Source organism: Equus caballus, chromosome 8 (assembly GCF_041296265.1).
Source record: "Equus caballus isolate H_3958 breed thoroughbred chromosome 8, TB-T2T, whole genome shotgun sequence".
Classification (NCBI taxonomy): Eukaryota; Metazoa; Chordata; class Mammalia; order Perissodactyla; family Equidae; genus Equus; species Equus caballus.
This window is the reverse complement of record NC_091691.1, coordinates 88,519,659-88,663,837: the sequence shown is the minus strand read 5'-3', so window position 1 is coordinate 88,663,837 and position 144,179 is coordinate 88,519,659. Positions and strand designations below refer to the sequence as shown.

Here is a 144,179-nt window from a genome sequence, read left to right as displayed (position 1 = left end):
CCCCTAGACCCTTCCTGGTTTTCCCTGGAGCCACTTCCTTAAGTAAATCACTTCTACATGAATCCTAAGCTTAAGATCTGCTTTTGAGAGAATCCAAGCTAAAACAGGTGGCCTCTTCCATAGTGGTTCTTATATTCTAATGGAATCTAAAAAGAGAGGGATTATAGCAGAAAAATTCCATATTAAGAGATCATGTGCTCTGTTTTCCAGCACCCAGCACAGCGCCTGGCACATAGTCAGTGCTTCATCAGGTTCAGCGTGATAAAGTTAATTTGTATATCTGTATGCATAAAATGGAGGCCACCTGCCCAGTGGCCCAGCCCACATCACAAATCTAAACCTAAGTCAAGAAATACCTGTCAAGGAACCTAACACATAACCAGTCGCAGTCCTCCAACTCAGTTTTAGCTTCTTGGTCTCGCAAACAGGACCTGCTAGATTTACAGGAATCCTCGACTTCTTAGCCCATCATGCCCTGTTTCTGCGTTGCCCCTTCTAACACTCTGTGAAAGCAGCTCTTCGGGAACAGTGCTCCACTGCTTGTGAGGCACTGTCCTCCCCCCAACCATGGGTTGTGTTCCCTTGAATATAGTACATCAAACTTGTTACTAATTGTTTTAGTTTTGTAATTTGACAAACTGAGTGACTTATTGGATGATGAAACCAAATTTCTTGAAAGAGTTGATTTAAAACCTTTCCTGATTTTTTGATCATGTGGTCATGGCAGAACCTGAGCCCTCATGATACCCAAGTACCAGCCGAGGCAGGGCTGGCCCATTTGCTCTCTCACCTCTAAACCACCCGAATACTATTCGGGGATCTCTAGGAGATACAGAAGTTTCAGCATCATATGTCGCCAGACCCCACTTAGATCTGTGCTGAAGGCTTTAGTGGTTGGCGTGACTGCCCCTGGCCCAACCTCCACCCCTGCCCCAGGAAAGAATACCAGAGCGTCTAGCAAATTGCCACGTCAACACAGAGCTGCTGACCCAGCGCTCCTCCCTAATAACATATCTTTCTAATCATGAGGAAAGACAGGAAGATCACTCCACACGCAAACCCCATTTCCTCTGTATTTGTAATGGCAGCACAAATCACACAGCTGCTGTGTCATGTGGCAACCCTGCAGTGTACGTATTCTTGCAAGACTTTTGGAATGCAGGCCCAGCAAATACACGTATGGTATGAAGCATCATCGTCATTCTAAGGACAATGAATTTGCATGGCACATTTTGAGGAAAATGTTCACAAAATCTTTTTATTACGCTTCCTCAAAATATTGCATAGCATAAAGAGAAATGGAAGAGAAAGTGAATGAGTATCATGGCCCATGTAGAGGCGAAACAAAATAATAGAATTAGAGATGTAGTTGACAATAGAAACACACAAACATAAAAAGTTAACCAAATGTTTGCCTCAAGTAACAATTTCCATCCCTGAGGAGAGGTTTGAAGCATCTGATGTTGGCTTTCAAAGGAGTGAAATCAATGACAAAGGATGTTTGCCTAAAACACTCTCCCATACACTTGGGTGACAGGTAAGTCTCTCTGTTTTACATTTTGCATTGCTGGTCTGCATCCGCTGATTCTTCACACAGTTTTCTCTTGTTTAATGGGTTATTGTAGTATTGGTCCATTCTAATTCATTTCTGATTATTCCCTCTGCTTTTATAGTAGACTAGGAAACCCAGTTCGTGTGGAAACAAAAACAGACACTTTTCCTTGCTTTCATTATGATAAAGCACTTTGCATATGGGGAGGAAAAAATTGCATCCTGAGATAATTAATAACACACTCAGATCTGGTGATGGTCTCTCAAATAATAAAACCTCGAATAAACCTGGACTCCCTAAAAGAAACAATTGTATTTCTGATGTTTGCCTCATGTTTCTTTTCTTTAAGATTGGCACCTGAGCTACCTTCTGTTGCCAATCTTCTGGGGGTTTTTTCTGCTCCTCCTCAAAACCCTCCTGTATACAGTTGTATATTCTAGTTGCAGGTCCTTCTGGTTCTGCTATTGGGACTAGCCCCAATTTTTGCCGTATTGATATGACAAGGGTGCATGAAAGTTGTTTTTCCACCAGGAATGACCATCATGGATGGACTAATGTAAATTTGGAAACCTTAGTAATTTTGCACATTTTTTTCCTTCTGAAACCTAAAGTTAACTTTTTCTTTTCCTATCTACGTGTTTCTGAGTCTGGGTCCTTTTTTGATACCCATTGCCCAAGTGTCCACCAAGATAATGCCCATTCAAGTTCTATATTTAACATCAACAGAAATGTGTAGACCATACCACAGTTTGTCCTGTCAGTACAGCGATGAGAAATAATCAAAAAGCTGTCCCACCCTTTACTTCCATCTCTTGGAAGAACATTAGAGGGTTTCCAGTTGGCAACCGATAGCACCATCTTGTAAATCCCTTTGCAATTCTTTTCCAGTTCTCTCAACACTGGCCCAGCCTGGGCAGGACCCTTTACTCTACAAATCATCGTGTCTCTCTCCTTCCTTCCTTTTTATCAGCTCTTGATTGCATCAGTTAATTTACCCTCTGGGTTCTTTTCATTTCCTCCTTTGGTTTTTTTTTTTTAAAAGATTGGCACCTGGGCTAACAACCGTTGCCAATCTTTCTTTTTTTTTTTTTTTTTGTCTTTTCTGCTTTATCTCCCTAAACCCCCCCTGTGCATAGTTGCATATCTTAGTTGCAGGTCCTTCTAGTTGTGGGATGTGGGAGGCGGCCTCACCAAGGCCTGACGAGCGGTGCCACGTCCGCACCCAGGATCCGAACCCTGGGCCGAGGCAGCGGAGCGGGCCCCTCCTTCCTTTTTATCAGCCCTTGATTGTATCAGTTAATTTACCCTCTGGGTTCTTTTCATTTCCTCTTTGTTCTGTGCATTACTCAGCTTCTCCTGCCTGGAAGCTAATCTATGAAGCAAGAAACATCCCCACATAATAGAAGCAAAGAGAAAGGAGGGAGGCAGGGGTGGGGGAGATTGTGAACACTCATTCATTAACAATTCATCAGTTTATTTTAATTTATTCATTTCATTCAATAAAAATCATTAATATTTTTAAATTCACAGTGAAGATTTAGATTATATTAATTAAAAAATATTATGTTACTATCATAAAACTTATCCATGAGCATAAACAGCTATGCAAAATATTTGCCTCTCTCTACTCCCACCCCACCCCACCCAGTTATTCTCAACTTGTTTAAACATATGTATTCCTTCCTGATTCTGTATCCCAGTCTTTGTAATTGCTTTTGGACTGCTTTGGCTTTGGTGATTCTTAAATGCCTCTTTTTGCTTTTTTTTTTTTGGATGAAGACTTTCCCACCTAATTTCTAGTCTTCTTGCTCCTTATTTTTGCTGTGGCTATTTCCTGGGATGAGAACGTCTCCTCCCCCCTCACCGCACGTACCTGGATCCTTCACCCCAAACTCTAACAGAAGGATGTTTACATATCTATCTTGTTCTCTAGGCTATAATTTTGCAGTCAATCACATTTGTTTTTGCTTTGAGTAGAGCAAGCATTCAGTGAATGTTGAGTGAATTTAATCCAGTTGAATTATTTTTTACGCTACTGAATCAAGCTCCCAGCTACGCAGTGCCGTCCTCCACATCATTTGCAGGTCCGTTCCAAGACCTTCTCTGTGAAACTTCCAAGAACCACTTCATCCATGCCCCACAACCCTCTCCCATCAATGCTGGGCTGAAGTAACCTCCTCATTTGTGCTCCTCTATTTTTGTACTTACATGCAGACAGTATTTTTTTTCCTAGTGAAAAGAGCACAAGGCTTTGTTCAATTAATAACAATAATAAAAATGTAATGATGAATAACAGTCATTGAATATCTACCATGTACCTTCACTGTACTAAGCAGCTTACATGTGTTGTCTAGTTCAATTTACATAGTGACCATATGCGTTAATACTAGTAGTACACCACAGCATAGAGGAGAAAACTGAAGCTTCAAGACCTGAAGGCCCCTGCTCATGAAGGCCAGCTACGCAGTAGTAAGAGTCAGAGCTGGATTCTAATTCTCTCTGGGGACAGAGTTAAGGATGTTTAGATGCCTGTATTTGTGCTTTGGAGGAGTATGTACTCAGAGACACCTCCACTGGAGAGGGGAGCCGAGATCAGCATGAGATGTACTTGCAAGCCCCAGAGAGCAAGCGTTCTGTGTAACGCATCATCTAGTTTCATGGTCCTCTGTTTGGTTAACTCCACCACCTTTAACAAAATTTCATTAAACAATTTCAACCCTCTTCTAGCTGAGCTCAGAGTGCTAAAAAGTAGATGATGTTTGGCAACTAAGAATTGTCTTCTATCCAACCTGGGAGAAGCCAAGTTTTAGTTTTATTAAGGAGGGAGGGTATTTCTATCCTTGATCTTCACAGAGCATTTACTGATTTTCTCAACTGGATTATCTGGTTATATTCTCCTTGTTTGAAACATTAACATATTCTATTATTTTCTATTGTGACATTTATTATATTGTTCTAAGCGTTAGATTTGCTGGTGTTATTTTCCCTCATTGGATTCATTTCTTTGTGATAACAGGGATCACATCTTCCTCCTCCTTAATCTCCTGCAACTTCTCACTATTCTCCACTGATATCAATAAAGAATAGTCCTGCATGTTTGCATAGAGCAGAATTTCCCAACCTCCGCACTACTGACATTTTGGGCTAGAGAATTCTTTGTGGTAGGGGCTATCTTGTATACTGTAGGATGTTTGGCAGCATTTCTGACTTCGACTCACCAGTGGCCCTCCCCCAAAATCTCACAATCAAAAGTGTCTCCAGACATTGCCAAATGTTGCAACATCACTCCTAGTTGAGAAACACGGATAACGAATATTGCACCATTCAAATTGCTTTCACATGAAAGATGGCCATGAAAGTTGAATAAAAGGAGTGATACATAAAATCTGGCTTAAATTCGTTGAATTGTGTAAATGGAATATTTATCTTGGCAATTTCAAGATGTCTCAAAATATGTGGCAGAAAGGGAGCTAGCATATATGTAGTAAACCTGCTAGGTGTTAGGCACTTAACTCATATTGGCTCATTTAACAACCCACAATATGTAATGAAGTAAATTAATATCAGGACTCAGGGAAGGTCCTGTTGTCTCAGATGTTATCCACTGACAATTTAAGACCAGTGTGATGATAAAAGAACAGCATAATAGTTAAGCCCACGAGCTAAAGAGGAAGATAGTGGGTTCCAAGCCTGGTTTTGCCACCTACTAGCTGTGTGATGGGGGCAAGTTACCTAAACTCTCTGAGCTTCAATTTCCTCACCTGTGAAGATAGGGTTTTGTGAAGATTAAATGAAACAGTGCATGCAAAGTACTTAGAATGCTGTTAAACCTTAGTGATGCGGATCAAGGCTGCCCCAGGGAGAGAAGCCCAAGGCATCCGGCCCTACATACCCATATATATCATCCTCCGGGAAGTACAGGATGTTCTGTATCATCCTCCTGGAAGTATAGGATGTCCTGACTGGATTCGACCTGATATGTATCCAAAGTTATAGGACCACCCGATAACCAGACCTCACCGGCACTGACACCATTTTAGCGTCTTTTTTACATGATTTTTCATTTGTCTTGTAAAGAAATAACTCACATACCTATGCCTTATAAATTTAGCCCTGCCCTCCACCCATTGCAGCTCTTCACTGCCCATGGGTCCTGTCCCCGTGGTACTCCACGCTATTCTCTGAGTAAAGGAGCACTACTACCAGAGCTTGAGAGTCCAAGAAATATTTCTTTCAATTCCTTGGCCATGCATCTTGGTACTCGGTAAATATTAGCTTCTAAAACTAAAAATATTAACTTTTATTACATAAAAAGGAGCACATCAATCGCAAACTCATCAATTGTAAGATGTAACCCAATTTCAGAGGCATTAAAATATACATTATCATTTTCCCGAGAGCTATTGATGTTCTGTATCTTTTCGTGTGCTTATTGGCTATTTGTACATTTTCTTTTGTGAAGTGGCTGGTCAAATGTTTTGCCTGTTTTTTAAAAAATTGAATATTTGTCTTTGAGGTCATTATTATTTTGAATACAAGTCCTTCATCTGATACATATGTACAAATATTTGCTCCCAATCTGTGACTTGCTTTTTTGTTTTCTTAACAGCTTCTTTCAAAGAGCAAATGTTTTTAACTTTGATAATGTCCAATTATGTTTTTTTTTTTCATTTACCATCTATTCACTTGGTATTCTAAGAAAACTTTGCCAACTCAGGTCATAAAAATTTTCTCCCATATTTTCTCCTAGAAGTTTTAACTTTTACATTAAAGTTTATGCTCTACCTCAAGTTAAACAAAGTGTGGTATATCTGTACAATGGAATACAACTTAGCAATAAAAAGGAACAAATCACTGACACACACAACTTTAGATGACTCTCACAATTGTTAGGCTGAGTAAAAGAGGCCAGGCACAAGAGAGTAGATGCTTTGTCATTCCATTTATAAAAATTTCTAGAAAATGCAAACTCTTCTACAGTGACAGAAAGCAGATTAGAGAGTGTCTGAGAAAGAGGATGGAGGCAGGGTGAATTGCAAAAGGAAATGAGGAAACTTCAGACAGAAATATTTGGTATCTTGATTGTCCTGGTGTGTCACAAATGTCGAGCTGATCAAATGGTTCATTTTAAATAGGTGTGGTTTATTATACATAACATCTGTCAATAAAGTTGAAAAAAATATACATTTGAGATCAAAAACATATGGACTTTTGCTCAAGCTAGTTGGTGCAGAATTAAGATCCTATGCTCACACCATGCCAACCCCAGCATCTGTTTGACTCCTTGTACCACCGTAAGACTCTATAACTTACTGGTAGCTGACACAGGCTCTTGACGTTTTACATGCAACCTCTGTCCTCTAGGGGTCAGGCTTGTTCCAGAAAAATAAGTCAGGAAGCTTGTAAACACACTGGCTCCCCTTCACTCTGGAAAGTAGCCTTAAGAAGTGTTGGAGGAAATCTGTGTGTGTGTGTATTTAATTTGCATCAAATCAAAAACTAGTATGGTTTAGTAGAAGAGCCCCTCTGCTCCCTAAGAAAGCATTCCCCTACAGTGAGGCTGCGACAGTTAACATTTGAGGGGAAGAGAACATTTTAGACAAGTCTAAAAGGGATCCTAAATCAGGAACTACTGGTTCCATGAAGATTTTTAAGCCAGAAGCACTTTGGAAAAAACAGGCATACCTAGCTATTCAGGTTACTTCCTGCCATAAGTGAATGTGGGAACAATTTAATAAAGAACAATCATTTATTGAGGGTCTATATGTGCCTGGGACTTTACTAGGTACCTTATATATACTATCATATTAAGTGCTTTCACTAGAGAGGAAGCAGAGGGGCAGATTAAGTCTCCAAATTCCCATGGCAATGGGGCTTGGCTTCAAGTCTTGGTCTTGTTGCTGCAAAATGTCATCAATTACCACTGCAAGATATTACATTTTTATTTCAACAACGCTTCTCAGACCTTAATCCAAAGGTATAATTTATTAATATATGCAATTTTCAGCCATGTGTGAAGTTTTTGGCCAGAGAGTTTTTAACAGCTGCTCATATCACACTCAAGGACAGATAGTGTCATTGGACATGCTGTTTAATCACTTCACAGAGGGTACTGATGACAAGTTGTTTGAATTTGTGGATGACAAGAATCTAAGGGGAAGAATTTGGATAATACATTCAGGATGTACTCAATCCAAAAATATAAACTTTAACAGGGATGGATTTTTTTAAAGCTTTGCAGAGCTTTGCAAGAGTGGTGTAGAGGGAGGATTCAAGCTTCTGGAAATGGGGCAATATTCTTGAGTCTGTGACTCTCACACCGTATAGGAGACTGCTGGCCTAGACCAGAAAGGAGGTTACCCCTGGCTCCCATTCAAGCTATTTGGAGGAAGCAGAGAAAGGGGTAATTTAAAGAATAAATTCTCTATGATTCCTTGTTAAAGAGATTAGCACACCCAGGACAAGTGATAAAATTTGGAACCAACTGAGGCCGCTGATATCATCCAGATCAACATCGAGGGCTTGTCTATCAAGAAGCACATCTTGGGATCCTGGAATGCTGGCTTCTTAGTTCCACATGGAGTCAGGCAGATGCTAAATTGCTGATTCATTTTGGAAATTGGCTAGGACTACAAGAATATAAAAACAACATGCATATTCCATATAACTTAGGATTGTAATGCTCGGGGAATCTGGTCATATTGTCTGATTCTTCCCAGGTCACGCTACAGGTAGTTTTTTCTAGTCCAGAAGATCACCTTCCTGGGTCAGCCAAGTCTCCAAAACCCTGATTCCTGAGTTGAAGGCCTTGCTCTCAATGATCTTGATCTCTTTATTCTTTTTTTTAAAATCCCAAAACTTGGTAGTACTTCCATTCTTTCTTCTCTGAGGCAAAGATAATATTGTAGTTGACTAAAAATTTAGGAACAAAGGCCAAAAATATAATTCCACTGATTTGCCATAAAGCTGGCCTGATACATGGTTTGGGGGACAACACTTATATCCCAAGCTACCTAGGAAATGTCCACTTAAAAGACTGAAATTCAAATTTAGGAGTTTATATAGCAAAGACTAATTAATTAAACCTATAATAGTCCATCACCTCTGGAACTCATTACACACTCTCATTAAGACTGGACTAACTGAACGTGTTTTATTATATTGATGCTCAGAGCTGATATTCAGCTGGTCTGTACAGTACAGTAGACTCATAGTAATAGTCTTGCAATACTTCCATACCAAGAAATTTCTAACACACCAATTTCCCCAATCCCCCCTTCTCCTGCCCCTATCCCTCCCTTGGGAATTCCGGGTCACTCAGTGATCCTATAACTTTACCATGTGTGACAGCAGGGGCCCTCTGGGATCCTGCTCCAATTCCACATCTGGAGTCAGTCTTATGGGTTGATGCACTGGCAAAAGTAATTAAACAATATAATTAAGTAATTTGAATATCACCTCTCTTCACCTCTTTTTTTTTCATTCAATCATTTATTTTAAACTCTTTATAGATACTATTACTTTGTCTACTATCTTCAAATCAGAATTGAGCATGGCAAGTCACCACAAATCTAAGATAAGCTATTTTAAACATTTTCATGCCACAATACACAAGATAGTTCATATGCTCAACACACACTGAGGGATTGTGGTGTAGATAAAATAGGCTGTGGGTTATGCCCAAGTGCAGTTCGGTAGCTGTTACTCTGCTACCGTTTCCTCTTATACACATTGAGGCCTCCAGGGAGATAGGACCCGTAGTTGAGAAGTGCTGATCAGAATTGTATCAGCTGCCTGCCTGTTTACTCCTAAGTGTGCCATCAAACTACAAAGATTGTCATATTTAAGTAGGTCCCTCTTCTATTCAAATACCTCCTCGTTATCCTGGAACAAAACAACACGTAATACTCCACATTGTATTATGGCATCGAAGGCCCTTCACAAATTATCCAGCCAGCCTTCATCCCACAGCACTCCACACAATTTCAGATGCGGTCAAGTTGGACCAACCTCTCAGATGTGCCCTGAACTTTCACATCTTTGAGTCTTCCTTTAGAGAGTTTCCTTGGCCCGTGGCCTGGCGTGGACTTTCTCATCGGCCATCTGCCTGTGCAAATGCCACTTGACCTTCAAAATTTAGTTCAGTCCCAGTGCTTCTAAGAAACCCACCCTTCTTTCTATCCTTAGGTACTATCCCTCCACCTCCCAACCCTAGATTCACTCTCTCCCTAATCACATCTCTGTGATGGCACTTATTTCATTCTGTAGCACATTGCAACGCCTCTCTCCAATGAACCATTAATCCTTGGAAACAGATTGTCTTTACTCATCTGCATACCCTCCTTGTGCCTCGTGGAGTGCTTTCCACGTGGGTATTTCTTAGTAAACATTGCTTGAACTAAAAAGAGAGTATTTTGTTATTTGCTCTTGTTATTCAAATAAGATATCTGGAGAGTTCAAAACTCCTATTTACTTCTTTTGGTTAAGGTTAGTGGTTTGAGGCTTTCTGAGAAATGATGCCATTCAGTTCTAGAAATAAGAAAATATGCAACTTTGTGAGTTCCTCTTGAATTTGTCCTTTACAACATGACCTACTTACATTTCTCAAAGTTCTGTCTCTTCCCAGAATGTCGGAATGACCATAATAAAGTACAATAAAAATATAATGAAGTGATATGCTTTCAAACCAATGAAATTTTCACATATCCCCTTTGGGGATTAGCCAAACTGATACTCATTGGAAAGGTAATCAGTGATAGACCAAATTTAAGGTGTAGCAGAAAACAGCCCTACCTAGCTTACTTGACTGTCTTGGCTATATGTTCAGGATATATTCATATTCTCTAGTTGCTTTTATTTTAATATTATTCTATCTGAAAACTGCATAGCAAAAGATCAAACTCTACAATAGTAAATTCCACAGTCCTGGGCAACTTGGTAAACACCACTAAATGGAGCAAAGTGAAAAATCCTGGTAATGATTTAGTTTTTAATCAGAAAGTTAGATATTTATATTTACAAAGTATTTGTGATAGGGGTTTTCCTCTACTGCATGTCTAAGTGGAGCAGTGGTTCTCAGCCAGGGTTGATTTTGCCCCCCAGGGGGCGTTAGCAATTTCTGGAGACATTTTTGACGGTCACAACTTAGGAGGTAGTGGTGCTATTAGTATCTAGTGGGTAGAGGCAATGGATGCTGCTGAGTATCATTCAGTGTATAGGAAAGTCCACCACCACAACACAGAATTACCTGGCACAAATATCACCAGAACTGAGGTTGAGAAAACCTGATGTAGAGCAGGCATCCCCTTCATGAATAATCATTTGAAAACTACAGAGGCAACAAAGAAAACACTAGGGGTCAGTAAAAGCTCATGAAATGTCACTGCCTAAGTCATCTTCAACCTGTTCAATGAGTTTCACATTGATTCTAAAACTTTTTTTGGCATGTATTGTAGGGAGCGAGTAACTATATTGATGTTTGGGGGAACTAAATCTTTGCTCTGTGGGAGAAGAGATCTATAAATAAAAAATGGGACGAGGTGAGAAAGAACCCTGCATATTAATATTCTATCTCTGCCCACTGAAAAGGCTTAGAAATAAAGACATCTATTAAGCAAGGAGCACTCCTGACACCCAAATCTTCTTTTCTAAATACCATTCTCTACTAAAAGGAACTAGAGGTTCTCAAAGAACTGGCTGAATCAAGGGGTGGGAAAGAGAAAGGATAGATGAACCTTTGTTGTTTTGTTGGGCCAGAGAGTAAGGAAGTGCTCAAAGCATGATGAGGGCATGTCAAAAGGTCATGCGATCTGGCTTGAGGGGGCTTCCAATGGCCAGATTTGGGGCCATTTGTGAATGATAAAGGATAACAAAAGACTGGATATAATACCTTGAATTAATAAAAAAGGTACAAATTAATCAGAGAGAGGATATTATTTATAGAAGAATGCTAGCTAATAAACATAGAAGGAAGGACAGAATTTTAAAATATGGTTTTATGATTTTTAATCCCAAATGGAGTTGTTGCTTCCAACAAAGATCATCAACAGATGTTAAAACCACTAGATGAAATGTTACTGGGGAAGGTACAGTCACTGTCTAGAAGTGTCACCCCATGGCCTACTTATTAATAACAAAAGGAAAATGTCTGCTTACAGTAGACAGATCTGTCAGTCACCTGCACGGGGTGGTCAAACTTAGCTTGACAAGAGTGGACAACCTAACATCACATGCTGTCAATGTCATCCACGGAGGAAGACACATCATCCATGTAGTAATCTTGCCAAAATGTTTAACCTGAATCTACCACAAAGACACGATTAAAAAAATCCAAGATGTGGGAATTTATACAAGACCACTGCTCTGAACCTTTCAAAAAACACTAAACAAAACAAATCAGTGATAGATCCAGATTAAAGAGATTAATGAGACATACAACAAAATACAACATGAAAACCTTTGTTGCATCCTGGATCTCCTTCCCCACAAAAAATTATTATAGATAACACTTTTAGGGCAATTGAGAAAATTTAATTATCATATATGATACATTTGGTTAAAGCTAATTTTCTCAAGTGTAATAATGGTATTGTGGTGTGAAGAAAAATGTCCTTATTCTTAGGCATAGTAAAGGATTTGAGGAAATGTGTCATGGTGTCTGTAACTTACATTCAAATTGTTCAGGCAATGTATAGATACATAGAGAAATAATACAGAGACAGCGCCATAATAGACAGATGATAAATATAAAGCATGTGTAACAAAATGTTAACATTGGTGAATCTGGATGAAGAGTGTGCAGATGTTCATTGTATAGTTTTGAAACTTTTCAAAATAAAAAAATAGGGGGAAGATTTTGCACTAGTCAATAGCAGTTGAAAAATAATGAAGACACTTTTCACCTTCCATCACTACCATTACTAGTAATGGTAAGTTTTTTTCTGCAGCTCCACATACTTTCGAAGGACTCTGGTGTATATACAAATGCATCTTTAACAAAAAGGATGGTGCCTTGGGCTCCTTTCTGCTAGAAATGAATGGCTTTAAGTTTTCAAATATAAAATGAGATGTTCAAAGCCCTGACCCTTAAACGACAGTCAAATGCTCTGTCGGAGAATCGCAGCTTTCCCTGTCGTGTTCGTCGGTGGTCCTTAGTTTGTCAGTGATGGGTCTGCAGGAACTTACCCAAAGGAAGGAGGGAATCTTCCAGCAAGCTCCAGGAGGCGCCACCTGCAGCAGCTGAGTCAGGGTTTGTGCTCATGTCAAGCTAGCTTTGACTCAGAGGGCATTCAAATGAGCTGACCGACACAATCAATTATTTCCTGTTACAGCTCCTTGGCACACGAAGGAAGCAATTTTGTGGTAATATCCACATCTGCACAAGGCAGAATTCTAATGTTCACCTGAATTAAGGCTCAATTTCTAATTCACTTATTTTCCTCAGAGAGACCTTCTTTGAAAATTCACTGGGGGAAGATTTCCTCTCTGGTTTCTCTCCTAAAACACTACATTTGTCCTTCATAGTGTTCATCAAAATGGATAAGCGTATATACACTCTTGTGTTTGCTTTTTAAAGTGTTTCTAAGTTCCATGAGGACAGGTGCTGGGTCTAATTTGTTCTCACTGTACGTCCGGTACCCAGCCTCTGCCTGACACTCAACACGTACACATAAGCAGCTGTTGACACAATGATGGGTGACGTTGGTTAAATTGCCCCCAGGTGTACCCAAAGGAGAAGGCGCTGTGTTTGAAGAAGGCATGGATTCAGTGCAGAGAGGCCTCCCGAACCCCCAGGTGTGGGAGCCACATTCAGGCACCTTTAGTCACTGGAAGCAGGTGAAACTGCTGGAATTCGGGGATAGACTCCAAAAGATGAAGAACTGAAAATAAAATTTCATATACTTTTATTCAATATTTAAATCTGCATTTCTCCCCCTGCCCCCATCCCACCCCACTCCCAGAAATCACTACAGTCTGTGTTTGTTAACTGCTCCTCAGTCGGGCCTTCACAGAAACTACAACTGCAAACTGGGGCAGAAAAACAGGCAGGCTTTTAAAAATTCTCAGAAAACAAAACAGCAAACAAACCTTTCTAAATGCATGAATAAAGCTCTATTAATGTTAAGCTTTTTTCTGCAGAAACATATATTTTTTTTTTTTTCCTGAGGAAGATTGGTCCTGAGCTAACATCTGTTGCTAATCCTCCTCTTTTTGTTTCAGGAAGATTATTGCTGAACTAACATCTGTGCCAGTCTTCCCCTATTTTGTACCTGGGACCCTGCCACAGCATGGTTTGATGAGCAGTGTGTAGGTCCATGCTCAGAATCTGAACCAGCGAATCCTAGGCCACCAAAGTGGAGTACATGAACTTAACCACTATGCCACCAGGCCAGCCCCAGAAATATATATTTTTTTAACATATAATATACCACTTCATAAACAAGTAGCAAAATATTAATAGAAGAACTTGAAGTAGTCAATTGGATTTAACTTCACTGCTGTTTAGTAATGGACATGATATGAAATTTTTAGTATATATATAAAGTAGTCATATACGTACATATATGTGTATATATAATGCATATAATATATATAGGAATATATAGACATACATATATCCATGTATATTAAATTTTTTCTAGATTGTATGATGGAATAAAAATAGGTGATGTTTCACAAAGATTATCGTAATGTTCAGGTGCTCTGCCACCTAGATGGGCTTGAGAACCTGTAATGCAAATGTATATCCATATACGTATGAGGACTTCTTAGCTTGGGATGCGTGGACAATTTAAAGAGGTCAGGGAAATTGTGTAAAACGTTTTGTGTGAATGTGCATGTCCTCATGTTTTATGGTGAAAGGTTGATAGTTTTCAGCAGATTCTAAAAGGAGTCCATGATTGTAAGAAGTCCACTAAGATAGCAGACATCCCACTAATGTAAGGCTGCACGTAATTATGCTCAGTGTGTGTTCGTCAGTTTGAGCACTCTGCTTCATGAGTGTGTGGCATTCAATATTTAATTCATGGAAACTCTTGGAACAAAACATATTGCCATTCATTAAAATTAAATCATTGTGTTTTTTTGCTACCACTAAACAATAAAAATTTTGAATTTTATCCTGTATTCACTTGATGTATTTCCATCCACCATCCCACAGATGGGTGTTTTCTAATGATTGGTAACTCTGAAGAATCCTCAGGCTCAAGTTCACTGTAGAATTCCTCCAGGAGGGCATTTTGGGGGTCCAAGGGCTCTGCCTGTTCATTCTTTAGCCTAAGACCATAAAACACTGTTCCACCACATGCCCAGCTGCGTGAGCAGTGCGGGATAGGTTGCGGAGAGACCAAAGACCCGGAGTCGGCGAACAAGACATACGGGTTTACTGGGAGTTACTCATAGGGAGGTCCAGTGGCAGCCGGCTGGACAGCAGCATGCACCTGCAAATGCGGGTGGCGAGGGTGTTTCTTACATAGGCAGGGGACACAAAGGCTATATACTTGCCAAGGGCCTGTCCTTGGAATGACCAGCGTTCCCAGGAACAGTAACTCACATGGAGGGGCTCTGTGTCCCTTTAAGACGTGATGTTCTTGAAGTGAGGTAAGGTAGGATTCAGGCTGGCCAGGCCCTGGATTCTTACACATCCCAGCAACCGGATGTCCTGCCCAGAAGGGAGCAAGGAGGACACATGGTTGCAGTGGGCTTGGGGGCTTTTGCTGAGCAAGCAAGGCCCAGGCCCTACAAACACAAACACAATGCACACACACATACAACTTGTTACATTTCTGTATCTTGCATTTTCCAGTATGAAATAGAGAAAACTCATAGTTTTTTTATTCAATGGAATTGCTGTGATGAACAGAGAGACAGTAATTTAACAGTATGAAGAATTTTCGTTTTATTTTTACACATGAAAATGAAAGTATGTGCACGTTCTGGCGCAAGATGCCTTTCAAACCCTCCCAATTCCGTATGCGTGTGGGATGCGGGGCCCGATTCCTGACAAGGTACTTACCCAGAAGCACTTTTCTCTCATTCTTACTGAGAGGCTGTGACAATACTTTACTACAGTGACATCCACTCTTTGTTCAGTGTTGTCATTCATTTTTCTTAATATTCCCTAATCTTGTCTGATTCTAGAGTGTGTGAATGGGTGGCTGTGCCCCCTTCATGACAGATATTTGAAAGGTGTGATTAAAAATAGGACAATATTTAGGGCCTGATTAAATTATGTACTTGAAAATCCTCTCTCCCATCCCACTCCCTATATTTTCCAAGAATAGCATACAAACTGGAACTTAAATGAATTTTTACCTTGAGAAAGGATGTGGCCACAGCTGCAGTGGAACTGCTCATCAGGATTACAAGGGAATAAACTGCCTTAAGCATAGCCTTGATGGAAAAAGGCTTTGAGAAAAATATTTTTACTGGGTTTTCCCCATTGCTTATTCTTGTTTATATACCTGAGTAGTCCCACCTAATTCCTAAATAGCTTGGCAAAATATATGACAATAATAATAAAATACAATCCACATTATATACATATTAAATAATTTTTTAAAAATATTTTATTTTTCCTTTTTTTCCCCCCAAAGCTTCCCAGTACACAGGTGTGTATTTTTAGTTGTGGGTCCTTCTAATTGTAGCATGTGGGACGCTGCCTCAGCATGGCCTGATGAGTGGTGCCATGTCCACGTCCAGGATTCGAACCGGCGAAACCCTGGGCCGGTGAAGCAGAGCAGGTAAACTTAACCACTCAGCCATGGGGCGGCCCCTTGAATAATAATTTTCGTAACAAATTATAACACTATATAGTAATATGACAAGACTGAGTATATGGATTCTTATTTACAGATTCTACTAAAACTTGATGCAAAAAAGAGCTATGCAAAAAATAAACTCTCAAATATCTCTAAAATCAGTATGCTAAAGGAGATATTAATATGGTTTCAAACATCTTTCCTCACTTTACTAACTAGTACTTTAGTAACTCACAGAGTTATAATGGAGAAAAGAACATTATAACTTAAAGTTCTCTGGTCTGTTTGGAAATCAAACTTGTATGCCTGGGTTGCTTCTTTAGAATGGTGAGAGAGGGAGAGAGTACACCACAGGTCATGAAAAGGAAGATGTGAGGTCATGGCAGGAAGCTGATTTCAACTCCTCTGTGGAGCGGCATACATTCAAGGCATTTGCCTCCTTTCAACCTTATGATTTCTTCAATGTTTTTTCATAGATCAAAAGCCCTACTCAAGTTTAGAAACACCGGTGCTGTCTTTGACCTAAGCAAATCATGACCCAGACAAAATTATTAATTAAAAGTGGGAGTAAATTAGTACCCTTCCTCTTATTGTTGTTTTACTCATTATTATTGTCTTTGCTTACTCTTACAGTTTTATTGCCTCTATTAAAATTGCTCCTCAGTACGGTGCTAGAGTGTGTGGCACGGGTTGTTAAAATTCAGTAGAAAAGTCACAGGGGTGGAGAGATGGTTCTTTTCTAGAAAATTCTGTTTCAATTGGGCAATGTGAGATTCCATAAGTTACAGTCCATAGCTTTTATGGTTCTCTGTTTTAGAAACTAATTCCTAAGTAGAATACTTGCTTCCTGAGAGTACTTTAGAAAACATTTAAATTTTATGTCTCAGACAATATTATTCTCCATATAGAAATACATAGAATTACTCTCATAAAATTAATTACAAGTGTTTACTCCGATCCTTTGGCCATCGAGCTGTCTTGGTCTAAGACGTGCCAGGTGAAGCTTATTTTGAGTGTTCGACTTAATGATTTATTCATTATTTTGGCAGATTTCCCCGCCTCATTCCTTGTTCTCAATTTTTTAGTGTAAAGATCAAGGAGATTAAATCATAAGATGTATTTCAACTTTTATCTTTCATCATACGCCAAATTTTTCTTAAAACAGAGACACAACGATTCAGCAGGTATCTGCTCGAACAGAGTTGTACGTAGAACAGCCCTCAGGCCTTCCACCCTGGAATGACAGCTGTGCGAGGCAACTGCAGTTTCCTGTTGCAATGGAGTCTCCGTGTTGCTGTGCTGAAGGTGGAGAAATCTTTGGGTGGTGCCACGTTCCCTGTGGATGCTCCAACAACACGTGCTGGCTGACCGACTGATTGACTAACTTCGTTAATACTCTCATTGATTCATGTATAGATGCAAGTATAGTTATACAATAAGAGAGTGAGTAAACTATATACAAGGTGAGACATGTAAAGATGTGAGTTCTGATGAATAGAAATGAAATATTTTTATCAAGTACAAAATAAGGAATTTCTCTGAACCTATTATTCATGCTATTGTACAACTCCATGGTCACTTTTGCCTGCTTGTGTATAATTCCACACACATTCTAGACTCTTTGAAACACATTTTCTTTATTAGGAGTAAAGGCCTTTTTTCTTTAATCTATACTATCTACCAGAAACCACTCTTAGTTTAAGAAAAAAAGAATTTATCTTGAAAAATCAGGGTTTGTTAGGGGTAATTCTAAATTATATTTAGATTTCCAAGTTTTCTTTCTTTTTTTTTAATGGTTGAGTTTTGGGTGTATTAATTTCCCTTTTACACAGATAGTCTCTTTCTCTCACACTCTCTGGGGAGCTATTTTTCTTCTATTTTATTTTGACTTGTCCTCATTAGGTAGGTGGAATTAAAGAATTCTATTTATAATTTCAGTCTGTGGATGTTAAGAAATGTAGCACACTCATGGGTGGTGGTTAGTCTATGTGATTTTGGCACGTCCTATATGCAGCATTCTTATCTGTCTATACCTGTTTTCAGAAAATGAAATTGCAATCTAATTTTGATTTCATTGTTTCCTTTTATCAAATGAATCCTATGTTATTTAAAACAAAATACGTTAGTCAAAATGTCAAACTACTTATATATTCAGTAATGATTTTATGATTAAAGTTAAGCTCTAATACATTATAGTGGAAAGAAAAAATGTCTTATTCTCACATAAGGTTTTACATCATTTAATATCATTAATAATTCAGTTTTGGCTGAGGGGTAAGTCTATAAGGGATTGGTAATATTCTAGTAGACCCGGAAAAATTTATCTTTCCCCAAAGGAGAAGGAGAAAGAAACATGGCTAAGAGAATGAAAATGGGAGAGTGGAAAATGGCAGAATGGTATGAGGGGGAGGTTATGGAAATGTTTGTAGCTTTGAGGGGTGAAGTGCTGCCATTTGGAAGGAGAAGGCAGAAAAATTTGAGGAATAAAATAATGACTGCAGAGTAAAGATGAAATTTATAAACCCACATTATCTAATCAACATTGAAATTCAAGTCTAGAAAAAGTCAAAATGGTTTGAGTTTTAGAAAAGAAAAAAATAGGGGCCGGCTCCATGGCCCAGTGGTTAAGTTAGCGCACTCCGCTGCGGCGGCCCCAGGGTTTGGATCCTGGGCGTGGACACGGCACTGCTTATCAGGCCACGCTGAGGCGGCATCCCACATCCCACAATTGGAAGGACATGCAACTAAGATATACAACTGTGTACGGGGGTGGGGGGGGGGCGGGTTGGGGAGATAAAGCAAGAAGAAAAAAAAAGATTAAAAAAAAAAGAAAAGAAAAAAATATTAATGGAACAGGGCCCCTGATCAAGTAACTGATGACATAACCCAAAGTAGAATTCAGAAAGTATAATCAATGGGTTCGTTCAGGGACAAATCCATGCATTTAAGTCATTTAATTCTTCTTTTTAACAGCAACATTTTTTTCATGAGTGGAACCACAGGCACCACGTAAAAAATGATGGCCAATTCGGCTTCATGATTCTACTTGTTGGGAAGAGCGGGGCTGGCGTTCCAAGACCAACAGGGCTCTCTTCAGCAGAGCTGGTGCCACACCCTCCAGAAACATGTTCCTGGCAATGACAAACCTTAGGAAGGGGTACTTGCTTGTTTTGTTTACATCGGAGACAAGATGGTTTAGTACTCCACCTCTATGCGTTCTGTTTAACTAACGATTAGACTCTCAGAATTTTATTTTGAGAGAAAATAGTTCACAAAACCATGTAAGTCCAACTTCCCCCAATTACATTTCTCTTTTCTTTCTTTTTTCTCCTGTATAACTGACCAGGGACATGAATGTAAAAGTTTAAAAAGAAGAAAAACCTCCAGCACTAAAATGAAAAAAACCAAAAGCTGAAATGTTTCAACATATTGTATACTTTGTCCTTGCCTTCCACCTTTTTCTTACTTTCGTGGCTTCACCAGCATTGTCTTCTTGTACCTCTTTGGCTGCTTCTGGCTGTACTTCATTTGGAAACTATGGTGACTCAGGTGTCTGCTTAGACAATGGAAGGTGTTTACAACAAATTCTGGAAAGGTGTTATTAGGGTGTACCAAGTCCTTTGTAGAATATAGGGCGTGCAAAATTACTCAATGCAAAATACTTTAGGCAACTAGCAAATGTTTAATAGTATAATATTACCAGTATTCCCTCAGTAGTTATACATTACAGAATTTTTGTTCAGTTCAGTCAAAATATACTTGCTCTATCCAACCTAAAGCTATTAAAATCTAAATTGTGAGGTAGTGGAGATTGAGAAAGAATCTCATTACAATGAACAAGCATCAGTGGACTTATTCACCTGCTAAAAGTTATGAATCAAGTGAGTTAAGGGAAGAGATCCATATTAGGCATTATATCAGTAAACTTAAAGTTGAGTGGTAAAAATTAAGACAAATTTTTGACACGAGTGAAGGGATTGAACTAGTTGTGAGCTGGAATGTGCCCTCAACTCACTTAAAAGTAGAGATATAACTTAAATTTTAAACATCTGGGAAAAATACTCAAAACTATTTCTATGAATAATTCCCACCAGATAAAACTAGAAATCCAGAATGACTGTAAAATTAAACCTCAAGGGTAAGTAAGTAATTGGTATTAGATAATCAGGCCTGCAGACAACGTAAAGGAGTAAAACGCTTCTTATAAAGACACGTAGAAAGCAGAGAAGAAAAAAGAGACACCACAAAAGAAGGGGTGACCCGAAGGGGATTCCTGGGGCCCCTCGTGCAGGGCCCCTAGACAGCTGCACATCTCGGCAGCATGTAATCAGAAAGCTAACTGATCGAGCATTTTCTTTTTTTTTGTTTCCGAGGAAGATTAGCCCTGAGCTAACTACTGCCAATCCTCCTCTTTTTGCTGAGGAAGACTGGCCCTGAGCTAACATCCATGCCCATCTTCCTCTGCTTTATATGCAGGACGCCTACCACAGCCTGGCTTTTGGCAAGCCATGCCATGTCCTCACCCGGGATCCAAACCGGTGAACCGCAGGCCGCCTAAGTGGAACGTGCGCACTTAACCTCCACGTCACTGGGCAGCCCCGCATTTTCCTTTTTGTTAACCTTTGAATCTCCCGGCAGCCTTGAGCAGGAGGCAGGATTGACATGTCCATTTTGCAGAGGAGGAGACTGAACTCTCAGAGGTGAATGCCTCCCTCAAGTTTGTCAGTTAGTAAGTGCACAAAGTCAAGATTCCAACTTAGATCTCCTGACACCAAATCCAGGGCTCTTCCCCTTCTGTTCTCAGTGGAATCCCCTGGAGAGCAACTTGAGACAATGAGCACCTGGAGGCCAGCAGAAAGAAGGACTTGCTGATGAGAAAGTTGGAATTTAAGAAGTAGAGAGAGGGGTCGGCAGGTGGCATAGTGGTTAAGTTCCTGTGTTCTGCTTCAGCGGCCTGGAGTTGGCGGGGTGGGATCCTGGGCATGGACCTACTTACTGCTCATCAAGTGATGCTGTGGCAGCATCCCACATACAAAATAGAGGAAGATGGGCACAGTTAGCTCAGGGCCAATCTTCCTCACCAAAAAAGAAAAAAAAAGAAGAAGTGGAGAGGGACATGGAAAAAAGAATAAGCATAAAATAAAACACATTTGCCTATTAAATAATTTCAAGTATGGAACTTCTTTGAAAACTTGAAAATGTTCTATAAATGTTACTTCTAAACTGAGCCCATTCCCATAGGAGGAAAGCAACTCCCTTCTTTTTCTTTCTGCTTCCTTTTCTACCGTGGCGGCCCTGGCTCTGAGTCTCAGGATGCAGACTTATGACGAGGACAGGGTTGATCGTGGTCAAGAGTAGGGGTCTTGTATCAAACCTTCTGGGTTTGGAAATCTAGTCTGTTACTTGCCACTTGTGTGTTCAGTTATTAAACCTGTCTCAGTTTCCCGTCTTTAAAATGGAGAAAACAATCATTCCTGCCTCTCGGGGTTTTGGTGAGAATTGAAGCAGGTCATCCGGTGAGTGCCAGGCACATGCCACATGCCCAGTGAAGGTTAGCTCCTCTTATTAACATCATTAGTTCAGTTGCAAGTGAGGTAATTAAGTGCTTAAGAACTAACTTGGTAAGCTAATCATACTGAATAATGTTGTTTGTTTGGAAAAAGACATTCTGAGTTTTAGCTATAAATGAGGTTCTGAGCAAGTTGAAATCTACCTAAGAAAAAAATGGTGCTGATCACAATTTTTTAGTAAGTACAGTTAATGGCATGCTGTAACTTGTTTAACCAGCCTAAACTGAAGCAAGAAAGGATGGACGGATATTCTACATGAGATAGTTGGAAAAAAAACATTGCTAAGAAGCATGGTTTATCTCTTTCAGTTGCACCTAAACTGAATGAATTCTACAAGCTCATAAAATCTGGCTACTTTGAAGAATCAGAAAGTTGTTTGAGTACAAATTCATGCCATTCCTTAAGGGATGCAGACCCTACCATAGAAAAGAATCGTCTTAGTCTCTTTGTGTAGGATAAAGAAGAGGAAAGGATGATCCACCTTGAAGGTTTCAGGATTTTCCACCTCTCCTGTTTGGTTGGTAAGTGTGGACTCTGGGCCACCCTCTGTAACCTCTAGCATGGCCTTATGGATTATCTTGGAGACCACAAGCCCACCTCCTGCAGTTACGCCAGACAGGTTAGCCCTTGAGTGGTCCAAGACATCAGTCATTCCCAAAGCCTCCAATATGAAAGTCAGATCTTCATGACGCTCATCAAGTCTGAGCTGGGGCAGGTGCAGAACCACAGCTGTGTCCTTCATGTTGGCCGAGCCTATCCAGCTTTTCAGTTTCTCATAAGTGATTCCCTTGGTAACCTATGGGAAACATAGCAGGAAGCAAAATATGAAAATCTTTATTTAGAAAATTAAAATATAGCAAAATGTGAAACATCCTGAGGACCAGATGTGAGGTTATGAATAGGTAAGGCAAATTCTTACTGTGATTTTGGAAAGCAGATTCTATCAGAGTAAGTGGCAAAAATGCAGCCACATGTAAGAATTGCACTGGAAACATATCTAACACTGGAATCTACAACTTGGCACACAATTCAAGAGTTATTTGGAAAAAAGGGTGAAGGGGAGGGTGAGAAGTCTGTAGCCAGAAAGAAATAGATGGGAGCAACGCAGAACTTGAGAGAAGCAGAACAAGCAGAAGAAAAGGAGGAGAGACAGGGATTCAAAGAAAGCCCTGAGGATAGGTCCACACCGATGCTGAGAGCAGAACACAGAACCACAATGTGGAACAGGAGCGTCCTCATGGGGCTCAGAGGAAAGGACCAGAGAAAGAAGCAAAGGGAGAAGCCTGCACATTGAGTTTGCACGTTTTGGCCTTGGGTGTTGGTGGAAATAGATTTCATCGGTTGGTGGCAGGTCCAAATGCGGTGTCAATGTATAATATATGAAAAATACATGTACAACTACAACAACACACTGTGAAGAGTGAAAGAGGAAATGCATGACGTGCTTTGAAAGCCCAAAACTCTTACAAGTGCAAGAACACCTGCTAGTGCATGGAGTATACTTTATTTGGGGGTTGGCCCTACTTATTTTTTTAAGTGGAGGTAACACTGCATTAAAGAGCAGTGTAAGGGGTTATTTTAAATCCTCCGGCTTTCTGCATGGGTGATCCTCAAGCACAGAGCCTTTTCTCATGGCTGTGGCTGCCCAGGCTCGGAGGTTTACCTGCCCCAGGCCGACGTCTTCGCTGGGTAGGACGATGACCATACTCAGATGATCCTCGGCGTCCGGCATTTCAAGGACCTGGACCCGAGGCTCCTTTACGGAGCCCAGTTTAAAGCGCCCTTGCAGCCGCATCATCTGGACAGGTTTGCTCTGGGACTGTAAAAGTAAAAACAGAGAAACAGCAAAGTCAGTCCCTTTTTATGTTTCCATGTAAGACATGAAATTATGTTTATATTCATCCTCCAAATTTGCCCACATTGAATGACAAAAAAAAAAAAAAACAAAAAAAAACTTCCATCCATCTTTCTACAGAAATATCTATGACTGACAATTGTTGTGATGATGATTTAAAGAGAGGGAGTAGCCTAAACAAAGTAGCTACTGAGCTACAAAGGGCTTAAGTCTCTCAATGTATTATTTTTATTCAACTGTATGCTTTGATGCCCAGAAGCAGTTAATTCACTTCAAAGTGCTAAGAAATATAGAGCATAAGATCTTATCAGGATAACCACTTTTAAAAGTCAAATAGGTCCTTTCAAGACCATAATTTAGAAATCTCTCCACCTCAAGTAAAATCTGACCAATCTGGAAGAATCTGCAGCACTGAGTTGCAGATTACAACTGTTACAAATTAGCTAAGAATGTAACAAAATGCTGGGTTCCACATAATCAGGTCACTTGAAGGAAATCTAGTTGTGACCATAACCACATATTACGTTTTTCTCTTTGAATTGCTAGTTAACAGGTTAAAGATACCTGCATTGTGTATGTAGACCAACTGACCAGATTTTACTGTGGAATTAAAGATTCTGTTTTATTAACTGTGTCTTCTCACACATCTGCTTATTTGTGGGTATGTTTACCCCTTTAAGTATCTTTCTATGAATTCTGCTAAAATCTTCGCTCCATTTTCCTTACACTGTGATCCCCTATCTGGGCTGATCCTTAGAAGGACCTACAGGGGCTGTTTAAAAATACATATATTCAGGCACTTCTTGCAAATCAGAATGTTCGCAAATGTGGCCCTGGAATCTCCGTTTTTAAAAACACAACTGTAAAAAAAATATGTAATTCCATTATTTGCTTTATGACCTCAATATCTGATGGCAAAATTCTTTGGAAAGTTATTTCCAGATGTGACTAATGTGTTTGGCTAAACGATTTTTTTTTTTCCTTAAAGTCACTCACTATTTCTTTTACATGGAAAATATTTATTCAAAAGTATAAACCCTCTTTATTTTTATAGTTGACTATAACAGATTTTAAATTGACCAGTAATGTCCAGCATTTCTTGGTAGATGCATTTGATAGAGTAAATACATTTGAGAGCTTAGGGACTTAGTTATAATATACAGATCCATTCTTCTTTATTGAATAACATATCTTATTTTGGTTGCAGCCTGATGTGTAGCACACTTTTGGGGCACTAAGAAAAGAAGTTGGGAAGACTGAGGGTGGGGGTAGGACAGCATACCTGGAAGCTTTTCTTTGGAAAGTGGATCTCGTCCACCAGTTTTGCTTTACTTCTCAAGATCACACCCGTTTTACAAATGACCTGCCTGTCGGTTCATCACTTGGCTTCATGTCCGGTTTGCAGGAAGTGAATTATCTAAAAATGGGTTAAACTTAGCCCAAATCCCAAAGCCACTTTAAACCTTTTCAAGGTCTATATTTCAGACTGGTTTTTAATTTTACAACATAGCATTTCTAATTTCAATATAAGGTAAAAGTGCTATGGAGAATTTAAGAGAAAAGTTCAGTAACAAAAAACTGTCTCATGAATCTAAATCTGCACTTTGTGGAGTACGTAGTTAGGATAGTCACTTGGAACTTAATTTACCTACTTAAGGCCAGAAATAATTTAATGCACTTTAAGGCAAACTTTGGAGGATTACCTTTAAGAGGAAAACAAATTAAGTCATGAAACTACCTCATCCAATTTGAAAGCCATTGCTGTCGTTTGGTCTTTCTGAAATGCATACTTCCAGGTCCCTCTGAAGGAGATGGCATTAACCAGCACCAACTGGTCAGAGGAGGCGAGGCTGTTGGGTGACAAGAGGTCCTTGATCTCACCTTTGGGAAGAGAAACATCGTCAGATCGCACTGGATCAGCCATGGAACGGGAATGGTTTTCACTGGTCTTGCTTTTGTTTTTAACGCATCTTTGACCTGGCATGACTAATTACCACTCAATATCTTCAGATGAGCCAAAAAGATGTTTGAGTAAATATGTAAAGCATTCATAATTCTTTAGTAAATGAAGCATGTAAGATGGAAAAGAAAACAATGTGAGTGTGTAGCCTATGTCTGCCTACTTTACGGCTACATACAAAATTGTTGATGGACTTTATTTCCCTTACTCTATTATGTCTTTGTTTCTCTACCTTTGGTAAAATTCTTGCACTAATAATAATTTGGATTCCAGAGGGAGCAAAAATGTAGATGAAAAGACAACGAAAATCTTCTGAGAAAATATCACGTTTTCTCCCATGTATATTTACGTCTACAATCTTTGAGTGGGGAGGGGTTTTCTTCAACAATTCTGGACCCTAGAAGCTATCAAAGAAAAAAATAATCAGATTTGACTCTGAAAATTTTAAATATACGTGGCAGAAAAGAACTTAAAATTAATCTAAAAATAACAGACTTGTAAACATATTTGCTAGACATAGGACAAATGTTAATATCTATAATATGCACTGAGCTCTGACAAACTAACAAGAAGAGAATTAATGAATAGGCAGTGCACAGAAGACTAACAAAGTATTTACAACAGTTGTGCAAATTATCTATAAGGATGTTGATTAAAAATCTATACATCTATAAATATGTTTATTTCAGTGTTATTAATACTGCCAAAAACATTTTAATAAATTATGATCCATCTAAACCATAAATTTTTATGCAGCCATTTTAAAAAAATGAACTAGCTCTCTGCCAGTTGATATGATGAAATCTCCATGAGTGAGAAGTTACCTGATTTCATCCGCATCTTCCACATGAGGCAGGATCGCCTACTATTGAGAGTATGGAACCTGGAGCTCGAGTTCAGGATCTACCACTTACTGGTGTGTGACTTTGATTGGGTTATTTAAACTTTCTAGGCCTCAGTCACTTTATCTGTAAAGTGAGGATAGCAGTTGTACCTAACTCATAATCTTTTGGGGGGATTAAATGAGATAATAGATGTAAAATACTCAGAACAGGGGTCAACCCGGTGGTGTAATGGTTAAGTTCATGCGCTCTATTTCAGTGGCCTGGTGTTCGAAGGTTTGGATTCCAGGCATGGACCTAGCACTGCTCGTCAAGCCACACTGTAGTGGCATCCCACATAACAGAGGAAGATTGGCACAGATGTTAGCTCAGCAACAATCTTCCTCAAACAAAAAGAGGAAGATTGGCAATGCATTTTAGCTCAGGGCCAATCTTCCTCGCACAAAAAATATTAAAAAATACTCGAATAGTGTGTGATATAGATTAAGTATCATGTAAGTATTTACTATTACCACTATTTAATAGATAAAGAAAAGACTCTTAAAAGTTAAAAAGCCTGATGAAATTATATAGCAATTAAGTTACCTGATTAAGAGAGAGTTTGTAGATACCAGCACACTAACCATTAAGGTTTGACTTTCCTATGACATTTCTCCTGCCACCACCTTATGCGGAAAACAATGAACATCTGACTCGGTGGTTTTGCACCTCACCACTGTTATCAGGCAATGATTTTCTACTAAAATCAAGCAAGAGAGGTAACTGGGAACATTGCAGAATAAAGATTTTCTGCATTTTATGCCTCCTCACTTCTCAAAAGTAAAACTGACAAGAAGATGTCATGAGTTTTCATTTCATAAAATGAAAAAAGTCTTTAGATCTTCAACTCCTGGTACTAGAACAATTGATTATCCATATGAAGAAAAGACAGAACCTTCAGCCCTATTTCACATCCCACATAAAAGTCAAGTTGAGATAGATTATAAACCTAAATCTAAACCCTAAAACAATAAACCTACTAAAAGAAAACAGAAGAGAATATCTTAGTGACCTTCTCATCAGCAAAACTTTCTTAGAGAGTACACAGAAAGCAGAAACCACAAAATGAAAATATTGATAAATTGGACTTCATTAAAATTAGAAACTTCTGCTCACCGAAACTATAGTTAACAAAATAAATACACAAGACACAGACTAGGACAAAATATTAGTAATATATGTATCTGACAAAATATTCATATCCAGAGTATGCAAAGAATTCTTGCAATGCAATAACAAAAAGAAAACAACCCTATTAAAATGTGGGCAAATAACTTGAACAGACACTTCATAAATAAAAATATATTAAGAGCCAATAGACATACAAAAAAAGATGCTCAATGTCATTAGTCATCAGAAAAATGCAAGGTAAGACCACAATAACATACTACTATACACCTACTAAAACAATTAAATGAAAAATATTTATAACACCAAAAATTGGAGAGGATTTTCGGTAAGGGGAATTTTCATAGTGATGGTGAGAATGTGAAATGGTTCAACCACTTTGGAAAACTATTTGGCAGCTCATTAAAAAGGTAAACCTCCACCTAGCTTAAAACCTAGCAATTCTCTTAAGTATTTATCAAAGAGAAATTAAAAAATATGTACACAAAACCCTTTTACAAGAAAGTTTATAGTAATGTTATTCATAATGGCCCCAAACTAGAATCAACATAGATGTCCATCAAGAGAAGAACGGGTGAACTGTGGTAGAGTCACAACATTTTTATTGTTGAGTGGAAGACTACTCAAGAATGAAAAGGCAGGAACCACGGAGGTATCCAAAAACATGAGTGGATCTCAAAAATAATATGCCGAGTGAGAAAAGCAGGGCACAAAAAAGCACATACTGTATTATTCCATTGACTTTGAATTTCAGAACAGGCAAAACCAAGCTCTGATGGGAGAATCAGAGAGGTGGCTGCTGGGGAACAGACCTGGAGGAAATTTTCAGTGTGATAGTAATGTTCTGTGTCTCCACGTGCGTTTGTCAAAACTGTCCGAGCGTACTTTTGAAGATCTGAGCATCGCACTGAATGTAAATTATCTCTAAAAGAAGAAGAAGATGGAGAAAAAGAAGAAACCTTTTACCTTTTGTCTCTTGTTCAATCCATGAGTTAATCTGCATTCTGGCTCCTTCTAAATTATTTTTGAAATCCAAATTTTCAGGTTTCAGTTTATGTAATTGTTCAATACAGTCTAAATATGTCTGTAAAGTAAGCATAGAAAAAGAAGAGACATAGCAAATAAATTATGATTTTAATACATTTAGGTCATATATGGTAGGAATTATATGAAAATAGAGGTAGGAACACATAAAATGCCATTATCCAGGACTAGGCCCAATTAATAAAAATAAATATCTTTGTCATGTTTGAGGTCGATAGTTGAGCAAAATGAACAAATTGCTACAGGATGTTATTTCAATGCCAAGGACATTTTCAGCCTCTGAGGTTGTACTTCACCCATAACCGCATAGTTAGGATAATCAGTCTTAGAATAGTTAGCATCCTTAGCCTGGGGTTCCAAGATATCAGTTCCTCTTTTATTATCGATATCAAAATTAAGTCAGTGTTGTTGTTTTTAATCATAAACTATGTAAAATTTAGGCTTTTTATGCTTCAACTGGGCTGGTCTGAAACATAATTGAACGTGTTACAAATTAGCATTTGAAAGTTAAAGTCATAAACCTATATTTTTCTATATGAAACAAAATGCGATAGTAAAATGTATATTCTACATGTAGTAATATCTAAGTAAATACATATGTAATATTTTTTCTATTTTTCTGTAGTTTTGATAGCACAAACAATGCCAGAATAGATTAAATAAAGAGAGAGAGGAAAGACTTCTACCTGACTTAGAGAAGAGAGAAGTTTTATTTTAACTCACCGGGAGGAATGGATGGGCTGCTTCTGCAAATATGCCACTTGCCATGTGGACTTGACCGTGGCTAGACAGGCTGATTTCAGAGAGGAGTGCTTGAATATGTGAATGGATCCCTGTATCTTGTTCACACTAAGATGAAGTCAGAAAATACTTGAAATTGGGGGCCTTGGTGTCACACACTTAAGTATCAACTAAGGTTAGACCAAAGGCTCTGGGTTTGCATTAGGACACACTATTTCAGAAAACAAATAGAATCAAAGACTTCTCATTCCATCATTTGGACATATTGAAATTTTTGCCTTTCGCCAAACTGTGTCACCCGACAAGCTGATCATACGTGGGTAGCAGGCAGCATGGCAACGTATCTCAGTCACCTCACAGGAGTGAGGGGTGACATGGCATGTTTCCTGGCCTGCCCAGAGTCCGTCCTGCCTCCTCCGCCAGATGGCCCAGAGTACACAATCAGCACTGGCATATCACTTGTAGTCCAGTTGGCATCAAGAAAAAATGTGTTTGTTATATTTTGTAACAAATAAGAATTCCGGGCAATAAAAGTTGGTCTTAGTAGCCCCTCCACAGATAATGGGGGAAGGTCACACCTAGAAAGCTACAGACCACCTTAGACGAGTGAAAGCATACATTGAATATTTTTTCTAGATATTAGCAATATAGAAGAGCATTCAACAATAAAACTTATCAAGATAGCCATCTTTGGTTATATTTTCAAAAAATGATATATTTATATTTTTGAGCACTCACTGTGCTCCAGGACTGTTTGAAGCAATCTCCTACTATCTGGGTAGCTTTCAGGGTTCCTTTGTGAAATCTCTTTGAGAATAGTCTCCCTTCTGCACTTATTGCTCTAAGGAAGGGATAGCCTTTCTTCTCAGAGACTAATTGTCTCTACCTCAACTTTTTGACAGTGTCCATTTTGTCACCTCTTGTTTCCAAATCTCAACATGATCGATTATCTTAAAACAGCATCTGCAGGAGTTTGACTCTATCTATGTTCTAGACTCAAGGGCCGTCTGGAATAAATACTCTGTTTTATTGCCTTAAACCTTTAGTCCTCATGGCCTAAAGATGGGCTGCCACAGGAGAAGCAAAAGGAAAGCGGAAACTGTACCTACCTTTGCGTTTGAAGCATTTGCAGCTCTTGTTAGTTCCTTCAAGTGAAGCACCTACAATGGGAAATCAAGAACTATATTCAGAGACGATGCCAACGCTACTCCAGACAGTGACATAGCAAACCATTCTCTCTCTATAAATGCTAGATGCTTACATTTTTATGAACTTTCTGTTGTTCCCTTCACCTTTCTCTTACCTGTTTCTTAGTTTTGTTCCTTATAAAAACAGTTTATTGTTTCAAAGAGGAAAGGTGAGTTTGAGAACTGAAACATTTCATGTGCTTTTAGGCAGCAGTGTGAGTATCAGAGTGTGAGGGATGAGGGGTAGGCACCTACTTGTGTATATGCATGTTTACCTTTATAATCCTTGTGGTAGAATACAAGCTGAAGGTTTAAAAAAATCCTAAGGTTTTAAAATCAATTCAGTCTTGCTCATGTGTATTGTCGCTTAATTTTGTTCATCGCTACATTTCCAGTTTTGAAACATAATAGGAACCTCATAAATATTTGTTGAATGAAGAATGAATGACTGTGTGCATAACTGAATGAGTGTTACTATCATTTGCAGGTGGTTAATATCATTGGTTACTCACTGAGCATACATAGATAATGATTGAATTCAAATAATAAATAATTATTTTAAAGTTATTTTCACAAATGTTCCCTGATTTGATGCTCACAGTATCCACTGGAGATTCCAGTAGTGTGTATCATTTTCTCAGCTAAGAGTTAATATGTTTCCCATAGTCCTATTGACTTACCTGAGGTCTGACCACAGTTTCCCAAGGCCTGCATCAGAGAACAGCTGAAATAAAATATTGCAACTCTTTTCAAATATTTATAGGGTGAGTACATTTGACATGTTTTGTGTGAAAAAGCAGTAGACACAGGGCAGATATAACTTCTTAGAATATACGTGGAAGAGGACGTAATTTTTGTGTATGTATCTTTTGAGAATAGGAAAATGATAAAGGAGCAATGGTTATCGAGAGGTCCACTTTAGCTCAAGGCTAGGAAGAACTTGCTAAAAGTTAGAGCTGTCTGAATGTTTGTTAAAAAGCTACTTCATACTATTAAATTCTACCTTTTCAGAGGACTTCGAACAAACTGAACGACCTCTTGCCTGCTGGGTTCCAGCGGAGATTAAAGCACAGAGTAGAGAGTGGGAATTTTATGAATTCTCTCAGTTCTGAGATTGTCTGTTTGTCTCCTGGATCATAGGACATATTGTTCCACAATCCAGGGACTCTGCATGAATGGCGCCCCCTGGTGTTGCTTCAGTGGTCATCATCATCACCATCATCATCATCATCATTACCCTCAAAAGAAAGCACAGTTGTTGAACCTGGAATTCTGAGCATTTGGCTCAGTCTTTGGATGTTGGAAGAGAAAATCATTAAGAAGATGAAAATATGAGGATTTTTCTCCATTGTGTATGGGAAGCGTCAAGGAAAGAATTTGAATTTTTTAGTTCTCTTCTGATTCAGGCTGCTTGGCTGTCAGAAGAGACAAAGAATTATTTCCACTCCAGACTCTCTCTGCATGACTTATGCCCTCAGCACAGGGAGCCATGCTACCTCTCTGGTTGCAAAACCTGAAGCATGCAGAAGTGTGGATGGAGCTCCAGCCAGCAGGCTGTCTCTCGTTTTGAAGGAAGGGATAGATGGAGGAGTGACTCTCTCCACACTCACCCAAGACAACTTGTAAAGATTCCCATGGCTTTCTCCTTCTCATCTCTTTCTCCCTCTCCACAAGCAAGCATTTATTGAGTATCTACTATGGGTTAAACACTTGGGACCTATTCTCCCAATGCATGGGAGTGGAATAAAATTGAACACAAGAGCTCTTACATTTAATTTTTCCTGAGTTTAAATATATTATTAAATTCAGAGCTTGACTCCTGCTTTTCCTATTCATTTCCAGTTTAAATCTTGGCTGGGGAGCAGCTTTGTTCCACTGGTTAACCATTCCCTCTATCGTAAACGGAGAGATGATTAAAGCACGTTGAAAGATGCCTACTAGGAAATACTTTTTCCAGTCAGCCAAAATTATTGGTTGAGTTAAAATGCTGGTGATCTCTTTGGAAAGGTAATTGTACAGATTGTAAAGCCTTGCAAAATATTCTTTATGTGATCTGTAATTGTTAATTTATTCAAGCAGCAATTATTGAGTCAACAGCCAAAAATAGTTTTTGAAAGCTTCCTAAGTGCTGGGTGCTGGCAGCCCTGGGCGTTTGCTATATGCTGGACACAATCTAGCATAATCCTGACTACTTCATTTATTCTTATTATCTGCCTTGTGTTATCCATCTGTATCTTAAAACAGATCACTTTCAGTTCACCTAGCAAAGGGCTGTATTTTGAGAAAACAAAACCCTTAAAGAGTGGGTCTCATCTGGGAGTATGTTAAAAGGTCCTGAATTTGGAGAGGACATTGGGATGTGGACCCACAGCAGGAAGGCCCTGGAAAGCTAAGGATGCATGGGTGGCAATAGAGGTAGGGACTCTCAGTTTGGCCCGGGCCAGGTTGATCTCACTGAATGCCTCTCCCTGTCCAGGCTTCTGCTGTGCCCACTCATCCTCTGCCCCTCAGAACAGAGCTATGGGAAATCTGACCTTCTGCACCCTTTTTGAAAGAGCCAGTTTTATAGGTAACAACATTAAGAGAAGGAGGACATTCTCTTGTTTTACAGAGTTGGGCATCTATGAAATCTCCATAACAAGACAGTGTTGGAAATTGTGACTCGATTGTCTTCTAGACGTGGCTGAAAGTGTGTTTGTGACATACCTGTTCCATCTGAGATGCACTGTCACCTCTGGCCCCAAAGAGCACCACAGCCAGGGCAGACAGGAGACTCAGGGGAGAAAAGAAGAGGTTCTCAGCTGTGTGGTCATAGCTCATCTCTTTAAAGACGTCAAAGCAGAACTGTGCATTTGCTGCACTGAGTGAGCCCATTGCTTTGCCTGGGGTCTGGAATACAAAGGCAAACAACAATGACAAAGGTGTAAGTTGGAACACCACTACTTCAGCTTATTTCAAATTAGGGTAAGAATTACTCCTATTTTGTGAATCCTAAATGTTTAAAGAGGGGCTTTGTGGAAGCAGAAAGAACACAGATTTTGGAATCAAATGCATGTCCAACTCTGCCACATTCTAGCTTTATGACCCAAGGCCCGTTACTTAAGTTTTCTTTGTCTCTATTTTTCTCTTCTGCAAAAGTGGCTAAATGACAGCTTCCTTACAGGATTAGTATAAGGATTAAATTATGTAATATTTGTAAAGTGCCCAAGACTGTGCTTGCACATCGTTAAGTGGTCAAATACGTCAGTGACTATTGTCAGTATTGTTGTCATTATTGGTAGCTTAGGTTAGTTCACTTGGTTAGGGTAATGACAAAGAGGACAAGGCTATAGTTTTGATCCCAATAGACACATGGCCTCTATGAGGCTTTCAAAAGTGCCACACAAAAGGGACTCACTGAGCGAGAGAGTAAGGACACACCGGCCAAAGCCCATGTCCACCACTGGAAAATATTTCAAAGTACACATCCCCGACAGTGGGTTGGCAGTGCCATCAACATATGTCATGGAGAGTATTAGTTCATATATATTTTTAAGAGAGGAAGAAATATAACTAAGCATGTTAGAGTCCTACAGAATTATTATGCCACTTTCTTCTATGAAACTGTCCTCAAACATTTTTTGAGAAAGACAGAGCTCCTGTTCTAGGGTCTGTGGGGCCAGCAGAGCTCACCTTGGGGTGGTGCCTTCACGTGGCTGCTCACAAACACACCAGGGTTTAGGACATCTCAGCCTCTCCAAAGGAGCTAGCCTAAAGTCACTTAAGAAGGGCGTTCCAGGAAGAAGGACAGTGTTTCATTCCTGCCTTCCTTCCTTCAGTCACTAAAGCTAGAGGAGTGAGGTTAGAGGATAATGGGGAACCTCAGCATTTCTCCTTCTACCCAGTGCTTGGGGGAATCAGGCAATGGGACCCCATGTGCTGTAGAACCATGTTCTGCATCCCTCTTCTCTTTAGGGGGCTGTCTTGAAGACTCTCCATGGAGTCTGTGGCCTCTTGGGATTAGTACTGGGACTAGGATGAGGGAAGATCCTAGGGTGCAAAATATAAGGAAGTACTCACTTTAACACGACAACCCATTCTTGTGTGATCCTGACCATGGGAATGAGCCTCTCCTTAAGAATGAGCCACCCACTGCAGAATTTAAGGAGATACTTGTGCTCAGAGTTGTATAAGCACAGGGCCAGCACCTATGAATAAGTGCCTCCTTAAACTTTGCTCCCTTAAGAGCCTTGTTTGCCTCATCCTATTCCTGGCCCTGCTTGGGATACCTGGGTTTTGGAAACAGGAGGCTGCAAGTCTGTATTTTTCATGGCAATACTGTTACTTCTATTGTGCTACAGCTACTTTAAGGGGCTTCCATTAAGATATTGGAACTGGAGTGAAATTCTCCCCTTGTCTGTTGTTGATGCAAATGGAGTGTAATAGTCTTAGGAAAGTGCAAAAGTCTTAGGAAAATGCCCTGTTGATCCTGCATGTTTTAAAAAGAGAAGAGACTCAATATGGTAAATTTCCTAAAAGAGCACCTGAAAAGGAAAGCTTGTAGTTGCTGAGTTTGAGTAGAAATGTAAATAGAAAAGTCATAATTCTTTTTTCTGAAGGATTTATCTTATATAATGTCTTGCCAATATCTTGGCACCTCGCAGCAACTTTCCCCAGCCTAGGGGTGTGGTTCCAAAAAAACAGCCTTAAGAATTCTTACACAGAGAAGAGCAAGTTTAAATAACTTAGCTGGCTAAGTGGTTGACACTTCATAGTGATCAGAAATGTTACCACTTGCTTGAAAAGCTGCCACTCTCTTTATATCAACACAGAAGTAAAATTGGCTAAGAGACCAGTATATTTCTGTTGCCTCCTTGTCATATAACTGGGAATAGAATAGGAGGAGGGAGAAAAATGGGGGTCAGATGGGGTTCAAGTTCCCAGGAAAATAAATATAGATGTCTAGACCAGGACCTATTCTCAAAGTTTGTCAGATAATTGACCCATTGTTTTATTCCCCTCATTCAACTGTTTGGGAAACCTGCTCCCTGGTAACTCATGGCCACCCTGTAATCAAAAAACCATCCTCTGGCTATTCCAGATAGTTCTGGTTGGATCCACAGAATTCAAGAAACATGTTTGTGCTGTGAAGGGACAATTAGTTAAAATGGCTGATCATGGGCCTTTATAATAGAGAGCTTTTAAATCAGACAAACTTGAGCTCTAACATGTACTTTGCCTTTTGCTATACGTCTGAGTAACTTATTTGACTTCTCTGAACCTATTTATAAAATAAGGATAATAGCAGATACCTGACAAAGTTGTTGTGAGTGTTCAATGTTACAATGAATATAAAGCCTCTAAGCAGAACAATTATTCAATAATGTCAAAGAAAAGTCGTGACTTTGAGAAGGAAAATGCCAGGTCCCCAAATTAATTCTACAAATGGGGAAGCTGATGTGAGCCTGGTAGCTTACCTAACTTACTCAAGTCCACATAGCTAGAAAACATCAATTTCAGAATGAACACTCAAGTTTCCTGACTCACTGTCCAGCATCTTTCCCTCTAATTTACCAGACAGAGACATAACCAAGAAAAAAGAGAATCTAAATTTTGTTACCACACACCACAATTTCCTCTTAGGGATACATACACATTAAAAAACCAAATTTCTCACGCGGCCTCAGTTCAGTCATCATTCAAGTCCCCAGCTTAACCTAGGAATAATGATTGGTGATAGGAATGGCTCTCTGCAACACTGGAAACCGTGACGTCACAAAGCTCAATCAGTGAGTACGAATAGCTGAAAAGAGAACCACACTGCCTTGTTTTCAATTTGTGCCTCCCCACCGCCGTCCCCCAACTATGGCACCTCTCACTGTCCTTTTCCTTCAATTACAACTAAATATTTTCCCCTACACTTTCTGAGAAAAGTCATCACCAATTCCAAAAATCATGTCACAGAAGGTAAATGTAGTGTTTGCACTTTTACCTTGTCTTCAAGTCGGTCAAAGTTCTGCTTGGTGAGCTGAGAGCCGTGTCTGAGACACACAGACACACGCAGCGCTCAGCACCACAGCTTGCTCCTCCTGTCTTCCCAGAATTTGGTTGCACAAGTCATTTTTCTTTGCATAGTGAAGTGATTTAAAGCATTTATGCAAAGGAGTAGAAAGGGAGCCAGCTGACGTATGCATTGTAAAGTGCACTGCTTCCCTGGGTCAACATGACCCAAGAGATTTAGAAAAAAAAAAAATAATGAAACATTTAATGCCGTGGATTTTATGTAATAAGTTGAGGATTATTTTATAATAACAAAATATATTAGATGCTTAAAAATTAAGTGTAATGTATATGTATATATTACGCATACCCTCTGGCTACGACAACAAATTATTGGTGTTTAAAAGCCAGAGAGGAGGCATTTTGTTTTGGGAAGTGCTAACAGGCTTCTTTCCCTGACTCCTGAGATGAGACATGATGAACGAAATGCTCTTCTTTCTTGCATAGAGGCATCCAGGGATGGGTAACCCTTTTGAGTAGGGATTTCAAACATCCCTCATGGCAAATGTAGGCAGGATTCCCAGACAAAGCTAGTTACAGGATCAGCTGTAGCTCCAACTCAGACAGAGACAAATGTGGTGTCTCAGATATGTTAGAGATGAAGGGGTCTTAGAAAGCATCTCTTCAGAGATTCGCAACTCCATGTAAGAAATAGTTTTTATGTTGTGATCCAGAATATATATTCAAAACTGAAACATGAGTTTCACAAAAATACTTCCCCCTCTACTAATGATGCATTTGAATATTTCCTTTTCTATTCTCTCCTTTTTCATGTTTTAAACTCTGGTGGCAATTTACTAAATCATTTGTACAACCCATTAATCAGTCCCACCCTGCAGTTGGAAAATACCAATCCAGCCCAATTGCCTCATTTTGTAGAGGAGGAAACTAAGCCCTAGGTAAGTTTCCTATAACTGAGCATGCATTTAACACAGTGCACAGACTAGGAAGGATTTGTGTTCTCAAATTGCGTAGTACACAGAAATAACTTATATAAAGGATAATGCTGGGTGTTTGTGTCCAAGCACAGAAGATTTTATTTGTATATTGCTATTAGGTATCCTGGTTGAGTTAATTCACTTAATCTGAATTCTCTAACAATTTGTGGCTTTGATTTTACCCATACAGGTTAAACTACTATACCTTAAAAATATTTTTCTATAAAAATAAAGACATCTATTTTTGCTTTTTTTATAAAGAATCCACCCAACAAATTATTAGCTAAGACGAATTGGGTGTAATTAAAGTCAAATCCAGGCACCCAAACTTGCTCTTTTTATCAAATTACACACACATATACATACATACATAGAGAGAAAGCTTCTACTTTTAAAAACAGTATTCAAACTACAAACATATCCAGAGGAAGAAGAGCCTAATTAATGGAAGAAAAAGATTGAAGGGAACGAAAAGGAAAAGAAGAAAAAGCAGGATTTAGATATTTTGTTTTTCCATTAAATGACCCCTGATTTGTGTAGGTAACATAAAAACAGACACCAAATATAGTTACAACAGAAAATGAGTTCAATAGTTTCCTTTATTAAATTTTCTAGTGAGTTTTAGAAAATTATTGGACCCACATGAATACATACTTGGATTACGGTCTTCCCAAAACAGAATTGGCAAATTCCCACCCTCTCTGACAATTAGGCAGTGTTTGGCTTTATGCTGAATGTGAAAGGAAATGGCCCACAAGCCAGTGAAAAGTCCCCATGATAGTGCTTGCTCCTCAGATTCTCAGAAGGGCAAAGGAAGAAAGGAAGTACCTAATTACTTGTCATGTTAGCGAGAGGCCTCCTGGACGTACAGACTATATTCTCAAGAAAACCTTGTGTGTTCAGAGAGCTGACTCGCCTCCCTGAAGCACAGCCAGCAGCAATCCACCCTCTGAGTCCAGAACCGAGAAGGGCTGCAGAGACACAGCACTGCTCGTTGAGGAGTGGAGGACTCGTGCAAGGGCTTGAGCAAAGGAGAGGGGGCAGTATTTTTCATGCCTGGAGAAAAATGAACTTCTAAATGACTCAAAGTCTTCTCTAGATTCTCAGAGAAACAACCTTGAATCAGATTGTCCACCAATTGAGAGAACTTCACTTCTCTCATAACGTCCTGAGGAGGATTTGAATTCAAGGAGGAAGAGGGAAAAGGAGGGGTTCACGATGAGAGGAGAATTCTACCAACTTCACAGACTGATTCATGTATGGATGCTGTTCCCCCAGACACCCAAAGAACACATACTTAAAATGTAATTCACTACATGACTATTCACAGAACCAGGGGGTTATTTGCAAAGGTGGCTGGGCGTGTTCAATGACTTCTGTGCTATTATTACCTGAAAATACTCTGTTAACAAAAGAACATTTGCTGGTTTCTCCTGCCTATAAATTCTCTTGTCTATAAAGACTCTGATTAATAGCTAGGAGTAAGGGTGTGTCTCCCTGCCTATTGTCCTAGATGCTTAAAGGGACAGATCATTGCTTGTGGTCACCTTGGAGCCCTAATTCCATAGAAATTGCACCCATCTAGTGGTCCGTGGTGCTGCACTTGGTTTTCTTCGTGCCACAATGGATAGCTTCCACCTAGAATGGCCTAATTTAGGTATACAGAGCAAGGATTCTTAACCTAGTGGATCTATGGATAGGACTCAAGCGATCTTTGAACTTCTTAAAAATATGTACGTGAATTCTTGTATATGTGCACATTTCGATACTTTTAGTCTGATTCTCAAGGGGAGCATTTACTTCAAAAATTAACAGATCATTACAATAAAGGCTTCCAGTGGCCTTACGTGGGTGTCCTGAAGTTCAGCTCTTCTCTCTTCTCTGGTGTCCACCCTCTCTGCTCTGGTTGCTGATGTTACTGTCATTTAAAGATTGCTAAACTGAATCTTGAGAAGTCCTCCTCTTTCACCCCATATTCATTCAATCACAAAGTCCTAACCAGTCAGGCCACCTCCTAAATGTCTCAATTTCCTCCACTTCTGTCTGTCCCCAAGACCTGCATGCTGGTTCCGGCCACCATCACTTCCCACCTGGACCACTGCCCAGTTCTTCCTGTTAACAATCTTGTAACACTCTAGCCCAGTGTCCACACATCAGCAAACACAATCCTTCAAAATGCAAACTTGAAAGTGTCGCTCCCTTCCTTAGAGCTCTCCATGCCTTTACGCCAAGGCTAGAACAAAGGCAAACTCCTCATTGTGGTAAATAAGGCCATTGTAACCAGCTCCTTGCTCCTCCCCTTTCACGGCCTTTGCTCTCTACTTCCTGTAGCCAAACTTGTAACTCTCAGAGCAGTCCCACTGTTTCTCACCTCCTCTGAGCCTTGAAATAGGCTATTCTCTCTATTGGAACCCTCTTCCCCTCTCATCCCATTTCCCCTTACTCTACTCATTCCTCCAGGTGTTAGCCCAATCATCCTTCCTCCAGGAAGCCTTCCTATCTTTCTAGTATTAGTTTGGAAACCCCACTGCTTACTTCCATAGCACCTCTGCCCTCATTCACAGAAGTTACCACACTGCTATGACTTGTGAAAATTGTGATAACTCCTAGCAGCCTAGGAATCAAACTCTTAGCAGCATTGACAAGTCTTGTCTGAAGAGGCACACTTGGAAAGAAATTTTACATTTAAAAATGGGTTGCTTTTAAGACATCTAGAAAGTATTTCTGTCCATTTTCTGTCCTCTTCACAATTCCTTTTCCATTCTGCACCTTCCTCTCTCCCTCCCAACGCGCTGAGTATATTGAGGTATATGTATTGTTTTGCTTGTTTGAATTATAAGCCAATAATAGAACTCAATGTTTATAAAAGACTAGTCACTTTAGTTTCACTAAAGCTTCTCATGTTTAAGTCCAATGGTGTTCTTGTTTCGGTTCACAATGCCATGGGCAAGAAACAGAAAGAAGAGATGGTATCAAAGGGCAGTCTCAGAACACAATTACGTTCTGACAGCCAGCCAGCTACCTGCTTTTTTAGGTAAGCTCGTTGTGGTTTTCTCTTGAAGGTGCTGCTGGTGTCTACAGGGAGGATTAGGTTTAATGAATGCTATTCTAGTCATGAGTCTTCACAAATTCCAGGTTTGTCCATGGGGATAAAAATGAAATATTAATGTCAAGGGATGTCCGGGTAATTAAAGACATATATACTGCCTTTCTCTGTTGATGGGCAGAATCTGTCAATCAGTGAAGGAGAATAGAATGTGCTGGAGAGAAATTAGAAGGGAGCAAAAGATGGCCATACCTTCTCTCAGAGAGTTGTACTTAGGAGAGCTTATTAAGAGTATTTATATTATTATTATTATTATGACTATATAAGCTTTCAGAAAGTATATTATTAAGAGAAATAACACCTAGCCAGATGAAATCACCTAAAAGTGTAAATAACCCAAATGTAAGAACATGTAGTCACGTAATTATGCATTTTCCCAAACTTGTGAGAGGTGTAGTGTTCCAGGAAAGCCTGAGATCATGAGAGACACTTGGAGTCAGTCACTGGGTATGCCGAAGAGTGAGCCATGTAAGGTGTTGGAGCATGAGAGGGGAGGACTCTGACCATGACCAAGGCACAAGTGAGATTCATGATGAAGTCCAAGGCAGCCAGTTGTGATGGAAAGAACACACATGATCTTGGACAATTGCCTAACCTCTCTGAACTTTACTTTCCTTATGAAATGAGAATGGCAATAATAATCATAATCATTACAGGATTGTAAGGAGAATTGAGATGAGGGCTGTGAAAACATTTTGTAAATGATAGAGCAGTGATGGTGATGAAGAAGGTGATGGTGAAGATGATGATATTGCTCCTCTTCTTCATTGCAAAATGAGTGAGAAAAAGCTTCTTCCTGCTCCTGCAGAGAAGGAAGATCCACCAAACTCCTCCTCCATCTGGAGATCGTGCCTTTATCCAGGCTTTGGTATGTGACTAACAGAACACAGGAAGTTCTCAAGGAGGTGCTGATGGAGGTGAGAACAAGTACAGGCAAGGGCCCCTGTTATCTGGCCACAGTTTCTGTCTGCACTTACACTCTCTGTTTGATTTTGATCCTTTCTTAGGACCATAAGGGAATTTATTCATTTAAAATGAGGAATGGATACTCCCCATATTCCATACCTTACCCTTAAAGAGTTTATAATCTAGCCAGCCATGCACACACCACATGCGCACGCACACACGCATAAATAGAACATAGCAAGAAATTTGAGCACACCTCTCATAAAAGGATGCACAGTGTGGAGATCTTCACAGAGAACATGAATGTGATCAGGTGCTGGAACAATTAAATGGGTGTGAAACAAAGATGGAGAGAGGTTGCCAGTCAGAGAGGACGGAATGAACAACATGAAAATGGTAGATCTGGTTTTCCATTAGTACAAGGTGGCTGGAGCTTAGAGTTCTTGGCAGAGAGTGGCAAAACCAGGTGGAAAGGGAAATAGGGTAAAACTGTGAAAGGCTTTGGGTGCCATGGTGGGGTTTAGACTCTGTCCTTAAGTGCCAAAGAGCCATCAGTGTTTTATAAGGATCTGTGTGACTTGATCCAATCTGTGTTTTAGGAAGTTAACTGGCTTTTGTAGATGAAAACATAGAATATCTTCATGAGTTTGGGCTTAAGAGTGAGAGGGCAGTAAGAATCTCAAGAGGCAGGCAGACCAGATACCAGAGCAATCCAGAGAGGTAAAAGACCTAAACTAGGGCAGTGCCGATGGGAAGGATGAAGAAGGAGATAGTCAAGAGATATTTTAGTGGTAACACCAATGAACAGTTCCAGTGAACAGTGAAAAAGAAGAATACGAAAGAAGAAGAATGCAATTGATGTTTTGAGCTTGAAGTTTTAGACAATATTTGTCCTTAACGAAAAATGGGCACCCAAGAAAGTGTAACTGACTCACAGAGGATGGTGACGTGTTTCATCTGAGACATGTTTAGTTTTACTCTAGCACATTCAGGTGAACTTATTCAGAAGGCAGTTGTGAATTTGGATGAAGTCAAACATATAAATGGTGTCATCAGCTATTATCAAAGCTGTGTGATCAGATAGGATCATACATAGAGAGAGTTTTGAGTAGGAGGTGTTTGGAAACACCTATAGTTAAATAAGCAGATTGAAGAAACATAATCCTAAAAGATAAAAAGTCATCTTTGTGTAAAAAGAAATCTGTTATAAGATCAATGACTTGATCTTACACTAAAGTGGTGCTTGAGGTCTCATTTCCATCCCTAATCACATCCTTGGGACTAATGACTATATTCATTCTAAAGACATTCTGAGTGCCTATCATAAGTTTAGCATTGTTCTGGGGATGTGGGGATACAAAAACAAATCAGACATAGATCTTGCCCCAAGAAGGATGAAGCTCAATGTCAAGAGAGAATATGAACAGCTGGTACTTTTGTTATTGTTGAACCTGATGTGTATTGACAACGTTCAAAAGACAACATCAATACTGCTACAACTGCTGCAGTTTCGGAAGGTGTTTCAAGCTTGTGGAAGTTCCACCGACGTAAGCCTAGATCATGACCAGACAATGTAGCCCTTCTCTGCACGAGCCAGGCCCTTAACCACAAAGTGGGCAAACGGGCAGGACCAACCAACCGAAATTGTAGGGCAATCTTGTCTTAGTTTTCCTGTACTATTTCCTTACAAACCTGACTCTTACTCTTTCTGATGCTTGCTTCAAACCTCAGTGGCTTTGAGTCCCACCATGGCTGCCCAGGGAACCCTCTCAACAGAGGAGTGCCCATGCTTTCAACTGCACGGGCACCAGCAGAATGCATTCTCCTATATCCCATGCCTGTGTCTTTATCACCTAAGGACAGAGTCTGGGGATATGTTATTTTTGAATGGCAATAGGTGGGAATGTGGTTAATCAGAAAAACCAGGTTCTCCCAAAAAACATGCCACTGTATACCTTCCCATGAAATCTCTGAAAGACATAATAGTTGTTTGCAATGTGGCAGCTTAGTGATCACATTGTTTTTGCCAGGAGCTTTTCTACACCTTTCAGATCATGTCACATTAACTCATTCATACCGTATTTATGGATTCCACAATATTTGTTAAAAAATCAAGTGTCTGCCAGGCGTAGGACCAAGTGCCACAGTGCTGTGCTGTTGGCTACTCCTGATTTGTCTCGTCCCTATTCGGGTAAAAGTCTTTTGCGATGAAAACACAATTCAATAGGCAGCTACTGTTTATAAAATCCTAAGTAAGTTCAGCATGGTCTATTGATTCTCAATCTGTTTTTAATCTGTTTTGTTAAATTACTTATGGCTTGTTATAAATATTCATATATGCTAATCATTTCCCTGTGTTAATTTAAATCACAGTATTTAAAATGACCTCATCAGCCTGTGTAGGTTCTGTAAAAGTTACATTTGTGTTTAATTAATTGACAACATTGAACCAAATCAGATTTATATTTAAAAAGCATTCTTTTTTTTATTGTTTGCTTCCTTGGCTTGGAAAATAAAGAAAGTGCTGGTAGTCCCACAACTGATCAGAGGATTTACACTGTACAGATTTGCTGTATTTCTTTTTTCTGATAAGTACAGAAAAAACTTGTAAACTACACAGCATTTGAAATAATATGCTGTAAATAACTGGCAACAGTTAATGGGTATTTAATATTCGAAAAACTATGTACATATTAAGTCTCTATCATGGAAAGGCCAAAAGATATCCACTTGAAATTATTAACAAAATATTTTGGTTGACCCCCAATCCTGATCCATGTTTTTCAGCATCTAGATTAGATGCTGATTTCAAATCAGATGTGTTAAAGTACACTCTAATGTCTTCTTAGGTCAGCAAGGAAAAGTTATTCTTCACACTTATTCCTAGCAGCTGGGCTTACTTCCCTAATTCTTAGAATATCTGTGATAACTACAGAGTTCCTGAAAAGATGCCCATGGCTGCTTCTCCCCTGTCATTACCGGTGGAGCGCTCCACAATTCCCAGATGTTATGCCCAGACCTGCGTGCAAACAGCCATGGGGGAGACTGGTAGAAATGAGTGTGGGAATAAAGACAATGAAATTAGAAATAGGCAAGGCAGGTGGTGGCAGAAATGCTGAAAGCAAGATCAGGATCATCAAGCAGGTGTCTGAGAAGGGTCAAGTCACCAAAAGCATCTGCCGACCAATGTTAGAAGGAAGTAAATGAAAGGGAACACCATGTGCTTCCAATTGAACTCAAATCTTTTCACTTGCGGTAGTTCCTTGATGTTGCAGGAGCTATTGTAATAGAAACCAATTGGATTTTCAAGGACAAGAGACTTTGCCACTAAACAAGATGATGTCCCCCTTCCTGATGACAAATAGGAATGGGTGATTGGCTCTGAACACTGCAGACTCGGGGAGTCGCTTTTCTACGATGTTGTTTCCCGCGGCAGCAGTCGCCTCTGTGCCCTCCTCGGTAACCTCTATGTACGACTTGTGCATCAATTTTGATATATACAGACGACCCCCTTCAGCGATACCAGAGAGATCAGCTCTGGACTCATCAAAGATATCTTTCAGCCCTAGGGCTTTTAAGTAGTGTTTGGTTTCATAATTCTTCTCTATCTTGAATTGAGGAAGGAACACCTCAACATACTGAGAGCTCATTTTTCTCGGATTGGTCCAGTCCATTAGATTCCGAAAGGTCAGTTTGTTTTCAATCTGCAGAGATATTTAAAAGGCAACTTAGATCCACTTGGTTAAGAAACAGCTGAAACAACAACAACAAGGATGGTTTTCCATAATTATCCTCTCCCGGATACTTGCATGTAAGAATATGAATGGGTCCTGGAGGTGTCTGGAAATGGAAAATTGTTAAAACAAATAGCTCAAGTGCTCTTTAATAAATCACGTTTGGTTTGCTCTGCTATGACAAGGTGTGGCTTATCTGTATTTCAGGGCACTTCTATTCTCTACCCACATGTGAACATATGTGGCCAAAGAGGAAGAATGGACAGATGAAGGAATTCGGGAGTCAGAGACCATCACAGGGAGAAAGGAGCCTTTAAATCAGTGTTTAAATCAGAAGTCCTTTAAATCAGTGTTTCCTGACCATTTTCCCGTCACGACAGACATGGAAAATGATAATGCTTGACCAGAGTGCAGGAGTAAACCAATGGAACCCCAGGTGACCCTAGGCAAGGAGCTCAGAGCTCTCACCTCAAGGTCTTGGGTGATCAATATCTCCCAGCACAGTCACCCACACTGTGCGGGAGGCTTGGATCCAAGTCGACTCTCCTACTCAACACATGGGACAACTGAAACTCAAGAGAATGTAGGGGAGTGTGCCCAAGTTGCACAGCTAGAAACCTTGGTTACACAGCCAGAGCCCACACCTCTTTCTCCAACACCATTGCTGCCCCCAAGTGATTCACATCTTGAGTTCACCAGCTCCTGAATACTGAGAATTGATCATAAATTATTCCAGACTTATAATGGGAAGATTTTTTATGTACCTTGTTTATAAGTCTTATATATGGACTTTTGTTCTCAAATTCGGGCTCACTGGAATCCTAAAAAGCTCTTCACAGCTATTAAACCTGACTTGCATTTTTATCAAGGAGTTACATTTATATAATCAAATTTAGTCTAATTTAAATTTTCTGTGTGTAAATCATCCAGTTTGTGGTTAATCTGTAATAACTTTTTATGCTGAGTCAGAATTTTTTTCTCATTTAGCCCACTCCAGAGCCAACTTCCTCATCATTATTTAGTTGCGTAGGATTATGTAGGTATGTAGACTTATGCTAATTTGATACTCAAATAGGACACTCTATTAGAGAAGAAGAAAAACTCAGAGCAAGAACAAATCTATCTTTTATCTCCTGCTTATTCTATCTGGGCTACTTTTTCTCTTATTGCGGATTATTTGGAGTTAAAATAGCTGATGTGTGCTAAAATCTGATTGTTATAAAGATTATCAAGTGAATTATTGATTTAATCTGAGTACCAATATTTTATATTGTCATACTTCAGACTGTAGAATGCCAACTTATGACAGATCACTTGCTGTTCATATCAAATGAGACAGTATAACTGAAGTGCAGAGAATAAGGCCTGGCATATTAGGTGCTCACTAAATATTCCTTTTGATTGGAAGTACAGAGAAGGGAGATGAGATCTCGGCTTCCAGGACTGCAGGCTGCAGACTCAGGTGGCCAAATTCACGGGGAGGAGAGGAAGAAGGCCTGGAGGAATGTCAGGATCTGGGATATGGTGATGATGTCTGACTTGCATGGCCGCCTCTGCCCGCCCCTCGCACTGTGCTGCTCTGTTTCTCCTGCTACATCAGTCACAGGGCAGTGCCTACCTTCTGCTTTTCCTAGAGACACAGCAGCACAGAATGAGGCCACGCATTTTAATTCTCAAAGGACTGGACTTCAAAACTCCATCATACCTTTCCTGCTTGAAGATGCTTAATCTACCCAAATTTCAATAATACATGAAAGATTGTTTTCATGGCCAAGGGAAAAGAAGACCTACACTCCTGCCCTTTTCCCTCCATAGTTGATATTTGAGAGGGTTCCAATTTTACAGCTTTTCAACTAAAATGATGCTAAACTGAAGTAAGTCAATTTCAACATCTATAATGATGCCTGGCATGTAGTAGGTACTCCTTAAATATTTCTCAAATAAACGAATAAGTGGGTAAGTCTCTAATATTCCAACAACCTGAAATCTTAAAGTTGAAGGATGAAAACACAATGAACAGCATCTTAAAATCATCCCTGATCGTGGGAGTGACAGTAGTAACTTACTTGGGATATGTCACTCTTGGGCAGCATTATGTACATGCTTATGTCGCCATGATATCTGAGTTCAAGAACCTGCATGGATGGATCCTGAATGACAGACAAATTGAACTTCCGTTCTTGATGCATCATGGCGACTGTTTTTCCAGGACACTGAAAATGAAGTCACAAAAATTGTTTATTAGCCCACCTTATTTCACCTATTGACCAAGTAGAATAAGAAAAGTGCTTTAGTTTTGTGCAGTTGATCCTGTAGGTTTTTCCTGACATGTTGTGAATAGTGGTTGCATTGGTGCACATCTCAGTGGTAAAAGTACAGACTTTAAGTTTAACTACCTGAGTTTAAAACTCCCCAGCTGTGTGACCTTGGGCAAGTTACTTCACCTCTCTATGCCTCCATTTCCTCATCTATATAATGGGGGTAACAATAGTCTCTACTGCATGGGATTCTTCTAAGGATTATATGGAACATTGCCTTGCACTTAGTGTTTTATCTGAAAATGTCTATATAGTAAGTAATGAATAATTATTAAATAGCGTTGCAACTAAAAATGAATGCCATAGATTTTTTCTCTCATGAGAAGTAAAATACAGACTAGTACTATTAAAATTACACAATTTAAGAATGAGGTCTTGTAAAACTAAAAAAATTACTACAGAATATTTGATAAGCCTCAAATTAACTTGGGGGAAACACAGTGGTAGCTCTTTTTTTTTTTTCTTTTTGAGGAAGATTAGCCCTGAGCTAACTACTGCCCATCCTCTTCTTTTTGCTGAGGAAGTCTGGCCCTGAGCTAACATCCGTGCCCATCTTCCTCTACTTTATATGTGGGACCCCTACCACAACATGGTGTGCCAAGCAGTGCCATGTCCACACCTGGGATCCAAACAGGTGAACCCAGGGCCGCTGAGAAGCAGAATGTGGGAACCTAACCGCTGTACCACCGGTCCGGCCGCGGTAGCTCTTATCTTGAGGATACCATTTGTAGATTTGGAAACACCATACAGGTGTCATAAACCATCTTTTTCCTAAAAGGGATTGTAATTCTGCAAACTTGCCATCTTTCCTGTCATGTTTCCCTTTAGGACAGAAAGTTCTGTGGGGGTGGGATGGATACGTAATTATCTGTGTTTGAACCAAATATCCTTCTCCCTCTGTAAAGGTTGTCCTTTTTGACTGAGAAGCCAAACCTCAGAAAGAACGCACATGGAGCAGTGAAGGAAAAAAGGCACCTGCCTAGTGAGACAGATCAGCTGAATTGAGCCTGGTACAAATAAGGGCTGGCATGTCACAGCCACAGTATCTCATTACCACACCAGAGTAAGGGGAGAATCCCACAGCTGGGGCATGCTGGAGAAAAACTGAAACTAGACTTTTTAGCGAAGAGGTAATTTCACCAATCTTGAAAGTGATGGAACCAAAACTGACCACAGTGATATAGATTCCAAAGCCTATTATAAGCCATATATTACATCTGTACTATAAGGAATATAATACAGGCAGGAAAGTTATTTTAAATAGCTATGATATATTAATAGTTATTTAAGGAAAAACTTCTTTAGGAGGAATAAAAACCCCACAAACAGTGCAAGAGATAGATATGCTTCATCTTCGTTGATGGAAATGAATCAGCAGATGCAATCTGCTGGAGGAGGAGTTGAAGGATAGAGTGGGGAGTGAAAACTCACTTCCAAACTCAGTTAACAATGCCAGCCGCAGTCACCAAAATTCTAGTACTGCCTAATATGCTTCCTATTGCCATTATACAGAAAATGTCTCTATAAGACAGAGCTGTGTTTTATTAGGATTTATCATAATGTTATTTTTTCATATACAGTTTTCAGAACATTTTTGTGCCCCTCTCTTTGTTCCCGCAGAGACACCTACCTTATAAACTTGCTCCGTCAGGCTCTCCTTAGGAGCCTGCAGTGACAGACTCACCACAGGGCTGGGGCTGGCTTCACTCGAAGCCACCTCAGCCAGCCTAAAGGTCATCCTCATCCCTGTTCAAGTGTCTTGGCCTTCCTCCCAAAGCATCACCATACCTGCAGATACAGCCTGCCTAGATGGCCTTTTATTTCTCCTCTCATCACTCATTCAGGGATCTTTGATTTCTATCAGCTCCCAGCACTCCTGTGTTTAAAACTTCTGATGTGGGAAAACGCAGAAAGTACCTTTCAATAGTATTTTCCACTTTAAAAGTAAAAGTTTAAAAGTCAAATCTGAATTTCTGTCCCTCAACATTAAAGATTGAGTGACTGAAAGAGATTTTAGAGGTGGATCAAAGGAATCTCTTTATTGTGCTTGTGAAGATAAGGAGGTCTCCAGTGCTTAAGTGAACTTGCCTAAGACAGCACAGCTTCTACGAGGCAAGGCAAGGACCCCGACACAGGATTTCTGACTCCAGGGCCTTCGATGTTTCTACTGTACTAAGACGATTATGTACAAATTGGTAAAACAACAAGAATATATGTTTTATGAAGCTGGATTAAGATGTTTTAAATCAAAAAGAATTAAAGGAAGAAACAGATACAACCAATACTTGGAAATGCACAGTTCTATCAAACATAATTTTTCCTTTGTCAAAAGAAACACATTCCTGCTTTGTCTCAGGAAAAATCACTGCTATCGAATGACACTAACTGTATACCCCACCGTTAGAATCACGAAAAATAAGAGGTACGCTGTTGTCACATTTTCTTATAGGCCCCAAACTGGAAAATCTTAAAATAAACTCATACTTTATTACTTTTCTCAATTTTGAATATATTTTTTAAAATATCAATTTATAGGTTACCTCTCATTGTGTTTTATAACCTGCATTAGCAGGACAACAGAAAGTTAGTTTTATAAGCAATTGATGGTATAGTATTGGTAATGCGGTATTAAAAGTGAGTAAAGAAATGGTGAACCCAGCATTTATCTATATAAATACCACAGTTTCTGCAAAGGAATGCTATTGACAAAAAACTTCCCAAATTAAATAGATTTCCATACCTTGGGAGATTTGAAATGGCAATTTAGGGTTTCACTCTCGGCGAAGGCTGCCTCCCACTTGCCTTTGAAGTACACAGCATTCACCAGCACCATTACAGCAGAGGAACTCAGGCTGCCTTCATGAAAGATGTTCTTGATTTTGCCTTTGAAAAATAAATTGAGAAAACATGATAATTTTTTAACTCATATTAAAAAATTTTTAAAAGACCAATGAGCATATTTTTCTTATCACATGAAATTATAATCATGACAAATAAAAATGGCAAGTAACAGGATATATTGGAGTATATGAGGAAACCATTTTGTGTAAACCTAATTCGACCTGACCTTGTATTTCCAAAAGAGCCTGACCGAGGCTGTTGAGCATACCTTGTATGTCTGCTTTAGAGATTCCCTATGGCAAGAGCAAAGGCCCTTGAGATAAAGGTGCAACTTCTTTCCCCCTCCCAACGTTGGCATCTCCTTAAAGATTAAGCATCTTTCTTTAGGCTGGGAACCGATTGCAGTGCCCAGCCCGAGGCAACACACCTGCCACCCTGCGGCTTTCAGTGAGACAGCAGACCTATCTGTCATTTCCATCAATTGCTGTGCTGACAGAGCAGCCTCGTGACTATTGTAAAAGGGACATTTCAATCATATGTGAAACATCCTCTTTGAGGGTATATAACCACCCTGTATACCCCAACTTCTTTGGAGTGCTCTGTTCCTTTGTGGAAGGACTCTCCCAGGTTATAATCGTCAGATTTAAGCTCAGAATAAACTCACCCAAATTTTCATTTACCGATTGGTTATGGATTATTTTTCGTTGACAGTCATAATTAGTATATTAGTAATAATCTATGAGCAATTACTCTGTCCAACATTTTCTAAACCCTTTATGTGCGATATTTGGCTTACTCCTCACAAAATCCCTGTGAGGTAGGCACTATTATTGTTCCTGTTTCCTGTTGAGGAAGCTGGGGCACAGAGAGGTTAAGTAATTTGTGCAACTTCACACAAGAAAGTTATGGCAACAGGATTCCAACCCAGGAAGACAGTTCCCAGAGCCCCTCCCTGCTGGTAGGCACCAAGCTGCCTTTACTGCACTGACAAAGCCACAGCACTCCAAATGTGATTTAACTCCATTCTGTCTAAAGGGCCGATTACTTCCTTTATTCCACTTTAACAAGATTTTTGGTAGATGCCCTGCACTCTTCTGGATACTTGAATCACAACAATGAAAGACAGTCCATGTCATCACCGGGCTCACAGTCCAGCACAGGGGAGGCGGCAACCAAACACAGTTGAAGCACACTGGTATCAAACCCATGTGCTCAGTGTGCTGTGGGAGCACAGATGGGGGCATCAAACTCTGACTGGGCCACCTGCTTGAGGAGAAGGCAAGATGGGGGCGGGGAGAACTTCCCTAGAGCTGGGACTGTTTATTCAAAGACATGAAAGCCTGGACGAGTAAAGCGTATTCCGGGAAATCCTAACTCCTTCCTATGCGTTAGGGGGAGTAAGGTTGGAAAGGTCGGAGGCAGGGGCCGGATAATGAAGAAACTTGAATGTCTGGTAAGAATTTTGGATTATCCTAAAGGCAATGGAAAATGTTCAGAATTTATTGGAAGACAAGTGAGAGCACAGTCACGATGCATCAAATTTGACTTCCAAAAGGATGGGCTGTGGTAGTGTATGGACATGTGGGTTTGTGGAATGTTGGCAGCATTTTGAAACATTCCCTTAAGTGGGTATTAAGAACATATACTTACCAAAATGAGAGTAATTATACACAGATTTGCAAGAGAAATAAATAACAGAGACAATGGAGAACGGTATTAGTAATCCGATACCCTTAAATACTAAACACAAAAGAGAATTCCACTCAGTTATTAGAAAAGTCGTTGCATAATTTCTCTTGATTTACGAACAGTATATTTGAGACATGTGGTGGCTAAAGGTCAAAGTAACCCCCTACTGATGTAACGATGAATGAATGAACAAAGGAAAAACTGAGACACTGTATTCTTGTTCCCAGGACTAATTGTATGCTGTTGAATGTTTGCATTTATGAATGCAAGTCACATATCTCGTATTTTTGAGACAGAGCCAGACTCAGCAAATACACGTATATTGTTCAGAGCATAAATCAAGGCTAAGTCTTCAGTACAGAATTGACTAGCTTTGGAATCAGTTGAATAATAAAAAGACAATGAGTAGATTCCCTTATTTGTTTAGTACTAATCTAGAACATTCGCTGGAATTGAGTTTCTGATTGTGAAAGAGACTTACCAATAAAGAGATGTATTTTTTCTGGAAGGTACTACCTTTGCCACACATATTATTTTGATAAATGAAGAGAATTTTAAAGTGAAAGATAAACTAGACATCATTTAGATGAAGCAATGATATAAAAATATATTTCAAAGATAGTACGATGTCATAATCTTAATAAAATTCTTTAGTCCAAGGAGGAAGAGTAAAACATTGGGTTTGTCATTAGAATGAAATACTATGGTGTGGTCACTGCAAATAGTGTCCTATAAATCACTCCTGGTCTTTGTTCACTAACCAGGTGTAAGATATTGAGGTCAACTGGGTAAATTACCTCAGTTTGTCACTAATTTATGAAATGGTCATAGTAAAATCTATTTGTCTCACAGGATTGTTCCCCGGTCACATGAGATAATGTAACAGACAAGATTTATGAAAGTTATAAAGCATTCAAATTATTGAGATTACTCAAAACCACATTGTGGACAAATACTAAGGCAATTTTAAATGACAGCAACCACGACTTTGAATTAAGAGGAGCTGTCCCTCATATGTCTCACAAAACACTGCCAGCTTTTAAGTGACAGTTCTCAACTGTCACAATTAACTGACAAACTTTGGAGAAGAATAGGGTATTGCACTCACCATGTGTCTCATTTTCAATCCATTTGTTAATTTTATATCTTGTATCTTCTATATCATTTGTGAAGTCAACTCGTTCCACTTTGGCATTGTATAATCTTTCAGCACGCTCAGTATAGTTCTATAAATATAAATCATATACAATTTCTGTAAGTGATATACAGGTCTTGTATTTACAAATCACCACCAACTAAGCATATAAGAAATATGTTTTTGAACTTGTCTCTTCATTTCCACCACCTTACTCAAGGACTCATTCCTGCTTCAAAGATGATGCAAGATGGTTAGAAATATGGAAATGTGGCTGGAAGGGGAGCTGGAGAACTTGAAGGTGAATTTGCATAGCAACCATGCTGTTGTAATTTAGATTAATTTGAAGTGTATTAGGGGAGACTAACAGAGATTACCGCTAATGCCCACCTCCTTCGCTTTACCACTGCTTTCTCACCATAAATACTTCAATAGCCTCCTAACTAGTCCCCCTTTACTTGTGTCACCCCCTTCCTACTGAAAACCCTTCAAGACTACTTCTTGGACGTAAGATAAAGCCCAAGGCCCTGGACCTGGCCTGCCAGGCTCTGCTGATCTGCTGATCTCATTTCAAGCCATTTTCCCCCTTCATACTCTACTCTCTGGCCATACCCTACTACCTGAAGAGCCTGTGAAGTGCCATGTGTCTTCTCTCTCTGGAGGCCTCTGAGCAGCATTCCTTCTACCTGGAATGTCCCTAGTTCTCAAATTTCATAAAGTGACTCAGGAATCAGAAGAGAAGAAATGGATTGGAAATAGAGAGACTTGTTAGAAGGTCATTATAGTTTACCCTGAGAGACATGAAGAGGTCCTGAATTGAGGTATTGGCAGTTTCCAGGGGCGTGGGGAAGATGAAACTAATTTTAGAGACATATTAAGAAGGTAAAACTAGCTCATTTTTATCCCCTCTCCCTTGCATTTCCTTCCTGAACAATTCAGACTCAAGACGATTAGGAAGGGCACACCTAGGTAGGTATTCATCTCAGTGTAGGGAGGATCACAGTAGTAGAGATGGATAGCAGAGCCCCACCATAGTGAGGAGACCATTCATATCCAGGAGTGATTCAACACAAGGTATTAGTGGCCAAGGAAGATGAAAAGCACATCTCCTTGTCAGGGAGGCTCAGCTCTGGAATTTGGAGCCCAGGCAAAGTCCAGAGGCACCCCTGAGGAGAAATGGCCTCCTGTGGGTGTTAGACTTTAGATGGAATGAGGAGGGCATCTATATGGGGTGTCAAAGCCCAAAAGAATGAGAAGGACATCCTGTGGAGGAGCAGACCATCGTGGGGTGTGGGAGACTTCATGGAGAGAGGAGGTATACTCACGGAGGAGCAGCCTGGTATGGACAGGCAGATCTCTCATGGGATGAGGAAGGTGTTCCCGCATTGGGAGGGGCAACAGCTTCAGTGATGGGAGAGTGGTTATGTAAAGGGGAATTGGTGAAATAAGTAAGTATATAAAGATAATGGCAGCCAGTTTTCTCACTGTTAGAGAAGGGAGTTACAAATGTATAGAGCGAAAACAAAAAGCAAACCCTGTGGTGTCCGACTGGAATTGGAGACATCAGTGTGAACTCATAGTTTTCACTTCATATAATAAAGAGATGAACATTCATATAAATACAGGCATGCATTTTCCTAAAAAGAAACTAGGGCTCCTGGAGAAATGGCTGATTCTAGGGTTGAGGCAGGAAAAGAAGAAGTTGAGATTAGAATATCTCATGGTAGAAAGTGAGAAAGTGTTCCATGAATGAGGGGACGTGTCAAACACAGAAGCCAAAGTGAAAGGGTAATTTAACCATGAAAATAATAACAATGGATTATAATCCCTTGACTAAAATAGTACAGCATGAATTCATATTGACATAAATAAATAAGTAAATAAATAGTTTGATCAAGATTGGGATATTTACACAACTTCAAAGCACTTCCCCACAAAATATCTAATAACAAAGGGAAAGAGTAACCTCACAGCAGGGAAACCTAGCAGACATCACTTTAATCAAGTGATCAAGATGGCATTACCAGAAATGGGATAAATTAAAATCCTGCAAGGATAACACAATGAAAATTAAACAACACCTGTGATGCTTCTACCAAATCTGATGGAGGTGTTAGCTAATGCTATAGAAGACAATTCAAGTCCAATTTTCTTCCTTCTATGCAATCTGTTCTATGAATTTATATAATTTACTCACCTTTAAGAGCCACCCTGTTGCTTTGTCTCTCGAAAATTCTTCCATTACATTTTAAGATCTAATTGCCTATCCAGAAGTAAAATATTCATTCTGTGTATATTACAGCATGTACTTTCATTTCAGTATTAAATTACTTTCTTATACCAAAAGAAATAAAGTTTAAAAGTTGAAAGTGCTTGTCCCAAGTTGGGAATTCTATTTTTGAGGCACACATGACAAAAGATTTGCGGAATTTCAGACCAAGTCCCAGTGTCTTGTCTTGGCCAGGCCAAGAGCAGTGGGTGTGTGGGGCAGTGAGCAGAGCCTCCCCATTCCTTCTGACCAGTCACCCCTGGACACCCAGAGCAGTAGTCTGGGTGAGCAAAGGGGTGTCGCCCAGGATCTCGGGCTGTCCTGGGTGACCCAGACATCTGCCCACCCACCCAAATACAGCAGTTGATGTCCCATTACTGTCTGATTCTGACGACTCCAGGAGGCAGGCTGTGTGCTGGAGAATGGGCAGGGGGACATTTCCACTAAATCCCGTGGCTTCCAGGCCTGACTTTGACCCCTACAACACTGGGCTTTCTCACGCTCCAGGAGCAACAAGACAAATCTAAGGCATCAAAAGACCTAGAGTTCATGACACAGACCTAGTTGAAACTGATGGTGCCAGTAGGGGTTGTTGGGAAATTGAGAAAAGTAGAAGAGATTTCAATAACTGTTGTGAAGAATGAGAGAAATTAGTGTGAACACAAAAGTTCACTGTTGGGCACCACTGAGGAAGTTTAGCTGGGATGGGAGACCGTGATGCTGTAGCGGTAACTGCACACTTTTAGGCTTTCCACAAGTATCATATAGTAGCCCAGACACAATTGCTGAGGGAAGTCATGGACTGATCCAGATTTGGGGCTTTGTTGGGGAAGGAGGGTGTTGGTAAGAGAGTGATTAAGGAATGGATGCATATAGTAGTTTGGTATGGCAATAAAGCTACGAGAGAGCTGATAGTTAAGAGAAAATAGAGAGTTCCAGAGATTGAATAACTCAATGCAGTTGAAGAACAGGTAAAGTGGGGATGAAATAAAAAGAATAAGAACCATGGGATCATGTGGCCACAAAATGGGAAGCTAGAGGTGTAGATTTCAGAAGCACAATAGTTGTGAGTGTTGATTAGTTTCAGGGTGTGGCTTGGGCATCAGTTACTATAACGGTGTAGAGCGAAGGTCAGGAAATTGTAAGGAGGGAAGTTGAGTCATCCACAGGGACAGTAAAGTTGCCCCAAATGGGTAAGAATTGGGGTGTATGGAGTAACGTTTACAGAGGTCTGATCCAAGGCATATTTAGCACGGATTAGAGGAGGAAGGAGAACAAGATTTCGGAGATGGTGGCTTGGTCCTTCTACAATACCATACTTTTTGTAAAGACAATTTATGTATTATTATTATCATCACCAATTCCAGTGGACTTCTCCATATTCGAATGTAAGTGAAAAAAAAGTGTTATAAAACAAAATGTAAAAAGTTTGGAGATTATCTATCTTTGTATTCATCTGAATGATTGAAAGCTGATAATAGTTACATTTTTAATCAAAAGTCCTTTTTAGAATAACTAACTGTACTTGTAAATGTTTGGGAGGAAAAAATGGCAGTATCTCTATTTTTCATATTTTTGATCAGATCTCACCTTTATTGTGCTTCTAGGTACACTGCACTGAGTGCTAGAAAAAGGAACATGGAAATCTACTATAAACAGTAGCAATGATAGATGCATCAACTTCCAGTTTAAAAGAGGTAGCAGTCCCTCAGGGACACAGCAGTATGCGTGGGAGTAGACACACAAAAGGTGGGGCCGAATATACAGGGTGGCCCCTGTAAAGCTTGTGCAAGATTGTTTTGGGAAGATTAAAAAACAAAGTGGCCTAATGCTTCATAACTGGCAGACTGTCAAAGGATTTGGGAGTGGTGTTGGAAAGGGGCAAAGAATTTGAGTGGGTGACAGACAGAGGAAACAATAATGGTTGGGTGGAACACAGAGAGCTGGCAAAGACGCAAGTGGAGATCAGCCCAGAGATGTCACAGAGGCGGTGGAGTTTTGTAGCTACCTGAGAAGTGGAGAGTTAAACGGGAGAGCAAACATGCCCAGAGACTCATGGCCTCTGTGTCTGCTTGAATAGTACTAACCAGCTTCTGCTTGTCACAGCAATGATGGGTCCAAAGCATGGGATGAGCATAGTAGCACATAGAGGGCATTCTGGGTCTCAATGGTCTTAGGGGGAGCAGGATGCTACAATGAATGAATTGATAATATAAATACCATATAGTAATACTAAAAATTAGTCTGATGACCTCAAGTGAACCCATTCCCCACCTCTGTGTTGAGTCTAAGTTGCTCCTCTGCCAATGGCTGACTTTATCTGGCAGTGTCTCCTACCAGGAACTCTTTTATAAGTGATCTTACTGAAAAGATAAGTAAGTAGCTCCTGGAAGGAGAGATGAAATGGCATGGCTGCGTAAAAAGGGAGTGAAGAGAGAGAACTCAGCAGTGAGAATGCAAACTATCTCAGTAGACACAAAGCTCAGAGGAGAAATGGGTAGACTTTCTCCTCTGCCACCCATGGACAACCCTAAATGGGCTGTCTGCTCCCCCACCCCAGTGTCGATCACAGCTAGGGGACAGGTTCTCTTTTGTTGTGGAGCCTGTCCGTCTGGTGGCCTTGAATACTTGGGATGACTCGGGTGAAGCGAAGTTGTTTTTTGGAAACAGAGTGATGATATTTAGAAGACAATAGGAAACATGATTGGTAGCGACAAGAAAAAAAAATCACTTTTGTGTGGCTCGGCAGAAAGGTACAAGCCTTTATTCAGATGGTGGATTGAATAAGACTAGGGTCCAGAGTGAAAATAACCTTCTAACATGGGAGGCTGCACTTACTTGATGAATGTCAAACACTTTTTCCGCAAAAAGACCATTGGCAATGCTGAGCTCATAGTCCTTGTGAGATGTGTTTATATCGGAGAGAACTCTTTTCAGTTGAGATTGGAGTCCTGGCTGTTATCAAAAGGAATTATAAAAATTTATTCTTGGATTCCAGAGATATGCGTACTCTTATTTACATGTGAAATAAAACTTTTATATCATACCATAATAAAAGAGTTGAAAAATAATGATGCTTACAAAAGTAGCAATGTCACATATGTCTACAATTTCTCCCCATTTCTCATAATAATGTCTGAGATCAAAGATAATTAAAGGATTTACTAAAATAAACCATTAAGCTGAGAATAAAATTATTAACAGAAGATAATTAATTTGTGTGCCTAATATGTGCACTAAACAATTCCTTTTACCAATACGAGTTGGCTATAAATACCAAAGGACAAAAGTAAAACATTTAGTTCTGTTTTATCTTGCCAAAATCTGGCCAACACACAAGTAATGTGTTGGTGTATTAATAATTAACAAGTAAACTATCAAAAATTGTATTTGAAATATCCACAATGTGGACATCTGAATGAGACATGTTCCTTTGCTTTGAAAGGATAGAGAGCATAATGAAATATATCAGCAAGACAATAATTTTTTTAAAATTTAGGAGCTGGCCCAGTGGCCTAGTGGTTAAGTTCTCGCGCTCTGCTTTGGCGGCCTGGGGTTTGCAAGTTCAGATCCTGGGCCCAGACCTACTAGAGTTCATCAAGCCACACTGTGGCAGCATCCCACGTAAAATAGAGGAAGATTGGCACAGATGTGAGCTCAGCGACAAACTTCCTCAAGCAGAAAGAGGAAGAATGGCAACAGATGTTGGCTCAGGGTCAATCTTCCTCAAAATAAATAAAATTTAGTCTCACATTCCCTTTTTCTAAAAGAACAGATTGTCTTTACCTGAGTAATAGAAGAGTCTCCATGTCCTGAGATGGTGTTAAAGTGCAGCATCTGACAACAGGGAGCAAGGAAAGCAGTTAGGTCCTGCTGAGCAAGTAGGGACCTGGTGAAATTCAACAAGAAGTCAAGCCTTCACCACTAGTAGTTGTGTTGTGTATTTGTTAGCATGCGGGGCAGTAATGAAATGTGCAGCTGCCCCATGGCCTTGCTTAGGATCTGGATTGTTCATTGGGGACAGTGTCATAAACTGGGAGAGTTAATAAATCAATGGCTACAAAATGAAACGCATTTAATTATTTTGGTTTGCTCATTCTGAGGGAGTCATTTAATAATTACTCGCTGATTAAATCTAGACAAGCATCAAAAAGAGTCAAATATGATCCAGCTATTCCACTGCTGGGTATTTATCCAAAGAACTTGAAAACACAAATGCATAAAGATGCATGCAGCCCAATGTTCATTGTAGCATTATTCACAATAGCCAAGACTTGGAAGCAACCTAGATGCCCATCAAGGGACGAATGGATAAAGACGTGGTATATACACATAATGGAATACTGCTCAGTCATAAGAAATGATGAAATCCGGCCATTTGTGACAACATGGATGGAATTTGAGGGTATTATGCTAAGTGAAATAAGTCAGAGGGAGAAAGTCAAATATCATATGATCTCACTCATAAGTAGAAGATAGAAACAACGACAAAAAAACACATAGAAACAGAGATTGGATTGGTGGTTACCATAGGGAAGGGGGGAGGGCAAAAGGGGTGATTAGGCTCACATGTGTGGCGATGGACTGTAATGAGTTTCCGCGTGGTGAACATGATGTAATCTACACAGAATTCTAAATATATTACCCTGTACATCTGAAAGCTATATAATGTTATAATCCAATGTTACTGCAATAAAAAATTAAAATAAAATAAAATATATTGCAATACATGCTATTAAAAAAATGTCAAATAAAAAATGAGAACTTGTGGGGCTGGCCTGGTGGTGTAGTGGTTAAGGTCAAGTACTCCACTTCAGCAGCCTGGAGTTTGCAGGTTTGGATCCTAGGCACAGACATGGCACTGCTGATCAAGCCACACTGTGGTGGCATCCCACACAAAATAGAGGAAGACTGGCACAGATGTTAGCTCAGCAACAATCTTCCTCACAAAAAAAAAAAAAGTGACAACTTGGGTTAATGAGGTGGGAGGCAAGATTAGGGCTAACTACGTAGGCAACAAGACATAAAAGGGAGAAGTAGTTATTGAATATCTAGGAAATTCCAAATATGAAGCTAAATTTGGACTTGAGAGATATAATTTATGATCCTGCAATTATTTGATTAAGTAGTTTTAGCTTTTTCCTTTTCCAGTGTGGCTTTCATAATCCCAATATTCTAATGATTGCTACTACACCCAAGTCTTGATTTTCTTTGGCACTCCATCTGAAGTTCTCTAGACCCTTATGTCTATGGAATCTGAGCTCCTCTACTAGGAAGTGATACAGTGAACTATGCATATGAGAATCACTTCTGCAACTGTGCTGCCTCCTGGGTGTGGATGGACAAGACACAGACACAGCCAAGGAGTCATTTAACTTATATTCCCCCAGCTAATTGTATGAAAGATCTAAATAACTGCTAAGCAATGGTGGATTTGTTCTACAGTCTCAGTTTGTGACTCGTAGAATCTTACTGGTTGGATTTTCAGTAGAAAGATGTAGGTTTTCTTTATGGGACCTTATGTGCGATATTTGAACCACATCCCTAGTGGGGAGTATAGGTAGGGAGAAGGTGTGAAGGACCATTCTGACACTGGGTAAAGAAATTATGTATGGGGATTTAATTAAACAGGTCAGCGTTGCTGTCAGTGCCTCTGTGGGGGCTTTCAACGTCAAGGCTTCAGATGTCTAATTAATAGCACCATCTTATTGGCTAGGGGAAAGTGGAACAGCTCAGAAAGAGATATGAAAACTTATAAAGGCATTATTAGTGTTAGTATTAGTCTTAATAAGTCGCAGAGAATTGGAAGCTACCCCAATTTCCACATCCTCTTAATCTGCAATAATAATTATTATGAGTCAGAGTGAGAGAGAAGGCAAAGTCAACAGGCAAATTTGATATACAAATTAGCAGTCATTTTAAAATTCCCAAGTGGGGTCTTTGCAGGCAACAAGGCACCACCAGCCCAGGTGTCATTGCCCACCCGCTAGTTCTATGCTGTTGTGGAGCATGAAGAACGTGAGCCCTCTTTCTCATTTTGCCTTGGCCAAACACGAAGATTGTCAATGCCTTAAAGAATATTGTAGTTATCTCTTCCCAACTGATAGAGTTGGGGGGTAGAATATGCCAAGGTCCTTAAACATTTCTGCCTCACAGTTTTGTGGTCAATTCACTGGGACTATGACTCCTCTGTTGGTGAACAACGGAGTTGGTAACATCACTAAGAGAGGAAGATCAACAAGAACCTCCCATTTCCATGGAATTATTTATTTTATTTTGTTATTATAAAGGGAGGAAATAAAAGCATGAGTCTTTATAACTTGGACTATGTCATTATAGTTTTTTCATTTTTGCTGCTTTGCAACAATTATAATAGAAAATAGATGAAGTTTACCTCTCTGCCCCCAAAATGAAAAAGGAAAAGTTGCAAATGGAAGTCATCACCATCAATCACCTCAGTAGGAGATGAAAAGGGAGAAAAGCACTGGCTAGCTTGTGTCCACAGACCTTGAACTTGGGTATTCCCTTTGTATTTTTCCTTCCTAAGATGAGGGGTGAGGGGTGGGAGGGTCCCATTGTATGATCTTTGAAACAGTTCAAGGAGAAAAATTTGACCAAGAGAAGGCTGAGATGACGTTGGAAGTCATATTGATCATTATGTAACATTATCTTGAGTAAAATATAAATGGCTGTGTGGAAAAGCCTTTTGAATAATGTCTGCTCTTCAGAGTTTTAAACCTTTAATCACTACCTCATCAAAAGAACCTAGTAATTAATGTGAAGCCTCACAAGAAAAACGGAATCTTCCCTACTTATTGGCTGAAATTCCTCCTAGTCAGACTAACTTTTTAAATTTCTTGTAGTTTTCTTTTTTAAAAAAAAAGTCCTAAAGGGGCCAGACCAGGGCCTTAGTGGTTAAGTTCAGCATGCTCTGCTTCAGCAGCCCCAGGTTCAGGGTTTCAGATCCTTGGCATAGACCTACACCACTCATCAAGCCATGCTGTGGCAGCAACCCACGTACAAAATAGGCACGGACGTTAGCTCAGGGCCACTCTTCCTCAAGCAAAAAGAGGAAGATTGGCCACAGGTGTTAGCTCAGGGCCAATCTTCCTCCTCAAAATGTCTTAATTGTATAGGTTGGTATTTATGAATATATGGATGTACCAGAAATACAAAATATCATGGCAAAGTGTCAAGACTCAAAAATGCTCATGTCTTTTCTGAGCTAGCTCATGTGAAACCCAAGCTACGGTATTATACAAATTATATAAATCTCCAGAAGTCATTCTTCCTAACTTTTTGAAGAAAGCTTTAATAAGTATAAATATTTAACATCATTCTTTGATCATTTGTAATTTTACTTCATTCTGATATTAATTTGGTTGTCTTTTCTGACATTCCTAATTGTCTTTTAGTAAACTAGACTGGTAAAATATTGAGATGATGCATACATGTTTTTATATTTTAAAAAATTCTAAGAAATTATGCATTCGACAATAAAACTACCAGGAATAGAGATGAATAATGATACTAGCAAATATTCAAATGTGGTAAATATTAAATAAAATCTCAAAGGGCATATTTATCACAGTTCAAAATGCTAGCTGTTCTATGTTTTCATATTCCCTGATGCCCCTATGTAGAAAAATCAGAATTTATTTTCCTTTTTCATAACTGATGACATACTCAGAAGATGACAAAAAAGGAAAATCATTGGTGTATACAATGTAAGAAATTTCAGGATAATTGCATAGAGGGTGAACAAAGAGACTATGAGTCATCTGCATCCCAATGGGCGTCTACCCATGTGTTCATGCCAAATTACAAACTATTACTTCTCATAGAAGTGGTAGAATAAGTAGCGTATTATAATAATTATTTTTTCAAATGTTTTTGGTAAAGCTCAATTGTGTTCTGGAAAATTCAATTTTGTGTAAGTTTAAAATACTATCATAATATAAACACGTGATTTTCGAAAAAATTTATGACATTCTATTTCAATGGAAATGTTATGTAAGAGAAGAGAAGATCAGGCAGCTCAAAAAAAGGGAAATAAATTTTTAAGACTTTTATATTAAAACAAGATAAGAAAGCACAGTAATACTAGAGCTAAATAAAAAAATATAAACTTGAACACATGACCTTGTAAATGAATATACTTTTCCGGCTCTTTCACTCACACGGCAAGCAGCTTCCATGCCACTTTAAATCCAGTGAAACTTGCACATGCGGATTCTGGACTTTAATACTGTTATCGAGAAATGGAACCAGGGCTTTGTAAAAGTAGCTGACCCTTCTTTGAGCCAAAAAACATCACGACAGATCCAAAACATCTTGTCAAAAAGTGAAGATGTTTTAGAGTCATCTGGAAGGATTGCTTAAAAAGGACAAATTTAAAGGGACTTCTATGGCCCAACTGTGACCATTTGAAAATCAAAAAGAAAAAAGACAATTGGTCCATGGTAATGCTTCAAAGAGTCATATGGACGGACACCATGAATTACAACTAAATTGATTGAGAGTGGATTTATCTAAAATATACATGACCCATGGTGTCAGGGGTCAGGTGTTGTAAAGAGAAACTATCCATGGTAGGGTGGGGCTAAAATTAATTTCCAAGAAGGCATTTTGCAGAGGACTAAAAATTTGTAGAAATAAATTATAATGAAAGTTTTTGTGTCTAATAGTTGCTATTTTTTCCTCTTGCATGTTTCCTGTAGGAGGTTATAATAGCAAGAATTATAAAATGTCTTTGGCAGGGCAATGACTATAAAAGAGCAAACTCCACAGGATAGCATCTCTTTGTGTTCACTGTGACTCATCTTCCGTGAGCTGTTGACCCTGGTCCCTGAAGGGATCCAGGCAAGGAAACCTCAGGAGCTGCACCAGGCAGTCGCCCGGAAAATGCCCCTGACCTGAAATAGCATAATAATAAATAGCTGTGTCTTCGGTTGTGTGAAACTCGAGTTGTCATCACAGGTGTAAAGCCTACCCATCATTGCCTAACATATTGAACGGGAACAATTGTAAAGCTATTTTTTTTCATTGAATACCATCAAATCACCCCCCTCGGTTTATAAGTAAGGACACTGAGGACCAAGAGATGAACCAATTTTCCCAAGGTCAGAATTTGAGTCTAATCCTCCAGCTCCCAAACCAGTGTTCTGTTTCCATGACACTGAGTTGTCTCACTTGGTTCTAAAACTTTATGTATTTTTATTAATAAATGGAAACATTTTTATTAGTTGCTAGATTTTTTCAAAGGCTTTATGTTTATTTATCAAAATATTGACTTTAGAATAAGTGAAGCTTTACAATAATCTTCGTTGGGCTGCATTTTAGTTTTGGGCTTTAGGTGAAATGTCTCTCAACTGGGGGATGGTTCTGCCTCTTGGAGGGTATTTGGCAGTGCCTGGCGACAGTTTTGACTGTCACCACTGGGGAGAGGGTCGCTAATGGTATCCCGTGAGTAGAGACCAGGGATGCCGCTAACCCTCCTACAATGCACGGACAAGTCCCTCACAAGAAAGAATTGTCTGGCCCAAAATGTCAGTAGGGCCGACGTTGAGAAATCCTGCTTTAGAATAAGATTACCCTGAGTTTGAATCGCAGCTCTGCCATTTACTGGCACAGAGGTGGCATGACAACCCCTCCATAAAATCAGGCTAATAATATCTACTCCAGTGTTACTGTGAGCAACAAATAAGATAACATTTGTAGAGCTTATCCCAGAGCCTGACACTGAAGAAGTTCTCAGCTATTCTCACCATCTCATTAGAGCGAGGTATTCAATGGGCTGGGGCTGTGAACCACTCCAGCTCCTTGAAAAATGGCATTAGACTCTGTGGTGGTTCCCAGTCACAAATATTCACTGAGCTACCCAGAGAGAGAAATGAATTATTCTAGTTTAAATCATCTGCACAAATAATTGTCAACAAGTATTTAGGTGTGAAAGGTGATAACAGGGACAAGCTCCTTCCAGCACTCACTTATGAACTAAAATAACGGGAGGAATCAGTAGGCAGAAAGAGATGACATCAAGGCCTTCACATGTAGTCAGGACCTGGTATCTCTCCTGCTACTGAATTTTGATGACAAATTCCTGACAGAAGGGAGGGCAACCGTGACCATTTCACTTCCTTGTACAGCCTGGCTCAGTGCGGTGTACAAGAGTAAGTTAATAAGCACTTTCTAAAGGTGGTTAAGGTGGTGGTGGTGACAACTAAGGTAGGCTGTGATTTTCTGGATTGTCCTATTATGTCATTTGTGCCCAGGTGACCAGTGCTTAAACTAGGACTTCACTGGTGTCTGCTTCTCCTCTTCTTTCTCAGCCGTATCTATTCAGGCAGTGGTTCTCAAACTTGGCAGTGCACCTGGAGAGTTGATTAAAGCAGATTGCTGGGCCCCATCCCATGGTTTCTGATTCAGCAGGTCTGGGGTGGGGCCCAAGCATTTGCATTTCTAACAAGTTCAGCAGGTGACACTGATGCTGCTAGTCTGGGAAACACACTCCGAGAAGCACTGTACCAAGGAAAAGAACCAAAGCTGCAATTCTGGGAACATTACTACTGTCTGCCAGCTGTGTGTCCCCTTCACATCTGGAGAGGAGTTCACTGAGATGTCTCCAATTGCATGGGACCACTGCAGTAAAATATTCTCTTAGGAAAACAATTTGCCCTAATGGTTAATTGCAGAAGCCGTGGGTGGTGGTACAACCGCGACTGACCTTATCCATCTGAGAAGCACAGTCGCCTCGTGCACCCAGACGGACCAGGGCCAGGGCAGCGAAGAGGCTCAGAGAGGAGAAGAACACATTCCCATTTCCTTGATTGTTATCCATCTCTCTGAACAGGTTGAAGCAAAATTCTGCATTCGCTGCAGCAAGGGAGGCCATCGTGAAGTGGAGTGCAGCCTGGAGAACAACGAGAAAATGAACTGAGTTCTGAGTACATTTTCTGTGACTGTTGTGGTTTTTATATTCACCTATATTTTAAATTTGAAGCTTCATTTCTTCAACCTCGGATGTAACCATTAAATAGCTTAGAACTAAAAGAAAAATTTCCTTTGGTCCAGTATTCTTGTTACCAACAATCAAACAGTCTCTCTGGCAACAATACTAGGATACACTCATTTTTTTTTTTACCTTGAAATTCTTTGGTGCAGTCTTTCAGAGTTTCTGCCTATGCTCTCATATTCATATCCAGTGCATTTTCCTGCTTCTCCTTAATGTGACATTTCTGTCTTCAGTGGCCTTTGATAGTTCTGTTTTCAAATCTTAAGCAGACAAATTCGTGGGGCCTACTATTTCTCAAATCACACCAGATTTTTAAGCTGAAATAGCACAAAAGTGCTGTTTAAAGTAAAATATATATTACCACATTAGGCAGTTTATTCAAGAGGTTCTAGCCCTTGCTATCTAAATTATATGTAATTTAACAAAAACACTAAAATTTGAAGATTTAACACATTTTCTTACCCTTTATCTCCGTTACGGCCTCTCTACACATTCTTAGAGTAATGATATATGCTAACTTTTTTCAGCCTGTCCTAATTTCAAATCTGATGCATCCTTTGTCCTATAAGTGTATTTATTCTTTCCAGGCCATTTTCTGATTTTCTTGGATTGGAAAATGGGATTACCATATTACGTATCATGAACACATACAAGACTCTCCAACACGGAGATCTCTCTCTTACTAGCAAACCTAGGATATAATAGCAAATTTAGAATCCAGGATGCAAGTGAGATTATCTTCAAATTCTGGACAATGTTGTTTCTGAAATATAGAGGGCGGACACCACCACAGAAGTCTTCAGGAGTCTGCTTTGGTATTTCTCTACAGACTCTCTCCACAATACTCAAACTGATCCCAACACCACAGTTGGAGTTGTCCCAGACTAAGTGAATTAATATGGATACTCCAACTTACTCCCATTGAATATTCAGTGGTATCACACCTGATAGTGTGGCAGCTTCCAAGAGTCATGGACACTTCAGGGGCTCAGTCCTAATCCCAGGCCTGTTGCTAATAGTTTTGTGACCTGGGTCAACTCTTTAACTTCTCGGTGCTTCTACATTTCATCTTACTCGGTGAGATGATCAGTTTAGAGGACAGACAGGTATGAAATCTTTCCACTTGTACCCTTGTAAGAGGACCACACCATAATGTCCAGGCATTTGGGATGGGAGATCAGGGCACAGTGCAAAAAAGGAAGAAGTTCAGGAGGAGGGAAATATGTGTGATTTGAAAAAAGAAAATTCTAAAATTGCTGTTGTGTTGACTTTGTGGAAGTCACAAAAGTTTAATGCCTTTTCAAAATTGCAAATGACATTAAAATACATTTTCAGTTTTATTTTATCAAATGAGAGCTTGAGTTTAAAGAAAAATTGAAAAACAACTTTAGTATAATGCATGATCCATTGTAGAGGGTCAATGAATTGAAGCTTCTACGTTCCTTATTCTCTACAAAATGGTAATAATCTGTTCTGCGCTAAAAGGCAACAAATTGGCATTTCCAGAGTATTCCTGAGGAATCCATATTCTGCACTTTGGAATTCAAGCCCTGAGAACATCACTGAGGCTTGAGGCCATAAACGATGCTATTTTTCAAGGTCAAATTCAGCTACTTTCAATTCACTATAGGTCCTTCTCCTCAGTTATGTCCCTGGGAATATAGGGTAAGAAAATTGTTCACACTCCACACACCTTTACTCCAAGAAAGAACGTCTATGTTCTTTTAATAGTTATCCAGAAAAATTCAAATTGATTCAATATAAAATCCATGTAATCCAAGAGAAGAGCAGTTGCAGCTGTGATGGGAGCAATAGGATACACCCCTCCCAGAAAAGGAGGAGGCGGAGGACAAGAGACGGGAGTTGGTAGATGCAGGACAGCATTACCCAGTGAGTGATACTGGCAGTGCCTAGGGTCCCCAAACTTTTCAGGAGCTCAAAATCATATTTTACATCTGAAAAATAAGTATCGCTTCTAAAATATGAAAAAAATGATAAGATTGAAATTAATGAGTATACAAGTAAATATACTAAATTGAAGCATAAGTTGATTTTTATATTAAATTTAGTGGCATAAGAAGTTCCTTAACTTTAGGGAGAAATTGAGTACTAGATTCTCTTTCTTCAAACAATTTCCAAGACTTCATGTGATTGCTGAAAATCATAGTCAGTGAAATTAATCACTCTTAGGAAAGTAACTTTAAAAGCAAAATCTTAATAATCCTTTCCAAATATTTACAGCAGAAGTTATATTAAAGGGAAGATTGTGTGTATATTTCAATATATTCAATAGAGCATGGGCTAGAACCTTTAAACTAAGACCTGAAACACTTAAAAATGACCCTGTTTGGGGACCTGCGTGTGGTCCAATGGGGTTGGGAAGGTACTTGCTAGTATCATATCCCAAAGTACAAAAACACACTTTGATAGATTTTTCTTGGGTCAAGCCCCAATTCTTCTTGTTGCTTTACAAATTTATGTCTTATAATTTTACCTCCTGGGGGAAAAAAAACCTTTCATGTTTTTAAAAATCATTCCTTAAATCACTTTCTAAGCAATAATCACAAATTTTCATTTTCTAATCTTTTAATCATCCTGGTGACTTTTCACAAAACTACCATCGTATATTGAAGAGAAGAGAAGCTACACTGAGATTCCTTCACTCAGACAACTGACTACATATTTTTATGGCTTAGGCAAATTTTATGGCAAAGAAACCACACTGCACAAATAATCATTACAGAGAAACATGAGCCAAGGCCTTCCTAGATCATTATAAATTCCCAAGCAATGATTTTTAAAATGATAAATGGCACTACATAATATATCCTCAAATGTTCTTCTACAGGCATGTTCAGGCACTTTGAAAATAAATATCAAAAAGTATGTTCCACCTCACATAATTGTTTTTATTATCTTTCCCTATGCAGGTGCACTGTAGGTTCTAGACATGAAAGCAAAATTATTTTCTCCTCTGATATAAAGTCTGAATTCCACTGGCAAATAGATAACTTATTTAAGGCTGAATTTTGTTTTACTTGTTTTACACCCCAAGATTCCATCAGGTGACTGACAGATGAATAAAAATTAGCATTAGTTCCAAAATTATGATTTTCCTTTCTCCTGTAATTACTTTTCAGCAAGTTTAAAAAAATAAAAATAAACAAGGACCAAGAAAAATAAACTAAATTCAAACAAGCCAACCATAAGTACCCCATGATTTGGGTCCCAGTTAAATAACTAAAGGAAATTGAAAATGAAAATAAATTACGTTAAGCTACAGAATAAGATGTCACTACCATACTACCCACTAGGCCGTCGTCTGGACACAACAATGAAAGGAAATTCTTTTCAAATCATGAAAGAACTTGACTTTAGCTTAATTTTTCACTTCACTAAAAATATACCATATTCTTAGATTGCTTACATAAATATTTTAGCTTAATATACAGATATGTAATTAGTTTACAGTTTTCAAGTTAACGCAAATTAGCAAAAACTCATGAAGGTTTTTAAATCCCAAACATCAGACTTGACAATCTAAAAGTCCTTGGGATCCTAAAGCTTATTTGCTTATATACAGTATATTTCAATCCAAGAAATTTTTTCCCCTTCCTTCTTATTGTCAACATATTATTTGTGTCAAAACAAAAGAACATATATATTCTCACTAAAAGTTTTTTAAGTTTAATAAAAAGCAAGAAAAATAATTTTTAAATAAAGCATAAAAAAGGAAAAAAATTCAATAAAACCTGAAATTATAATGTAATATTTCATAAAGCTAAACTTACACCTAATTGATAAATTATGTGCCTTAAATGTTTGATCAGAATATTATCTAATCTTAGGATAATTTTGTCTGTACAAGGAAAAGTAATCATATTTCATGGCACATTATTGGGGGAAAAAACCTGTATTTACCAAACTTAAATACACATATTGGGGAAGAATGAATAACTACTATTGAGCATGCTTAATTTTTATTCTTATCATGAATGTCAAATGTAATGCTATAGGTCAATTACTCCTCTACAGAAGTACTTTCAAATCTTTCCATTTCTTTTAATCAGACAAGGACCTCGCTGTGTGATTAAAAGAGTTCAATTCTAATCTCAAAAATCAGTATATTCCAACTCGCAATGCCTTAGATAAGAACACTAGAAATATAAAATCGTACATAATTCCCCAAAGGCTGTTTATCTATTCCAAGATGGAATAGGAAGTGTCCCACTTGTCTCTGATCCCTGGCACACTGGTGCATGCCGTTCTCCCCATGACACCACATACAGTCAGCCGTAGCCAAGCTGTAAAGTAGAGAAGCTGCGAACAGGACCACGCGACAATTTTGGTGTTGTTTGATGAGTTCAGACTCTCAGCTACAGAGAAGCAGCCATTGCTCTAGCTCTCTCCTTCTCTCCCTCTCTCACGCAGTGTCTGGCTAGATGTTAAGTTGTGGGCTTCAGAGATATTTACCTTACTCTCTTCATAGAGGAAGTTAGCAGCTGGTTGGGTGAGTCTGAAAGATTTCCTTGCGTTACTCTGACATTTAAAGCCTCTGACTCAGACACTCCCTACTTCCTTTTATGATGACCATGGAAGTTTTAAATAATGTCATCAAAATGCAATTACTTTCAGGCTCTTTATAGAACAAATTAAAAGAAATGTGTGGAGTATGAGCTACAGATCCTATACAAAGTAGTCAATAGATATGTTTTAGTGAATCAAATTTTAGCATGAAATTTTATTTAATTTGATATTAACATCGCATAGCATTTTCATGCAGTGTATGTAGATATTCACACGTAGTGGTACAACTGGTATTTTTATATATGGAAAGGCATGCTTTTCTAAGTCAGTCACTGATTTTTGTTATTGTCGTTTGTTGGATTCCTCCTCCCCTGATTTTGGTATCTAATGAGGAATGCAGCAGAGCCTCACCTTCAGCGTGTGTAAACTTAACTATGGTACAGGAGTGTGAGTGGAGTCCTACAGGAGTGGAGAGAGTAAGTGCTGGAGAACAGTGGGAGCAGAAAGCGCTGCTCTGGCTGGAAATTGGGAACTGGAGGGAGGGAGACGAGCTGACTCTTTCAGGAGTAAGGTTTTACTTTATGTAGTGTTTCTGACTTTACACATTATTCCTTCAAGCATTTGCCTATCCTGCCTTCATCTTAATTGTATGTTTTAAGGCTGAAATGGAATATCCTGAACGTTTAAAGTTCTCTAAGGTGAGTGTCTCATTAGAGGGCTAAATGTGTTTGAACATATTGAACACATGGCAAGATATCGACCTCCACCAGAAGAGGAAGATGTTAGTGAAAGAAACATTGAAAACTCAACAAACAGCAAAAAAATGAGAAAAAACATTGTAATTATTAACTCCAGAGAAAATAAAGATGACACAGTGAAATGTACATATTACAGTTTACAGCTGAGCTGTGGATAACATTCTCTTAGTTGTAATGATTTAAATATTAAGTATTGCGCTACATAAGACCCCTGATATATCTCTGTAGGGATATTAGGCGGAGGTGGTCGGGGGTGGAGTGGGGAACACAGCGTCCTTCTGTGAAAGAAAGTCCACGGATAGCCTCTGACAGTAAAAAGCAAAAAAGAGCAGCACGAGCATGTTATTTAGATGCCTGGAGGAAGATACAAGGGGGGGCACTAAAAGCAGTTGAGCTTGGAGGTAAGTACACAGCCATGAAATCACCACGACAATCAATCCGACTTCACTAAAATGTTTTTTTCAAAAAAAGCAGTTGAGAGTTGTTGTTCCTGTTAAGTGAGAAGCAGGGTGGGGATGGGGGGAGAGGCTGCTGTTGCACATGATATGCTTTGCAGTCTTCTTTGGACCTCTCATTACTTAGATCGCATGTAAACTTGAAATAAATGAAGGATAAAATACCAGATCTAGGCTTAAATTCCAGCGTGGCAACTCTACTAGCTGTGTGACCTTGAGCAAGTAACTTAATTCCTCTGAGCCCCCGTTTCCTCATCCGTAACATAAGAATTCAGATCGATTACATTATATTTATATTTTCATTTTAAAATATATATGTGTGTATAAATATATATTCACCAGTATGATGTTCCATGCAGGATAGGCCCTCAGTAATTTTCATTCCCCTCTCCATGCCCATCACACCCATTTCACCCTTGTGACATTGTGTTATATATTATTACCGTACAACATAAGAAGTTGGATCACTTTAGCCGTTTTTATATAGTGTTTTAACTTCCAGAATCTGGGGTTTTACTGGGAGATTTATCCCTCTAGCGTGATAGTGCCATCCCTCTGAGGCAAATAATACAAGGGCTTCTGCATCAAGATTTTCATTGTAGGAGGAGGCGGGAAGGCTTTGGGGAGTAATGGACAGTTTTGAGTGAAAGCTCAGAATTGACACAGTAGGGAGAAGGGATGACTGTTGGCATGGAGGTTGATGCATCAAGTGAAGGAACAGAATGACCAACGAGTCCCGGTTTGCCTGAGGCTTTCCTGGTTTCTGCACAGACAGTCCTGCATCCCAGGAACCCCTGCAGTGCTGGTGGGCATCCACTGCGACACATTCCCTCCCTTCGGCCACAGTTAGTTTCCAGAGCTTTGTCGGAGCCCTTTGCTTATCTACTACACCCCAAAACTGTGATCTGCACCAGGACTCGGGCATTCAACTCAAACTATCTTAAGACACACAGAATGTATTCCTAACACCCAAAATATGCCCTCATCTGCTCACAGATGCCCAAATTCACCCTGACAGGAGACACGGGGGCCCATGTCACAGTTGGCAGTAATGTTTAGGAAGCAAATAAGTCAGGAACAAAAGAATACACACAGTACGATTCCCTTTATGAAAAGATCAAGCGGGCAAAATGGTCTTCTTAAGGATGCTTACATACGTCCATAGACTATCTTAAGGAAATGACTGCCTCTACTTAACTCTAGTTGTGGGGGGGAAGGTTGTGTTGGTAAAGGATGGCAGAGAGGATTCAGAGGTTCTGGCAATGTTCTATTTGTTAAATTGTAGTCATGTATTGAACGCACTTTGATGTATCCAAGTTTTATTTCATAGTTTTTAAAAGTCAATCAAAACAAGGTAAAGAAATAAAATGCTGCAGAGATAGGCTCACAGCTATTTTATATAACTGATAATTGATCTCTTCCTGAGAGCGAGTGTTGATGGAGGAGGGGCTGGGACGCTGAGCCGAGGATAAACAGACGGGCAGTGAGGTAAGGACTAGAATGACAAATAAAACCAGAAGGATTGACAGACATGGCGCACAGCAGAGACCAGGGGTCATGGCAGTCCCTCCAGCCACACAAAACCTAACAAGATTTACTGGTGGTGATAGACGGCTGCCTCCTCACCAAAAGCAATTCCTCCACAGAAGCGACCTGGAGAGATGGCAGGCCTCTGCACATGATCATCAGCCATTTTCTACAACTTTCTTGAAACTCAGTAGTGGGCTTACCTCTCACCTACAGCAGCAGAGAAGGGGCAGCCTATTCGAACATACGAATCAATAATGCATTCATGCCAGCATCCTGGTACACAGAAGCAGCGATGAGAATCTTATCTCCTTTCTCAAAGTGATCTGGTCTCACTCACAAAGAAGATGTTTCCATACCACTCTGGATGGTTCAGCCCTAAATGTTTTCCCCACTCACTTAGGAAGGTGACAAAAAAGAGGCGAGGTGGGAGCCTAATTTACCAGTATCTAATGAAATGCAGCAAGCATTTCTAAATGGATTTTTTTTCCTAAAAACCTTAGAATTAGGTTTTAAAGGCTGCCATAGGGTGTCCACACCCCACCCAACAGCACCTGCTTATTGACATGTAGACCTAGCTTCTGGGATGGTTTCCCTGTGACTCAGAGTGAGTGTTGTCCCTAAAGAAGCTTATAAGCATTCAGCCTTTGTGCCAGGTTTCAAAATAGTATTTGACTAATGCGATCATTATAGGGTTCATTCCGTTTGTATGTGAATCAGATTTGAAGAGGCAATTTGCCCATCTTTGTTCCTTACAAAGCCAATGGTTTTAATGTAACCAGACAAACAAATTTCAGGATCTACAGTTATTATCATCCTGTCTGATAACTATCCTCTCTTTGCGAGAGGGAGCATCAATAGACTGAAGCAACACTTCGGAGACCCTGTGAGTTTAGCAAACAATTTTACCGCAATTTGTCATTGATCTCCTGTAGCCTAATTTCTTTCAACCCTATCCTGTGTAAATGTGCTTGGAATAAGGACCCAAAATAGAATTTCAATATGATGTTTTCATCATTCCTGAAACTCAGGTGTTCATCTGAACCTCAAACTATTTTGGCTGGCTTCTCTTTGTACTGTTCTCCATCCTTCCCCTACTTTCTCTTCTTCCCAGTTTTCTAATCTCACTTGGCTTCTCTAGATCTTACCTGAACTAAGCAGCTCATAGGAGTTGAAACTTGGGGTGTTAGTTCATTCTCGTCACCCCGCCAGCCTCTTCTCCACCCTTCTGATCTGGCAATGGAAAGCCACATACACAACATCCAGATCCTCCCTGCTATAAGTACAGGTTAGAGTTCATTGCAGTGGGTTTGCCCCTTGAAGAGTGGCCAGGTGTAGGGAAAGGTATGTTAAGACCAATTGATTGCTCACACCTTTGCCATCAGAACATGCCACACAGGGGCATGCGTTGCAGTCTGGGCTCCAGCATCACATGGCTGAGCCCTATGTCACACCCACCTGCATCTGCTGTGCACAGAAGGAATGGCAAGCCTGGTTCTTCTGACTGAATGTTTTCCGAAGCATAGCCAGTGCTTACCCACATGACTGGGTCCTCCATTGTAGAAAGCTGTTGAAATCTGAAGGTAGCGTCATGTTACAGTTGCTTATCAATTTTGTCTAGTTTTGCCTCTTTCTCAAGAAGAAGGAGATCCTGCTGGCTTATCCGAAGTCAAATAGAGTAGTCATTGTTCACTTCCATGATGGTTTATGAGCAATAAAATAGTAGAGGAAAATAATGTCACAAATAATCCCTGAAACTTTAACTTGATTTAGCATTGAAGTAAATTTTCTGATGGAGAAAGTTGTTGTTAATATGGAAAATATAAGCTTACAAATGGATTTTCTGTACTCTGTATTCTGATTGCAGTGATCATTGACTAGAGTGAGCTGAAATATTTGTAATTCTACATCCTTTCTATTACCTACATGTTGTAGGGATTAAGTACTTTCAAGTGGTGAAATGGCTGGTAGGTAAAAGGCAAGGGATTCAAGTGACAAACTAGATAATCCTCCTGGAGTTACCAACAGTCAACCATAGCTAAACCTCTTCTCACCATTGTTTTCTTCTCCACTTTAATTCAGACAACCCTCCCACTACTGTGTTTGTGACAGTTTATCTGGAACTAACCAATCCCAAAGTATCATAAATTTGAGAAGCTTACTCAATCATGGGAACTGGTATGTCTTATCAATTCTCTCTTGCCATACAATGATAACCCAAATTTCCATAGGCCTTATTCACAGTTCATAAATACAGATGAGGTCACATGCATTGTAATAATTTAAATATTACTGTCTCTTCTCCTCACTTACCTACCCAGGACTGAAGCCTGTTATGATGTTTGAGGGTTCCTGAGGAAACAAATTTGACCCTCAGCTACAGCCACCACATGCGCCATGTTTCTCTTTTGTTCTGGTACCCCCATTGATGTCCTCCAGGATGCTTGAAGATCCCTCACCTTTGTCTCAATGCTGTTGCTCACTAAGAGAGTACTAGTGTCCCCACCAAGAATACTATTTCCTGGTGCCTTCGCAGAAGCCAAGCAGGGGTTAAGCGCCTTCATTTGGTCCCATGAAGAAATAGGAAGAAGGTCTCTTCCCCACTCTCATTATACTTTATTGCCAGACACCAAGCAAGGACGCTTTCTGTAGCTGCGTCTTCCAGAGCATGTCACCTAAACAGTTTCTTTGGTTGATGCTTATCCTTGGGAGTAGAAAAATAATAGAGATTCTTCTGTGTTTCTTCATTCACCCACTGTACCTGTAGGTACCGATTCATAAATATCCTTCTGATAGGTTTCTTGCTTCAATTAAATTAACAATTATAAATAGGTGCTTGGAGGCGACTACCAAACCATCATATGACCCAAGTATGTTTGTATTTTCTCTGTGATATCACAGAATTTTCTATCTTTAACATTTATATGAAGGCATTATCTGAAAATGTTCTCCTGTTATTATCCTCAAATGAACCTCTAGCCATTTCTTTTTTTTAAAGGCATAATATAAAGTGAATAAAAATGTACACCTTTCCCAACAGAAGGCTGGAAAATAAAATAAACTTTGGGTCTATCTTTGCCCAAAGTCATTTTCTGCTCCAAAATTTGGGTGTCCTACATACGTAGGGAGTAATTTTATAAATAACTAGGGGAACCTCCAGTGTCTAGTAGAGCAAGCACTGCCCCCTCACAGTCATCTTCATGCTAACTCTAAAGGAAAGAGATGTGTTTTCCACATAGCTTTGATGTCAGGACTGCCAATCTCAGACAGTTTTTATTTGTGTCAGTTCTCCAGCTACCTAAACAATTGTTTTGGGGCCGGCCCAGTGGTGCAGGGGTTAAGTTCGCACATTCCGCTTCTCTGCGGCCCAGGGTTCGCTGGTTCAGATCCCGGGTGCGGACATGGCACTGCTTGGCATGCCATGCTGTGGTAGGCGTCCCACATATAAAGTAGAGGAAGATGGGCATGGATGTTAGCTCAGGGCCAGGCTTCCTCAGCAAAAAGAGGAGGATTGGCAGTAGTTAGCTCAGGGCTAATCTTCCTCAAATAAAAGTTTAAAAAATTGTTTTTTCATTTTCTGAAGAGTAAAAAAAATTAATCAAATTGAACATGTGGGTGCCCATAATTGTAAAGCTATATATTCTAGAAGCTAGGAGACATACACTCCTTCAGTTCAGAAATGGAGACTTATCCCTCTTTCTTCCTCCATGTATATAATAGTGTCTGACGTTATATTCAGTTGTTGAATTAAGTGTTATGACAAAAAGGCAAGCAAATGAGAGCACTGGGGGAGAAACAATTAGTTGGAAATGGGAGTCTTAAGTAGACCTTACAAATGAGGGGGCATTTGATCTGGATCTTGGAAAACGAAGATGAGACACAATCCAGCAAGAGAGAACAGCAGGAGTTAAAGCTCGTGGGAATTAATATACATGATTTTCTCTGGGAGTAGCAAGCAGATACCTAGTAAGGTGGTGTTGATGGGTGGAGGAACTTCAGGCTCTGCTGCTTAGATGGATGATGATGTCCTTAGCAGAGACAGAGAATTCAGCAGTAGGAATATGCAAGACAGAGGGAGAAGAAATAAAGAGTTCTGCTTTGAATATATTGAATTTGAGATGCCCATAGGACATCCAGTCGGAAAAAGTAGCTGGAAATTCAGGTCTGTATATAAAAGAAGTGGTTGCTGTTGACAGAGATGCTAATTTTGGGGTCTTTGACACATAGGTGGTAATTAAAACCATGAATGAGATTCTCAGACAAAGAGTCTAGAACAAGAAGTAGAAAACCACAATGGAAAGCCCCCTGGGAAATTCCTACCTTTAAAGGATAGGCATAACAAGGATCCAGACCTCTAAAGAGTCTTAGAAAGGCCAGGCAACTAGTTGTGGCTAGAAATTAAATATTTGTAGAGGAATTAAGCAGCATGTTTATGTGACTTTTGAAGTAACGATTGGAAGCGCAAGAGCAGGACAGAGAAAATGAATGGTTGGGTTTTGAACTATAAATAGTGGTTTGGTGGATTTGAATTTAGTGTTAATGAGAGTGCAGTTGAAATGGTGGACTGTGAAGTTCAAGTTAGACATAGCATGGTAAAGAGAGGGCATGACCTTCTTCATGATTTACCAAAGTACAGAGATTGCTTCAGGACTATGGACCTCAGCACATGGGGCTCCTGCCCGTGAACACATAATGGTGAGCATGGTAAGCCTTTGCAAGCTCAATAGAAAAGAAAACACGAGGGCTTGGTAGACTATAACATTGTGGACAACATTATGCTGGAAGACAAGATGTTATTAAACATGTTTAATGGGAGCATGAAAGTACACAAAAAGTTCAATAAGTTATGACTGGGGTAAAGAGCTCAAATTTCAAAAATAGATCCTTCTCAGGAGATAACAGGGCCCAAGTGTGCTCAAGCAAATGGACTGCTGAGGAGGATGAGAGACTACATACTGGATGGGACACATGTGAACATTCAAGCCAGGGATGCATTGGAAGAAAAAACAAAAATAGTAACTAAAACCCAGAGGCCAAAATCCTTAAGAATTCTGAGTAATAACCTGGAGTTTGGCAGACAGTCATGACCAGGTGTGGAAAAAAAGGGTAGATGTAGGTATTTATAGCTTCCAAGGAGGAAGGACAATAAAAGAAGATGATAGGAAAATGCTCTGAAAATGATGGTGGAGAGCAAGGAAAGAGCTCTTACCTTCTCCTCCTAGTCTAAGATAAGGAGTACATGGGGAATAAACAGCTTTTACTTGAGACGGGTTTGAGGAAAATGCTAGGAATAAATTCAGGATTATGTGAGGTATCAGTGGAAGAGGCTGCAAACTCTGGTTAGAGCTCTTTTGTCGGGCTGAGCATATAAAACTTACGTGGTGACAGAACACTACCGGAAAGGGCGTGGTGAAGGGTGCTAGGTTCAGAGTGACGCTCTGAAAAGGGGGATGACTTTGTGGTTAGTGCTGATTGTTCCAAAGAATAAAACAACCAAAACACATACGGGGACTGAAAAATCCCTGTCTTCATGGACTTTTCTGTACTGTTAAGCTTAAAAGGCACACACATAAAAATAACTGGTACTGTTGATGAGGATTATTTTAGGCTGGTTACTTTTAAAAACTGCAGGTGAGAAGGAGGCTCTGAGCATTAGAATTTACTTACCTTTTGTTAAGAGACATTTACATTGTAAAGGAAATCTCCATCTGTAAAGGTGCCTCCCTCTCTGCACCAGGAGGAAGCGGAGATGACCTTATCTCTAGAAACTCTTAATGGGGACAGCAAGGACTTAAGTCTTGTTTATTCTGCTTCTCTGGTAACCTCATGTAGCTGACTCCCCTCACCACCCACATCCTCCGGGAAGCATAGGACATCCTGACTTAATCCTGTCTGATTTGTATCTAAAGTTATATGACCCCCCAATAACGAGACCCCACCTGCACTGATACCATTTTAACAACTTGTTTTTTACATGTTCTTTCCTTTATCTTGTAAAGAGATAACTCACATACCTATGCCTTCAATTTAGCCCTACCCTCAACCCACATTTGCAGCAGCTCTTCCTGCCCATGGGTCCTGTCCCCATGCTATTCCACACTATTCTCTGAATAAAAGAGCACTATTGCCAGACCTTGCTCACCGACCCCTCATCACTATGAAGTAGCAAAATTTAGACAACACAGAGCCCAAGTGTATAGAGTTTAAGGAGGCTGCAATTCTTGCAGTATGGATGATGTAAGAGAGGAACTGGGATTTAGAGAACAGATATCTATTAGAATAAATAGAAGTAGAAAGGCTATTCCAGGAGGTGTTCACATTAGAAAGAACTGAAAGTATTAAAATTGATATTTTATTAAGGATTTGATTCAGAGTAATCCAGTGATGTGGTAAAACAAGATATGAGTACAGATGAAACAAGGGGTAGAGATGAAACATGATTGGCCATGTGCCAATTACTGTTGGATCTGGCTGATGGATATAGGGTTTATTTTAGACCACTTTCTCCCTTTCTGCATATGCTTGAAAAATTCCAGAAAAGGGGCTGGCCCGGTGGCGCAGCAGTTAAGTTCTCACGTTCTGCTTCTTGGTGGCCTGGGGTTCTCCAGTTCAGATCCCGGGTGCGGACATGGCACTGCTTGGCACGCCATGCTGTGGCAGGCATCCCACATATAAAGTAGAGGAAGAGGGGCATGGATGTTAGCTCAGGGCCAGACTTCCTCAGCAAAAAAGAGGAGGATTGGCAGTAGTTAGCTCAGGGCTAATCTTCCTCAAAAAAAAAAAAAAAAGAAAAATTCCAGAAGAAATAAAACACAAATAAAAAATTAAAAAGTTCAATTGGGATGATGATCTATGAAGAAGAAAATGGTATAAAATTAAAGCGAATGAGAAAAGGAAAAAAATGAGGGCCTAAAAGCACAAATATACATTTCATGTTCTGACTGCTTGGAGGAGAAAGGGAAGATCAGTTTGGGCACCTTGGAGCACTTGTGTGCAGACAAGGTTTGAGAGTTGGAACAGAGACTGTGGGAGACCGTTCAGGACTAGGCTTATATATTTTGACTCTGTTTCCTCTACCACCACCACAACCATCATCATCATCTTCATCACCATCAAGTATTCTTCTATGAACTCCTAGTGTTTGCAGGGAATACTGTGAGGTGACAAGAGATTTTCACATATTGAGGTATATGGGGTAACTATTCGAGTTCAAAACTGATTTGGCTTGAACTAGAAAGCCTCACCTATGGCCCATCAAAAATACATTGCACATCTGCTTATCCATTAAAGTAAGGACTCTCTCTTGAGATAAAGAATGCATACTCACCCTCCTATGCCCAGCTGGTAACAACACCCTATTGGTAACGCCCTATTGGTAACACCCAGATTAGTCCCTTTCCTGACATCAGGGTCATGTTGACCTGCTAATTCGCAACTGAATACCTCTTTGAAAATGTATCCTAGGTGTGTTTAATGTATCTTCTTTGTTCTAAAAAGATATAAGACTGTACTGAAACTCATGCTTCTCTGGAACACCATCTAAGGCCTTCCCGGGTTATAATCCTCACTCTGGCTCATAATAAACTCACTCCAACTCTGATTTATAGGTTGGTTATGGATTCTTTGTGTCAACAGAGGTATAAAAATAGTCTAATCAAAATTAGTTTTTCATTTCATGTTGAAATTTTGCAACTCATGTGCATGCTCAATTCTCCCTAATGAGCTGTTGATGAAAATAATCCATAACCAATCTATAAATGAAAATTTGGGTGAGTTTATTCTGAGCTAAAATCTGAGGACCATGGCCCAGGGCCTTTCTTCCCAAAGGAAGAAAGGGCACCAAAGAAGTGAGGTACACAGAGTGGTTATATACCCGCAAAGAGGATGCTTTACATATTATTGAAATGTCCCTCCCACAATAGTCACAAGATTGCCCTGTCAGCACAGCACTTGATGGTCACAGCAGGTAGTGGGTCTGCTATTTTTATTTGTCAGAACTAACCAGGATTCCATTTGATTCAATAAATATGAAAGATAGACTGTGTTGTGCTAGGGTATGGAGAGGCAGAAGCAAGAGGTGAGAAAGTGGTAGGAAAATTGGCATGCAGGTCTGCAGATCTAAAATTCTTATTCTTCTCACTACACTGATGGATAAAAATGGCAAGTAATAGGATATATTGGAGTATACGAGGAAGGCATTTGGTGTAAACCTAATTCGGCCAGACCTTGTCTTTCCAAAAGGGCCTGACTGAGGCCGTTGAGCATGCATTGTATATCTGCTTTAGACATTCCCTATGGCAAGAACAAAGGCCCTTGAGATAAAGGTGCAACTCCCATCCCCCCCCCCCCCCAACATTGGCAATTCCTTAAGGATTAAGCATCTTCCCTTAGGCTAGGAACTGATTGCTGCACTCACCTGTGACCACCCAGTTTGAGACAATAGACTTGCCTCCCGCTACGCCCTTCAAGATAGCAGACCCACTACCTGCTGTGTCCAGCAGGTGCTGTGCTGACAGGGCAATCTTGTGACTATTGTGGGAGGGACATTACAATCATATGTGAAACATCCTGTTTGGGGGTATATAACCACTCTGTGTACCTCACTTCTTTGGTGCCCTCTCTTCCTTTGGGAAGAAAGTACCCGGGCCATGGTCCTCAGATTTTAGCTCAGGATAAACTCACCCAAATTTTCATTATAGATTGGTTATGGATTATTTTCGTTGACAACATTAAAGGGTCTTCTATTTATTGATGTAAGATTTTTTTTCACCTTTTCCCCCTAAAGTTTCTCTCAACACAATTGACATGGCTAAAATCAATTGCTCTAATACATTTATGGCTACTTCCTCGAATCTTCCCTATGAAAAGCAATGAATTCATACTACATCATTTCTGCCTTTTATTTAGCAATGCTACTTTTGGAAGTAATTATTAAAATCCATCAGTAAGAGTAGCAAGAAAACAATATTTAAGGGAAATTTCTTGCACATCCTAAAATATACTAGGATATTCCCTGGAAGCTGAAGTCATTTATGCTTTATTTATTTATTTGGTATTTTGTTTGTTTGTTCTGAATTGTGGACATTGGTGTTTTGATATAGATATCTAATCCTTCCAATCTATCTAAGTTATCTACTGGAATAAAATCTTGTAATAGCAAGTTCCATGGCTTAATTGTCATGTGTCAATACAATATGTATTGTGTCATGGTTAATTCATTCTAAGTGCTTTGCATGTTAGGTCTATTTTTATTTATGGATGTACTCTTTATCATTTTATTATGGGCAGGGCATGAAGGAATTCAATTAGTCTACATCTCTTATTTACATGTAAATCTTTCCACTATCTTCTCTTCTTGCTCTACCTCCTCCACTTTCTTCTTCTCTTTCTCTTTTACTTTTGAATGAATAACCTTGGCTTTCACTTGGCAATAAACACTGTGATACAGTCTTGTCCTCAGACATTTAAATGAATGCAATCACTGGAACTTCCTACAGTCTCTTCTTATCAGAATTCCAAATACCAGAGGCCTTATGGTTTCCACATATTTGTTCCATGTCATTTCATCACGTCCTCATGGTCACAACAGCAGAATAATCAATGGTAAATTCCTGAAGGATCGAATCATCACCGGTGCTTATTAGTGACCTTTTCTATTTGAACTCTTTTAGTTCTGTGATATTTATGAACAGACTGAGACAGGGATATTTCCCAAATAAAATTCAATTCTAATTTCTTAAGAGGCAAATTAGAGTTCACTTTCCACCTCAGAACTTCAACGTCCCTAATAAATGCAATAATTGGTCCCATTTGATTTCCTGAATTATTGTTTCACCCCAGCTTGAATGTTATTATCTGTCATCAAAAAATATTTTAAATCTCTGGATTCATTAAGCTTTATTCCTGATCAGTTCCAGTGGCAAAGTTAAACGTAAATGTTGTATTTTCTATAAGCTTTTGTTTTCTTACCCTTTAAAATCATTGTTCTGGTTCTCAATCGGTGCTTTAACACTATATTCTAGTTATATTCTTCTACTTGCAGTGTAATTTTAAAATCTTAAAATTTTCACTAAATCTGTAAATTGAGTGGCCTGAGAAGTGAACATAAATCCACTTCTTCCTTTATTAACAGAAACATATATGATGAGCTAAAGGAAACTTTAGAGATCATTTCCAGTCTAAATCTCTCATTTTACAACATGTAAAAACTAGGACTCAGAAAGTTTGTGCTTTTTTTCAACTAAGAAGCAGTTGGAACCAGACCCCAGGAGGCCTGTGATTTTTTTTTTTTTCTCATTCACCATGATTCCTTCCTAAGTCCTTCTGGGCTCTTCTGCAGCATCTCCCACTGCTTCCTTTGAGACTGATCCTTAGTCAGAAGTCAGAAGTCGATATAGCTGCCATCTTGACTTATTCATGAATATGCCCACAATAGATTTCTGCCTCAAATATAGCAGTCCATCTGTTCTCATAAAGACCTATGAGAAATAGAGAATCCCATATAACCACATAAGAAACAAAAATAAACCAATTCAACTCAGAGTTGTTTCCTTACTATTTCTGGAGTAATACATTCCCAATGCATGCAAACCTTTAGAGGGTTGCCGTTATTTCATAAGTGGAGGTGTCAATAGCTTATGGAGATTCTAGTCTTTAAAGATAATGACTATGTGAAGTGTTTATGAAATACATAAGAACATATTAAATAAGTCTAAACTAATGGCAAGTCTAATAAGATTAGGGAAATATTAAAAAATTATTTTATTATGGTCATTTCATTTACAATTGTGTTAATTTAATTATGGATAAAATATAAAATAAAAATAAAACAAAATAAAAATTGGGACCAATGGGATCCAGTCTGTGCAAGAAAGCACATTCAAAGAAGATTCATATCCCAATACATTTATCTATGTTTCCTTAAAGAGACCATTCTAAGGATTTCACGAAGCCTGCCACATAAAAAGTGCCTCCTAAATCCTTTTCGGATATCTCTTCCCATCCCCAGACTTTTACTCATAGGAACAACTAAATGTCCTTCCCTCTATCTCAAACGCACTGTTTCCTCACCAATTATGCCCGGCTTTCCATTGTCTCTTCCTTTCTTGCACAAATTTACATGATCCCCATTCTTGGAACACCTAATGACATGAGACCCACCCACTCCACCCCACCATGCAAAATGCATGCACATCTTTTGGAAGCTCAGCTTTTCTCCTACTCTGATTACATTTCCTATGACTATGATCCTCCTTTGTTTTGGTGAAAGTGGATATAATTATGAAGAATGTATGTGTGTGTGTGTGTGTGTATGTGTGAGAAATTGAAAGAAAATAAGGTAAGATGGTAAAAGATTTAAACAACATAGGCATTAAGGTAAATATTATGGATATATATTGAACTCTATACTCTGAGGGGAGAGAATACTTTCATCTAAAATGCCCATGGCTTATTCATAGAAATTGATCATATGTTAGGTCACAAAGAAAGCACCAGTAACTTCCATAAAGGGAATATTACAAACAACACCTTCTGATCACATTGCAACAAAATTAGAGTTTACTAACAAAAAGAAAGCACAGAAAGATCCTTCCATGTGGGTGGTAAAAATCCTCCTGTTAACTCCTGAGTAAAAGGGAAAATAGAAACTGAAATTACAAAAATTAAAAAGAAAATGACAATGGTTTCCAGTTCTAGTCAAGATAGGAAAAACACACTCTAACCTATTTTTTCCTGCTAACTACAACTAAAACCCCTGGACAAAAGCCACAAAGACAGTATGAGAAGACTCTGAAAGGCAAAAAAAAAAAGGAAGAAGAAGGAAGAATGGCTAGGAACCTCAGGAGTGGAGGGGCAACTTAGTGTTAAATTTGCTGGGTTTTTTTTCTCCTGTACACTCCAGCCTGGGTTCCACACCGTGGAACTACTAACAGATGCAGGGGAAAAATCTCTAAGGAAAGCTTTTTCTCTCCAGACAGAGGTCTGGGAAGACGGCAGCCCAGCAGGACAGAGCCTTCTAGACTCCATCCACCCAAAATCCAGCCTACACCTAGCAAAAACACAACCAGAAGCAGTGTCCCACATGTGTCCACTGATGTGGCTGCAGACACAGATGATAAGCCCTAACCCTTCCTACTTGCACTGAGACCACAGAGCCTGTGAGGCTGAGTCCCATGAACTATCACCACCCTGAAGGAAGTAAAATGAAGACCGCAATAACCAGCAAAGAGGTAGCACCACTCCTCCTCCCAACTAGAGCATTTGAGCAGGATCGTGAAGAAGCAGGAGCTGGAGAGAAGGATCCTTCAAATTTGTGTATGAAGTCCAGTGCTCACCTCTGTTCCACTCATCTGTGAAACTGAAAAGAATCAATAAAGCAAAGGCTTTGAGAACTGAGTTATAGCGTAGTTTCAGATTGGCCACTGGGTGATGCAAAAGCAGGGCAGACCAGAATAGCACTGCAAAGACTTTGACGACTACATTGACGTTAAAACCACAGCCCGCCGAAGTGGGCCAGGGTGTGCTTTCTGATCAGAAATGTGTTAACTGCCTACTAAAAAGAAGATTTACATGAAATCAGTCTTATCACATAATACTCAAAATGTCCAAGACACAATGCAAAACTACTCACTGTACTAACAACCAGGAAAATCTCAATTCACATGACAAAGACAATCAATAGATTTCAATATCAAGATGACACAGGTGCTGGAATTATCTGACAAGGATTTTAAAACAGCTCTTAGAAAAATGCTCCAACTAGCAGCTTTAAACACCCTTGTAATAAATGGAAAATAAATAAATAAATGCAAATATATTTGAAAACCTAGATGAAATGGATAATTTTCTAAGGAAATGTAGATTACTAAAACTAACTAGATTAGAGTTAAGAAGCTTAAACAGACCAATTTCCAAAGAAGAAAGACAGAGCTCTATTAAGGAACTACTCCACAAAAAGGGATCAGGCACCGATGGTCTCACAGGAGAATTCTACCAAACTTTCAAAGGCCAGATAGTCCCAGTACTCTACAGATCATTCCAGAACATTGAAAAGGAAGGAAAAATTCCCAATTCCTTTTATGAAGTAACTGTAACATTGATACCTAAACCAGACAGTAAGAAATAGTAAAAGGAAAAAAAAAACTACATACAATATCACTCATGGATATCCATGCAAAAATTTTAAACAAAATATTAACAAATAGAATCCAATACCACATTAAGAAAACAATATATAACATCACCTGGGAGTTATCACAAAAAGGCAAGTTTAGTTCAATATTAGGAGGTTTTTTACTATTATATATCATATTAATAAATCTAAGGAAAAAATATATGATTATCTCAACATACGATGAAAAGACCATTGACAAAATTCAATAGCCATTCATGATAAAGATTTCTTTTTCTTTGAGGAAGATTAGCCCTGAGCTAACTGCTGCCAATCCTCCTCTTTTCGCTGAGGAAGACTGGCCCTGAGCTAACATCCATGCCCATCTTCCTCCACTTTATATGTGGGATGCCTACCACAGCATGGCATGCCGATCGGTGCCATGTCCACACCAGGGATTTGAACCAGCAAACCCTGGGCCACCGAAGCAGAACATGCACGCTAACCACTGCACCACCGGGCCTGCCCCAAGATTTTTTTAACACTCTCAAGAAAAAAGAAGATGCCCACCATCTCTGCTCCCACTCAGCATTGCACTGAAGGTATTAACAAATTCACTTAGACAAGAGAAATCAATCAGAAGAATAAGAGTGGAAAAAAAAAATAAGTAAAATTATCTGTGTTTGTAGATGTTATAAGAATACACCTGGGAATCCACAGAAAATTAATGATAAAAGCAAGCCAAACAATAAAATAATTCAATGAAGTAAACAGGTATAAAGTTAAAATACAAAAATCAATGGAAAGTCCAGAGTTACACCCAAACACCCTTAGAAAGTTAGAATATAATAAAGGCAATATCTCAACTTAATGGGATAAAGATGGATATTTAAATAAACGACTCTTTAACAACTGGGCTGCCATTTAGAAGAAGACAAAATTAGACACACATCTCGCTCCAATCATAGGAATAAACTCCAGTGGGTTAGGGATCTAAATGTGAGAAATGAAACCATGGAAGTACTAGAAAAAAAATATGGGTCAATTCCTCTTTAACTTCTGTGAAGGAAAAGGCTTTCTAACTATGACTCAAAACCCAGAGACAGTAAAAGAAAAGATTGATAAATTTGACTACAAAATAAAAATCAAAACTTGTGCACGTCAGAAAATGCCAAAAGCCAAGTCAAACTGGAGAAAATATTCACAACATATACCATGGACAAAGCACTTATAACTGTAATATGTAAAGAACTTTTAAATGTGAGGAGAAAAGATCAAATACTTGATAGAAAAATGTAGAAAAGAAATGAACAGACAATTCACAAAAAAAGTTTATTTTTTTAATAGACTTTATTTTTTAGAGCAATTTTAGGTTCACAGCAAAACTGAGTGGAAGGTAAGGAGATTTCCCATATGGGAATATGAGGTCCTGCCCCCACTCATACATAGCCTCCCACATAACCAACAACCCCCACTAGAGCTGTACGTCTGTTACAATTGATAAACGTATGTTGACAAATCATCCTCACCTGATGTCCATAGTTTGTCCTGGAGTTCACTCTCGGTGTTGTGTGTTGTATGAGTTTGGGCAAGTTGATGCCACGTAGCCACCATTATAGTATCATACAGAGTAGTTTCACCGCCCTGAAAGTCCACTGTGCTGCACCTATTCATTTCTCCCCTCCTCTCCACTCCTATTTTAAATTTTTGTGCAGTTAAAAAGACATGATTTCTCGTACTGCTCTTATTTTTGGACACTCCTTCTTTGCTCTGACATCCAATACCTAACTACCTATGTCTCCTGCTAGTTTGTCTTGCGTAGTTTTGTTTCCTTCTATAATTTTTTGGTATGAAGTGAAGGTCTATATATTTAATAATAACGATACTTAATCAATTATCCTATTAGTATTTCTTTAAACTCTCTTTCCCCCAAATATGTGTGATTCCCGTTTATCACAAGCTAAATTTTAACCTTGTAGCAGTCTACTTCTGAGTTGTATTCTGTGGCATTCATCTGTCCATTTATTTTTTGTCAGTTATAACTGTTTAATAAAAGTATATTTCAGTATTTGATAGAGCAAGTCCCTCAAAATTGATCTTCATTTTCAAAACATTCTTGACTATTTTCATTCACTTGATTTTTCCACAGGAATTTTAGATTTATTTTTCAAGAAAAACACCCCACTATGAGCATAGTGGAATTAATTTCTGTGATTTTAAAAATATACTGAGTCACATGTTACTCAAGGAGAATAGCCTTGGTTCTCTGGTACAGCAATTCCTGGAAGGCCAATATGAAGTTTCCTCAGGACACTTCAATTCACAGTCTGGGAGGAGCAGGAAAGAGCATCCAACAGATGTAGAAATGGATGGGGACAGCCAGAACTCAAACAAACAGAGACCTGACTTCCTTCAAGAAAGGGCCATTCATGGGGCCAGCCCCATGGCCAAGTGGTTAAGTTCCCACGCTCCGCTTCCACCTCCCAGTGTTTTGCCGGTTCGGATCCTGGGTGCAGACATGGTACCACTATCAAGCCACGCTGAGGCAGCGTCCCACATGCCACAACTAGAAGGACCCACAACTAAAAATATACAGCTTTGTACTGGGGGGGCTTTGGGGACATGGAAAAATAAAATCTTGGGAAAAAAAAAAAGAAAGGGCCATTCAGTCACTCAGTTTTGGCTTTGAAACCTCCAAATACAGAGTAATTGGAATGCAAGCTACAGAAGAATAGAAAAATAGCATCTTCTTAGATTAGCTAACCAAATCCCATCTGCCTCCATATTGTTCTACTCCAAATATTGGGAGCAAAGGCTGCAAGTGATGGAGAAAAATTCATCCAAATACATCAGATCAGTCATCAGTCATAAGAGTCCAAGTCTTGGGAGAATTCTTTTCTTTCACCCTGAAGGTTGAGTAAGTTTCACTCTCGGGCCTGCCTTCAATTTACTTCATACCACAGAAATGGCATGCAGAGTTTCTGCTTTCATAACTTGAGAAATACTACACAACTGCAATTGCATTGTAATGCAATTCTTTATAGTGACCCATTTAGAAACACAGGTCAAACTTGTTCTTTCCTGGGTTCCTTGGTCTGGAAAGTGTTCCCAAGTCATGGAATTCTCAAGGCATGGCACAGTGAGATGTCAGGACTTAAGTCACCAAAACTGAGTCCTTAATTTAGTAAAATAACTTAGCAAATACATGTTCAAAGGATGTGATCTTTAACAAAGGAAAGTACCTACATTATTCTTTGCCCAATGGCGACTAACTTCTGTCTCACTAAACACAAATCAAAGGTCTCACAGAAAGCTGCATTCACCTGGCTTATGGTTCTTTAGCTGCTAACCTCTTTCTTGGACTTTCTTTTGTTTAAAGTTCTCTTCATAAATGCTTTATAGTCCCGTAACACCTTAACTTCAACTACTTAAACTTTGGGCTAGAAATCATCCTTTAGGTCAAATATGTCATGAATTTGAAAATTACCAGATTTAGCTTTTGGCAGTGACTTCACCAGGATTATTTTAAAATAAAACAAGCCTATTTTTAGACTTGCTCATAAATTTAAAATGAATTATTTACCAATTTTTAAAATATTACAAATTAGACCAGCTCGAACATAAAATCATTTTAGGTTGAAAATGTTTAAATATTTAAGTAAGAACAGAGACCCTAAGAACAGTTTATTCTAGTGACCAAATTACTTTCTGGAAGATGTCTTTGTTGTTTCCAGTTGTCAGCATTCTATTTACGCTTGTTCAAAAAACAAAATTAGTAGCAGGAAAGTTTGAAGCACAAAGCTGCATGGAGGAGACACAAAATTTTCAACAATTCCCTGTAGCAATTTAGAAAAATTATGTCAACATTTTGATAATGAAAAGCAGAGGTTCATGTGATATTAGTTAGGGAGCTCAGTCTCTTTCTAGAGCTGGATTTTCATCCATCCTTCTAACCCTTTCCATGAACGATTATAAAGCAAGTCTGTGACTGACCACAATCCACCCAAATCCCAAAGTGATGGAATATCTTTACACTAGACTACAGTAGCTGGACCCCTCCCCCTTTTTTCTGATGTAATCTAAAAACAAAGAAATGACCTACTCTCAAATAAATCTCATCAACCTCTTAATTCATAATCATTTTCTTATTTTACGGGCATGAGTGTGATCCAATGTTTAATTTAAAATGTTCTGTTGCTATATTTATAGAACTCTTGTTTTATTATCAAATGCATGATGATTAAGAAATAGAAATGAATCTAGAATGTGTTGCTGAATGTAGTGAAATATGCTATCACGTTAAATGACTCTTCTCCTAAATATTTGTACATGGAGAGGCAAAGACTAATAAAACCCTTATTTTACATACCTGTTTAAAAGAGTAATAGTGTTCATGGTGCTTGGTTATAAAAAGAGCAAATGCTCAAAACCACAAAACACTTGAGCGTCAAATGTATCAACAAAGCTCAGGCCTTCTGATTCAGTCTCCTGCACTTGCCACTGGCCCACAGATATTTTCTTCTGAGGTGGATGAAGGTCAAATGGGACCTATACCACGCCCCCTTAGTCTCCTTTGCTGGCTCATCTTGTTCACTTTATGCTCTGAATGTTGGTTTCTCTTCTCTTCCCACTCTCGCTCCAGGAGATCTCACCCATCCCCTTTATTTCCAAGGCCACCCACCACTGAGGACTCCAAAATTTGTATCTCCAGATCTATCCTCTCCTTTAACTCTTATATTCCAATGCCTACTGGACATCTCACAGGCATCTTGAACTTCTTACCTTAAAATCTGCCCTCATGATCTTTCCCCAAACTTGCTCTTCCTCTCCAGCCTTCCCCATGTCAGTAAATGGAACTTCCATCAGCCCAGTTGTTCAAGTATGAAATTTGAGAGTGATCTTTGACGTCTCTATCTCACCCACACTCAAGCAGTCCATTGCCAAGTGCTACTGGTTCCTCCTCCAAAATATATCTCAGGTCTGTCCACTTCTTGTCATCCCTCCATGGACTGCCTTAGTCCAAATCATCATCACTTTTCATCTGAACTCTTGCAATAGTTTCCTCACTGCTCTCGATTCTTCCATCTTGCCCCCTCTCCATCTGTTCTCTAACATCATCTAGAATAATCGTCTTTAGATATAAGGTGGATCATGTTACTTCCCTGCTGAGAGCCCTTCAAAGACTTTCCTGTGTTCCTGATCTGTGGATAAGGCCCTGCATGATCTGGCCATGCCCATTGCCTGCTTCTTCTCCAACACTCTCCTCACTCCTGCAGTGGGTTGAATTGTTTCTCCCCAAAAGATATATCTAAGTCTTAACTCCCAGTACCTGTGAATATTATCTTATTTGTAAATAAGGTCTTTTTACATTGAATTAATTTAAGGATCTTGAGATGAGATCATCTTGAATTATACAGGTGAGACCTACATGCAATGACTGGTGTCTTTATAAGACAAAAGAGAGTGAAATTTCAGACGCAGAGACATAGAAGAGAATGGAGTCATGTGAGGATGGAAGCAGAGACTGGAATGATGTGTCTACAAGGCAAGGAAGTCCAGAGCCAACAGAAGCTGGAAGAGGCAAACAAGGATTCTCCCTAGAGCCACTAGAGCAAATGTTGGCCTTGCTGACATTCTTATTTCAGAATTCTGAACCTCAGAACTGTAAGAGAATATGTTCTTTTGTTGCTTTAAGCACAAAGTTTGTGATAATTTGTTATAGCAACCCTAGAAACCGAATACACTCCCTAAGTTCCAACATACTGATATTTCAATTATTCAAAAGAGCCAAGCTTTGGGGCCAGGTTGGTGGCGCAGCAGTTAAGTTCACACTTCTGCTTTGGCAGCCTCGGGTTCGCCAGTTTGGATCCCAGGTGCGGACATGGCACCGCTTGGCAAGCCATGCAGTGGTAGGCGTCCCGCATACAAAGTAGAAGGATATGGGCACAGATGTTAGCTCAGGGCCACGCTTCCTCAGCAAAAAGGGGAGGATTGGCAGCAGATGTTAGCTCAGGGCTAATCTTCCTCAAAAAAAATATATATATATATATATATATATTTCAAAAGAGCCAAACTTCTTACAGGTTTCCCCCACCAGGAATGAAAACCAGAACGTTGGCAAGAATGTCACTCTTTCAAAGAGGCTTCCTCAGATCTAATCTAAATTAGACCCTCCCTCCTAAACTCAGAGACCCTCCCTTTAGCATTTATAAGAGCTCTTAACTGTGTATCCATGTATTTGTTGAATGTCTGTCTCTCCTTTACACTCAACTCCATGAATGCAATGTCTGGGTCTGTTTTGTCACTATGATAACCTCTATCCTAGCAGAGTAGACACTGAAAATAGTCCTTCAATAAATGAAATTACAGAGATAAAAGGGACTAAATGATCTTCTTTCGTTGTGAGAATACTGAGAAATGGCTTGTCCCATGTTGATTTAGCTGAAATACATCAACTGCATTAAAGTTAAATTTTAACTGAATATTGCTTAAATTATATTTCATAGATATAGGGTTAATCCAATTAAATCAATGCAAAATTTGAAATTGAAGTGAAAATTCCATTACAAGGGAAAATACTCCCTCTTTGATATTGACTTTCTGGAGAACAACGCCAATTGTTTGCTTGCACCATCTACCACGTGTACTGGCTGAGACAGCCAAGATACACAATCCAAAACTATGCCTAGGAAAACCAAGGAAATCAAATTCTTGGCACATGCAGCTTTTCTCAAATGTGCGTGAAGCTAAGATCCTTAATATATATAATCTCTTTTCTTTTCAGAAAAATCTCTTTTTTTCCCCCATTTCTTTTCTGTCCTTAAGCATGTTTAGGAGGCCACAGCATCTCCTAGCTGCTGAAACACACACTAGTGCACATAACAATCTCTAAATCAGACTCAATAATAGTGGAATGTCTTGGGCAGGTGAGATTTGAATCAGGATACAAAGACTATAATTCCAGACAAAAGAGAAAAATTCCAACTCTTAGCGACCCTGTGTACAGCAGAGAGGAACCCTGCCTGGTGTTTTTGCGCCATCATCTCATCTTCCAGCACTGTATCAGACAATGTTCTGCTGCTCTTCATATAGTTTTCATGGCCACTTTTTTCTAAACTGGCTGGCCAGGTCTTTCTTCCTAGTCTGTCTTAGTCTAGAAGCTCTGCTGAAACCTGTCCACCTTGGGTGAGCCGGCTGGTATTTGCAATACCGGTGGCATAGCTTTCAGCATCACAGCAACATGCAACTACCATACTATGACAGCTGACAGACTGTGTGGGTGGTGTGGTTTTTTTGACCAGGGAATGAACCCAGGTCACTGAATCTTAACCATTAGACCGCCAGGGCTGGCTATTAACTATAACGAAACATTTTAATATATTCATACATTCAAATCCTTCATCTACCGGCTTTTTCCTCCTCCAGTCAGCAGTTTCATTCATCCACTCATTGGTTCAACAAATTGTCATCAAGAGTTTACTAGGTGCTAGGCCTTGTGCCCTACTGTGGGGACACTGTGGTAAGACACAGTCCTGCTGTCCATGAGCCCAGAGCCAGTGAAGGGAGACAACTTATGAGCAATTTCAAGGCAGCATGAAAAGTACCCCAAGAGATTGCTGTTTGAACAACCAGGAAACAGAATTCATTAAGCACTAGAGAGAGCAGGAAATATTTATCAGAGAAACCTAGACCCGTAAGATAAGGTGGAATTGATCAGGTCTAGAGGGGCAGAAAGGTACCTGGAGCCACACATGCAAGGGTTCAGGGCAGTAGAGAACACGCAGCCCTTCAAGTTACCAAAGAAGCTAGTAGTCAAAGGCAGAAAGAAAAAGGAAAGAATGGGGGAGAAAGAAAGGGAGAGAAATGCTAGGTAATGAAATAGAAGGGAAATCAGGATTTTAAAATAATCAGTTGTGGAAGAAAAAAATGTGTATGCCCAGAATGGCCTGAAAGTTTTCAGTTACATCCCTGCACGATGTTTCTGTGTGAAGGAAAATGTAAATTGTCTCCCAGCTGTCAATTTTAGTGAGCTAGAGTCAGCAATGTTCATATTACCTAGAACATTGTTTTTCAAACTGCGGGTTAAAATCCACTGGGGAAATAAAATGAATTTAGTAGATGGACACCAGCATTTTTTTTTAAAATCAAATATAGTAAAATATGGTATGATAGAGTAGGATGGGATACATCAAAACAGATGAATAGAATAAAATAGATCACAAGCTCTGTTTACAGTAAAGTCAAGTATCATTTCATGTGCACACGTGCGTATGATCAATTACAATGCTATTGGAGGTCATGATCAAAATTACTTGATAGCCACTGACCAAGAAGTGGGTCCACACTCAGTGATGATTCCACTCAGGCCTTGACTTCCCTTTGAAATTTTTCTTAAATATTTAGGGCTTAATACTAAAACTCCTGGACTCTGGCCAAAAGGCAAAGTTCTTACCCTTTGCTCTTAAGTGCACTTGGACTCTGTGAGGATGCCTTCGAAGAGTTGGGCTTTCTGCCAGAGCAAGGAGTGGAAGCCTTGTCATGTCCTTCTTCTCGTTGAGAGGGTAAAGTACAGGAAGGGAGTGGGCCTGCCACACACTGGCACCAGGATTTCCACAAGAGTTTCCTTTTAAGCTTTATGTTATAAATACTGGAAAGCCAGATGATTGAGGATCTGGTCCTCAGAGGGGCCCAGGCCCTAAATAATTGTTTTCCAGAGAATGTTCCTGAAGCATCTTTCCACAGTCAACTGCTACCTCTCCAGGGACCAGGTGCAGAAGATTTGAGACTAGATGATAATGGTCAAGTCACTGTGATTTAGAACCAGTTTCTAGACAGAGGTTGGATTTCTGAGTGCTTCAGTGAAGCAGAGAGCATCTTTATGAAAAGAGGTCATGACTTTTTGCTTCACTTTATACTAACTGATCTGTTCTAGACAGTACAAATTTGTTCACTATAAAATTTAAATCCCATGTGCCACTTGATGTCAGCCAGGAAGTGCACAAATAGCCGAGGAAAAAGAGCTAATCACCGGGGGTAGTGTCTGGCTCTGGCATGGCTAGTAAGTTTGGATAAGTCTCAGTCTTGATGCCATTAAAAATTTCTGGGGCTTTATATTTGTGAACATATTAAGGTCACACTGCTCATTCCTTTGTTGTCTGCCGTATATGGCAACAGCAGTTGTACAAAGGGTGTGTGCATGTGAGAGAGAGAGAGAGAGGCCCGGTGCTGTGAGCATGTGGCAATGTGACAGCAACACCAGGTATGAAGAAATGCTTATTAACATATGAGGACAACACACCCTCCTCATAAACCTACTTGTAGTCGAGGGAGCAGGTTAGGGCTGAACAAGCAAACAGGAAAGGACCCCCTAGCAACTAAAACTGATCAGGAGGGCAAATTAGACTGTGAACTTGAAGGAGAGCTCTACTATTACCTTGCTTTGTGTAGTGCCCAGTGCTTACGGTTAAGTGAAGATGAAGCAATGCATTGTAGAAGTTTAGAGAATGGTTCCATCAGGAGCTCCCAAGAGCAGAGGTTGGCAACCACTTTCTCTAAAGGGCCAGATAGTAAATATTTTGGGGTTTGTGGACTGTAGAACCATTCACAACTCAATTTTTTGGTTGCAGCATGAAAGCAGATAGCAAATAAGTAAGCAAATGGACATGACTGTGTTCCAATAAACTTTATTTACAAAATCAGGTGGTGAGCCAGGTTAGACAGAGAGCGAAAGTTGGCCAACCCCTACCCTAAAGCCTTATATGGCACTCTGAAAAGTCAAATATGGGATAAAGGCTTTGGCAAACCACAGTTGAACCTCAACAGACCTATATATAACTAATAACTTAAAACTATTAAATCTAGGAAAAGATAATAGCAAATTAGCCTCTCTCTTGACCCTCATAAGCATCACTATTATTATCACTATTTATTTTAGTGTTGTTATTCCTATTTTGCAGCTGAAAATTGGGATTTCAAGATATTCAGTTGCTTTTCCAAGAGTACACATGTTATAATGGATGGAACAGAATTTATACACAATTCTTTGACTTTATAAGAATCAGAAAATCCAGAATCTATCATTTCTTTTTGCAACTAACTAAAATTCCTAGACAAGGAAGATGAACCTTCTGTATTAATAACACTTAATATGGAACAAACACTTTCAAAATGGTGATGGTGATTAACCCGGGAAGAGGGAGCAGATTTGAGAGAAAGGAGGCTTTTAATTCACTATAAGGCCAACTACAAAAAAATGAGAGTCCTTGTAAGTTTTTCCATTTCCTCACACAACACACACACAACACACACACACAAATACACACACACACCCAGAGTCTACTCCAGGACCCTGGAAACAACTGGCAAAATCTAAATGTAGGACAGGAGTCTGGGAGGAAGCCACAGCCCCAGGCCTTGCTGCTCTAGATAATTAACGCCTTCTAATCTCACGGAATCTCCTTCATCTGCTCCTCAAATATTACAGAGCAAGGAGGCAGGAGCCTCCACTTATCCCCCACCCTGATTTCAACTAGGCTGGAGGGCAGCCCTGGGCCCACTATGTTACACAAGAGCAAATGGCTGCACAGTTTTAAGGACCTCAAACAAGAGACCCAGTTGGGCTTATTGTTCCATCGCAGTGTTGTCACTAGATTCCTCTGTATGTCCTGCAGGTAAGCCTGGGAGTAAACCACTCACAAACCCGTGCTCCACATCTCATGGACAGGAATGGCCAGTCACTGTGTGACATACAGGAGAACGCATTCCCAAAGTTTACCGAAACCTGTCGCACGCCCATACAGTGTAATGATTTTATGGGACCTGGTACACAGTGGAGTTCATAAATTGAGGCTGAAACAGCTAACAACATGTTAGAGAAAATATCCCTGGTCTTTACTTTGTATCCCCTAAGGCAGGTTCTCATTACGTAACATTGTGTACCTTGAGAAAAAGCATCCTGCTGTTTTTAAACTTCAAAGGTTCATGGGTAAATCCCTGATAAATGCATCTATAAATACTATTACTCTGTTTCCACCTTTGGTGATAGGCAATAACATATTGGTAAGCCATTATAATGATCTTATATAGAGAACCATACTTTTTATTCATGAAATGATGCAATTCTTGTTGATAGTTGAATAAGGATTTTAAATGTTCAAAATGCAGATTTATTAAGCATAGCTTGCCTCACTAACTCACCTTTTAAAATGATGCTATTGCAAGTGAATTTTGCTCAGCTAACCCACAAATTCCAGCGTCTGCCATTAAAATAGGCTAATTATATACCAAGCAGACCAATTGGAAGAAACTAGGATCATCCTCATTTTGTCTCTAATTTTCATGTCTATTCATACCTCCTCCAACCCAAAAATTTCTCCTGACATGTCATAGGAAAAGAAAACTTGAGAACAAGGAGGAAATGAGAAGAAAAGAAGCAGTGAAGTAAAATGTGGTTTTCATTATTTCAGAGGAGGTAGTTTTAAAAAAGTGAAAGACTCGAACTATGGCCTGAAACACCACCTCAATTCAACACCTCCGTTTAAACTCTGTGGGGCACTAGGAAATTAAGACATTCCCCTGCCACCCCTGCCCCCGCAAACAGTCCATGATCTAAAAGTAAGTTTGAAAATTAGTCTGTGTGAGAACTGCAATGGTTAGAGATGTTTGAAAAGTGACTTGGGGAGGGTAGAGGGGTTACAGAAGGCTTTGGAGTGGAGATGATGCTCCAACTCCCTCTGGCAGAAGGAAGGAGAGAAGGCAGTGAGGTCGACTAGGCTGGAGGATGGGGCTCAGGCACAGAGAATCACACACTCTCGTCCTCCTCGCTCCAGCCTCTCCATGGACCCCCCTGATGACCAGCATCCTCTCTGACCAGTGCCTTCGCTTCTCTAGGGGATATTCCAAGACAAGAAGGTTGTGCCTACAATATGTCACTTGTGGAGCTCCTGTCTCTTCACTGGTTTTCTAGTCAGCGTTACCCACAGCAACACAACCAGGTTCAAACAGGAAAACATAATCTGATTAGTCATCGAAGGGAAAGGAGGAAATCTATGTCTGCTTTCTAGTCTTCACTCACTAAACATGAATGCAACAGCACACTTCCCTGGTGTGAAATTTAGGTTTTCATTCCACCTGTATATGTCTCTAAAACACTTTTCAGAGAAACGGGAGACTTTATACCTCTTTTTTAAGAAAAACTTCCAGGATAGTTTACTTAACCCCTGTCAAGAAATCAATGTGATTTTATTTATCAATATAAATATAAACTCTACTCACATATTAACATTGAAAACCCTACCATGGACTTTGGGTCAAAATCTTACAGATACAACCATGATTAATGCAAGGTTTCCTGTTGTAAGCATTTCTGTTGTAACCATCACAGATGTTAGGCCTCACAAATATAAAGAGTCCCTTTCCTTGTTTCCTCTGTGTCATGCCTTTTTAAGAGGCTGCATGAGAAGCCCATTATCTAGCAGTTTTCACTGAGTCCAAAAATTCTATCAGAAATGTCCAGGTCCTAAATTATTGTAGAAGACAATTACAGTACAGAGATATTCTCAAGCTCAGCTGCACTCAGATTCAGATATTTTGGAGAACCTTTGATTCTGAATAAATTTATCAAGTACTCAAAAGTGCCTAATAATTCTAAAAACCATGACAAACTCAAGCCTCTCACTATTATTGCTAAAGTTGCCAAATATCATTGACAATAATGAAAATATAATTAATAGGAAGTATCTAACACCTAGCAGACTTTGGGGGAAATTATTACCATCATTATTATTGTGGTCTCCAGCTTTTGTTTTTGATGTGGGAGTTGACATATAACTTGTCACAAGAGTTTTAGGTAATGTGCTGTAAAAAAAAAAGTAGAAAAGACTAGCTTAAAATATCCATTCATTCATTCATTCATTCACACACATTTATTCGGTATTGTTGTGACACCAAAGGATAGAAAACCCAGACACAAGCATTAAAAATATTCAGTGTGTAAGTTATCTTCTATAAGGTTCAGGATTTGCTCAGCATTGGTAGGCATTTGTTACGTAAGGTCAAGAATAAAGCTGACTTCCCTATATCCCCTATGTTGGCCAATGTGAGAGATGCTGCCATCCACTGTCATTCTAATCTCGAAGATCACTCTACAACAACCCTGTAGAGAATAGAGATTGGATAGAGGAGCTTAGGATGCCTTCAGGAAGTGCAGGAGGCTATGGTTTTACCAAGCAAGGGGGTGTTGGATGCAGAAGCCCAGATGCTAGAGGAGAAGCTGTTACTTTGAAGGCAGATGAACGCTCATGGCAGGCAGCGCTCTTGGGCTCCAGGAGCTGTCCATCCATCTAGGGAATCTGAGAACACCTACAAGCGGGGAAAAACCCAGCATGCTTCAGAATGCCACTTACCTCCTCCCACAGCAGTTCCGCAGACTTCACTGCTGGGTTCCAGTTCCTCCTGCCTCCTCCTCCTAAGACTCCGCACTCCTCCCACCTCACTTGTGCCAAGGTTCAGGGAAAATTTCCCAGACTTCCCATTGGCTCAGCCCCCAAGGGGGAGGTTGGTGACAGCAGCAGCAGCAGTGAGAACAATGCATGAGAAGTCCCTCCCCTCTCCCAGATGCACTAAGAGGAAAATCATGGAAGGGACACCAAATGGGCTTCCCTATCCAGTTGAGGAAGGCATGTGGCACCTCCCTGCTCAGCAGGAAGCAGAGAGTAGTACTGTGGCATCTTTTATTCATCCTACTACTTAATCATGAGGAAGCAAACCCAACAAACCACAGAAGCCAAGAATTCTAAAGACTGTCCTTTCACATTTCCATCTAAACTGTGTGTACCTGGACGTGGCAGGTTATAGTTTGAGTTAGGAATCAGAGCCAGCAGAACAGAACACAGAGAGGGGACAAACACGAGGGTGAGTCAGAGCCATGAGGAGCTGAGCACCAGGTATAAACTTAGACAATCCTGTCCTCCATCCAGGCCCAAGAGCCAATGTGTGGGTTTTATTCATTCCCAGGACAGTCATTATCTAGGGTTCAAATGGTGTCCCTGAAAGATGAAGTGACTCCCAGATCTCATGATAAGCTTGCAACATGTGGATAGTTTTTGCCAGCAACACATGGCAATGTGCAACTCTGGAAAAACGCCTACAACCCACAAACAGCAGGGACCATAAGTTCTGAACCAAACATCAGGCTGTCTTCTGGGAAGTGCACTTTTGGTGGGAGAATACAGAAGGTGTGGTGTAGTGGGAAATTCCAGCTCATCACCTTGTACCCATGTGGCCTTCAGCGAGCTGTTTGGTCTCTCTCTGTCTTGCTTTGCTCATTTGAAAAATGGGGAGAATTTCAGGATATTTATGGCTGAGAAGATTATAGGTGACATATGTAGAGTACTTAGTACATAGCAGGCATTTAATAAATGTGGTTATTATTGTAGTAATAGATTAGGAAAGTCCGAGAAAATACAGGATGCATGAGAATTCTGCCTATAATACTCCTGCATTTATATATTAGCTATTACTCAAGTTCTACCTCGAGTCTCACCATTTGTGTTGCCTTCTATATTATCACGAGCCCATATTGATCTCTTTCTTGATAATATGCCTTATCATATATTTTACCGAATTTTCTGTTTACTATATGTAAATTTACATTGTCACTCCTACAAGATCTTTTCCTGGGCACGGAGTGCAAGCTGTGCTGTTGTAAATTCTCTTTATATTTAACACACTGTAAGAAACCTGGCAAGCACTTGAAAAATATCTACAGTCATGTGTCGCTTAATGATGGGGATATGTTCTGAGAAATGCACTGTTAGACAATTTTGTCGTTGTGTGAACATCACAGAGTGCACTTACACAAACCTGTATGGCATAGCTTACTACACACCTAGGCTCTCTGATACTAATCTTGTGGGACCATTATCGTATATGCAGTCCACCTTTGACCAAAATGTCTTTTTGTGGTTCTCGACTGTACTTAATTAATTGTGGGCCAATTTTTCATCAGCCATGACCATAAACATCCTTTATAAACACCTGGACATTTCCCAAATTGTCTTTTGGCAAAGGATATTTTGTTTCTGCATTGCACCATAATCTGTATGGAAAGTGAAAATCCTATCTACCTCACAAAATTATTGTCACTTTACCTTTGTTGTTAAACACAGTCATGGTCCTGGTGACAGTGGAACAGGGAGACATCCCTGATCATGTTAAATAAAGCCAGCCAGCATCACTGATTTATGGAACCACTTCTATTCTTTATTTCTATTTATCTTGGTTGAGGGATACTCAGTCTTCCTCTTACTGGGTGCCGTGGTCTGTGGGTTAAGTGCCAGGTTAGAAAGGGTGAGAATGGTAGCACGGCATAATATAACAAGCTATTGGATGGTCACTAGTCCTTTATAGAAGCAATGCCTCCTATATCCTCCCACCATACATTCACCTATAGATCCAGGAAAAGTCAGATTCATTGCCAAGACTAGACTTAGGAAACAATGAAACATGCGTCCCTTCTCATCCTTCTCACTCAAATGCCCAGTGCACCCCAAAGCTCCCTTCCGTTTTGACCCTTTCACTGCTAACAAAACATGCTCTTACCACAAAAGCAGTGATATTTGTCATTATTTCTTAATCTGAATCAGTTTATCAGCAATACTCCCCCAGAGAAACTTGTATATGGTTGTCCCTTTCATTCCAAAATGAAGAACTTGTCCCTGCTTAAAGGATTTCAACGTCAGAAGTTGGCGGAACAGTTTTTGAAGTTATGGCTCACTATATTCTAATGCACTGACTAGTACAACAAATTTAAGGCTGTGAGAAAAGATGAGGTTTGAAAACACAAATTTAATTCTCATGCCTTAATTGACAAAAGACTCTCTCCTTCTTCTTCCTCCACTTGATGGTACCTCTGTTTTAAATCAAGATCAAACTGGTTGATCTGTTTCTGGCTTCTCTGTTCTGCTCTGTTGGTCTATTTGTCTATGAAGAAATAATAACTAAATGCAATGTGACACCCTGGGTACAGTGCCAGAACAGAAAGAGGACACTAGTGGAAAAAACCAGTAACATTCAAATAAGGTTTGTAATTTAGTGAGTAAGTCTGTACCAAGGTTAATTTTCTATTCTTGATAGCTGTAATACGGTTACGTAAGATGTTAACATTATGGGAAATGGGAGGAGAGATATAAGGGAACTCTTTGTACTGTGTTTGAGACTTTTCTGTAAGACTAAAATTCATTCAAAATAAAAAGAGTCTTAAAAAATGAAGTGCTTAGAACATGAAAAAAAGAAAAGAACATCTCAAATACTTTTGAGTCCCTGCCATAAGCCAGATACCGCTCTCGATGTAGTCATAAATGAGGCAGCCAAATTCCCCACTGTCTGCTTTATACTCCTTTTGCAGATACTATTACATTGAACAAATAAAGAGGAAAAGTGGAGCTATTAAATACAAACTGAAAGAAATTTAATGAGTCGAAATTTAATAAATATTAATAATGCCTGATTGAAATAGCCCATAAACTATTTTACCAGTAGGACTCAACACGAGATTTACAAATTAAATACCATAGGTCTACCGCGCCCTCTGCTCTCTCCTATGACCAAGTCTGCCATCTAGTGATAAAAGAGGGAATTGCAGGAATCCATCTACAGCCTCTAAACTAGCACCAGCTCAAAATGTTTGGGGATCACAGGATTTCAAGAGGATCTGTGGCAGAAGCAGAGTCAGAACCCAGGTGTCTAAATTGCCAGTCTCATCCCTCCTCCAATATAACCAAATGCACAGAGTAGCATTTATAGTAGTATTAAAGCAACAGTGCAGAGGACAGAATGTGGACTCTGAAGCCAAGCTGCTTGGGCTCAAATCTTTGCTCTACAACTAAGAGTGTGACCTTTTAAGCAAGTGCAGAGGAGGAAGAAATTTTCCTCTACCCTTCTAGGTTCTTCTGGCTGGTCTAAGGATTAAATTGACGGGAGGCAGATAAACAGGAGAAAGTCAAACAAAGTTTAATGACATGTATAGATGAGAGAAACCCAAGAAAACTGAGTAATTCACCAAAATGGCCAAAGCCACCACCTTAACTACCATCTTCAGCTAAAGACAAAAGAAGAAGTTGGGGGCAGTGGTTTGGGACTTCAAAGGGGAGGAAGGTAATTCACATGGAGATGGAAAAGCAAATGTTTGGTAAACAAATGTGTGCTATGCCACGCGCAGACAGTGGGCCATGGAGAGGACTCTGATCTCTAGGCCCTGCGGGTTTCCTCATCACACTCAGCCCATAGTCTTTATAGATGTCCCTGGTGATAGCTCTGTTCCTGTTATAGGCCATTTATCTAAATTCTTTTAGCCAGTTAAGAGAGAGGTAAAATAAAACTTTCTGAGTCTTCTGTTTCTTAAAAATAATTAACCTAAAATAATTCTCATTTTAAAGAGACACATGATGGGGGCAAATTTTTTTCCCTTTTCAAGTTATTGACATTCTCTAAGTCTCAGTCCAAATGACTGAGTAACCCGACATCATACAGAATTATGGGGATCAGATTGATAAAAAATATTTAAAATGGTACCTCAATACCTCAATAAATGTTATCTCTCCTTGCTGTCCGTCATCATGGTCTCCCACAAGCACACATTATGTCTTATATGCATCTCATAGTGTTGTCTCTCCCACTAGGAGGAGCCCAAGACACACTGATTGACAAAGAGGTTGCAATTTTAGCGTAAAAGCTCAATAAAAGTTAGCTGAATAATTGGCAAAACTAGTTACATTATTAACGTTATAAAGCTTTGTTTTAAAGTGCCAGAAGACCCTTGACCATCCCTAACAATTTTACTTGATTTGAAGGGTGCCCTAACAAACCAGCAACCACTAAACAGCTCAGCTCCCTGTTATCAACACCTTGCACTCATTAGGCTGAAACTCCCCTTTCGCTTGTGAGCATCACTGTGATGGTCAGCTGACCTCAGGGGCCACTGACTCTCCTAACCTGTAGCTTAGATGTTCTGGGGAACCCAGCTCAACAGAAGGTGTATCTTAAACCATCTGATCCTTGTGGGAGCAAACAGGCTCTTTCATCTCCTTTATCAGAAGTGACCGTGTATGTAGAAATAAAACGTTTTTCTACACTGCAGCCTGGGGCCATCTTGATTTAATTATAGAACAATCCTATTAAAATTGTCAGCTGAGCTCTGCCATGGGCCAAGTTCATTGCATTAGCCCCCATCCAGCTTATCTCATTCAGACCAATGTCCTCCACTTTCCAACTCTAGAACATAGTAGGCACTCAAAACATCAAAATATTTAAGGAATGAATTCTTTCAATCTTTCAACTGAGATTCATTGAGCATCTACTATGCTGCAGCCATTGCTGGTACTGGGACAACAAAAAAAGACTGAAAAAAATAAAACCTGCCCTCATGAATCTTACATGGGAAGAGATTGTCAGTAAACAAGATAAATAAATAAAAACGTAATGAGACTCGTAAGCACTAATAAGAAAAGCAAAACAGGAAAGAGAGATTGTAAGTGTGTACTGACATTTCAATTTAGATAGAAGGTTAGGGGCTGACATCTGTAAATGAAAATTAGGAATGTGGCCAGAGTCCCAGATGGACTCCTGTGGTCATGCAGGAATTCAGGTGTGTGGACAAGTATGAAGAAGTGGTGAGGGAGCCCATGGAGCCTGTTTGCATGAGGAACTGAGGAGCATCCTGGAAAGAATTCATGCTCAGGAGAAGAGTTAGGGTGTCCATGATGCAAGGACAGTGACTCAGGCTTGGAGACAAAGGGCATTTGTGCAAGAAGCTGATCTGTGTGCTCGGGTCACATTCCTCCCCATACTTGAACATGAGTCCCAGAGAGGAAAAAGCTTCAAGGGACAATTCAAACAGCCGCTGAACCATCTCTGAACAAGACTGGGAGACCAACGATAGGATGGGATACAGCCAACAGGCAGCGAGAGTCTTTACATCCCAGTTTCCACTGTGAGCTCTGAAATACCTCCTCACAGCAAATCCTTGGGCCCTTTGGGCAGGAGCTGCAGCTCCAGGAACTCAGGGAGACTTGACCAATGCAGTTCTGGATGCACCAACAGAGGGTGGCACTTTCATAGACCTGTTGTTGAAGTCGCAGGCTTTGCCAATATTCTGTGACACAAGATGAGCAGAGTCCACGTTGAGCCAACCATGAGAAAGGGAAGAGTGGGGAATCCCAGAGAGGATTTAGGGGACCTGGGGAAGTGAGGAGTGGGATTCTGAAGGACCAACAACAACCAATGAGATCCAATGCGGAAAGAGACTATTAGTTCCATGTAGTCTGGGAGACACAGGCTGTATAAGGTCATACAAAGATTTAAATAACAAAAGCAGTACTTAAAAAAATAAATGTATAGATTGCATCAAGAACCCTGAAACCCTGACAAATCCCAGTCTGGTAAATGTCAGACAATAGCCTTGCTACCTCTTAACAAAGGATCTTTTCAACATTGATGGTCAAAGATGCTTGGGGACTAGACTGGGAAATTTTTGGCGTAGATGCATCAGAGCTGTTATGGGTGACTCTGACTCACATCCACATTACTGGACAATTCCATCACGCAAAGAAGCATCATAATGGCGCCTTTCACTGTTACACCCAAATTGTCAGAGATACTATCTACATATAACTGAAATAAACCAAAAACAGGCATTCTATCCCCACCTATAAATTGTCCTAGTCCTGTCAAGGTGATTATTAACATGGAACATGCTCATTTGTGATTTATTTCCTATAGCTTATAATGTATCTTTCCCATCATAAAGATGGCCATTTGGAAGCCCAAGTGATCTTTCTAGAATTCAAATCTGATCAAGTCACTTTCCTCAGAAGACAGCCCTCACTCCCTGAAATGGAGTACAAGGCTCACCACTGAAAGGATCCCACCCATCACTCCATCCTCATCGCTTGTCCTTTCCCATAACAGTCTTCTCACAGCACAATCACCCAACTGTCATGACTAGTCTAAAGTCTGTCTTCAGTGCTAAAATATAAGCTTATGAAGAGAAGGACTGAGGCTGTTTGTTATTCACTACATTCATCTATGGCTTAACCTGGTGCTTGGGACTTAGTATGTGCTCAAGAAATGTTTCTTGAAGAAATGAACCAGGTATCAATGAATAATGAAATAGCAAGAACCTTTTAAAGTCATTCACTCTAGGGCAGCAAATCTGTTGTTGGCTGGAGGTGTATGTGCCTTTTTGGATCTAGTTGAGACTGCCATACTGAGCTCCACTTTCTCTATTGATGGAGAGAAGAAACAAGCATCCCCAGTGGAAAGAGATCAAAGGAGAAGCTTTTCCCAGAAAGGTCCCAGAGGAATAAGACGGATGGCGCCTTCAGGAAGGGAGTCAAAGTAGTATGGAGACATGAGAGCAAAGACTGGGGTTTGGTAGAGCATTACAGAGAACTGGGGCCTCCCACTGGCAGCCCTTTTCCTGCTGCCTTTGGTAACTGATGGCCAGTAATTAGGATGACCTCAGATCACAGCATAATATCCAGTAGTATTAAGGTAGAGAAACCATATAACTGATCATCCAAACCAGGATGCTTTGGAGAGTGAAATGGGAAACTATTGCTTATTAGTCAAGGACAGTTGGAATCAGCCAGGCCTGAGCCAATCACACCAGGATTATAGTTACCCTATTAAGCCAGACACCTCAAGGGGCAGCATGTGGAGAAGGAGCTCGATTCCTCAAATGCAGGAGCGATTTTTTGTGGGGGGGGTATTATTCCCCCCAAAAGTTGTTTCCATTAAGTCTTCATTTCTACCATTCCATTCTGTTCCTGAAAATTTCTGAGACAAAAAAATGACAGATGTAGAATACATAAAGGGAAAGAAACTAGACTCATTGGTAAGTACACAAACAAATCTCTCACTGTACCACTGCCCCAAAGGTGATTTTTTTTTAACTTTGTCATAAATTTGTAATAATTTAACATGGAGGAACCACCCTGAGCAGAGAAACCCTATAAAAGTTGACCTTCTACACCCCATTGATGCAATGTGACTCAGAATCTGGTTTGACACTATTTACTGCCCATGGGGGAGCACGAGGCTTCCCTGTCCATTAAGGTGTGGATGTGAATGCTGTTAGGAAAGCAGTAATTTCGTCTGGGTCACCATGACATCGTAAGTGCCAAATACAGATCTGGAAGCTCAGTGTTCTTGCAATAAGAAGGGGAAAAAAGATCATTGATAGGTTCGGAAGAACTTCTAAGGAGCAGAAGAAATGAAAACAAAATCCTGTCAGCGAACATCTGAGAAAAGAGTAGAGACTTTTTTTTGTTTTTTGAAATCCAGATAAAGGAGATCTTCCTCCCTACTTTCTCCCCTAATTCCTTTTTTTAAAATGAATCATCTTTGAGTTTTTTGGAGCAGTTTTAGGTTTACAGAAAAATTGAGCAGAGTACGGATTTCCCATATATATCCCTTACTCCCCCAATTTCCCCTATTATTAATATCTGGCTTTAATGTGATACATATATTACAACTGATGAGTCAATATTGTTATCATTTATTAAATTAGTAGTTAATTAAATACATTATTATTAAGTAAATTCCATAGTTTACATTAGGGCTCACTTTTTGTGTTGTACCCTCTATGGGTCTTGACAAATGTTTAATGACATGTATCTTCCATACCAGCATCATGCAGAATAGTTTCACAGCTCTAAGTGATAGACACTTAGGTTGTTTCAAAATAGTCTTGGTTATTGTGGATAATGCTACAATGAACATGGGGGTGCAGACACTTCTTTGAGATACTGATTTTGTTTCCTTTGAATATATACTTAGAAGTAGATCACTGGATCATATGGTAGCTCTATTTTTAATTTTTTGAGGAACCTCCATACCGTTGTCCATAATGGTTAAACCAATTTACATTCCCATCAACCGTGTACAAGGGTATCCTTTTTTTCATATTCTCACCAACACTTATCTCTTTTCTTTTTGACATAGCCATCCTAAGAGGTGTGAGGTGATACTGTGCTTTGGATTTGCATTTCCCTGATGATTAGTGATGCTGAGCACTGCTTCATGTGCCTGTTGGTCAGTTGTATGTCTTCTTTGGAGAAGTGTCTGTCCAGGTACTTTGACCAATTTTTTACTGAGATCTAATTGACATATAACATTAGCTCTTTGAAAGAGTGAAAATAGCTGTGTTCTCTCCACCTCAGTACCTAGTGCCCGAAAAGGTCCTGCCTCCACGCTACAAAGAGCCTCAGGAGCAATGCCCCAGCTCGCCTCCCACTTTTGCACTTAGAGGCTGCTTTAGTCAGGGTCTCTCTAAGTCCTGTATCATTGCCCAGCACCTGCACTGTTGCTTTCGAAGGCCCCTCTCTGAGAATCAGTTTTAGCTTTGACCCTAAATGATGACTGTCAGCTCAATTCCCAGCCCTTCAAGGAGACTTTGGGGTTCTGGGACGGCAGCATGTGACTGGGCACTCATGCTGAGTCTCTTGAATGGATGGAGGCCAAGCAAAGCTAGTGCCATGCAGCTCTGCCATGCTCATGTGCCCAGTCTGCCCAGTCTGTTCGATGCCTCTGAACTCCCACACAGCACATGCCCAGTGCCATGTAGAAGGACCCAGCGATCACTGGGCAGACTTCATTCGTTATCTCTTCAGGATATTTAAAGTGAACAGCAGATGCCAAGACACAACTCTTACTTTTTCTACACTCATCATAGTTGCTTCACATCTCTGTATTGTACCACAATAAACCCACTGTGCCGGGGACTCTTGGAGAATCCTGTGAAGTAAGCCAAGATGGATTCTTGGCTTTAGGCCCTGTGACAAATGGGCTTGGTAAAGGATCATTAGGAAAGTTTGTGCACAAGATAGCCATTCCAGTGCCACAAGGCAATTTTATATGTTATTTTAAGGGATATTCTTAGGTTTTATACTTTGCTGAAATTGTTGCTTGCTTGTTACTTTATAATATCTTTATTATTAAAGAGTAAAGTAAGTCCCATCCTTCAGTGCCCCATGGGAAAGGAAAAGCTGTCATCAGCTGCCACCACTGTCAATAATAAAAGAGGATGGCCCATCCCCTGAGGAGGGAAGCAGTGGCTGACCTTGGACTGCATCTTCTAAGATGGGGTTAGGGAAGGAGAACTGAGGGGCTCCTCTGCTCAGTTCAGACTCTGAGAGAGTTCAGGAAAAAAGCATCCACCAAGAGACACGGAGGAGGCAGTCAATGCATTACGGCCACATCTATCTGATTATTGCTTCCTGTTATCCTGAAGAGGAAATCAGGTGGTTTTTTTAAAATTTAGAAAAATTTTAAATAAAAGTTCTCTGACCAATTTCTGTCTTTTGCTATTCTGAACGTTTACACACAGCATTACTGAAAAGAAAGAAAGAAACAAAGAAACAAAGAAAGATGGAGGGAAGGAAGGAGAGAGGAAAGAGGAAAGAAAGAAAGAAACTCATTGTTCAATTTAGGGCCCGATAAAGAATTGGCCAAAAACTCCACTAAAATGTTCACTGGATTCGACGACTCCTTATTCAGTCTCTTTTCCTAAGTCATTTAATTGCTGCAGAGCATTAAAAGTCTTCAAAGAACATAAAGCATTTCGTTTATTTATTATAGTCAACACAGAATTTTGAACTAAAGTCACAATATTATATTTACACATGCGAAGAAAATTATATTTAAAAAGTCAATCAAAGTTGCAGCCCTTAAATTGGTTTTCTGAAAGTACAGTAGTCACTTATTCACAAGCTCACTGATAAATACAAGTCAAGAAAATCCAATCCTTTAACATTCTTCTCATTGACTTGATCATGTTACCCAGACAGCACGCAGATGAGGCCCCAAAGATAAGAGAGCCAGAAAAGCTTTTTTGTAAATATATACCTTCTTCCATGATTACCAACTCATTGAACAAGTTCAGAGAGATCCTAGACCCATTTTGCAGACAAACAAACTGAGGCACAGAGGTGTGTGAGGTATGAACTGCTTTGGTCACAGGGTTGTCCCTGCACCTCCTCTGTGATTCTGAGCTTTGCCTAACCCCATTGGTTTAGGGAGAGGCAAGCTTGCCACAGAAGAGAATCGTGTTGGTTTGAATGTGCCTTATGAAGAACAGGAAGGGGTGATTTGCCACGAACTTAGCTCGGATGGGGAGTCTTTTTACGATGAAGCTGTCGCCAGTGGCTGCTGCTGCCTCAGTGCCCTCTTCGTTGACATCCACATACGACTTGTGGATGACCTTTGATAAATATAGGCCCTTGGCTGGTGATATTCCGGAAAGATCGGCTTTGATCTGGTTGAAGATATCTGTCATCCCGAGGGATTTTAAGAGGGAATTTAGCTCGTACTTGATTTCCAGTTTGAATCGGGGGATGTGGACTTCAACTTCCCTTTCCATCATGTTAGAAGAGCTGGTCCACTCATAAAATGTCTTCACATTCAGCTGCTTTTCTATCTAAGAGACAAAACACAGATGAGCCCACATGAGCCAAGCGTACATCCTCTGCATTAAATGCTGTATGCTTTATAATTCTCAGCGTGAGTGATTCAATATCATCGCTTTCTTTTCTATCTTTAAAATGTGCCTAAGTCCTATCTGGGAAAAAAGACAGCATCTTGCACTCAGCCACACCTTCCCTTTTCTATTCTTTCTATTCTTCTCATCCATATTTCATAATTAAACTCCTCAAATGTGTATCTTACAATCGTTTGCCTTAATTCCCTCAGCGTGTAGGTTTCACCAAATCTCTCTCTTGCCTCTGAAGTCACCATGTTCCCCTTTCCTGGATGAAGTCAACCATTTATTCTTGGTTCTCATATCTGAAGCATTTCATCATAGCTTCCTTTATGAACTGGTTTCTCACGCGGCTTCTCTGACACCAGGACGCCTTGATTCCACCTGCTTCAATCCCCTCACGTCCTTCTCCCTCATTGTCTCTCTTGGCTCCTCCCAAAGCTGAACTTTGGACGCCCTTTATGCTTCCACCTAGCAATTCCACTCCTACGTCTGTGCTCAGATTTCCGACAGCAGCCTCATATTCTCCATCCAGTTTCATAAGTTTTTACACACCCTTCAAACTTCTCCCCCTGGGCATTTGGAGCCCTCCCCACAGCTCCAAAGCGGGATGTCACACTCCATCATTCTTTTACTACAAGAGTTGAAAACTTTTTGTCACCTTCTTCCCATCCTGACAATATAAAATCAGACGTAAAGTAAAGGTGGTTTTTCTTTCTGAGCATCTTTTCCTTTCGTCCTTTTCTGCCCTGATCCAAGTTACCATGACGTCATGACACCAACCCATCTCATGCCTCATCCTTCCAAGGCATTCACACGGGCTCTTTGCTCCGGTTAGAACAGGGTGCCCTTGTTCTGCCTAGTCATCCTCTACTCATCCAGTGAGACTTGCTTCGATTACTCTGCTAGGAAACCTTTCTGATCCCCTCATGCTAATTTAGAGCCCCCCTGCTTCCATAGGACTTTCTGAAGAGTCTATCATGGCTCTTGTTACATGACATTTATAACTCTATGTTGGAACCACGTATTTGTCTGTGTTTCCAGAACCCAGCAAAGTTCTCAGCACACAGTAGACACTCAGTGTTTGGTGTATGAATGAGTAAATGAACAAATAAACGAAGGAATCGCAAGTGCATAAAGACCTTCTACACCGCTTCCAGAATGCTATCTGCCTCCCAACATCTTCCACCGCAGCCCACCACAAGCCACAGGAGGCTGAGCACCTCCGAATGGACCACACCTCTCCCACACCTGCTCTCATGGCCAGGGCTGTGCTGCTCTTCCTAAAGGTCCAAATGCATACATCCCAGCACAGGTCTTTCAAGAAGCTTGCCCTACCCCTGACCCATCTGTGCCACATTGTTATTACCGTTAGCAGGCATTCCCTGACTGTGGCTATCCCATCCGTGTGTGTATATGAGCTTCCCCAAGATCCCAGAAGCTCAGCTGGTCTCCTAAGAAACTGTCTGTCATGTCTAGCACTGGGAGGTCCCAGCAAGGCTGGGGAGGGGGCGTGGTCACTCTATATCAGTCGCTTGCCTGCCGTCTACTAGGCAGCTTTGGGGAGAGGAGGTTAGACCCAAATTCCCTCCACCACCATGACGTCTTCTCAGTGGTTGTGGCACTCATTTCTCCACAAAACCAGGACACTAAAAATGATGGGTAACCCATGACAGTATGTTACATTTGGATCAGAAATACTACTCCTGAGAAGAAGACGGCTTTATCAGATTTCTGTGCACTGGGAGCCCAACCAGCATTATAATTTCATTACTACAGAAAGCTGTTTCCCAAGTGTCAAATGACCACTATGTGTGTGTATTTGTAAACATGGCACTTTGCCTCCATATGCCTTTTTTTGTGTAAGAATAGACTGTTCTCCCTAAATACTTTATCCTGAAGGCAGGGACCAGGTGTTCCCCCTTTCCTCTCACAGCCCCTGGGGCAATACTGCTAAACCTAGGGTGTGACTGAATTAGTGATTAGCAGATATTTGGTCCTGTCCAAAACATCCATAAGCATATTTAGTCCACATAAAATGGTTTTGGACAGGACCAAATATCAAGGACCTTTTGGGATGGACCAAACATCTTATGGATGTTTTGGACGGGAGCAAATGTTCTGCAAGGGAATTAGTGACTGACTGCACTAACATCATGGGATACATATAGGTGATGGAGGGAGAGTGTGGATGTGTGTGCACATGTGCACACACATGCATGCTTTTGCTACACGTTAGCATTCTTGTAACTTTACCTGTTCTAGATTAGCCGTGCCTACTGGAAGCAGAATAATCATGCTTAGTTTGTTGTTAACGTAGGGCAACTCAAGAACTTGTATCTGTGGCTCCTTTATAAAGGCCAGTTTAAATGTTCCAGTTTGATACATCATTTCCACAATTACGCTTTTACCCTATTTTCAAAAAAAAGGTTGTAATTAGATGGTACAGTTACATATGTGCGTGCACATATATGTATACCGATTTTCTTGCATAACATGAATATCTGCATTAATACTCTAAAGGCATGGGTAAAACTACAAAATACACCCTTTATTATTTTCCTTTGCAAAGTTTACAAATTTTTTTATTTTACAATGAGTCCTTGTTAGAGCCTGAATAGTTTGAATAATATATATAGTAATAAAAACAATAATATATATGTTTGCCAAAAACAAAGTCAGGGTTTCCAGCTAATATGATTCATGTGGAAAAAATGATATCATAGGATCTTTTCCTTTTTTAATCCAATGAAATACTATAGGAGAAAAATAATACAGATAATTTTGTTGTGCTGCTAGAAAAAATAACCACAGCATAAATGGAAAGGATGCACAGATAGGAGAACAGTAAGGAAAGAACAGATTTTCTTCTCTGCCAGGGCATCCTGGTGTCCGGAGGCTCCAGTTAGGTGTCCTGTGAGAAAGTTTACGGTCATTTCATAAGGAAAGATGAGAATAAAATTCACAGAAAACACAATTAAAAGAACCTATGGAAACCAGGACCAATATTTTCACTAAAGTTTTTAAGTTGTCTTTAAATGATTATTGCACTCTCCAAAATTTATCATCAACCTGGAAAGGAAATACGTACCTCACTTAGCCGAAAAGGAGTTTTCACTGTCTCTCTTTCCTGAAATTTATTTTGCCATTGTCCTTTGAAATATATAGCATTCACCAGAACCATTACACAGGAAGGGTCAATTGTGCCCTTTCCAAAGAGGTTTGTGATTTTTCCTTGCAGTAAAAAAAAAATAATAATACATAATGTGTTTGGATTTGAACGTATTGACAATAGAGAGTTGAACAGTCACAAGAAATTTGGACCCATTTCTTCTTTAAGGCTAATTGTAAATTTGAGATGCCAGAAGAACTCCCTCATCCCCTTGCCGTAAAGCCTGTCCTTGTCAAGTGAAGTTTATTTCAAAGAATATTGAATGCTCTGTTATTTCTAATCAGAAGATAGCATCCAGGGAATAACTAGTATATTAGCTATGGATCAACTTGTCTTATCCCTAGTCATATCCAATGCTTTCTTATACATTATTGCTTATTTAGAAAATTCTTTAATAATTTCTAATGGCTTACCTTTAACATTTATCAGGCTTTATACTTACCAGGACCTCACCACATGCAAATATGTTAAGTATTCAAAAGATTCACTCATTCCTTCATTAATGTGTTACAAGCATATATCAACACTTGAAGTAAACATGTATCTGAAAATTAGGATTTATAAAAATATACCTGGAGTCGCTTACTTTGTAACTATACTGATCAAAATTGAACACCAAGCCTTCTTGGTGCATATTGGTGCATTGCCCTTTAGAAAGCCTTTTTGGAATATAATCTGTCATACAGTATGAAACACAGGGATGTCTGGAACATCAGACTCTAAGCTTGATGAGAGTTTTAATTTTCATTGAACTTCTGGGCCTACCACAATACCTAGCATGCAATAACAATAGCTAACATTAAGTGCTCAATATAAATATTTTGAATGAGTGGATAAACATATAAATGAATTACAAAATAACAGTAATATTCTAAGTAAATACACAGCATATAGATTCCTAATGCACACCCATGGCAGACAACACTAATCAATCTATTCATTTATGCTAAAAATTTTAGGCGACTTCTATTGCCAGGCAATGTTCTAGGCACTGGAGCACTAAACTGAGGCTGGAACACTAAACAGACAAAACTTCCAACCATCATGGAGTGAACATCCTAGTGACTCAATTGTGGGCTTTGTCAGGTAACCTTAGTTTAAGCCTCAGACTTTTTCTCAACACAGAGTTACCAGGCAGCCACTTGCAGTGGTCAGAGTTGGCATGTGACATAAAACACACTTTTACTCTACTATACTAAGTAAATTAATGGATCTGAAAAATGTATAGACCTTTCCAAGCATTTTCTAACTGAATACAAAGAATTGAGTAGATACATATTTTAATGTGATCACCTATTACTAAATTTGAATAATATCCATCAGTCCATCAATCAGCAAAATACTGTTGAGATCTCATCACTAAGTGATATAATAAGATACAAATATGTTAGAAAACATGGTTTTTATGCTCAGAGAAGTATTTATTTTATATTACTGACATGTTCTTCATAAATGCAACTAGCTCTAATTTAATACTTTTATGTTATTTCATCCTAATCTTAATTTGTTATTTAATAAACTTGACTCTCTCCCATATCAGGAAATATGATTGTACACATTGCAAGACTTCATAAACTAATGGTACTAATGGTTGGTGGCATAACCACACAGAGAAGGATTATTTCAACATGATAATTTGACTGTACATCTCTAGTGGGGTATACTCTAAGGACAAAAAGAACTGCAAAAAAGATCTTAAGCTACTATTGTTGACTATTTTATTAGTATTGTTACTTTTAGACTAATGGGTACTTTTGGATGAGGTCATTGTGCAATAATATTGGTGACATGGAAACTGGGATTTTCAACATAAGATAAAGGAGAAATAGATGTAAAAAAGTGGGATGTTAGGTAAAAATCCTGTGAATCTGAATTTGAATTGGCCATATCAGTAAGAAACTAAAATTTCTAAATATATTTCATCTAAATATATGTATTTCCTAGTTATGTCCATTGAGAAGGTGTAGAAACAATGATCAAACAAGTAGCACAGAGCACTCTTATACCTAGATTATGGTTTCTAAAGATCATTTCTCACTAAAAGGATCCAGGGTGACTTGGAGAAGTAGGCAAGTCTAGGTCAGGGACAGGAAAGAACAAGATGAGCCTGGAACTTTTGGTCAAATAAGAAAGCAAGGAAGCTATCAATTCTACAAGGGTTGTCAAAGAAACTCAGGGGCCAATATGAATGTGTCCCTTGACTAAAAGGGAACAATTTGAGCTTCAATAGATTGAAACATCTCAAACGTTTACAAGTATGAATTCATAATAATAATTTTTTTAAAAACTCATTGACTACTTTAGAGGATGCTGGGGGGAAAAAACATTATTTTGAAAACTGATATTGAAGAGAAAGAGTCCAGCATCCTTTTGTTGTTTTATTTTTCTTACATGAACTATACTTAGGGTAACCAAATACTTTATGAGGATGTTTCTCATATGAAAATATCTCAGCTTATAAAGGAAGAAGGAATGCAAGAATTGGAACACTGCAACTTTATGGTTGAGTGAAATAACGGACCTAAGTCAATAATCATCAATTTTGATTACATGAAATTTTAAAACAGGCAGAACTAATATATAGCAATAGAAGTCACAGAGGTCTTAACACCTGGTAATGAGGTGAGTTAGTTTCTGGGAGGAGACATAAGGGTGGCCTGGGAGTGCCCTTCCCAGTAACTACTGTTTTATTTCCCTGACCTAGGTGGTGGTACATAAGGGTATTCATCTTTGTGATAATCCCTACTTTGTGGTAATTCACTGAACAGCGAACATGTAATGTATGAGCTTTTCCGTAAGTATGTATATTTCAATCAAAAAAGTTTATTCTAAAAATCAAGATTCAAGGGACTTAGCAATCAATTGCAATGTACAAACATTATTTGGATCCCAATTAAAAGAAAAAAGAGGCAATTGGGGAAATAAACAAACTCACTGAATATTTGTTAATATTAAATGATTTTAAATTTTCTACGTGTAATAATGGTGCAGTGGTCATATTACAAAACAGCCTATGTTTTTGAGAGGAACAAATTCAGACATATATAGAAAAATATATGTGATATCTGGAATTGGCTCCAAAATAATTTGGAAGAGGTGGTGGGAAAAGGGTTAGGGTATAAATAAACACAGTTGGCCTTAAGTAATAAATATTACAGCTGAGTGATGGGTAAATAAGGATTCATTATATCATTCTCTTTACATTTTTCATTAACTAGATTTTTTTTAAAAAAAGAAATGAACGTATCTTTGGCACTAAATATTTAATCTGACATTTTTAAAAGGAAATATTTAACAATATATAGAGTTTATTTTAAAATTGTGAAAGATAGATTTAAATTTAATTGCATAATATACAACACTTCTATCAAGTAGAAATGATATTCTCATTCTCAGAGTCACTTCACATAGATCCTCTAGGACAAATGATTTTAAGGGATACTGCACAATATTCCCCCATTTCCTCCATGGTTGATCCACCTATGTCAGGTTCTGGACCTCACCTACCTTCCTCGTTAGCATTGACTCAGGGTTTACCAACACAGCACAAAGGGTGGAGACTTGTCTGACATATCCTTACCATTAGTTTTACTTTCCACCCAAGCGTTAATCGTTTTCCTCGTTTCTTCTGTAGACCGTTCAAAATCAACAGTTTGCGGCGTGGCTTGATATAATTTTTCAGAACAGCTTAAATATTGCTGTAAAAGAAAGGACAATTGCACAACAACACAAAAATAATGTCAGGAAAACAAAAACCTACAGCTTGATGTCTTCTAAAATCACAACACGCAGACAAAAGCAGCTTGTGTATATATGTCTGACGGAAGTGGAATCCATACTTACTTATTCTTAATAAAACATAGAAATTTAACCAGATCCAAAAGCTTTCCAAAAGTAATGTTCAGAAATGTTTGATTGTTACTTCTGTCATACATTGGCATTCTTAGTTTCAAAATGTTCAAAGCAAAATGACAAATTGCTGTACAGTGCAGACCTTGTCACTCTATCCCTACTCTTTCCTCTTCAAAGCTGACAAATGAAAGGAAGCTACTGTCCTAACATTCTAGATAGGAAAACTGAGGTCCCAAGTGATGAAGTGACTTGTTTGTTTGAGGTTTAACTGAAAGTTAGGTCTCTTGGTGGTACATTTCAACCTCCCTACAAGCCATCATAAATATAATTAATAAAAATATTCTCTGATGTAAACAATTGACACTTTTGTCAACTTTATGTAAAATGTGAACAAAAACATCTAGGGGCTGGCCAGTGGCATAGTGCTTAGGTTCACGCACTCTGCATTAGTGGCCCGAGGTTTGCAGGTTCTGATCCTGGGCATGGACCTACATACCTACCCCTCATCCAGCCATGCTGTGGCCACGCCCCACATGCAAAATAGAGGAAGATTGGCACCGATATTAGCTCAAGGACAATGTCCCTCAAACTAAAAGAAGAAGATTGGCAGCAGATGTTAGCTCATGGCCAATCTTCCTCACCAAAAAATATATATATCTCTCTTTTAAGGAATTCACCATTTTATTCACCTATAATCTATTATCCAAGTGAAAATGTGTACAAATTCAGTATGAAGAACCTAGCCCTTTCTTTTAACCAAATTCCCCACCCCAAAAGTGACCCCCATGTAGCATTCTGGAGCCACCACTGATTACCACCCATGGCCCTTGATTCCTAGAACTGAGAACTTTCCAGTACTTTACTGCCAAGGCAGCAAACAAATCTACATGGACTTAAATGAAATTGCCTGCGATTCCATTCTTGAGACCTTGGGGACATACCTGTACAGTCCAGCAGGACCCAGTGCCCCACCATGAACTGAGTGGGATGATATAAGACTTGGAAATATGGTAAGTAAGAAAGTGGCTGCCTGGGATTTGGCTTGTCGTTTGCTTAACTGGGTTCTTTTGTACCTAAACTCTGTGTGGAACAAAAGGAAAGCTCAATTAAGAGGAAGATCTGGGCCTCAGCATGATTCTTGTCCTAAGCTGGGTCCAATTGTGGCTGGAACAAGATTAAGTGACTGCCCATAACCCATGAGATGGGAGTTTCTCCATGCAGAATCCTGGGATAATAATATCTTAGGACACAGATCGCAACAGTCTTCATGATACTAATGAGGAGCTTCTTGCTTTGGGAACAGATGCAGTTGTTATGATCCCAAATCAACATTTATCCACTATTATGTCCAGATCACTGTTTGGAGAGACAAAGAGATGAGAGAGAGTGTGTTCCAACTCCAAGGACCACGATTGTTAATCCCCAGCACTTCAGGCACCTGCCACAAAACATTCCCTATATGCTTCTAAGGCAGTAGAAGGAAATATCTCTGAAGTATCTACAGTACCATGGTGGGCTACCCCAAGTTGCAAAAATTCTGACAGTCAAAAACTTGTCCCATATAAGACAAAGCCTGCAACATCAGCTAGGGGAGAACATTAGAAATTCAGGGCTGCATTCTGCTTTACCCAGCTGGCATTTAAATAACACCAGTCAAACAAAAGCTGTATCACCAAAGCTAGCATTTAATCCTCAATCACAGCAGGATGATGTAACAATTAAAAACAGGAAGACAGATTTGAACAGGGGTCAATCCAACCTTTGCCACCTAATTATCTTTGTGATCTTTGCAAACCTGACTTTTTAGAATCTGCTTCACAACTGTAGAATTAATGGCAATTTTGTCCCTATATCTTAGGACTACATAAGGATTATATGAGATAATGCCTATAATATAGTAAGTAGAGTGAACATAGTAAATACTCGATAAAACTATTGATTACAATGCTGTTAGGAAATGGCTTAAATAGTGTCGGAATTTGGGAGCTAGAAAGAACTTAGTCTAATCCTCCCATTTTAAAGACTGATGTGACTTGCCCAAACTCATTTGTTTAAATGGGAACAGAACTCAGATCTCTCGGCACTCAATCCAGGGTACTTTCCACTAACTCCAGATACTCTGCCATTAAGGACCTTTGAAGAAGAGATGAGAAACGTATTTTGGTTTTCTTCTGATACATAAGGGATAACTCTTACCTACTTTGTTCTGTGCTTCATCCCTGACCTTGGTTCTTGAACAACTTTGGTGATTTTGCAGAAGTAAAGTTTTTATGTGATATTTCACAACTTTAAATGAGAGTTTGGTAAAACCATTCACTGAAACTCTAAGTCAGCTCAAATATAATCTCTTAAAGATGAATGCCATGTGATTCTTCTCACTCTTCATTTATTTTATGGTGTGAAAATCAGAGGATGCCAAGAAAGCTGTTGACCACCATTCCAGATGGACTTACCTGATGGAACGCCATTGCCTTTGTCCCATAGAGTCTGTTGGCAATGCTGAGGGTGTAGTTGGAGTCTGGCTGGTTGATTTGAGAGAATAGGACTCCAAACTCTGAATGAATATTTCCAGTTTGGCTGCACTGAAGCCCCAGGAAACAAAGAATGGAGTATTAAATTGCTTGATTTCTTACTATTAGAGAGTTACAAATAATGTGAAAACAATAGCTGGAGAATAAGGTCTTTGAATAAAAGGGCAGTGAATACTAACAAACAAGGAATTGAAGAGTTTAAGGCATCTTCCTTCTCTAGATTTCCTCTAGCACAATAATCTCAACACTGTGACTTTGGTTACAGATTGTGGGCAGAATTGTAAGCCATTGCAAAACACACATGCACTTGGCCCCAGTGGTTTAAATCAAAAGCAGAAGTTTTCATTAAAGAGATCTCAGCAGAGTATTCAGGGCAATGATCCAAGTTTTGTTGCTGCCTTTGTATGTATAGCATCCTTTCTGTTCTCTATCACGCTCCTATCAATGTCTTCATTTTCTGTGTGACCATTTAATCAAACACTTCAGCCCTTCACTGAATTGACCTCACACACCCATCTGTCCCTCACAGGAGCAATTCAGTTAAGCCTGCAGCTATGATGCATCTGAATTCATGGACATTATAGGAGTTATGCCTATATTCCCTAAAGCAAGCTTCCCAAGCTATGGGCTTTAATCTCCTAACAACAAGTTGGATTCTGTGAAGCAAGCATTCTGTGAATCTATACACGTTTATATATTTTCTTAACCAAGCACAATCAAATACATAACTATTTTCATGTGGGAGTTCTAAATAATTTTTATGTCAAAAGGAATCCTCCTACTAGAAAGAAACAGGGATCATAATCCCAGGGCATGTGATTTGGGCAACATCAGGCCCTGGTTTCCTGGTATATAATTATATGGCGAGGCATCAGGGTCATTTCTCAATCCCCTCACTGGACTGAAAGAGTCTAGCATTGCAGAGATGAGACAGGCAGACTCAATATGAGGCATAGCCCATAAAAGAACAGAAAAGTTTGAGTAAGGATGACAATAAACCACATGGTAAGTCTGCGGGACTTTATTATGGTTGCTATTATCATTATGTTAAACGCTATAGTCCACAGTGATTATCAGGAAGATTAAAGGAAGAGACCAAGGGAGACATTACAGTTCTTATGGCCCAAGGGGGCTCTACCACTCAACCCCTGGACTGTTATTTCTTGGTGCTCTTACATTAAAGAGCATTTGACAGCTCAGCAGTGATATTATCATACCTTAGATGAACCCGTAAACCTTGGTTTTAACGATCCTGCAATATGGTTAAAGTGAAGCACCTACAAAAAGAAAGAGGGACTGATTGGCATAAAAAGCAACATACAGTCCATAAAGGTTAACAGTTACAAGTATCTGGTTTTCCATTTCAGATAAAGACCAATTGTAAAAGCTAACATCTAATGATGTTGTATTCCAAACCCTGAACTAAGCCTTTATATGCCTTACTTAACCCTCCTAACTACTTTGTGAATAGATCTACTATCCCCATTTCATTAGGGAAATTGAGTTCAGGGAAGAGAAGCAACTCTCCCCAGACCATTGTCTGTAGGCCACAGGGACAGAGCTCTTATGCACTAGGTTCTTCTGTCCCCCTCCTACTGTTCTCCAGTCATGCATTCCATTCCTTCACTGTGACAGTGCCCATCCAGAGCCACATAAGACATTACGTGGTTTCCCAGCACAATACCTATCTTAAGTACAAGAAAATCATGAAAGTCCATCAAAATATAGAATAAAGAAATAAAAGACAAACAATAATATGTGCAAATATCCTCAGAGTTGTTAAGTGACATTCTTCTACACTTCCTACAGCAATAAAAAATAAATATATATAATGGAAAAATGACTGCAGATTAGCTATATAAACTGAAAAGTCACCCTTTCTCTCTTAGTCTCAGTTTCCCCATCTGTAAAATGGAGATAACAATTTTTACCTTCCAAATGAGGTTGTTATGATGTTCAAATGTACTAATGAATATTTTTAAAACCTTGATAACTTTTAAAGTGTCATTAAGTTTTATTATAAGTTAAACTTCTAGAAGGCAAGAATAAAACGATCCATGCATTCTCTATCATATCTACATCATTAAAGGAAGGAACTCTAAAAGTAAACTGCAGAGATTTATTTGTGCTAACACTGATAGTAAGGAAGAGACTAGATATTGCGTGTTTTGTGTTATTTGCATTATAATGTATTGCATTATTTAAGCCATTGTCTATTTTTAAGAAATATGATTTGTCTAAATGTGTTTTTTCTTTCGCAAGATGGTGGAGTTTTCTTGGTATAAGATGTAAGTAATTTGGCAGACCCAGAGGGGGCGCATGTAAGACTTTCAGGCTATGGGGAAGTCTTTGCTACATTCCATACCTTTTCCATCTGCTCTGCACTGTTTCCTCTGGCACCAAGGAGGATCATACTCAGCGCATAAAGCAGACTCAGTGGGGAAAAGAAGATGTTATCTCCTGCATTGTTACTGTTCAGCTCTTTGAACATATCAAGGCAAAATTCAACATTTGCTCTGCTGAGGGAATCCATTTTATGCCAAGCACTACCTGTGAACAGAAAGGAAAGAAAGCTCAGAATATCACTTGGAGGTACAGATAATATCTAGAGTTCAGTTACTCTTAAATATGAATTCAAGAGTCTGAGCACACTGCTTGTGAAAAATTACACAGTCATCGCAACTTCTGAGAAATGAGTGAATGCTAAAGGAGGAATTCAAAGGAGTTTTAAATTTTAATGAATAGAAGATTTACTCTTCTTTCCAACCAGTAGTTCAAAGCTATCTCACTATCATTTGTGTACATTTAAAAATCAGATGTAGGGGCTGGCCTGGTGGCATAGTGGTTAAGTTTTCATGCTCTGCTTCTCTGGCCCATGGTTCACAGATTTGGATCCCAGGCACAGACCTAGCACCACTTGTCAAGCCATCCTGTGGTGGCATCCCAAATAAATTGGGGGAAGATTGGTACAGGTGTTAGCTCAGGGCCAATCTTCCTCACACACAAAAAAAATGAGATATAATTGTTCTAGAGCAAAAGAGCAGAAGGAATTGCAAGTTTGGGTTTCAATGCTTTAAGACATTCCTCATCCTGAAATTTGTACAGAAAAATTCTTGAGCAACACAAGCTCAGCCAAATGAGATACCTTCCCACTAGACTGCTCGCCTTCACAGCCTCACAGGAGGAGAACACTTCCATCCTGGTCATTCGTGCACAAACAAGATGAATAATAAATAAAGTAAACCTGGGCAACATTCTGCTCATTTCCTTTATCCTCCATGAAAGTGAGGCAACACCAGAAAATAGGTCATGCCATGAGAAGGTGGCCAAAGCCCTCAGCCCAGGGCCACAGCAGGATGTCAGTGAAAATGGAGGACTGGATGAAGAAAATCTGAGAGAAAAAATGGTGATGCTGGGATGTGTGTTATCTAAGGACAATGGCATGTCAGGAAGGAAGAGTCTATTTTACTCAATCCCACAGACACTCACTGAGCACCACTAACTGCAGGGGGCTGTAGCTATAAAAATGATCAAGAGTAGCTCTGGCCCTAGGGAGGTTTCATTCTTCAGAAGCCTCCATTGCCGTCAAACACTTTCTTCTTTTAACTTCTAGGTCATCATTCTCTCTTGGTTCATTACCTACCTCATTGGGCCACTCTTTCTCAGTCTTGGTTGCAGGATCTTTCTCACATTCTCAACCTCTATACATCAGAACACATCAGGATTCAAATCTTGGGCATCTTCTCCATTTACAGTCATACAGGTGATCTCATCCAACTTCAAGCTTTAAATGTCACTGATATGCTATTAGCACTGGAATTTATATTGCCTCTGAATTCCGGATTCATATATCCAACTGCTGACTCAACATCTCCACTTGAGTGTTGAATATGTGTCTCAAACTTAACATGTCTAAAAACAGACTTTTGACTTCTAACCCTCTCTCCAGCCTGCTCCACCAGCAGCTTTCTTCATCTCCATAAATGGCAGTTCCATTCCTCCATTCGCTCAGGTCAAAAATCTTTGGATCATCCTTATAAGCCTTTTTCACTCATATCACATTGAGTCTATCAAAAAATCCTGTTTTCTCTACGTTCAGAAATATTCACCATCTGCCCATTTCTCACCATCTCCAACTACCACCCAGGTCAAAGCTATCATTGTCCCACTCCTGGATTATTGAAATAGTCTCCTAACTACATTTTCCTACTTCAGTTCTTACCCTCCTCTGTTATATTTTCTAGAGAAGATAGAGTGATATTTTAAAAATATTAGTTAGTTATGTATTAACTGCATAAGAACTACTTTTGGCCTCTGCTCAAAAATTCCAGTGGCTTCTCTTTCTCTCAGAGCAGAAGCCAAACTCCTTCCCATGACCAGTCTCCCACCAGCTCACTATGTTCTTGCCATGTCACCTCCTTGCATTCCTTCAACATGCCAAGCAGATCCCACCTCAAGGCCTTTGCACTTTCTATCCCTCTTCTGGGATGCTCTTCTCAAAAACACTCAAGTGGTTCACTCCAGCAGTTTATTTGCCTCTCTCTGATCAGATGCATATCACCAATAAGACTTTCACTGACCATTCTACTTGAAATATCAGCCCGCATCCCTCCAGCTACCCTCCATTCCATTTCCCTAGTTTATATATATTATATATATGTATATTTATATAAATTAAATAAATTTATATTCATTTATTTGCCCTATATATTATAGACACATATTTTTATTTGTCCTATATATAATATATATGTATTTATATAAATATAAATAAACAACATTTATATTTATTTATATAAATTAAATACATATATATCATACATGTATTTATTGTCTTATCCCCCTCTCTCTAGAGTACAATCTCCATTAAAGCAAGGGCTTTCTTTTTTATGCTTTATTCTAGCATCTAGACTAACCCTGGCCATAGAGTAGCCACTCACTAAACATCTGTGGAAGGGAGAAATGAAGGAAGAAGTTTCAATCCAATCAGTTCTATGATACACAGGTGTACACAGAATATTGTGAAAGCATAGAGGAGAAATAGAGAGCCAACCTGAGAGATACAGCAAGACTTCCTGGAGGAGGTGGTGTCCCTGCTGCTTCTTGAAGAATGAAATGAGTCATCCAAGTATATGCACGTAGGAAAATCATTACCAACAAAAGGAATAGCATGAACAGAGACTCAAAAACCCAAAAGAGAAAGTATATTACAAGAGCATGAAGTAGGAGGCCAAAGGTGGTGGGTAGTAAGTCTGTAAAGAGGCAGAACTGTGTCCTTGGAAGTCTTGCATGCATCACTGAGGAGAAATTAGAGAGAACCCTAGAGAGGTCACGATGGAGTTGGGTTTCCATGCCATCCATCCATCTAGTCAAGAATTCGTATAATCTTCATGATATATCCTCTTCTCCCTCTCTCTCCCTGTCTCTCTCTCTCTGTCTCTCTCTTCCTCCTCCCTCTTCTTTTCTCTCTTTCTCCTGACTTTATCTGATTCCCTTCTCAATGGTCTCCCTCTCTCATGTTCTCAAACTGCTCTATAAGCCACCATTGAAATGGTCTCCCATGATTACTCCATTGAGCACACCTTTTCTCTTTTCGAATACCTTCAAATTCTCCCCAGAAAGTACATTTAAAAAAATTGTTGATTGTCTACTATTCAACCCTTCCTTTCTATTCCTGTCTACTGTGATGAGAGAACCCAGATTTCATGTGGCCATGTTCTTCAGAGAAGGCATCACACTCCCTAAGCCTCAGGAACAAGCCTTGATTGGTTTAAGCCAATTTAGGTATTCTGTATCCTATGTCAGTGACTAGTTAGTACAAACTTTCAGTTATAAGAAGAAGTTCTAAGGATCTAATGTACATCATGGTGACTATAGTTAACAATACGGTATTGAATGCTTGAAAGTTGCTCAGAGTAGATCTTAAGCATTCTCACCACATACACAGAAAAGGAGTTAACTATGTGAGGTGATGGATGTGTTAATTATCTTGATCTTGGTAATCATTCTACAATATAGATGCATATCAAATCATCACATTGTACACTTTAAATATATACAATTATATCTGATAATTATTCCTCAATAAAATTGAAGGAAAAATAAATAAAATTTTAAAAATCAGAAGGTGCCACAATTTTTGTCAATAAGAAGGAAGTTGTTCCAGGGCTTCTGAAAAAGACTTTTGTTTGATATAAAGAGACCCACAGGAGGAAACCAGCCCTCTTCTTCCTCTCAGAGTTGTTTTGTCTTCATACGAGTACTATTGCACTAGCTAGTTTGTGATCCTGATGTAGCCAGACTAAGAGGATAAGCCAGGATGTCAGAGAAGACAAAGGAAAGAATGTGAGTTTTGATGACACACATTGAGTGGATGGATTAACCTACCCTGCCTCTGGCTTCCCATGGGATTTCTTGTCATCTAAGACAATAACTTTTCCTTATTGTTTAAGCCATTGTTTCCTTATTTTATAAGCCATTTTGGTTGAGTCTTCTATTACTTGCAGGGATTTCTTTATACACCCTTGTCTACCAGGACCAATTAGCCCACTTACCTCACATTCACTCTTTTCTAGCATAGTTACATCTTTCCCCTTTATTCAGTGCCCTAGGGATCTGGAACTGTCTTCTTCTTTTCCTTCTCAACTTCTAGATTACTCTTTTAGAATCCTAGTCTAGGCCTATATTCTCTAGGCTATTATGACAGGTGATCAGTCTATATCTCTGCCTATCTATATTTATTTTAGTTACTAAGTCATCTTGTTTTCAGCCAGTCCACATCTGAGCTGAGCTCACTGGAAGTGCATTCTCTGGGGTGTGACCCTGTTGGTTACCCACTTAGGCATTTGCGTCATGCTTCTCACTAAAACATAGTGCTTCGTGCACTGAGAGCCAAACAGAGGTGAGGGCAAAGGCCTAAGAACTGGGGCAGGGAGGAGAGAACACAGCTCAGCACTTACCAGGCCGAGAGAGACGAAAGGAAGTGTGTCACTTGTAGACTTTCAAAACAATGACCCTGTCATTTGTGTGGTAAAATAATGACCACACAGCCCCGTCATCGAAACTGGGTGTCCTGAAATAATCATTAAGGAGGAGATGCTATATATTCCAATCATCAGACCACCCAGCAGAGCATGATAGAGCCCAGCAGTTAGTTATATTATAACCAAGTCTGGACCATATTTTTCTTTGCTCTTGAACTTTTTTAAAGGTATAACACAAAGGTTTTGCTAATATTATTTAATGAAAATATTAGTATGTGTCTTTAACAGGATGCTGTTCTTCAAGTTCATTTTAATACAGCTCTCTGTAACATGTCTACTAGTGGCAGTATACTTGAAAGCCCTTTGTTTAGTTATTTTAATCATAAAACCATGTCCAATAATGAAGCATGTCCAAGTCAGACACTCTTCATATTGCATTCTGCCTTCTAGAGAATGTCAAGTTCTGGAATGTAATTTCAGATTTATAATAAATATAAATAAATATATAATAAATAATAAATATAAATTTATTCTTCTTAAAACTATGCCATATTGTTGTTATAAAACCCCCTGCCTACAGATCATAGCTACCATAGCCCTACAGTTACTGGGGCATCTAGTAAAAGAGTTTGGAATACATTGATAGACCACTTGCTGTGTGCCAGGCACTTTTATTTTATTTTATTAATCTATTTATTTGTTTGTGTTTTCTTTTTTTTTGAGGAAGGTTAGCCCTGAGCTAACATCCGCTACCAATCCTCCCCTTTTTGCTGAGGAAGACTGGTCCTGAGCTAACATCCATGCCCATCTTCCTCTACTTTTATATGTGGAACGCCTACCACAGCATGGCTTGACAAGTGGTGCATAGATCCACACCAGGGATCTGAACTAGCAAACCCTGGGTCGTCGAAGTGGAACGAGTGCACTTAACCACTGTGCCACCAGGCCAGCCCCTGTTTGTGTCTTCTCTTTGAACCATAAGCATAGAAGATTGAGGCTTCACAGCCCCTGGTTCTTGGCACAAGCCATCACTGGGCTACAGATGTCATTCTCTTCTTCGCTTATTGCCTTCAACCCCACACATTCCCTTTCTCCTCCATCCCCACAGACAACACTTGTAATTTGTTTAAAATATATTCTTTTATTTATATGTGTTCTTTTTTTCTTTTATTAAGATTATGATAGATTACAACCTTGCGAGATTTCAGTTGTACATTATTGTTAGTAATGTTGTGGGTACACCACTTCACCCTTTGCGCCCTCCCCCACCCTCCCTTTTCCCTGGTAACCACCTATCGGTTCTCCATGTTTATATGTTAACTTCCACCTATAAGTGGGGTCATATAGAGTTCGTCTTTCTCTGTCTGGCTTATTTCGCTTAACATAATACCCTCAAGGTCCATCCATGTTGATGAGAATGGAACAATTTGGTCCTTTCTATGGCTGAGTAGTATTCCATTGTGTATATATACCATATCTTCTTTATCCAGTCGTCAGTTTCTGGGCATTTAGGTTGGTTCCACGTCTTGGCTATTGTAAATAATGCTGCGATGAACATAGGTGTGCATGGGATTCTTGGGATTGCTGATTTCAGGTTCTTAGGATAGATACCCAGTAGTGGGATAGCTGGGTCATAGGGTATTCCTATTTTTAATTTTTTGAGAAATCTCCATACTGTTTTTCATAGTGGCTGCACTAGTTTGCATTCCCACCAACAGTGTATGAGGGTTCCTTTTTCTCCACAACCTCTCCAACATTTGTCACTTTTGGTTTTGGATATTTTTGCCAACCTAACGGTATAAGGTTATATCTTAGTGTAGTTTTGATTTGCATTTCCCTGATGATTAGTGATGATGAACAACTTTTCATGTGTCTATTGGCCATAGTTATATCTTCTTTGGAGAAATGTCTGTTCACGTCCTCTGCCCATTTTTTGTATATGTGTTCTTTTAACATATTGATTTCTTTATGTATTTTTTCATTTTCATAAATGAGCTTACATTGAATAGTTTATTTTTCATAGAACTACATTTTTAAGATTCATCCATCTTCCTCTGGAAACATAAACTGTTACTTCTAAGTACTATTTTTTGTGCTTTCACCACATTTTGCCTATCCACTTCTCAGTGACAGACACCCAAGTGGCCTCCTACTCCACACCATTACACACAGTGCTATGGTGAAACTCCTCATACACACCACCTTACACACCTGTGTGAGAATTTCTTTGTAAAGGAGATGGCTGAATCACAGCATTCATGTATGTGCCAGGCACCACACGTATGTTACTCAGAATGTTAAGGCTTGCAGGATGGGCAACACTACCCCAGTTTTGCAGCTGAGAGAGTGAGGGCTTAGGAAATCACACTCTGTGAGTGGGGGAGCCATGATGTGAACACAGTCTACCTCTTCTGAAACCTATGCTCTTTCCACTTGTCACCATATACCATTCAGATCAGCTTTTCTTTGAGATAAAATGATTTTACTTTTATTGCACTATGATTATTATCCCTATTTTATAGAAATAACATTTTAACAGAAAAATTAAGAAATTTGTCCAAGATATAAAGCACTGATAGACTTAATCTGACAGTTAATGTTTAATAAAGATAGTGGGGCTGGCCCGGTGGTGCAGCAGTTAAGTTCGCACGTTCCGCTTCTTGGCGGCCCAGGGTTCACCATTTCGGATCCCAGGTGCAGACATGGCACCGCTTGGCATGCCATGCTGTGGTAGGCGTCCCACATATAAAGTCGAGGAAGATGGGCACAGATGCTAGCTCAGGGCCAGTCTTCCTCAGCAAAAAGAGGAGGATTGGCAGTAGTTAGCTCAGGGCTAATCTTCCTCAAAAATAAATAAATAAATAAATAAATAAATAAATAAATAAAGATAGCATTATTTGCCTCATTCACAGTGAGATCTTACCATTCTTCAAGTATTTAGTTCACAGTACCATGAAGGAAAATGTTAGGTTCTGGTTTTTCTCAAAAATTTTTGGGAATACATAATTAGAATTGATTCATGAAATTTGGTATTTGGCCTATTCATTTGTAAAACAGAGTTTAAACTATCACTAACCTGGCACTTAAGATCTCTACTTTCTCCATTCTTTTTACAAAATTCCACCTTTCTAGCTGTTAGCATAGTTCTTTCGTGAGACGGTGTCTGTATCAGTCTTATATTCAACTCATTTTATGCAGGAACCTTAACTGACAATTTCCTCTACATCTAGGCAATTGTATTTATGTGTACATAGGTATATGGGGATGAATTTATAGATTTTTATACATTGAGTATGTTAGTCTTCCTTGCTAGATTTAACCTTCATTGAGGGCAGGGAAAATTTACCTGTGAAATTGATCAGTGTCTTGCATAACCACCCAGCAATCAACATGTATTAGAGAAAACAACATTCTAAATATTTTACAATTTCCAGTCTAATTAATATTACCCAGTCATTTTCAGGAGAGAGGAGACCCAAGGCCCATAAATTCCTACCAAGATGCACGGACCCCAGAGAAGCCTCCCTCTAGGTGGTGAGGGAAGTTGGAAGTGTCCCTAGAAATAGAAAGATTTCAAACTGAGCCCTCAAAGTGGGAAAGAATTGCAGAAATTTTCCTTTAGTGTACTTTTCTGCCTGCTTTTAGGGTGAAAGAAATCCCTCCCATGCAAAAGAGATGTGTGATCTGGAAGCTGTCATGGAAGAAAAAGAGAAAAAGAAATATGCCCAAGGCTGCAGCCCTTCTAGGTTGAGAAGGGGGATTTCTAGTCAGGAAATGAGAGGAGGGAACATGTCTTAGAAAGGGATAGTGATACTGAAGGATTGCAAGAGGACAGAGGGTCTGGGTCTGTCCTTTTGGGGAAATACATCTCCAAGGGCGGTTAAGATCTCAAGTTCTTACGACCTGGAACACAGCCTGGGTATGTTCTTACTCACTTCACAAAACTCTTCTTTCTGACCTAACCTTACTAGTGCCCTCTCCTCTTCCCCAAATCAGAGCCATTCTTTTGTTCTGTCCTTCAAACTTCATAAGTTTCACAATATGCTCATTTCATAGAAGTAGCAGGAACTTCGGAATGGTCACCCTATCACACACACAAACCATGAGACTTCACATCCATTTACAGAATACACATATTACTTCAGAGATTAATTTTGAACCCATAAGAAGAAATTGAGGCCTGGGAAAATAAAAGAATTCTCCCCAACAGATAAAGTTATTAATAAGGCCAGTCAAGTGGAATTTTAAGATCTTCTAGGGAACTAAGAAGTGTTTCATCACACAGAGGCCACAGCCACGTGTGACTTGCTCTGTTTTGAATAAGGGTTGTTAGAGGGTAAGTAGAAAATATCGAGTTCCCTTTTGCTAATCCAATCAGAGATTTGAAATCAAGTCAGCCTGCCTCAAGGATTTTGAAATGCACACTACCAATGACATTCAGACACGTTAATGTCTTCATTAAGGGGTCAGCTAAAGCCACACTCAATTAAAGAACCAGCTGCCCCTCAACCGCCTCACTGCACACCTCTCCAAAGCCATATTTTACTGCTCTCCTCTCTTCCCCTTTGACAACAAGCACACCTGAAATGACAAAATACAGAGACACTTCTCTTTACCTTTGTTGCTTTCCAGTGGTGACGTGGACAGTTTGGCAGGTGAGACTGGAGCTGTGTCCCTCAGGAGGAAATATAAAGCCTTTACTTTTTGCCCCTCCCTTTTCATTTGTGATTCAGCTCTACACCCGCTGGGCGGAAAGTACAGCCCTGAGAAGGAAGTCTCTCTAAAGGCCACCCAGAGCTGCTCTGAATCCCCGGAGACTCAGGATGGCTGGTGCTTTCTGGAGAAGCACCCAGTTCTTAACCTCCTTCTGCTTTGCTAATGGGGAAAAATTTACAAGCCTAACCTCTACTCAAGAAAATAAACTTTCTAAAAAGAATAACTTGAACACATTTCAGGTTGCCAGAACCATATTCAAAATTCCAGGGATTCCCTGTGCCAGTGTGCATGGCACAAAGCTACCCAACAGGAAAGATTCCAGCCATGAGGGATGCTTCCTGGCCTGAGGCACATTCATCCCGAGGCCTTCTGAGCTCTCCTGCACGGAGCATACGTTTTTATGTGGAGCTTCAGCAATGTGCTAGCAGGAAATTCCTGTCCCATAAAAAGAAGACAAGAATGAGCTCAAGCAGGAGTTATTCTGTGGCTTCAGTTTAAAGGCTTGGTAGGAGCAATGTCATCCCTCCTTAGAGTGAGCTCTAAGGTGTGATTCAGTACATGTAAGAAAGATTATAGATTAGGGGTAGGGATGAAAGCTGAAGACGAAAAAATATTTGGGGTGTGCAGCGTCCAGAATCAACATCACTAGACAAGCCTAGTTTCCCTTTCTTGCCCCCATAATACACAACCCAGTCTCCCAAGTTGACATCACTGCCCAAACTTATGATGGCAGACTACACTGCAGTTATGAGAAAGTACTTTACGGCCAGTGATTTTTCTCTTCATCCTCGGTGTGCAATATGTCCTCCTTTAGTCAAAATTAAATCATTCTATGAGACACAGACATTCTATAAGACACTAGAGAAGTTGTGTTTAAAATTAAGTCCCTAATATCCCCTGTGCAGATAAGGTTCTTATAAGAATCGTTGAATCCAATCAACCACACAGAACTAAAAACAGTCCCAAATTTGTCCAGTCTTTTTCTGTTCAGATCAAGTGTTTTCTGACATGAGCCAATTTGAGCTGGTGGTTTCTGTAGCTTGAAAGCCTCATATCCATGGTTAGGGTTGATCCTCTACCTAATCATTTTATTTTCATCTCCCTTGAGATCCAACAAGAAAAGGACTGATTTTCTTAGCTTTCTTGCTATCTAAGAATTTGGTTGATCAAAGAAGTTCTTTTCATCCTTGGTATAGATTGTACCCCTCTTATCTTCCCTATCAGAGGGGAAGTTCTTATACTCCATTTGATTTTTCCTTCCAAGTGGAAGGACATCCATTAGGATAACACTTTGCCTCTCTTCACTCTCTCATTCACTCCTCCTCCCCTAGTGTCTTAGCTTAGATTTTCTGAAAACAAAGCCTTACACAAAGTCTTGCATGCATGTAGTTTACTTGGGAAATTATCTCAGGAAATAGAAGTGCAAGGAAAAGAGGAATGAAACAGAGAAAGAGGGAAAGCTAATACAACAATTGTTATAAGTTGTCCACTGATACCTAATCCCATGGATCTTCGAAGGAACTTTATAAAATGTATCTCAGAACTGTCCACCCAGAGGAGAAATGAGGGAAGCATTTATCTGTTGGCTTTCATCCCCATTGGTCAAGGATGGCCCCACGAGTGTTCACTCAGGTTGCACTTGTATGCCTGTCAAGCATGTACATCCCACAAAGAGCATCAGACAAAGCCCTGGAGCTAGAAGCAAGAGGTGTTGTCAGGTTTCAGTGCACAAAGTTATTTAAAGCCAGTGCAGAACTGGAGGCCTCATTAGCACTTAGATTAGGAGGTGGGGTGACAGAATTTGAAGTGGCTCACAAGAGGTATCTATCACATCTACTCCGTGACATAGCCTGTTGATGTGTTTGGGAGAAGTGCTGCCCTCCAGTTTCCTGATGCGGGAGTGAGCTGTCCAAAGGAAGAGCACCTTCTGGTCCACTCCTCCTGCTCTAGGTTTTCCCCAGGGCAGCACTTCACACTGAGCGCCCAGTAATCCCTGTCACCAGGTTGCATATCTGTCTAATTCTGAGGACCAGAATTAGAAAACCCATTGTTGACTCATACCTAATCCAGTCCTTCAATCTGTCTTTATCTGTCATAAATATTTTGTTCTCCATCCACCTGAATTCTTTGAGCTTCTCTCAACATGTTTAAGGACTCAGGTAAGGTTAGAAGTGTTAGGTATTGGGCCTCATGGGCTATAACAGTGAGTATGGGCTGAAGAGCAGAGTGAAGGCTGGATTTCTAACCCCAGCAACTCTCTCACCTTGGGCGGGGCACCACTGGCACCACCTGTACCTGATGGCCTTCATCAGAAGTTAAAGGAGGAGAATTTCAACAAAGAACCTGGAGGCAACCAGGAAAGCATAACTGATCTTAGCAGACGTTGCTTTAATGGTGTTCTAAGGGAAGAATCCCAGTTGCAATGTATTGCAGAAGACTTTCAAGGAGAATACGTCCTTTAGGTGAAGCTGTGACATAAAACAACGCTAGAGGAAGCAAAGTTGAAGAATCTTGTTATCTACAACTTCAGCCTATTCTGGCAGGGAAAAGCAATGAGTGATATGCATTCACAACCTTATTCCCTCCCTGCCTTCCCAGAAGGAGGTGATGGGAGCAGTTGAGTCTGATCCACCTCTGTGGTTTCAACGGGGATGACAAGTGAAGGGTGGGCGTGGGTACAAAATGGAGAAGCAAAAGATTGACTGTGGTGAGCCTCTGGTGGGATGAAAAAGAAAAAAAAAACAATAGAATCGGACAAAGACAAAACTCTATAGACTGAGTTAGTTGTTCTTGGGAGCTTAGAATGGGAGTGAGAATGAACAGGACCTTGGGAACATCTGCTCTGTGTGTGGGAGGTAGAGACGGACAGAGAATGTTGACTTTGGGGGTTTCCATCTGCATTATGAATGTCATCCTCCTTTGGAGGGTGGCCAAATTTAGCAAGTAAAAATATAGGATACTCAGTCAAATTTGAATTTCAGATAAACAATGAACTATTTTAGAGTATAAGTATATCCCAAATATTGTATGGGACCTGTTTGCACCATGTATAGGACGTATTTACAGTAAAAAAAATTATTGTTTATCTGAAATTTAAATCTAAATTTAACTGGATATTCTGTATTTTATCTGGCGACTCCACCTCTTTGGCATTTTCCCGAGAGATTGTAATTATTTACTGACGTTTATTTGAACTAGACACAGAATTAAGAAAGGTCCACAAGGCAGCTTGATATGAAGTTGGGTACTAAATTTATGTACTGAAGGAAAGAAAAAAATGGACAACAAGTGGCTGTTGTTAGAGAAGAGAGAGAATAATTGATAGAAAAAAAGCCACCCAAAGAGATGTAAGGGGGCAAGACACGATGAAGTGGAAGAACCAACTTTACACAAAATGAGAGACGGCCCTTCCCAAACATGAGAGTAGAGTAGAGAAGGATGGATACATATTTAAATAAATTTGCATGTATAAGTTAAAAGTTTTGTCTAGATTGTTAATTCTTTGTGGACAGGGACTATGTTTTTGCTAAATGCCAACCATTTAGTAAGTACTCACTAACTATTTGTTAAACTAAACTGATCATCTTTTTATTGAGTGGAGGGGGTGCACTTCAGGTTGGGATGAGGCAAGAGATGAAGATGTGGAATGGCCTATGTGGAAAATTGGAGAAGGACCTGATCAAGAACACACAAAAGGCTTCCTCACTGACTGCCCATTGAGGCTGGATCCACACATGATTAATGCTATAAAGTGAGTAGGATATTCTAACAAGTGTGTTTTGCTGTGACTTCCAAATTCCCACCTCCTGGGCTTCCTAAATCCTAGGAATGTAATCCCACAACCAACCTCTGTTTTTTGCGAAGGTTTCAGTTTTCTGACAAGACATTTTTAAAAGACAGGACTTTCTCAATGAAACACTGTAACTCCCATGCATAAAGCAACTCTTTCAAAAGAAATCACCTCATGTGTAAATCAAGAGTTTTGAAAACAACACCTAGAGCACTTTCCACTTGTTCAGGTTAGTTCTTGACAAAGACCCAGTTGCAACAAAAGAGAATGGGTGTGAAGAATAGAACCAAGAAAAATAATCAACAGTGGTACTGTTTTATTTTCCAGGAGGCACAGAAAGAGCCTTTCAACTATAACAAGCAACTCTAAGGACTAGAAAGGTGGATACTTCAAGCCTTGGAAAGGCCTCAATACTTTAGTCTGTACACTTGGAGTATTTTGTCAGGTAAATCAAGAGGAATTCACTACTTGACCCATAAAGCAAGAGAGAACTGGTCTTTTAAAAAATCCTTTAAGCTTCATCAAAAGACGCTATTAAGAAACTAGACAAGCCACAGGTTGGGGGAAAATATTCACAATGCATATACCTGAAAAAGTGTTTGCATATGAAATACACAAAGAGCAACTTCAAAAGTTAGAAGATAAGTAAATGGGCAAAATATTTTTACAGGCACTTCACTGAAGGATATGTACAAATGGCCAAGAAGCACATTATGAAATGCTCGATATCATTAATCATCAGAAAAATGCAAATTCAAATCACAAACACATACCACTTGACAACACCTAAAATGAGTAAATAACAAAGATTGACTATACCAAATGTTGATGAAGATGTGACGCTGCTGGTGGAAATGTAAAACAGTACAACCACTTTGAGAAAAGTGCCAAATTCTTAAAAAGTTAAATGTGCGTTTACCCTATGATCTAACAATTCCTCCCCAAAGTACATATTCAAGATAAATGAAAGCATATGTCCACAATAAGGCTTGTACAAGAATGTTGAAAGTAGCATTGAGCATAAGAGCTAAACACAGATGTCCATCAAGAGGAGAAAGTATAAACAAACTATGGTGCATCCATACATTGGAACACTACACAGAATTTAAAAGGAACAAACTACTAATATATACAACAACATCAGACCAATCTCAAAAGCATTATGCTGAGAGACAGAGGATGGTAACAACAAGTACATAGGCAAGCATATATGGTAACAAAAATTAGAATAGTGTCTATTCCTCTTGGGGGAGGACTGACTGGGAAGGGACATGAAGAAACTCTCTGGGGCAATAGAAATGTTTCATTTCTTGATACGGGTATAGGTTACATGAATGCACACATTGGTCAAAACTGATGAAACTGACTAATTAGAGTATTTCACTACATGTAAATGATACATAATAATACTATTTTATTTTAAATTAAACTTTTTATTTTGAAATCATTGTAGGATCACTCACATGCAGTTGTAAGAAATAATACAGAGAGACCCCATGTATCCTTTACCCAGTTTCTCGTGATAACTCCTTACAAAACTATAGTTCAATGTCATAACCAGGAAATGGATGTTAACAAAGTCAAGATACAGAATATTCCACCACCACAGGGAATCCTCATGTGACTCTTCCACAACCACACCTACTCCACTGCAGCCTCATCCTCAAACCCTGGAAACCACTAATCTGTTCTCCGTTTCTATAGTTTTGTCATTTAAACAATGGCATATAAATGGAATCATACAGTATGTAAGCTTTTAGAATTGTTGTTTTTTTACGCAAAGTAATTCTCTGGAATTTCATCCAAGATGTTGCATTTATCAATAGTTCCTTCCTTTCTATTTCTGAATAATACCTACGGTATGGATATACCACAGTATCTTTAATCGTTCATTGGTTGAAGAACATCTGGGCTGTTTACAGTTTGTAGATGTTATAAATATGTATGTACAAGATTTTATGTGAACATAAGTTTTCATTTCTCTTGGATAAATGGCCAATTTCTGGGTCATATGGTAATTTCATGTTTAGTTCACAGTTATTGGTTTTTTTTAAGAAACCAGCCAACTGTTTTTCAAGAGGGCTGTACCATTTTGCCTTCCACCAGCAATGTATAAGTGCTCTAGTTCTCCACATCCTTACCAGTATTTGGTGTTGTCGCTATTTTTTATTTTAGCCATCCTGATAGGTGAACAGTGATACCTAATTGTAGCATTAGTTTGCATTTCCCTAACAATTAATGACATGGAACATCTTTCCCTGTGCTTATTTGTCATCTGTATATGCTCTTTCTTGAAATCTCTCTTCATCTCTTGGCTCATTTTCTAGTTGGATGGTTTGTTTTCTAAGTTGAGTTTTGAGAAGTCTTTATATATTCTAGCTACTAATACTTTGTTGGGGACCTTGTCTTCATCCTCTTCACAGGGGCTTTCACGGAGCAAAAGATTTTAATTTTGAAGAGGTCGAATTTATCAGTTTTTTCTTTTGTGGATTATACTTTTGTGGTCAAGTCTAATTGTTCTTTGCTTAGCCCTAGATGCCAAATATTTTCTCCTATCTTTTTGCTAAAAGTTTTATAGTTTTACATTTACGTTTAACACTGTGATCCATTTTGAACTAACTTTTCTATGAGGTTTAGGTCAAGGTTCTTTTTTTTCTTTTTTCTTTCTTTTTTTTTTTGACGGGAATAGGAATCTATCCATGTCCAATTTCTCCATCACCATTTATTGAAAAAGCTGTCCTTTCTCCATTGAATTGCTTCTGCAGCTTTGTCAAAAATCTACTAAGCATATTTATGTGGGCCTATTTCTGGATTCTCAGTTCTATTCCATGTATCTTTGTGACCATCCCTTTACCAATACCACACAGTCTTGATTACGCTCTATCTATATAATAATTCTTGCAATAGAATAGATTGATTTTTGTCCTACATTATTCTTCTTCTTCAAAGTAATTAGTTTAAAAACATCTGCAAAGGGTATTAGGCTTGGTGTTAATTTTTAAAATAATGATCTTTCAGGCAGGATTTACAAAACAGGAGAAAGTCACCCCTGACACAGTCAAGAAGAACCAGGGAAATATATTGCAAATCCCGGTTCCTCGCAACCAGAGAGGGTTTGTGCCTCGGCACTGGTCTGTGTGGACTCATCCGCAAAGCCACCCTCTACGCACACTAGAAAGCGACTTCAAATATTTCCTGTAGAACTCCACCTGTACTTGAATGGAAGGGGGCTCCTGTGGTTCTCTAGTAGTCCATGAGCTGAAATTCCGTCTCCAATGTGGTGATCTTTTACATTGGGGGCCCCTAATGAACCTCTCAATATTCATGCCTTATACAGTCTACCCCCCATAACTTGCTTTAAACATTAGAATGTGTCAAAAAAATGATGTTTTCCTTATATATAAAAATCAATTCTTGCTTTCCTATATACAAGCAATGAACAATTGGAATTTGAAATAAAAAACACAGCACCAACTGACATTGGCACCCCCAAAAGTGAAATACTTAGATATAAATCTAACAAAATATGTATAGGACCCACATGAGGAAAATTACAACATTTCAATGAAAGAAATAAAACATCTAAATAAATGGAGAGATATTCATGTTCATGGATAAAAAGACTCCATATTGTTAACATGTCAGTTTTTCCCACTTAATCTATAGATTCAAAGCATTCTCAATCAAAATCCCAGCAAGTTACTTTGTGGACATCTGCAAACTGATTCTAAAGTTTACGTAGAGACACAAAAGACCCAGAATAACCAACATGATATTTTTTTTAGTATAAGAATATAGATATAGGAAGCTTGTTTTTTATTTTTTTAATTGAAATATAATTGACCTATAACATTGTGTATGTTTAAAGTGCACAATGTGTTGATTCGACATGTTTATATATTGCAATAAGATTATCACATAGCTTTAGCTAACATGTCATATAATTATTACTTGTTTTTTGTTGTGGGAAAAATTAAGATCTAGTCTCTTAGCAACTTTGAAATTTGTAATACAGTATTGTTGACTATAATCATTATGTTGCACGTTAGCTCTCCAGGACTTATTTATCTCCTAGTTCCCAGTTTGTACCCTTAAGCAACATATCCCCAGCACAATATTGAAGAAGAAAACAAAGTCTTCTTTGGTAGAGGACTGGCATTATCTGCCTTCAAAACTTACTATAAAACTACAGTAATTAGGGGCTGGCCACGTGGCCGAGTGGTTAAGTTCACGCGCTCCGCAACAGGCGGCCCAGTGTTTCGTTGGTTCAAGTCCTGGGTGTGGACATGGCACTGCTCATCAAGCCACGCTGGGGCGGCGTCCCACATGCCACAACTGGAAGGACCCACAGCAAAGAATATACAACTGTGTACCGGGGGCCTTGAGGAGAAAAAGGAAAAAAAATAAAATCTTAAAAAAAAAAATACAGTAATTAAAACAATGTGTTAATGGTGAATGAATAGTCACATAGATCAATGGAACAGAATAGAGATCCCAGAAATAGACAAATCGAAATCAACTGATCTTTGACAAAGGAGCAAAAGCAACTTAATGGAGAAAGAATAGTCTTTTCCACAAACAATGCTGGAATAACTGGACAATCACATTTTAAAAAATGAATTTAGACAATAACCTTACACTTCTCACAGAAATTAACCCAAAATTCACCATAGACTTAAATATAAAATCAAAGCTATAAAGTTTCTAGAAAATAGTATAGGAAAAAATTGAGGTGAACTTGGGTTTAACAGTGAGTTTTTAGATATAATACCAAAACCATGATCCAAGAAAGAAAAAATTGATAAGTTGGATTTCATTAAAATTTAAAACTTCAGCCCTGCAAAAGACATTGTTAAGAGAATGAAAAGACAATCTCACAGACTAGGAAAAAAATATTTATAAAACACACATTTGATAAAGGATTTGTATCCAAAATATACAAAGAACACTTAAAACTCAACATTAAAAAAACAAACAACTCAATTAAAAAGTGGGCAAAAGATCTGAACAGATATCTCACCAAAGTAGATATACACATAACAAATAAGCATATGGAAAGGTAATCAACATTACATGCCATTAAGGAATTACAAATTAAGACAATAACGAGATACCACTACACATCTATCAGAATGGCAAAAATCCAAAGCACTGACAACACCAAATGCTGGTGAGAATATAGTGCAACAAGAGCTCTCACTTGTTCTTGGGAATGCAAAATGATACAACCACTTTGTAAGACAGTTTGGCAGTTTTTTAACAAAGCTAAACATGGTGTTACCATGCAAGGCACCAATCGTTCTCCTTGGTATTTACCCAAATGAATAAAAACATGTCCACATAAACACCTACACATAAGTGTTTATAGAAGCTGTATTCATAATTGTCAAAAATTGAAGCAACAAATATGCCCTTTAATAAGTGAGTGGATAAACAAACTGTGGTACATCCATACAATGGAATATTATTCAGTGCTAAAAACAAATGAGCTATCGAGCCATGAAAAGACATGGAGGAAACTTAAATGCATATTAAGTGAAAGAATCCAATCTGAAAGTTTGTATGATTCCAACTACACGACATTTTGAAAAAGGCAAAACTATAGAGAGAATAAAAAGATCAGCGGTTTCCAGAGGTTAGTAGGGGGGAAAGATAAACAGGTGGAGAACAGAGGACTGTCACACAGTGACTCTTTCTGTAGGATACTATAATGGTCGCTACATGACGTTATGCGTTTGCCAAAGCCTTTAGAACCATATAACACAGGGTGAACTCTAATGTAAACTACAGACTTCAGTTAATAATATGTATCAACATGATTTCATTGATGTAACAAATATATTGCACTAATGCAAGATGTTAATAATAGGGGAAACTCTGGGGGAAGGGGGATGTATATGGGAACCCTGTGTACTTTCTGTACAAATTTTGGTAAAACTAACAATTTTTAAAAAATTGCAGTGCTGCGGCTCTAATGGGCATAAGCCTTAAGCAGACCTGGTAGCTTGGACTTCTGTGCTTTTAGGAGCCTTTACTCTTTACCTGCCATATAAAAAGTCCCACTACGTTTCTGGAGAGACCAAGTGGAGGGACATGGAGGGGTCAAGTGGAGAGAAAGACGCCCTGAGATCACAGAGAAGAGTCAAAGAACCCAGTCAACTACAAAATCCCAGGCCCAGACATTTGCTCCAGTTGAGCCATCACAGCCAGCTCCAAGCCATTTCAGACATCCTAGCAGAAGCACCAGACATGTGAGTGAAGGAGTCATCTCGAACTTTGCAGCCCCAGCAGATACCATGCAGAGCAGAGACAAGCCATCTCCACAGTGCCCTATTTGGATCCCTGGCCCACATAACTGTAAGCAAATAAAATGGTTATTTTAATCCACTTAGTTTTGAGGTCATTTGCTACTCAGCAACTGATAAGTAAAAAGACGAAATAAATTAAAAGTTACTGAAAAAAAGCAGACATTTTAGTTTGCTTCTCAGCCCCGTAGTGTTTAGCTCTATGCCAATGGAAAGCATAATTGATTCATAAAACAAGAGACCTTGTTAAGGGACCCTGCTTTCATGTTCTGTCTTTTCTATCAGAATCTTGGCTGCAGTCATTAGGGGAGATGCACCCGGTTCAATTAGCTACTATAAAATCCTGTAACTTGGAACTTTATGAGCGGTGCCAAGGATTAGCTGATATCATTCTGCAGAACGAACTTGTTCAGTTGGCACATATGATGCTATGCAATAAAGGAGGAGTGATGGATAGGTGTTCCCAGCCTTCGTTTCTAATTCTTCCTCACTAGGAATTTGTCAAAGAACCTTAGTTGGATATTCGACCAATATTCATGGAGCACTACCACTTGCCAGGCACTGTCCAAGCATGCTGCACAGCACAGGGAAGACCACAGAGCCCCTGCAGTCAGGGATGTTTCCTGCAGAGACCGGGTGGGAATAGGTGGGGTGGGCTGAGCTCAGCCAGATTGATCTTATTGAGATACCCAGATTATGCAAATGTTCCTCCACCCTTAGTCTAGATGGCTCCCAATGCTCATGTTACAAAAATTAAATGAACAATAAAAATAATACTACAGAGCCCTTATTACTTATGAATTACAAGAAATTCTGAGTTTCTATCTGTAATTCAGATTTCAGTGCAACGTCTTCATTGACTGTAAAGATGAGTTCTTTCTTCCACAACTGCCTAATGTCTGCTGCTAATTATCCTTTATCCTAGAAAACATGTCTCTTGTGATCTACAGACCCAGCAGCTTCTGTCTTGAAACTGAAGTATCTCACTCAGCTGACTTTCTGCCTATGTTTTGGTTAGAGCTGGGGGAGATTGGGTCTGAAATAAAATGGAACACCCATTGGTGCCAAAACTAGGAATATCTCACATCTCAGTATCTCTTTTTTTTTTTTTCTTTTTTCTTTTTCTGACTTTGGACTTTATTCTTTCAACAAATTGTAGATAATGGAAGAATAAATAGATTATTTAAAGAAAATGTTATCTATATATGCACTGAGGGATACAAATTTGGTGACAGAAGAGATTCAAGAACA

At 39.4% G+C, this 144,179-nt stretch overlaps 3 protein-coding genes across 7 annotated transcripts; all 3 read right to left on the bottom strand.

The window, feature by feature from the left end:
* Positions 1-19,973: 19,973 nt before the first annotated feature.
* LOC102149380 (ovalbumin) lies at positions 19,974-36,802 on the bottom strand. 3 transcript variants are annotated; one of them, XR_011441595.1, is made up of 9 exons: positions 36,649-36,785; positions 33,384-33,566; positions 30,600-30,650; positions 29,473-29,598; positions 28,672-28,789; positions 25,475-25,617; positions 23,545-23,700; positions 21,428-22,677; positions 19,974-20,738 (listed from the first exon to the last, which is right to left on the bottom strand). XR_011441595.1 is itself a non-coding variant. In XM_070275822.1 (9 exons), the coding sequence occupies exons 2-8, from the start codon at positions 33,549-33,551 to the stop codon at positions 22,282-22,284; spliced, it is 1,158 nt and encodes a 385-aa protein (XP_070131923.1). In that variant the 5' UTR covers positions 33,552-33,566; positions 36,649-36,785; the 3' UTR covers positions 19,974-20,744; positions 22,237-22,281. The 3 variants fall into 3 exon arrangements, 2 of the variants coding, with proteins under 2 accessions (XP_070131923.1, XP_014583356.2); XM_070275822.1 differs by having other exon boundaries at positions 19,974-20,744; positions 22,237-22,677; XM_014727870.3 differs by having other exon boundaries at positions 19,974-22,677; positions 36,649-36,802.
* A 7,323-nt stretch (positions 36,803-44,125) lies between these two features.
* SERPINB7 (serpin family B member 7) lies at positions 44,126-100,766 on the bottom strand. 2 transcript variants are annotated; one of them, XM_014727880.2, is made up of 8 exons: positions 100,448-100,766; positions 66,379-66,564; positions 59,439-59,489; positions 58,491-58,607; positions 53,357-53,474; positions 50,459-50,601; positions 47,467-47,613; positions 44,126-45,370 (listed from the first exon to the last, which is right to left on the bottom strand). In XM_014727880.2, the coding sequence occupies exons 2-8, from the start codon at positions 66,544-66,546 to the stop codon at positions 44,972-44,974; spliced, it is 1,143 nt and encodes a 380-aa protein (XP_014583366.1). In that variant the 5' UTR covers positions 66,547-66,564; positions 100,448-100,766; the 3' UTR covers positions 44,126-44,971. The 2 variants fall into 2 exon arrangements, with proteins under 2 accessions (XP_014583366.1, XP_001491779.1); XM_001491729.4 differs by lacking the exon at positions 100,448-100,766 and adding an exon at positions 71,140-71,245.
* A 9,884-nt stretch (positions 100,767-110,650) lies between these two features.
* SERPINB11 (serpin family B member 11) lies at positions 110,651-133,206 on the bottom strand. 2 transcript variants are annotated; one of them, XM_023647952.2, is made up of 9 exons: positions 127,689-127,763; positions 124,778-124,947; positions 123,500-123,684; positions 122,352-122,411; positions 121,057-121,185; positions 118,332-118,449; positions 114,671-114,813; positions 113,836-113,991; positions 110,651-111,519 (listed from the first exon to the last, which is right to left on the bottom strand). In XM_023647952.2, exons 3-9 carry the CDS (start codon positions 123,665-123,667, stop codon positions 111,115-111,117), a joined length of 1,179 nt encoding a protein of 392 aa, XP_023503720.1. In that variant the 5' UTR covers positions 123,668-123,684; positions 124,778-124,947; positions 127,689-127,763; the 3' UTR covers positions 110,651-111,114. The 2 variants fall into 2 exon arrangements, with proteins under 2 accessions (XP_023503720.1, XP_001491648.2); XM_001491598.4 differs by lacking the exons at positions 124,778-124,947; positions 127,689-127,763 and adding an exon at positions 132,734-133,206.
* Positions 133,207-144,179: the final 10,973 nt, after the last annotated feature.

Bases quoted from the DNA above. Each gene is read 5' to 3' on its own strand.
- SERPINB7 (XM_014727880.2), bottom strand. From the start codon at position 66,546: ATGGCCTCCCTTGCTGCAGCGAATGCAGAATTTTGCTTCAACCTGTTC. The intron at 58,608-59,438 runs GTAAAGACAATC...TTTTGATAACAG, and splicing joins GAGACTCTTCTATTACTCAG to CCAGGACTCCAATCTCAACT. The intron at 53,475-58,490 runs GTAAGTGCAGCC...TTATATTTATAG, and splicing joins AAGTGTTTGACATTCATCAA to AACTATACTGAGCGTGCTGA.
- SERPINB11 (XM_001491598.4), bottom strand. From the start codon at position 132,839: ATGAAAAGGGAGGGGCAAAAAGTAAAGGCTTTATATTTCCTCCTGAGG. The intron at 118,450-121,056 runs GTAAGTCCATCT...TTTCTTTTACAG, and splicing joins AGGCAATGGCGTTCCATCAG to CAATATTTAAGCTGTTCTGA. The intron at 111,520-113,835 runs GTAAAGTTACAA...TTTGTCTCTTAG, and splicing joins GCACGGCTAATCTAGAACAG to ATAGAAAAGCAGCTGAATGT.
- LOC102149380 (XM_014727870.3), bottom strand. From the start codon at position 33,551: ATGGGCTCACTCAGTGCAGCAAATGCACAGTTCTGCTTTGACGTCTTT. The intron at 30,651-33,383 runs GTATGTCACAAA...TTCCCATTGTAG, and splicing joins GTGCATCTCAGATGGAACAG to GTGCTTCACTTGAAGGAACT. The intron at 23,701-25,474 runs GTAGTTTCATGA...TTACTTTTACAG, and splicing joins TGGCTTTCAAATTGGATGAG to TCCCAGAGCAAACCTGTCCA.